The sequence below is a fragment of the Lactuca sativa genome, chromosome 5, assembly GCF_002870075.4.
Source record: "Lactuca sativa cultivar Salinas chromosome 5, Lsat_Salinas_v11, whole genome shotgun sequence".
Lineage (NCBI taxonomy): Eukaryota > Viridiplantae > Streptophyta > Magnoliopsida > Asterales > Asteraceae > Lactuca > Lactuca sativa.
In genome coordinates, this window is record NC_056627.2 from 271,008,613 (window position 1) to 271,152,791 (window position 144,179).

The window sequence follows — 144,179 nt, forward strand, 5'->3', positions numbered from 1 at the left end:
AGAATTACAAAAATAGCCATTAAAATCGTAGATAGATTAGTGTCATCTGTGATTTTGCCTTTCGATATGCGAAAGTATAAGTGTTTAAAGTGTGGGCCAAAGTTACATACTTAAGGACTAATTATATATATATATATATATATATATATATATATATATATATATATATATATATATATATAAATTGAAGAAGAGTGGGGGCCAAAGTCAAATTTTATAGTTTTAGGCTTAATATGTAACTTTTTTAATACTTAAGGACTAATTATAGAAAAAAATAGGGGGTAGGGGGGCACAACCCACCTGGTCCTACATAACCTCCGCCACTGTTGATGGAGATGAGTTGGGTGATGAACGTAAATCTAAGTTTCCCAATAACTTTTTTTACAGTATGCCACATCTACCGATATGTCCAGTTGGTGTTTAATAAAGGCATCCCATCATAGATGGTAGACTCTGATCAAAAGATTGAATGCCTCCGTATATTTAATAACAAAGACGTTCTAAAACGGGCAATTGGGAAAAAAATGTCTTCAAGAAGGTTTTCTGACGAAAACAAATAGATTGACCAAATCAAGGTATGTGGCTGTGTGTGTTGGGAAAAATTATTCTTGGTTACTAAGAGCAAAAGAAATCAAAAATTATGGCGGACTTTTCCAAGTGAATAAATTTGTTGATGTACAAACATGTTCTTCAACAATGTTGCAACCAAATCATTGACAAGCAAACAAACATGTTTTGGGTGATTATCTTGCTGATGTTTTGGTTGAAGATTATAGTAGAGTATATCGAGGACAAGATATTGTTAACGATATGAATGCATAATTGAAAATCAGTATCTCATACCATCAGGCTTGGTGTGCGAAGTAATATGCACTGTTGTTGTTAAGGGGTACAAAAGATGATCCTTTTACCAAAAGTTTCGGCTTATTTCCACAATTTGGTCAAACATAATCCCGACACGGGGACACATATTCAAACAGATGTTGATGATCGGTTTGAGTTCTTGTATGTCACACTTGGTTGCTCGGTTAGTATTACTATATATATATATATATATATATATATATATATATTATTTTGATTTACTTAACTATAATCAGTATATTTAAATAGATATATAATGTATTGTAGGTACGCTCTTTTGTCAATTGATGTAAGTCAACCCTTGTAGTAGATGGAGCCCACCTAAATGACGAGTTCAAAGGTACCATGTTACTTGCAGTTACTAAGGACGGACAAAACCAAATATTACCGGTTGCATATGATACATGCAAAAATGAGTGTACTGATTCTTGGACAATGAGTGTACAGATTCTTGGACATGGTTTTTCAAAAACTATACAGTTGATGGTTTTAATGTTGTCATAGACAAAATGAAAAGGAAAAAGGAACCAATATGGGAATACTTACAAAGTATAAATCCCGAAACTTGGTCTAGCGCACATTTTAGAGGCAACCGATACAATCTTATGTCGTCGAACAATGCGGAGTCTATAAATGCATTATCTAGACATGCACGTAAGGTGCTGATACTGATGTTGATCGACTTTTTCCGTGCAACAATGCAACAATAGTGGTTTCAAAGACATAACTTTGCAAGTAGTAAATTGTAATATTAATGTTTGCGTCAAATGTTATTGATCTTAACTGTGTAATTTTCTCTTTTTTTAACGGAAGCAACAACATCACTCAACCCTTGAGCCGATGATATGGTAAAACATAATAAAAATACTTTTACTAATTAGGATGTTCGCATGATCTCAAGTAAGACATGTGAGGTCAAAAAGGGAAGACAAAACGTCGTTTTTGATTTCCAACTAATGACATGTACATGAAAGCTGTGAATTTTATGGATTGCTGTGAAATGTTGATGAATATTGCTGAATTGAAGCTTTTTATTTCCTGAAATCTTTTGGTTTACATATGGATTGTTGATTGTTTTTTTTATGTAGATGGAAAGGTCTCAACTAGATGCACAAACTGCTGATGTTGATGCTCCACAAACTGTTGATGTTGATCTTGATGTTGATGAAGGAGATGATGAAGAAGTTGCAGATAATAAGGGTGGTGGTCATAGAGTATCTTGGGTATGGCAACATTTTGATCGAGATGCCGTAAAGAAGGGTGCTAAGAAAGTGAAATGCCCATATTGTTCAACATTGTGTGTTTGGTTGTAATATACAATTTGTTTGTAAAACTCATGTTTTTTGAAGTATTTAACTTCAATTAGGTGTTTTTTTAATTATTTAACTAATTGTTACATTTCTGGAAAATGGGTTCAAACCCAAAACCCATGGGTTTAAACCCAGAAACCGTAAGTGTATGGGTTGAACCCAAGAAACCGAGAAACCGCCCAAACCAATATCAGAAATCGAGAAACCGAACCGACCAGAAACCGACCCTATTGGGTTCTGAAAATCAGAAACCGATCATTTATGGGTTGGGGTCCAAAACCGACCCAAACCGACCCATGCACAACCCTACTGTACAAGACGTCATCCGCCCCCGAACGTTTCCTCCGTTCCGTTTTGGGGGTGTGACAAAGTCGTACGATAAACCCTACTAGACAGGAGATGACAATTAATATTGGGGCTTCTACGACCTGTTCACAGAGCTATAATGCCAATTATGATTTAAAACTATCTTAAATTAAAGAGTCGTTAATTTATTTTGTATTGTAATGTTTTTATTAATTTTTTAAGATGTTGTTCTTATGCTTTTATATTATAATTTAGTTTTAATATCACAAGACTAAAAGAAGTTTTTATACATAATTTTTAAAAATACTATGAAAATAACGCTAAACAAGCATATTAAAATCAATAAAAATACATATAGGAAACCCAAGACATTATAAACTTACAACCATTTTTTTACTAATAAATGGGGAACTACAATGGATACTTCTCTTTCTCAGTTGGTATATGGTCATCCCTAATTCTCATTTTATCTTTGAAACAATCCACTTGATCCTACTACTCAAGATCCAATACCTTGACCCAACGGTCTCTACTAGGTCCAACTTGTGTTGCCATAAACACACGGGGCCTCACCCACAACCCCACTCATCGAGGGCTACTCAGGCCCGACTCCGCCTCGGACCCCAATGGTCATAAATCTTAAACATAAATACTCATTGACAATCCTGGACGGCGTGCCCAAGGCACGAACTGATTTCCCTTTTACACTCATGACAACCTCCAATGATAATTTACCTCGAACTGGCGAATGCTACGATCCCATCATAGTCTTACAACACTTATAACCAATCATTGCCTTGCCACACCCTAATCATCACCACTCCACGCATCCTGAGCTGCAACATGCATCCAACTGCATCCCAACGGATGTCCGGGACATACTTCGAATCTATGCATCCAGCATGTGATACTAATATTTACCTATTTATTAAACATTTTGTTTTTCTTCACTTGTATTCTTCTCATCCAGCTTCTTAGCCTCCACACCTGAATATAATTAATAAAAAGTTGTTAATAATATTCGATTAAAAATAGTTTTAAAAAAATTGTATATGTGAATATAATCGTATGTGATTATAACATATATAGTAACATGTGATTGTAACATATGTAATCATATATGATCACATGTGAATATAATCACATTTGATTATAACGTATGTAATCATATGTGATTATAACATATTTAATAATATATAATTATATTTGAATTAATCACATAATGAATTTTAAAAATCACATGTGATACTCATATTTACCTCTTTCTTGAACATTTTGTTTTTCTTCACCTACATTCTTCCCATCCAGATTCTTATCCTCCACACCTGAATATAATTAATAAAAAATTGTTAATAATATTCGCTTAAAAAAACTTTGAAAAAATTTTCAATATATAATTATATGTGACTTTACAAATCACATATGATACTCATATTTACCTTCTCCTTGAACATTTTTTTCACGTGCATTATTCCCATCAAGATTATTACCCTCCACACCTGAATATAATTTAAAAAATTTGTTAATAACATGAGATTATAACATATGCAATCATATGTTATTATAACCATATGTGATTTAATCACATATGATTATAACAAATATAATCATATGTGATTATAACATACGTAATGATAACACATTTATCATTATGACCACTTTCATATTTCCCAACAACATGATGTTCATCACCACCTACTTCATCTTCCTGACCACTAATTTACCTTCTCTTGTATCTCCTTCATCTACATTTCCACTAAAACTTTTATATAAATAAAATATGTGATTAATCACATGTAATTATATAAAGATATTTATAATAATAATATAAGATTCAAAAAAAGTTTACATAACTGACATCCTCCTTCAATATTTTACACTCGTTCATTAGTCTTTTCTATTTCATTTTCATTTCTACCTTCAACTCCATTATTTTCTTGTTCATTATTCTCTTTATCTTTAACATTGTCACAACTATCATCATTATCTTCATTATCATAATCATCATCATCATTATCCTTATCTTCATCATCCTCGTCATCATCATCATCATCATCATCATCATTTCCCTTGTCTTCTTCAACATTTTTATCTTCATCATTAAAAAAATAATCCATCATACTTTTCAAATGATGCAATATTACACTTGTTGGGAAGTTATTGATTCCATTTTAAATCAACAAACTGAACTTCCTACTCTTCATCAAAATCATTTGTTCATAATCCTAAATCATAAATAATTTAAAGTTTATATTAGCAATATATATTATTAAACATTAAGACTATTAAATAATGAGAAGTTTTTTTTATTGTATAACTGCTTTATTAGTTTTTCCTCCTAATTTATATCTTCTTCTACAAACTCTTCATTAAAATGTCCTGTAGCAAATTCCTTTAGGATTTCTTTTTGGTAAATTGCTCTGAGCTTCATTTTCTCTGATGTCCAGTGACAGATAACTGGTTGTTTTCTCTTAGCATTAACTACACTGCAATTGACCATATATACATAAAGCAACTGGAAAAAAAGAAATATTTGTTATTACATTCATATAAGATTAATTTATTTTTCTTTTATATAACATGTGATTATAGTTATTTTAAAAGTTAACTTATTCACATGTGATTAAACTATTATGTCTTTATAATCATATATGATTTAAAACATTTTACTATTAAACCACATGTGATTATAAATGTTATTAAATAAAAGAGAAGTTATTAAACATACCACTAAAAAGGCAGATGGTCTAACAAAATTGCTTGTTGGATTGGATGGATCAAAAGATAGTTTTGTTTTAACCAAACAATTAAGCAAGTAGGAGTACCAGTTAGTGTTGCTTATGTTTGTATTCTTCATGATGTAGTTAAAGGTATATGTGTTTGCTTTTCCGAGTGAGCTTGATTCTATAAGAGAGTTGATCAACAAAGCAATGAAGTTCATATGGAAGTTCATATCCGCATTATCCGAGGCGACAATATTCATCTTAATCTCGTGCAGTCTGATCATTTTTTTTGTTTTCAAATTATTCAGTCCATTCGTCATAACTTTTATCATTTTCTTTTCGAAATGGAAGTTTTGAAAACTGTTTTTTCCCTAAAAGAAATCCTAGTATTTGATTCACTGATTCTCGTGACACATCTATCTCAACTCCCTCTCGAAGAATAATTTTCATATTTATTGGATCAAATTTCTCAACAACATAACAACTTAATGCCCCTGGGACTTCATTCATTTTCATCTTTAGTAGAGCACCAAATCCCATTTGTTTCACACAATCTTTTTGAATTGTATTTAAACCTTGGATGACTGATAGCAACGCTCCAGGTGAGCACATATTATCTGCGACAACCTATTATTTTCGATATTGTAAATGTCAACCAAAGTCAAACGTGTCAAATAAAAGTCAAATTGTTGTTTAAATTTACTTATTAAGGTTAGATTAATAACCTACATGTGTATAAACAAGTTTTAAATTATTGAGTGGTTAAGAAGCAAAAACACCCAAAATCCTAGGATCCTCGCCAAAACTGAAAACCCTCGCAAAGGCTGCAAACACTTCGGACCGCAAACCGCCTCTGGCCGAGAACTCACTTCGGACCGTAAACATCCGAAGCCGCAAACCTCGATCTTATCCTCTCAATACGCAAACCAACGAACATGTCCCATCGACTCTTATATCTTGCTATAAATATCTTGGAGCGAAAACATATCCTCACTTCTTCCCCTTCCAACCGAAAACACACTCTTTGCTCTCCAAAACATCAACCGAAAACCCACCATTCTCTTTCAACAATCATCCAAAAAGCCTTGTATCTCCTTCGGATCTTGCTTAGAACATCAAGTGTTCTTCTTTTTTTAAGAAATCATCCTCCATTTTGGTGATCTTCAGCCGAAAACACTTGAATCTCCTTGGTTTCACCAAGAACGCCAAGATCTTCATATGGCCGCAAACCCAAGGCTGACCGAAAACACCTTGCAGCCTCACGAAATCATTTCTAACACTCTTATTTGTTAGTGAAACTTACAAATTATGCTATTTTCTTAACATACTTGTGATATATTCACTAATTATACATATATATATATATATATATATATATATATATATGTATATATATATAGAGAGAGAGAGAGAGAGATTATGTGAAATGATTTTAGGACTCGTTTTGTCGGGATCTAACTTGTGGAAACACATCCTATATCACACCTTCAATCGAATCACTCACTTAAGGTGAGTTCATACCCCTATGATTTACCCTTTTCAATGTTTTTAGAGTGAGAATACAAGCAAAACACAATATAATTATGTTAACACTTACATGTGAAAGCAAACAAACAAAAGAATTCTTATACGTATAAATATTGTTAAAACCATTCTCAAACTCTTTTTAAACTATTTTAGATTTTTGTTTATATCAAAATCATATTCATTTGTATATTGATGTATAATTATGCTTTAACGGACTTAGGACTATTGCTAAAATCGTAACTCATGTTCCTTGTTTGGTTGTGGGCTTAGGGTAGGATCACTAGTCCGACTGTCGGCTAAATCATAAATATACATGCTAAATATATACATGAGTATTAAAACTCATTTCAAAGACATACTTAACTCATTTGTATATCTTGAACAAATGAGTATTTTCTCCAAATCATTTACTGTTCAAACAAACATACTAGTAAACTATAATAGGTATAGTTTAGAGAATCAATTCATACTAATTTCTAGATCAGAGAAACATTACATGAATCAATACATGCATACTATTACTTTTCATGGGAAAGTACACTACTCATTTACAAAAATAAGAAACATATGCATACTATACGTAAACAAGTTAACTAAAATGTGAAATACTACTTCATGGTACTTAGCAACATTCTTGTTAAGTGATGTTTTATCACCAGAGTCTCCTGGAGAGAGAGCGTGAGTTTGTGTTTAGATCTATACGGGACTGACAACCCACACCTTGGTTGTTAGCTACAGTTGGGACCGACAGGTCTACAGGTGACAAATGTCATATTTATTTCGATGCCTGAAGAACGTCGTGTTTTATACTAGTTAATTAAGTATGGTTATAACCTCATTCACATTAAACATTAAATAAACAATTCAGTTTATAAGACAAACATTTCTTCAGTGGTTTTATTGTAAACAAAACTATTAAAAAGATATTACCTTCCGTTACATACATACAGTGATGTTCACACATGAACAAGGCATACTATTTTTCTAATAAAGATAATTTACAAATATGGAAAACATACATTTATACTATAACAAGTACAAAACATACATTATACATTATTTCAAGAGAACAAAACATACAAACTGTTGGGTCTTGGGTAAAAGACAACTTTTCATTTTAAGTAGAAAGTATAGGATTTTCTGGAAAGTATGCTAACATTTTCATGAAACAAATACAAACATTTGACACTAAATACTTATGAACTCACCAACTTAAATGTTGATACTCTCTTTCAAAATAACTTGTATTCCCAGGGAACCAGTAGACAGGTACACTAGCATAGGTTTTGAGAAGACGGAGCATGTTCAAGACTCGTTTATTATTATTTTTTTATATTTTGGTGTTATAAAAGTATACAAAGAACACACATGTATTAACTATATTATTAATGCAATGGATGTTGTTGCTTGTTTTACTATTGTGCATTGTTATGATACTGTACATTACGTCCTCCGCCCCCGAATGTTTCCGCCATCTCGGTTTGGGGTTGTGACAGATTTGTATCAGAGCATTGTTTGTAGTGAACTGAGTATATTAACCCATAAAAGATATACAACTATAAATACAATGGGATTAAAACACTCTGACCAAGAGTTATTCTTTTTAAATATAACAAATATTTTACTAAAGTATACATACATGCATTTATACTACAACAGATCAAAAGTATTGTGATTATTGAACAACATGAGTAGGCTTGGGGATATATAATCAGGTCTGGGATTGATATAGCTTGATCAACTATATCTATCCGAGAAGTGATTAACATATGCCTAGGAATGGTTGTGGTGTTGCAACAAGTTTAAAAACTTACCAACTCTTACTACAATGAAACACTAGAACATAACATAAACTTAAAATACGGTAGGAGCATTTTGTGGTACTATAATTTACTTATATGAAAACTAAAAAGACCCTTGCTATTAGGCCTATGGTTGCGGAGTGGATACGCTAAGGTTATATATGACTAATGTAACGCCCATGGATCTGGGCTAGTCAATTTAGAGATAATAGGGGTCGAAAACGACTTTTTGACAAAAGATTATTTAGAATAATTAATCTGAACTAAGTTGTAGAATATGTCTCAAGGGTTCCATATATATAAAGAACGCCGAAATCCGAGTTATAACGAAGAAGTTATGGTCTGTCGAAGTTTTACAACAAAACTAACACGACACAGGAAGACGTAAATAGTGAATTTACGATAGAGGACTTTTTAGCCTTAGTGATCTAAACAAAAGTTCTAGTATACGTTAAACCGAGAACATACAAAAAAAAAGAACGCCCAAATCTGACTTCGTATGACGAAGTTATTAATTTTCTAAGATTTAGCATAACAGTGCATGACCCGAAACTCGAATTTTAGTTCGAGCGGTTTTTTGGCTTACGCAACCTAAATGAGAGTTGAAGATCTCATTAACAGGAACTCAACGGTAAAAAGACAGACGAAAACGGAGTCCGTATTAAGGAGTTATGAATTCTTCGTGGTCATTTAGCAGTCTAATCTTCTCCTACTATTAGATTTAAGATCGGTCTAGAATTAGCCGAAGAAGTCTAAATGAAAGTTGTATATCTTGTTTTTACCTACGCATGGAAAAAAAGAACGTCGAAAACGGAGCTCTTATGCGAAAGTTACGAGGTTTAGAAGTCGACAGGGTGCTGCTGCAAAAGGGGTGACGTGATTGAATATGGGCCAAGGCTTTCTCCCCAAGAAAAGCCATCAGGTGATGACACGTGGCACCGACTCGGCGAGTCCATCAGGATTTCACCCTATAAATAGAGGTGCCGGGTTCTCTCATTTCCCACACCTCTCCCCTTCAACTTTCTCTCTCTACACACTCTCTCTAAGGGTTCCTAACCCCCCTAAGCCTAGGTAAACCCCCTAGCACCCGAAGGAAGCCCCGAGGCTCCCGGAGTGCCTAACAGCTCCAAAGAGAAGAGCCTCCAGCTATGAAACTCTGCTCCGACAGAGCCCGGTTTTCGAGAAAACCCGCTATAAGTGAGCTATGCCTACCCTATCTTTAGTATAACTTAAGTTTCAATATAGTAAAGTTATTAGGAACTTATAATAAGTATTTAGACTATTATTATGAGCTATATAAGTGTCGTTATAATGTCTTTTTAACCACTCGCGGTACGGGGGTTCCGGTTTGGACGGCCGCTTGAGTAGCTGGATTCAGAAGTGCTTATATGTCGAAATGAACCTGCCCTCCGGTGTTCCATGTCTGGCCTCATCTGTATATAGTGGGTGAAAAGTATTGTGTTAACGCTTATATAATAGTAATAATAGCTAGACTATTAATTAGTCGCGGTTAACTTCAGACTAAACCCTAGTGATATTGATACTAGGTTTTGTCGAGGAAATTGTTTTAAGAGTAACGGAGTGTTGTCCGAGTGTCGAGTCACCACCTAATCAGGTGAGTGCATAGTCCCTTTCATCTTACACATAGATATGAAGTATTTTAATATAAATTATGTGATATGTGTGCATATTGTCTGAATACTTGTTGTCTATGCTGGTGAAAGATTTTTATACATGTTTTAAATGATGTAAACTGTATAAAGTATTTTATATCTACAAAATATGTTGGGTAAAACGTGGGTAGATGAATGATGAGGGATAAAAGCTGAAATAGAGGAACATTAGTAGTATGGACCTTGTGCCCTATAGGTAAACATTGACAACAATGGACCTAGTACCCTATAGATGAGCACTGGAAGCTGCGCCACAACCCGTAGATGTTTTAGATCTACGGTAAACGTCCTAGCAGCTGCGCTCTAAGGACAGTATCGGCAGCTGCGCCTAATAGGGAGCCTTATGACCATGATAGTAGCGTTTAAAGGTCAATACCGACAGAAGAGCCTCATAGAAAATGTCCCAATTTTGGCAGCTGTGCCTAAGTGATAATATTAGCAACTGCGCTTGACCACTGTGTCATTGGCAACAATGGACTTCATGTTGTTTCCTTAGGAATGATGAACAAGGATTAGCTTATCTTTAGGGCAAATCCTTAAGAAGATAATGGGAATGGGTAATTGGGTTGATTGTTTGATGTTTAAATATAATAATTATATTATTGTGGGTTGAAAACCCTATGTACTCACCAGGTTTCCCAACCTGACCCACTCCAGCTTATTTGTATCACAGGTGTCGATACGAAGCTACTTTACACTGAGAGATTTAAAAGAGATGTAGATCACCAGTGTAAATAAATGTAAGTTATGTTTATGATTATGTTCCTGTATTGACGATGACATCCCAATGTTTTAAAATGAATAAAAAAAATACATTTCTTCGGAAATGCTTTGATAACGTAATTATCATGTTTTTCTGGGGACAAATTCCGCAACACTTTTATTAAAAGAGGTACTCTGATTTTTATAAAGCATAAACAAAATCGGTCTTTTCTGGCCGTGAAAATGGGGATGTCACAACTAAGATGCTATAGACTTAGAATCTATGATCTTCGCTTTACTTCCTGTTCCTTGTTTGGTTGTGGTCTTAGAGTTAGGTCACTTATTCGAAGGTCTATTCTATCTTATTTATATATAGCTTGTATGAACTACGTAAGTATAGGAGTAACTGATAAGGATCACCCTATTATTATCTTTAGTAATACATCTATTATATGTCTCTTACACCCCTATTCTCTGTTAGATAACATGGTTGGATTTCATCTTCCAGGAGAACCGTAGTTTCCCAATCAAGGGGATAGTGGATGGCTCGAAGTGGAACCAGAAGAAGATAACCCTATGATCCCAGTAGAAGAAGACCCTGAGGAGTGTTCTGAGAAAGAAAACGAAGAGGAAGTTCAAGAAGACTCTGACTCAAAACCATAGGTCTATGATCCACCTCAAGTTGCCCAAAATCCTAACCCTCAACAGGATTTTCAAGGCCCGAAGCCTCTGCGGGCAGCAAACATGGGAAGTTGGATTCACGAACAGGGACAACCACCTCCTTATAATAGGGACCGAAGCTTCTACAACCTGGGCGGGGGAGGCTCAGCTGACAGAGTCCTCCCTATCTTGGTTTGTCGTGTTGCTTGCAATGTTGAACAAGGAAGAGAGGCCATCGACCAAGTCATGGAGGTTAGAGCTAACTCGGGAGTCAATACAGTTCGCCTCCGCCACCTGAACGAAGACCACGAGTTAGCAAGGACTCATACTGATGCACTACAGAGGGAACTGAATGCCAACCGATCCGAGGTTAGGGAACTTCGGCAAAGCCAAGTGGCATTGGAAAGGCGTGTGTGGGAAACATAACACCAGTTGGCTGAATTCAGGGCAAAATTTAGTACTAATAAGAACAACACTCCTCGCGAGTAGAGAATACTCTACTCACTCTTTTGGATATAGATTAAGTCTACTTATAGACTCTAGTGTTATTTTTCTTGTTTATGATTAGACTTCGAAATTTCATTTTCACTAGGTCTTTATGATGTCAAAGTTTTCTCTATGTTGGTATGTTGTAGACCTACTACAAGGTCAATTTTTTCCAAACTCTATACATCTATAATACCAATGGAATTGACAGGCATCTAATTCTATGGAAAGGTTTCTATCTAAATTCATTGGCTTTCTAATGATAGACCTCTATTGCAAACACTTAAACAAATACATGTTGAACTAGAGTAAATTAGTTCAAGGAAAACGCACATTATAATCACTATTGGCATCTTACCATTATCTTTATTTGTATAAACTTATTGTTAAAAGATGCCTCCTCATAAATCAAACAGACGCAATCCACCAATAACTTCAACTCAACCACCACCACTTCCACCACTATTCTATCCTGTAGTTTTTCAAGCTGCAGTGACCACGACTGTGACGACAACCTTATATCAAATCAACACTAGCGGTACTAGTGGGGGTGGAATGAGTATTAACTCTACCCAAGGAGATAGTCATGGACACCCTAGGTGTAACATCCTGTTCCGGATTGTTTTGAGATTTAAGGCTCGTAGGCCTTAATCCAAGTATGATAAGGTTTTGAGGATTTGAAGGAGAAAGGTTTAGGCCCTTTTGGGATGTGGGTAAGGTAAGTTGTGTGATAAAAGAGTTTGGCTTGTGCTTTAGAGCCCAAATGTATTGTTAAAGGCGATGGTTCGGGCTTTTCATGAATTTTAGATCTGACTTTGAGTGGGATTCAGGAAGAATAAAGCTGGTAGAAGTGTACGGATTCTCTTTACCTTTTCATGGATATAAGGATCGTCAAAAACTGATTTATAACGAAGAAGTTATGGCCTTCGGATGTTTCGTGGTTTCAGGCTTAGCCGAGTACGCTGGGCGTACACAAAGCGTACGCTGGGCGTACTAGTGAAGAAGGCAATACGCGGGGCGTACTTTTGAGTATGTTGGGTGTACTAACCAGGATGGTCCCGAATGTTCTTTGGAGTATGCTGGGCGTACCATATGTACGTTGGGCGTATGCCAACCAGAACTGAACCCTATTTTAGGGTCTTGGACCCTATTTAAGCTCCTTATCTCATAACCTAACCCTAATATCTTCAATCTCCATCTCTCTAAACCCTAGAAATCGATCCTCAGCCTCCATTTGAGTGAATCTTGATCTTTTTGGTGATTTAGTGAAGTTTTAGTGCTTATTGTGGAAGAAGGAGTTCCTTGAGGAAGCATTGCTTGGCTCGGAGCTTGTGGATCCAAGCCCTAATCATATTGATCTAGCTCCAGAAAGCATAAAGTTTGAATCTTGGTGGCTTTCTCATCTGGATCTAGTAGGGTGATGACTTGTTATTTTTGTCCATTAAAGAAGGAGGAGCCTTGAAAGAGAATAGCTTGAGCATCTAGCTTTTAGATCTGAGTTATACACTTGTTGGTGCATCTTCTAGAGGTATGAAGTTTGAAACTTGCTCATTGTTGTGCTAGTTCTTTTTTTGAGTCCATTTTTAGGATCTTATGTCCCAAGCTTGGAACTTTATGAGTTTGATGAACTCCAGAGTATAATACATGTCCTTTTAGATGCTTTTAGTTGTTTGGAGTCATAAAAATGAGATCTTGGTCGTCAAGATCTCTCCATGCATGAGATATGAGCATTTTTGGGAGTAAAGAGTAAGTGTATTTGGGTTTGGGACTTTATCAGCCATGAAAAGGCTTAAAATCCCGAACTTTATGGAGTATGAGCCTTTAGGAGTCCAAATATGAGAGTAAAGTTATGGTCTTAACGAGTTAAGACCAAGAGAGTGGAAAAAGAAAGTCTGGACGTACGCCGAGCGTAAATCCAGTACGCCCCGCATACTTAACAAGTGTCCCTGATGACCCGATCTAGATTCGTGCGTACACTGAGCGTACCAAGGGAGGTACGCCGCGTGGAACCTTGTTGTGGGCTTTTTGGGCTAAAACCCACATTGGGCCTTAAGTGTTGGGCCTGGATTTTAGGACCTATTGTGTTGGAGATTTTGATCAGAGGAATATTGGGTATGTCTTGGACCTTTGTGTTGGACTTGCCATTTGGACTTAAGTTTTAGGGTTGGGCCTTGGGAGAGCCCATTTAGTATTGGGCCTTGGTGGGCCCAATGGGCTTGAGTTAATTGTTGGTCGGGTAGTGAGCTATCTTTAGACCTAATGAGTGAGGTTTGGTCTTAGATATTAATTGGGTTAATTATGGGTTTGGCTCAGTGTTAGAGACCGGTGTGTAGCAGCAACAATTATGGGAGTTGTTCATCATCCGAGGTGAGTATTCTCACTATACTTACCATGAGAGGTATCTTGTGTGACCGAGGTGTCTTATGTGCTTACCTGTATATTATGATATTATGCATTATGTCTTTGTGATTTATGTTGAGTATTATTATTATGAGCTTGTTGAGTTAGGACCGGAAGGTCCAGCCGAGTTGTGGGACTGGAGGGTCTCCACTGAGACACATTGACTGGAGGGTTGTATTGAGTTAGCCTCGAGTGGCTAATGTGATATGTGTGGTATTTTTGGGAACTCACTAAGCTTCGTGCTTACCGTGTTATGTGATATGTGTTTCAGGGACTTCTCAGGATCGTGGGAAGGCACCGACTTGATTGTACACACTTGTTCAAGATTATGTTTGAGGATTCTGGGATATTATCAGTTGTTGTTTTGATTTGTGTTTTGACAATTGATACATTGTGGTTTTGAGAAAATATGATAATGAGTTTTATGTGATTTAAAAATGAAAATTTTGTTTGAAATTTTACGGTGTTACACTAGGGAGTGTTCATACAAGGACTTCACCAATTACAAACCCAAAACCTTTAATGGGAGTGGAGGAATCATTGCTCTATCACAATGATTTGAGAAAACGGAGTCTATCTTCGAGATCTGCTCCTACCTTGAAGGAAGCAAAGTGAAATTTGCTTCCTGCACCTTCTCCGACACTCCGACAGGGCCCTCACATAGTGGAATAGTCATGTCAAGTCACTTACACTCACAGTAGCTAACTCAATGGTTTGGAGACATTGAAGGATCTAATGATGGGGGAATACTGCCCGAGGGGTGAAGTACAGAAACTAGAGTAGGAACTTTGGGGTCTTACTATGAAAGGCTCTGACAAAGTAGCTTACACTACTAGGTTTAGTGATCTAGTGGCTCTATGTTCGGGGATGATCCCCACGGAAAGCAAAAAGATTGAGAGGTACATCTTGGGACTGTTACATCCATTTCAAGGGAATGTGTTTTCTTCAACAAGTGCAACTTCCATCACAACGGACCCTGTCGGGAGACGTAGTGTACTAACTGCAACAGGAAGGGGCAAACTGCCCATTTCTGTAATGCACCAGCAAGACCAATCACCCAGGTTCCTGGTATTGGAGTAGGCCAGGCCTGCTACGGGTGCGGTGAAGTTGAGCACTACAAAAGGAACTGCCCAAAGGCAGGGAATACTGGTGGAGTAGGGAGAGTTTTGGCGACTGACCATGAAGAAGTTGTGGCAGACCCTATGGTGGTCACAAGTACGTTTCTCCTCAATAACTCATATGCATGCATACTATTTAATAGTGGAGCGGAGAGAAGTTTCGTGAATCATAAATTTAAACACTTACTTAAACAACCACCACAAGCACTAAAAGAAGCGTTCATCGTAGAAATAGCTAACGGGAAGACTGAGAGCACTAACGATATATACATAGGATGCACCCTCACTCTAAATAGCTATTCATTTCAAATCGACCTTATGCCCATCTAAATTAAAAGTTTTGACGTCATTATCGGCATGGATTGGGTGAGTCTCCATCGTGATGACATCCTGTGTTATGAGAAAGTCGTTCGTCTTAACCTACCGTATAGCGAAACCCTAGTTATCTATGGCGACAAACCAGGCACGAACCTTCGAATCATCTCGAGTATTCAAGCCCAGAAGTACTTGCGAAAGGAATACCGTGCGTTCCTTGCTCACGTTGTTGATATGAGCCAAAAGGTGAAAGGCATAAAGAACATCCCAGAAGTTCGTGACTTTTCTGACATTTTTCCTGAAGATCTTCCTGGAGTGCCCCCACAACGCCAAGTCGAGTTCAGAATCGACTTAATTCCGGGAGCTACCCCTGTAGCCAAATCGCCTTATCGACTAGCACCGGATGAGATGCAGGAGCTTATGGGTTATGAGCATAACATCATTCCTATGGTGTTCATGCAACCCTAATTGCTTTGATCTAGGTTTTTCTAAGTAAACATACAACATTGAATAACAAATAAATAAACCCTAATTGACTAGCATACAGATTTGAAAAACACATATGATTAGGGTTAGAAAGTTTACCCTGATTGTTATGTACCGATAACAATCACAATCCTTCTTGATCTTGACTTCTGAAAGACTAGTGCCTCAAATGTTTCACCTCTAATGGAATCACAAACACTCAATGCAACAAGATGACCTGGAGAGGGAAGGATTTCGGCTAGGGTTTCTCATAGAACTCATTGGGGCCGAAAATCCTTTGCAAATGGTTCCTTATATAGTTGTGTAGGCTGCTAGGGTTTTTGAAGGAAACCCTAATCCCTGCTTAAGGCCTAAGCAGCCCATGGATTCCTTTCTTAGAGCCCTTTGGACAAAATCTTATGGGCTTCCCCATAAATTTCGTCCACTCCACTCTATGGAGTCCATCAACCCAACAAGCAACTAACAGTTAATTGCAATATCAGTCCCCTTTATTTAATCAGTCTCTTTTGATCACCAAATTAATACCAAATTAATTTCTGATCAATACTAATTAAATAATATGATTTCCAAACAATATATTAAACTTGTAATATATTAATAAAACCATTTTTGAGTACCAATTTATTATTCATATAATAAATTCTACTCTCTCTCTCCTCTTGTCATCCTATCAAGTTGCATGAGTGAAGGCAACCCAAAAGGACCATGCTCATAATCGGGTCAAGTACATACCAAAATAGTGATAGGCTTATACAGCTAATCCAACAGTCTCCCACTTGGATAAGTCTAATAACTATTTTGTAAGTATGACTTCAGAACTTGATCAGCAATGATAGCTTTCAAAAGCCGCTCTCAACTCTGATTTTATCAGAAACGCGTCCTTTAGATAAGGTATCATATATTCCTCCATTCTAGATATCGTATGAACGGAGACATGGATTTTAATCATACTCTCTATTCATGTGTTGTTTCCCGATTTACTATTTATGACGACTGACAACAGACTACAATTAAACACATCAACTTAGTCCAAGCTTGGCCAAGCGCTTAGGTGTCATCACTAAATCATCGAGGGGCCCACATATATCATTTTCATCCCACATTGGGTAAAAGAAACGGATAAACTTCGACTCAAAAGCTCGCTTGTATCTACTCATCAAATCACACATAACAATATGTTTTATAACACCAAGTTACTGGTGCGTTTACATATTATCAATGTGCAACCGACTAGTAAATTACAACTCACACGTCTTGGTTTAAAAAATATAAGATATTATCGTCTCACTAATCACTCGTGATAAAAACTCATGAAGTGATTCAAGTGAACGTGAGTTTAATCCAATACTCAAATCTTCTTTCAGGAGCACTCACGAACACTATAGTGGACTTTTGCTATGTCTAAAACGTTTTAGACAATCTACAGTCAGATTTATGACAGTCCAGCTTCAATACCTACTTCCAAAGTATTTATCGACTGTGGATGGTTTGAATAATCTTATTATTCGGGAAGTCAAAACATGCAAAGTGAAACACAAGAATAATACTAATCCTATATGGCCCCAAACTTTTGAGTATAAATAAAACACCTTTATTTAATCACCATATTGATTACTCATTATTCATTGTATAATATTTTGGATAATCAACTTATTACTTGAATTATAATCACAGTTGTCCCATGCACCAAGCATGCACACTCTGTTTACCTATGGTCCATACTTTGTGAAATAGATCAATTGAACACATTTTCGATGATACTCATTTCATAACTCCTAATCCTTGTCATAAGTGTAAGAATACCAAATCCTTCCTACTATTAGAATATGTTAGATTCTAACATTTTATGTAATGATCACGTCATAATGTCATAGCGCCAAAGTCACCAAGACTTTGTCAATGAAATTACAAAGTGCTCTTTTGGAGATTGTTACAAGGCAATTCCATAGATATGAAGTCTCACAATCAAAGTACATTTCTTTGAACATCCTTATTGCATAAAAGTTTCTAATCTAGACATAGATTCTCGATATCCAACTCCCAGTATAGAAACATTTCCATATTTACCATATGACAACTCATTATTAATAGAATCTTATCTATTGATAATAATGCCAATACGTTCCACCCGATACTATACTTCCAACTGCCCACAAGCAGCCAATCCTTGGCGAACCTTAGATTGTCGTTGACAGTCTTTTAATTATTTTAGTTAAATCCGGTTCTAGTCCCCCTCTTAATCCCCTAGGCATTTGGAAAATTTAGAACGTTTGAATATTACAGCATATGCAATCGATCCTATACCCGAAACGTATGGGACACGATTCATAATGAAAACGTGATACTTTATCAGTTTCTCTTTATAATATTGCCATATATAGAATGCCCCTATGTTAAATCTTTTCAACATAACATTCATATATGTCCTGTGACTAAATTTAATTAATATTTCTCGATTCTCTCCCTTAATTATAGCAAAACAACTTTTCAACCCCTGCAACTTTGCAAAGTGAAAAATTTGTTTTCTATAATTAATATTGCTAACTTGCAACACTTAAAAATAATAATCATGCTCCCACTAACATGATAATTATATCCATACCAGCATAACATTTATGCTCCCACTAGCTTTGACACGTATTCAGAAGATAGATGGACTTCTAGAAATCAATACTTATTGACTTCCAAAGTTCATATTTCTAATATGATATGCTTCGACAAGCCTTTATCTAAGCTTCTCAAATTCATACAACTTTCCTTAGATAGCTCATATGTGTGTCTAAACCATTTCAGAACCTACAACAGTAAGTCCCGAATGTTCAGACTTATTGCCATTTCTCACAATTTGAACTATGAAGAGGGATGTTGTAATCATAATCGAATTTGAGAATGCAAATATCACAATTGCTATCTCCTTAAAATCTCTCTTAGTGAAAGCGTTTCCTCACATTTATTTTCATGAAACGGAGAGAAACCTTATGACACTTAGATATTATGGTGTATGTGTTCTTATCCATGTGAATTTTTCATAACCATAATCGCAAGACAATGTTTGTGACAAATCCAAACTCATATGGATTGAACTTGTTCAATCTTTATTTCTTGCCACCTGGTAGCACAAGGGCCTACCTTGTGTTCCAAGTAGTCAGGAAGCTCACCCATACAGATCAATGAACTTTCATTGATCAAGGTGCATTGACTGTATGCATTCAAATGAGAACTCATAGGACTCACATGCATAGTCAACTTCAAATGGAATGAGCACAGTAACAAGATTGTGTCAACACGATAGGTTACAAACCTCAAGTCGTGTGCTAGAGTCTAATAGGTTTACTCTTGATTAGTTCTTGAATCTTTTCAAGATCATTTAGACTCCCACTGACCTCTTGACATATAAGATTCTCTTGTCAAGAAACATTTCTTGACAAACAAATATTCATGAGTTGGTGAGGATTCTTATCAAGACAAACACTACACACAATTTGTCTTAGTCGGTCTTTGTCTTATCCAAAACATCACAACTTAGCAATTTCAAACGTGCAAGAGTAAGAAAAACTTTTTTTTCTACTCCACATTTGATGAGTGTGTCATGAACCTTCTTAAGATGTGTCACTCAAGTCACAATCTTGGAGTATGACTCTAAGACTTGATTTTTGGAACGAAGTATGATTCTCCTTTTGATTTAACCATTTCAACAATTTTTGATTCCTCTTCTTAGCCATAGTAGTGTACTAAGATTTACTTAGAGGATCAATTGTGATATGCATGGTTTCACAATCAATGAGACGATCATAAAAAATCATACTAAAATACTCTCCCATCTTTTCAGATTGGAGAAACTTTTATCTTTCTATCAAATCAATTTTTCTTATTCGTTCTGCCATTCATTGAAACTTTTCAATGATTCAAAATTACACTAAATCTTGTAAGCATAACCACATTTACTAGACTTTTAGTAAATCATGACGAATAATCTTATTGTTCTTTGTGGCGGACTTGACCTAGCGCACAACAATGCGTACTAGATCATTTATTCCTTCACTTGACTCACATACTTATGTGAACAAGAAATTTAGTCTTAATTTCCTGAGTACCAAGATTTCCATACATCACATGACTCAAATCATATGATTCCAAGCTTCTATCCAATTGAAACTTGGGCGATAAGAATCTTTCCTTACTTAGAAAATTACGACACTACCATAAATAACATAACTAAGAATCACATCCACTTAATATTGCTTATAATAGAACACACAAGCATCAATTTTCACAAATGACATTGCAAGGAGATAGAAATAAGACAAAACTCAAAATTTATTTTATTTATAAAAAAGGTGCCGAAAACTTGTCCTTACAACACAAATTCAAATGAAAACTATGCTATTACATATTCCTAAGAATTCTATCATAACTATAAGCAGCTGCTCAAAAATCTGATCATCGAATCATGCGATCAAAATCCATTTTTTTCGCGATCAGACTCAACTCACTTCTTCCTTTAAGCTTCCTTTCTTTTCTTCGATCCTACAAAACATCAAAATGTAATCTTATCACATCATGTATTAAGAATCTAAAAATAGGAACTTAATAGAGTTAGATAGTGGATTTTACCCGAAGCAGAGTCATACATTTGACTCTCCCATCTCTTAGATCTCCCAGGTAGTCAGGGCAGCTTCGTAACCACTGTCACTTCTCTTGGTAGTAGAAACATATGGATTCTTTAGTAATGGTACATGGGACTATCTAAGACTCAGCCTTTCTCTTGCGTAGAGAAAACTTTTCTGGACTTCTAATGTTTCCATTGCCCATAGAAGGTTGGGATATTGATTTACCGGAGAAATTTGCTTGACCAGTGCGCCAAATCATTGCGGATTCAACAGCAATAAGCAAATAAGTCAAATCAATGAGGTTCTCGTCGTGGTCCATCATATAGTACTCTCTAATGAACACACTATATGATTTGGGAAGTGATTGAAGAACCAAGTCAACAACCAACTTCCTTGAGACATCGAGTGTAACGCCCGTAGATTCAGGCTAGTCAATTTACAGACAATAAGCATCAAAAATGATTTTTTATGGATGATTATTTAGAAGGATTAATCTTAACCAAGTTATAGTATATGTCACAAGGGCTTTGTGCATATAAAGAACGCCGAAATCCGAGTTATAATGAAGAAGTTATAACCCGTCGAAGTTTTACTGCAAAACCGGCACGACACTGGGAATCATAAAAAGTGAAATTACGATAAAATACTTTATGGCCTTAGCGATCTAAACAAAAGTCATAGTATATGTTAAAATGAGAGTGTGAATAAAAAGAACGTCCAAATTTGACTTTGTATGAGGAAGTTATGAGTTTTCTAAGATTTAGCATAACAATACATAGCCCGAAATTCGAATTTTAGATCGGTCGATTTTTAACCAAAAAAGTCTAAACGAGAAATGGAGACATCATTAATAGGAGTTCAACAATAAAAAGACAGTCGAAAACGGAGCTCGTATGCGAAAGATATGGACGAAACTTAGTCCCTACTCTTCGAGCGCGACGAATTTAATACAGTTTTGTAAGTCTGAGATAGAGTGAGAAATAGCCGACGGGATCTAAATGAAAGTTGTAGTACTCGTAAATACCAACGCGTGGATATAAAGAACGTCGATAATAGAGCTCGTATGCAAAAGATATGGAAGAAACTTAGTCCTTACTCTTCGAGTGCGATAAATTCGATATAGTTTTGCAAATCAAAGATAGAATGAGAATTAGCTGACGAGGTCTAAATGAAAGTTGTAGTACTCGTAAATACCAACACGTGGATATAAAGAACGTAGAAAACGGAGCTCGTATGCGGAAGATACGGACAGAACTTAGGGCCTACTCTACGATGAAACCCTTATAAATAAGAGATGAACTCTTCATATTTTCTTCACACCATAAGCCTTTCTTTCTCTCTCTAGACTCCCTAAACCCCCCTATATCCTAGGAAACTTCCCAAGTGCTAGAAGAAAGCCCCGGATCGAACGAAGGCTCCGAGAAAAAGAGCTTTTCGGCTCAGAAGCTCTGCTCTAGCGGAGCCCAGTTTTTAATAAAACCCGATGTAAGTGATTGAAAGTCGTTATACTGATTGATCTACTTAAGGAAATGATGTCTAGGCTGTGATTTAATGAGGTGTTTAAAGTGGGATTTCCAAAAAGTATACTTCGTATACTAAACGGACCCTACCTCCGATATGATCCTACCTGGTTGTTCCTTACTTGATAGATCATGAAAGTAGACTTTGATTTAATGATGAATCTAGACTAATAATTAGTCTCAATAAAGATTAGACTAAAACTTAGCGATAATAATGCTAGGTTTCGTCGAAGGAAAATAGAATCGTTAAAAGTGAAGCGCTTCCCGAGTTTGGAATCATCACTTTAACAAGTGAGTGCATAGTTACTTTCATCTTACACATAGATATGAAGTATTTTATATAAAATACATGCTATGTGTGCATATTATTTGAATAATTGTTTTCTATGTTGGATGAACGATTTTATACATGTTTTAAATGATTTAAATTGTATATGTATTTTATATCTATGAATATTTTGGGTAAACATGGGTAGATGAACGATGAGAGATGAAAGATGGTGTGAGAAAACATTGGCAACTATAGATTTAGTGCCTAATGAATAACATCGGCAGCTATAGACTTAGTGCCTATTAGATAAACACTGGTAGCTATGTACTTAGTACCTGTTGGAGAAACGATGATAGCTATGGACTTAGTACCTGTTAGATAAACATTGGTAGCTATGAACTTAGTGCCTAATAAATGAAGATTAGCAGCTATGGATTTAGTGCTTTACAAACGAGCATTGGCAGCTATGGACTTAGTGCCTGTCATATGAACCCTGGAAGCGATGGATTTCGGAATGAATGAATGCATATTAGATGATTCTCAGGGTAGACCCTTAAGAATAACGAAGATAATGGGGATGGGTAATTGGGTTAATTGTTTGATGATTAAACATAAAATTATATTATTGTGGGTTGAAAACCCTATGTACTCACCAGGTTTCCCAACCTGACCCACTCAGTTTATTTATATCACATGTATCGATACGAAGCTACTTTACAATGAGAGATTAAAGGAGATGTAAATCACTAGTGTAAAAGAAATGTAAGGTCTGTTTATGTTTATGTTTTTATATTGACGATGACATCCCAATGTTTTAATATAAACAAATACATTTCTTCGGAAATGCTTTGACAAAACCTTTATCATGTTTTATGGGAACAAAATTCCGCAACATTGTTCTTTAAAAAGGATAATATGATTTTAAAATAAGCATAAATAAAATTTTTAAAATGACCGTGAATTTGGGGATGTCACAGTTGGTATCAGAGCGTTAGTTTAAGCGAACTAGGAATAAGGATTTATTTATAGACTTAAACTTAGAATGCTAAGTGATGATCGTGAGGAGTGTGTCTAATATATTTTAGGAAGTACACCTGAATAGAAACGGGCACTAGCTTATTTAAGGAAGATGTCTAAATTGCTTTTATGTGCTAAATGATTTTTGATGATTTATGATGCTATCGTTTGATCAGATCTATGGTCTGTTGCCGACCGGATTTGGAAACTTTATGTGTTCAGATTTCTAAACGTTTAATTACGATATTAGAAATGGCATGTAATTTTTCGAAGTAATAAGGAGGAATACGCGTCTAAACCTTCCTCTATCTATATACTCATCTCGACACGCCAAACGACTGCTTTAGTGTGCAAAACATCATGGTGAAGACTCGTAGTGAATTGAGTAAATGGAGGAAATGAGAAGGCTTACGATACTGAGTGGTACCTATCAGAAGATATCGTAAGAGTGATATCTTGCCTTTAGAACGCGTCTAAGAAATAATACGTCTAGTACGAAAGAAGTACACTTTCGATTAGAAGAAAGAAAGGTTTTTGGTATAATCCATGAATTTATCCCATCGTCTGACATTTCCATCACTAACCGAGTTGAAACAGAATTGATGATTGAAGATACGCATGGAAGAAGTCCTAGTAGAGTCTAGGTAAAATTATATGATTGTTTGGACACATTTGTATGTGTTAAAATTGTTTTTGTGATAATGACTTGAAGAACTGCGAGGCAATACTTGGGACGAGTATGAGTACGTGTGAAAGGTAGTAAAGGCCTATACTACCGAAAGCACAGGAATCGCACTTGGATCAGGGAAAGTCACAAGGTTACCAAGGCGCTAGTAATTGATTCTGTTTTGTTCATGTATGTCGTTACCATCATCTCGGTAATGACTAAGAAGATGATTATTATTCCGAACCTAGTGGTCATATTATGTCGAGTCCAACTAACATGAGTATGTTACGTGGTTCAGAGAACCAAGATCGATGTAGCATCTGACTTAAGACAGAAGATTGAAATAAAGGATAAACGAAGCGATCAGTAGAAGTACCGCGATTGTTGTTAAAGTAAGAGTATTGTAGCTAGAAGTAGTATATGCTAGAATGTGACTATTAAACATTAAGACTATTAAATAATGAGAAGTTTTTTTTATTGTATAACTGCTTTATTAGTTTTTCCTCCTGAATGATATCTTATTCTACAAACTCTTCATTAAAATGTCCTGTAGCAAACTCCTTTAGGATTTCTTTTTCGTAAATTTCTCTGAGCTTCATTTTCTCTGATGTCCAGTGACAGATAACTGGTCGTTTTCTCTCAGCATTAACTACACTGCAATGGACTTTATCTACATAAAGCAACTGGAAAAAATGAAATATTTGTTATTACAATCATATAATATTAATTTAATTTTCTTTTATATAACCTGTGATTATAGTTATTTTAAAAGTTAACTTATACACATGTGATTAAAATATTATGTCTTTATAATCATATATGATTTAAAACATTTTACTATTAGACCACATGTGATTATAAATGTTATTCAATAAAAGAGAAATTATTAAACATACCGCTAAAAAAGCAGATGGTCTAACAAAATTGCTTGTTGGATTGGATGGATCAAAAGATAGTTTTGTTTTAACCAAACAATTAAGGAAGTAGGAGTACAAGTTAATGTTTCTTATGTTTGTATTCTTCATGATGTAGTTCAAGGTATATGTGTTTGATTTTTCGGGTGAGCTTGATTCTATAAGAGAGTTGATCAACAAAGCAATGAAGTTCATCTGGAAGTTCATATCCGCATTGTCCAAGGCGATAATATTCAGCTTAATCTCGTGTAGTCTGATCATTTTTTTTGTTTTCAAATTATTCAGTCCATTCGTCATATAACTTTTATCATTTTCTTTTCGAAATGGAAGTTTTGAAAACAGTTTTTTCCCCAAAGGATATCCTAGTATTTGATTCACTAATTCTCGTGGCACATCTATCTCAACTCCCTCTCGAAGAATAATTTTCACTTTTGTTGGATCAAATTTCTCAACAACATAACAACTTAATGCTCATGGGACTTCAGTCATTTTCATATTTAGTAGAGCACAAAATCCCATTTGTTTCACACAATCCTTTTGAATTGTATTGAAACCTTGGATGACTAATAGCAACACTCCAGGTGAGCACATATTATCTGTGACAACCTGTTATTTTCGATATTGTAAATGTCAACCAAAGTCAAACGTGTCAAATAAAAGTCAAATTGTTGTTTAGATTTACATATTTAGGCAAGATTAATAACCTATATGTGAATAAACCATGTTTTAAATTATTGAGTGGTTAAGAAGCAAAAACACCCAAAATCCTAGGATCCTCACCAAAACTGAAAACCCTCGCAAAGGCTGCAAACACTTCAGACTCCGAACCGCCTCTGGCCGAGAACTCACTTCGGACCGTAAACGTCCGAAGCCGCAAACCTCTGTCTTATCCTCTAGGTACGCAAACCAACGAACATGTCCCATCGACTCTTATATCTTACTATAAATAGATTGAACCTAAAACATATCCTCACTTCTTCCCCTTCCAACCGAAAACACATTCTTTGCTCTAAAAAAATCAACCGAAAACACACCATTCTCTTTCAACTATCATCCGAAAAGCCTTGTATCTCCTTCGGATCTTGCTTAGAAGTGTTCTACTTTTCTTCAATCAATCATCCTCCATTTTGGTGATCTTCAGTCGAAAACACTTGATTCTCTTTGGTTTCACCAAGAACACCAAGATCTTCATGTGGCCGAAAACCCAAGGCTGACCGAAAATGCCTTGCAGACTCACGAAATCATTTCTAACACTCTTATTTGTAAGTAAAACTTACAAATTAGGCTATTTTCTTAACATACTTGTGATATATTCACTAATTATATACATATATATTACGTGAAATGATTTTAGGACTCCTTTTGTCGGGATCTAACTTGTGGAAACACATCCTATATCGAACCTTCAATCGAATCACTCACATAAGGTGAGTTCATACCCATACAATTTACCCTTTTCAATGTTTTTAGGGGGAGAATACAAGTAAAACACAATATAATTGTGTTAACACTTACAGGTGAAAGCAAACAAACAAAATAATTCTTATACGTATAAATATTGTTAAAACCATTTTCAAACTCTTTTTAAACTATTTTAGATTTCTGTTTATATCAAAATCATATTCATTTGTATATTGATGTATGATTATGCTTTAACGGACTTAGGACTATTGCTAAAATCGTAACTCTTGTTCCTTGTTTGGTTTTGGGCTTTGGGTAGGATCACTAGTCCGACTGTCGGCTAAATCATAAATATACATGCTAAATATATACATGAGTATTAGAACTCACTTCAAAGACATACTTCACTCATTTGTATATGCTGAACAAATGGGTCCTCTCTCCAAATCATTTACAGTTCAAGCAAACATACTAGTAAACTATAATAGATATAGTTTAGAGATTCAATTCATACTAATTTCTAGATCAGAGAAACATTACATGAATCAATACCTGCATACTATTACTTTTCATGCAAAGTACACTACTCATTTACAAGAACAAGAAACATATACATACGATACGTAAACAAGTTAACTAGAATGTGAAATACTACTTCATGGTACTTAGCAACATTCTTGCTAAGTCATGTTTTATAACCAGAGTCTCCTAAGGGGAGAGCGCGAGTTTGTGTTTAGATCTATACGGGACTGATAAACCCACACCTTGGCTGTTAGCTACAGTTAGGACCAACAGGTACACTAGCATAAGTTTTGAGAAAACAGAGCATGCTCAAGACTCGTCTATTATTTTGTTATACATTTTGGTGTCATACAACTAATAAAAGAACACACATGTATTAACTATATTATTAATGCAATGAATGTTGTTTCTTGTTTTACTTTTGTGCAATGTTATGATAGTATACATGACGTCCTCCGCCCCCGAATGGTTCCTCCATCTCGATTTGGGGGTGTGACATTATCAAACACAACAATTAATGAATTTAATCATATTTTATTTAAAAAAAATTAATCAAAAAGTTTTCAAATCATATATGATTTTATTCATATATAAGTAAAATTTTATGTGATTGATTAATCTAATATGATTTTAATCATAGTTGATTTAACTTAAAAACACATAAAATATAATCACAAGTGATTGATTTCTTTTGTGTATGTAAAAGATAGTAATCACATGTGATTATTCCTGCATTTGTTATGTTTATCTGTATAATCATATGTGATTCATTTCAAATAGTTTTTTTTAAATGACATATTATTTTCACACACACACACGCACATATATATATATATATATATATATATATATATATATATATATATATATGTTAATCATATTTGTTTTAAAACAGATTGTTATTAAGAAAGTTATACCTGTTTCTTATTGTATCAAAATGCTTATTTCAACCTTCATCTTTCTTTTTTAATCTCTTTTGTTTCAGTAACTGAATCTTCAACTTTTGTTTTTCTGATTCTTTTTTCTTCTCTGGTTCTATAAAAGTTGTTAAATCTTAAACTTTTTTTTTATTATTCTTCTTTCTTCTCTGGTCCTGTGAAAGATGTTATGAAGTCATAATAAGTAAATAAAAAATGGTTAAACAAATAGTTAATAAATAAGCGTATATTTTTCAATACCTATTTTAATTACATGTCATCGAAGGAATATGTTTTTAAATAATGTGTATAATATAGATATAAATCATATATGATTAAAACAAGTCATGATAAATAAAGCATACAATATTTATAATAAAAGATATTCATTTATGTGTAACACCCATAGTCAGAAAGGCCAAGAAAGGAAAGGAAACCCTAAGTTTAAGGGACGACTCGGCGAGTCCAAGGAGGAACTCGGCGAGTCCGAGCGGGATCCGGGTCAAGGAGTAAGTGACCGACTCGGCATGTCGACCAAGGAGACTCGGTGAGTCTGGTATGTATGAGGAAAAACCTAAATTCGGGACTTGGAGCCTATTTAAGCGCCTCATTCTCTTCCCTAGGGTTCCTTTACTGCCTCTCTAACCCAGAATACGAACCCTAAGTCTCCATTGTTGTGCATTCAAGTTTCCAATCCATTTTTTTGGGTGTTTTGAAGGAAGAAGAAAGAGGGGAATCATTGAAGCTTCAAGGATTGACCTTAGATCTGAAGTTTGGGGAGCCTTTTTGAGGTATTGAAGGTATGAGGTCGTTTCCCTTCTTTAGATCTACTATAGTTGTGAGTTTTGGGGCTTTTTGGCCAAGATTAGCTATCCATTTGAGTTAAAAGCCAGATATGAAGTTGCTACTTCGAATCTAAGCATATTGTGGCCTTGTGAAGCATAAAGTATCTGCCCTTGAGTTGATTTTGGAGCCTCTTTGCCTTAAACCCTAGTTTATGGTGTATTTAGCCTAGATCTCCTTCTCTACACGTAAAGTTTGCAACTTTACATGAGGAATAGGCTTGGGAAGGGTAGATCTATAATTTGGAGTCCATGCATGACTCAAAAGTCCTCTGCATGTATGTAGATCTGAATGGACTCGGCGAGTCCTTTGAGTGGACTCGGCGAGTAGCATGAAGATTAGGAAGAACTCGACGAGTGGGATGAACAACTCGTCGAGTCGGATGAAGTTGGGCAAGTGGCGGGTTGGAAGAACAACTCAGCGAGTCTGTTGAAGGTTGTCTTGGACTCGGCGAGTCTGTTCTTGGACTCGGCGAGTCAGGTCGCGAAACCCCAAACCCTTCAAGTTGAGACTCGAATTAGTGAGTCGAGTGAAGACTCGGTGAGTTGGACAAGTCAGAACTCGGAAATCGGTAGACTCGGCGAGTCATGGACTGACTCGGCGAGTCGAGTCGCGAATGGAAGGACTCTGAGCTTATGAACTCGGTGAGTCGGTAGGCAGACTCGGCGAGTAGGGTTGACCTGGGAGGTTGACTTTGACCAGGACTTTGACTTTGACTAGATTTGGCTTGGTTGTCTTTCGGGGGTCAGTTAGACTAAGTGTTGCATTGATATTGATAGCTCGGGGAGCTAGTGGAGCAGGAGTTCAGAGAATTGCCGAGCAGCAGCTAGTGGGATCATCAAAGTGTTCAGCCAGTGCAGGTGAGTTTCCCTTTTGTGTGAATGGGTCTACGGCCACAATGCCGGCCCATGTAGTTATGAGTAGAAGACCCGGGGGTTAGCCCTAGGCACAATATGCTAGTATGATATTCAGGACGAGGTCCAATGATAGCAGGCGGGTGCCCAAGGAATGGTTTATGTGATAGTTTATACTTGTTGTCTGTGTGATACTTGTATGTGCTTGGTAGGGAGGTGAGTGTGTGCGAGGTCCCGTATCTCACCAATAGCAAAGTGTGGATGGTGCTCCACATCTCATTAGCAGCAGATCAGGGGCGAGGCCCAAGTTAGGGAAAGAGTGAGTGTGGGTTGGGCCCATATCTCACTATCAGTAGGAGCATGGACGGGGTTCCATGACTCATCAGTAGAGTTCGGTTGTTAGGACCGGAGGGTAGTCAGACACCCCAGATACGTCTGACAGTATGCGATGTTATGTTTACATGCTAGCATGATCTGTTATATGAGTTAGAGGTAGTAGGAGGGGAGCAGTCCTCAAGTTCGGTTGTTAGGACCGAAGGGTAGTTCAGACACCCCAGTTATGTCTGATAATCTGTTACGTTATGATATGTGATAGTAGTAGTAGTAGGGGGTGAAATAGTCCCCAAGGTTCGGTCGTTAGGACCGAAGGGTAGTCAGCACCCCAGAATGGCTTGACATGGGTAGTCAGCACCCCAGAATGGCTTGACACGGGTAGGTCAACACCCCAGAATGGTTGTACCGGGTAGGTCGAGCACCCCAGAATTGCCTGGCAGTATGTATGTTATATGATTGTATGGTATGAGGTATGATGGGGGAACTCACTAAGCTTCGTGCTTACAGTTTTTAGTTTTGGTTTCAGGTACTTCCGGTAGCGGAGGGAAGAGCTCGGGGTGATCGCATGGCACACACCATAGAATAGACAGCCTGAGAATGTTTTACTCTGATAACGAACATGTGTTTTAGAAACTAATACTCTGATTGTGTTTTGAATCTATAATTTTGCTTTAAGTAATGTTTTATTAAAAGAAATTTTTGGTCTTTAATTTTGGGACGTTACATTATGATTGGATTTCCTTGTGTGTATTAGAGATGCTAATCACATGTTATTACATCAGATTTTAGGATGTTTATGTATATAATCATATGTTAGATATAAATCACATATGATTAAAACAAGTCATGATGAATAAAGCATACAATATTTATAATAAAAGATATTCATTTATGATTGGATTTCATTATGTGTATTAGAGATGCTAATTGTAACGCCCGCAGATCCGGACTAGTCAATTTAGAGGCAATAGGGGTCGAAAACAACTCTTCAACAAATTATTATTTAGAATAAATAATCTTAACCAAGTTGTAGTATATGTCAAAAGGTTTTCGTATATATAAAGAACGCCAAAATCCGAGTTATAACGAAGAAGTTATGGCCCGTCGAAGTTTTACGGCAAAACCGGCACGACACCGGGAACTGAGTGTGTTCACTACGTATCTTTGAACTGAGTGTGTTCACTAGGTATCTTTGAACTGAGTGTGTTCACTACGTATCTTTGAACTGAGTGTGTTCACTAGGTATTTTGAACTAAGTGTGTTCACTAGTTACTTTTGAACTAAGTGTTTACCAGATGTTTTGGACTACGTGTTCACCAGCTGTAATCTATGATCTTTGGTAATGATGGAATTCGTGTCGATTCCTTAGGATAATCCTTAGGAATGAATGAACGATAAATAGCTGATTCTTAGGGTAGATCCTTAAGAGTAAAGAAGATAATGGGGATGGGTAATTGAGTTTAATTGCTTGATTGTTTAAACATAATAATTATATTATTGTGGGTTGAAAACCCTATGTACTCACCAGGTTTCCCAACTTGGCCCACTCAGTTTATTTATATCACAGGTGTTGATATGAAGGCACATTACACTGAGAGATTTAAAGAGATGTAGATCACTAGTGTAAATAAATGTAAGTTCTGTTTATGCTTATGTTTCTGTATTAACGATGACATCCCAAATGTTTTAAAATGAATAAAATACGTTTCTTCGAAAATGTTTTAATAACGTATTTATCGTGTTTTTTTCTGGGAACAAATTCCGAACATTTTTATTAAAAGAAGTACTCTGATTTTTATAAAGCATAAACAAAATCGGTCTTTTCTGGCCTTGAAAATGGGGATGTCACACTAATCACATGTCATTAAATCATATTTTAGGATGTTTATGTATATAATCAGATGTTAATCACATGTTATTAACAATCCTAAAATATTGTTTAATCATATGTGGTTAGCATCTCTAATACACACACGCAATTCTAATCACAAGCGAGTATCATATGTCTTTTATGAATCATTTTGGATTATATATATATATATATATATATAATCATTTGTTATTGAAATATACCTTTTTCAACTCTCTTTGTTGGTGATTTTCTTGATTTTTTTCTCTTTAGGCACTTCTATGTTTTTTTCTAAAATATATAAATTCAAACATAATTAGAAAACCATATATGATTAAAACAAAAGCATAAGGTGTTCATAACATATTTTAATCACATGTGATTGAATCTCTTTTGTCTATATAATAAAAATCACATATGATTAAAACAAGTCATGATAAATAAAGCATACAATATTTATAATAAAAGATATTCATTTATGATTGGATTTCCTTGTGTGTATAAGAGATGCTAATCACATGTCATTAAATCAGATTTTAGGATGTTTATGTATAAAATCATATTTTAATCACATGTTATTAACAATCCTAAAATATTGTTTAATCACATGTGATTAGCATCTCTAATACACACAAGGAAATCCAATCACAAGTGAGTATCATATGTCTTTTATGAATCATTTTGGATTAATGATATATATTAATATGTATAATCATTTGTGATTGAAATATATCTTTTTCAGCTGTCTTTCTTGGTGATTTTCTTGCTTTTTTCTCTTTAGGCACTTCTATGTTTTGTTCTGAAATATAGAAATTCAAACATAATTAGAAAGCCATATATGATTAAAACCAAAGCATAAGGTGTTCATAATAGATTTTAATCACATGTAACTGAATCTCTTTTTTCTATATAATAAAAATCACATATGATTAAAACAAGTCATGATAAATAAAGCACACAATATTTATAATAAAAGATATTCATTTATGTTTGGATTTCCTTGTGGGTATTAGAGAAGTTAATCACATGTCATTAAATCAGATTTTAGGAGGTATATATATATATATATATATATATATATATATATATATATATATATTGATATGTGATGGGTTTTATACAAACAATCCTATGTGTGCATGCAACCCTAGATTCAAATCTATGTTTTCACTATTAGTTATACAACATTATGAACACAAAAGAAACCTAGCATGCTTCTAGTATATTCGAAAATCATAAAGAAGAATGGAATACATACCTCTTGTTCTTATGTTGTAATAACAACTTGTATCTTGAATTTTCTTGTCTTTGAAAGCAAGTACCACAAGTGTAGTACCTCTAATGGCTCACAAACACCAAGAGCAAATGGAGAGGCAAAAGACAAAGAGAGGGGAGGTATGAAATTCGGCTCTAGAAACCCTAGGTATCAAGTCACCGAATTTCTTATGCCAAGGGGTCTTTTTATAGGTGTAGGAATTAGGGTTTCAGTCCTTATCCTTATTTGGTTGCTTAGCCACCAAGCAGCTCAAAGGATAACTCTAGAAGCCCTATCTTTGGACGAATTCTAAGGCCTTTAACCCCTTGAATTCGTCCACCCTACCTCATAGGGTTTCCTTGCCCAACTTTATAACTATCACATAATTACAGCTCAGTCACCCTAGTTTAATTAACTTCTTTTGATCACAAAATTAATTCTTGACCAATGTTAATTAAAAAAAATATGATTTCTCTTTTAATATATTATTCTTTTAATATATAAATAAACCATAATAACCTCTTTCTCTATTATTTCTCCAGTCAAGTTGCTTTGGTGAAGGCAACCCAAAAGGACCATGCACAACCGGGTCAAGTACTTACCAAATATGGTTACGGGCTTAGACACTAATCCAACAATATGTTAATCACATGTTATTAAAAATCCTAAAATATTGTTTAATCACATGTGATTAGCATCTCTAACACACACAAGCAAATCCAATCACAAGTAAGTACCATATTTCTTTTATGAATTATTTTGGATTATTGTTATATATTAATATATATAATCATTTATGAATGAAATATACATTTCTTTAGGCACTTCTATGTTTTGTTCTAAATTATACAAATTCAAACATAATTAGAAAATCGTATGTGTGATTGAATATATTTTGTATATATAATAAAATAAGATAGGATGTTTATGTATATAATCATATTTGATTAACATATGTTTATATGTATAAAAAAGAGTGTGTTATGTTTTTGTGTATAATCATATTTGATTGAATTATACATTTATCAATTTTTCTCTGTTCTTCTCTTTATTTCTCCTGCTTCACTCTATTTTTCCCATTTTCTCCTTTTGTTTAGGTTTTTCTGAGATATAAAAATATATATAAAATCAGAAAATCACAAAGTTAATTTTAATCACATGTTATTAAACAAAGTTATCATAAATAAACACACATTATTAATAATATATTTTAATCATATTTTTAATAAATACATAATATATAATCATGATTTAACCAATTTATTATAAATAAGCATAGTCTTCATAGCAGATAATAATCACATGCAATTTAATCTCTTTTATACATAAAAGATATTAATCACATGTGATTAATAACAAAGTGTTTATCATCTCTAATACACACAAGGAAATCCAATCACAAGTGAGTAGCATATGTGTTTGGTTAATCCATTTAGAGTATATATATATATATATATATATATATATATATATATATATATATATATATGTGTGTGTGTGTGTGTGTGTGTGTGTGTGTGTGTGTGTATATATATATATATATATATATATATATATATATATATATATATATATATATAATAATCATATGTGATTGAAATATACCTTTTTTAGCAGTCATTTTTGTTGTCACTTCTATGTTTCGCCTTTCTGTTGTTAGTTTGGTGAATCCTTTTTGTATTAGTTGTTGTCTCTGTATTATTTTCTTTATTTCCGTCTGATATGCATAAATACAATCAATATTAGAAAATCATATATGATTGTTCATAATAGACAATAATCACATGTGATTAACCGCTAATATGATTTTTTATGTATATAATCATATGTGATTTAATTTCTGTAAATCCTTTTGGAGATTATAACGTCAACAAATCATACATAAGAATTTATCATCAAATCATATATGATTATAACATATGTAAATCATATATGTTTTGATTTATGTAAATCTTTTTCAGATTATAAAATCATCAAATCATATATGATTGAACACAGTCATAGAACATAGATGATATATCACCTTCATTCACAGTTTTAGGATCTTTTTTCTTTCTCGAATATTTTATTTCAAACGTTTTAGTAACTTCTACAAGTTGAAACAAACTTTATTTACTTAATACATGAATAACAAAATACTAAATCGAGAAAATAATCGTAAAATTGAGTGTGATTAAACAAAAAACTGTTGTAAATGCATATTTCGTTTATATTGATCTAATAAATAGTAGAAAAACTCGATATATTTGAAAATCGAGTGTTATTTAGTAGAAAAACTTTAGTAAATTGTTCGATATCGAAAACTAGGGTATGATTTTTTTTAATAATGTGATTTCCTGTATATTGATGAAACGAACAGTAGAAAATCGTTTTGATACCTTTCGATGAAGCTTTTGATGACATTTTCTCTGATTTTGATGAATTTTTCTTCTTTTCCGTTGAAAATTGATGTATGTTAGAGAGAAATCAGGGTTTCCAGTTGAGAGAAGTGAGGGTTTTTGTTTTTGTAAATCAAGGATTCGGACGATGTATGTATGCACAATTTAGTATATATTCTTTTTTACGATTATACCACCTTATTTTTTCGATATGATATGTTTCGAACCAATTGTTATGTTATTTACAATTATGCCACCTTAAAAAATTAAAATATAATTTTTGTTCTCAAATGTTCTCGTGGGAAAAATGTTCTCGATTGAACGTTCCCCTATATATATATATATATATATATATATATATATATATATATATATATATATATATATATATATATATATATATATATATATATATATATATATATATATATATATATATATATATATATATATATATATATATATATATATATATATTCAGGTTCATTTGAGACCATGCTAATTTTGTAAGACCGTGAGACCAAATCTAAAAATAATTTTAAAATGCAAAATAAAAGGAAAAATCCGAAAATTATTTTGTTAATTATTATTTTCGTCACTTTAATTACCTAAAAAAATGTACTGTTTTTTTTAAAATACGTGAAATATTCTAATAGAATATTACACTGTAAATATTCTAATGTAATTTTTAGAATGTTAAATACAATATTCTACTAGATTTGGCAGATATGTAGAATATTCTAATATTCTACTAGATTATATACAAAAATGTATTTTATTTATTTATTTATTTATTTTGGTATTTTTTTATTTTTTTTTGGAATATATAAATTCCGAACATAATATTTAAAAAAAATTTGAAAATTTTCAAATATTTTGCATTTTAAAAATGTTTTTTTTATCTACCAAATGAATGGCTAGGATTGTGTCTCAAGGTCTTACAAAATTAGGTCGTCTCACATGAACCTAACCTTATATATATATATATATATATATATATATATATATATATATATATATATATAGAGAGAGAGAGAGAGAGAGAGAGCGATAGTTATGTTCAAATGAGAACATTTGAGAACATTTTTAGACATTCTTTCTCTACGTATCCCTCCTCTTTTTCTCTCTACATTTCTCTCTCTACATATCTCTCTTCTCCTCTTTCTCTCTCTACGATGCAGACTATCCATTATGAACCTTACAATTCATAATCCATTATATATCAGTTGTGCATTATTTTCTTTCAGAAAGACTCTTATAAAATTATTACGATGCATCATAAGTTCTCTAGCTGCTTACGTTAGTTTTTGATATTGAGCAATTTTTTAAGCATCAGAAGTTGGAAATCATGTCACCGATCTACAAATGTGATGTTTAATCTTAGCTATTGCAACTAGAAATCAGTTCATTGGTGGTCTCTTCTCATACTTACCTTTGGTACATGGTTTACCCGTCGAAGCTCAATCTAACTGCATTTTTCATGTTTCGGGTTTAATATATCCAGAGTGGAAAATGCAATGGGTCAAATGATTATTACATGCTCCTATTGTGAAGTTATTTGGTCAATTATGGTACTTTAAATATGATAGCAAAAGGGGGAAATGAGTCTTGCACACCAGGTGTTTGACTAAATGCTTGAAAGAGCAGCTTTGACTAAATCAAACCCTCTGACATCAGCTAGTGTACATGATGACAATGTGATACCTGATCTCTATGACATTTTTATCTTAAAAGAATTCCACTAAAGCAGTTGTGCCTTAGTCATCTACAATGCCTGTCTCATTTAGTCAAAGTGAAACAACCCAAAAATACGACCCAAAAATTTCAATTTTTATCATAACAAAAACATGAAACCAAGTATCACATAACAACATCATACGTCGCATGTTTCAAAAACCATGATAAAATACTGTGAGAAAGAAAACTGTATCAGAACTGTATCCAAACGAATCAACTAACGAAATCAACTCCCAGGACAAAAACTGAAGTTGTGGTGTGTGCGATGCCATCATCCCGAGCTCTTCCCTTTGCTTGCGGAAGTACCTGAAACCAAAACTAAAATTGTAAGCACGAAGCTTAGTGAGCTCCCCCAAACTACCACATACCATACAATACATATAAAGCACATACTGGGCCTTGCCCACTGTATCAGACCGAAGTCTGGAACTAGCTGCATCGGACCGAAGTCCGGAACTGACTGGGACCTTGTCCCCTGCATCGGACCGGAGTCCGGAACTAACTGCATCGGACCGAAGTCCGGAACTGACTGCATCGGACCGAAGTCCGGAACTAGCTGCATCGGACCAAAGTCCGGAACTGACTGGGACCTTGTCCCCTGCATCAGACCGAAGTCTGGAACTGGCTGTTCATGGTATAGCATAACACATATCAACTAATATAAACACATATACTGCATACTGCATCGGAACAGAGTCCGGAACACATAACACAAACATGCTTGAATCACAAAGACATCAAGCACTCTAACTACTGCATCGGACTAAAGTCTGGGACTACTGCTAACTAAACGGGCCGACATTGTGGCCGTAGACCCGTTCCTACTGAAAGGAAACTCACCTCGTGAACTGGCTGCTGTGTGAATGGCTCTGGAAGCTAACTGTTGCTGCTCCGGTATCTCCCCGGCTACAAGTCCATAAACACACTCAATCATGATAATAAAATTTGTATTGGTAATTTGGGAGTACATACTTGAGCTCGGCTGATCGCATGCACCACAGCCTTATCTTGTTTGAAAATTCCTTTCTTTCTAAGTGCTTTTCAAAATTTCATTCGAAAACATTTTTCTTTTTGAAAATCTTTTTATCTTTCCCTTAGTTTGAGTTCAGATGCACCCGGAGGTGTATCCGAATCCCTCAAACCAAGGCTCTGATACCAACTTGAAACAACCCAAAAATACGACCCAAAAATTTCAATTTTTATCATAACAAAAACATGAAACCAAGTATCACATAACAACATCATACATCACGTGTTTCAAAAACCATGATAAAATACTGTGAGAAAGAAAACTGTATCAGAACTGTATCCAAACGAATCAACTAACGAAATCAACTCCCAAGACAAAAACTGAAGCTGTGGTGTGTGCGATGCCATCATCCCGAGCTCTTCCCTTTGCTTGCGGAAGTACCTGAAACCAAAACTGAAACTGTAAGCACGAAGCTTAGTGAGCTCCCCCAAACTACCACATACCATACAATACATATAAAGCACATACTAGGCCTTGCCCACTGTATCAGACCGAAGTCTGGAACTAGCTGCATCGGACCGAAGTCCGGAACTGACTGGGACCTTGTCCCCTGCATCGGACCGGAGTCCGAAACTGACTGCATCGGACCGAAGTCCGGAACTGACTGCATCGGACCGAAGTCCGGAACTAGCTGCATCGGACCGAAGTCCGGAACTGACTGGGACCTTGTCCCCTGCATCGGACCGAAGTCCGGAACTGGCTGTTCATGGCATAGCATAACACATATCAATTAATATAAACACATATACTGCATACTGCATCGGAACAGAGTCCGGAACACATAACACAAACATGCTTGAATCACAAAGACATCAAGCACTCTAACTACTGCATCGGACTAAAGTCTGGGACTACTGCTAACTAAACGGGCCGGCATTGTGGCCGTAGACCCCTTCCTACTGAAAGGAAACTCACCTCGTGAACTGGTTGCTGTGTGAATGGCTCTAGAAGCTAACAGCTGCTGCTCCGGTATCTCCCCGGCTACAAGTCCATAAACACACTCAATCAAATGCTAAACACTGCACTGGGGTAAAATGACTCTTTTACCCTTGGTCAAAGTCAAATCTATCGGTCAAAGTCAACCCACAGTTGACCTGACTCGCCGAGTTGGGCCGCCAACTCGCCGAGTCTCTAGTCTCACTTCTCAACCCTACTCGTGGCTACTCGTCGAGTATGGCATCGACTCGACGAGTACCCTCTCGATCCAAGAACTCAGACAATCTTCATCCGACTCGCCGAGTCATATGAACAACTCGACGAGTTGTTCTTGAGCTAAGAAGATTGCCTTGGACTCGCCGAGTTGTATGAACAACTCGTCGAGTCCCTCCATTACTGAGTCTTCCCTCCAACTCACTGAGTCCACTCTACTACTCACAGGCTTCCACTCGACATCACTCAAAAAGGGGAAAAACAGGACTCGCGACTTGACTCGCCGAGTCGTTCTTCCGACTCGCCGAGTCACATCCATGCAGCTACTCTAAACTCGATTCTGCTTGAATCCAGCGTCTGAAACTTATAGATCTGGGCTTCCTTAACTCGATTAGCACGTAAAGATTCTATCTTTACGTTCCCATAGGCGACCAAGAAGATAATAAGGCTCAAAAAGCATAATAAAGGCTAGATCTAGGGTTCTTATGCAAGGCATCTTCAAAAAGGCAATAGATCCGGGCTCTACAACTCCTAAATGAACAGATCTTGGGATATCTCGACCTATTAAGGCATCCATACAACTATAGGGCTTGGAAAATGCATCAAACTAGCCCTAGAAGAGTTCTAATGGAGGTCTAAAGCATAAAACAGAAGGAATCCGATAAATACCTCAATGAACTCTGCTTTTGCCCTTGGATCTTTGCTCTACACCTATTCTCTTTGCTCCTTTCTTCTTCTTCTTCTTCTTCAAGCCTTCAAAATCCACACACAAAAGCACTTAAAACAATAAGGGATGGATTAGGGTTTTCTCACAGCTCTCTGAGGGTGAAGGAGGCGAGTTTGGGGCACATAGCATTGCTTAAATAGTGAGCAACCCGGGGATTTAGGGTTTCTTCCAGGCAGGCAGACTCGCCGAGTCCCGAATATGGACTCGCCGAGTCGCCGACTAACACGTACACAAAAACTCGACCCTACTCAACGAGTCAGGCCATAGACTCGCCGAGTCCCTCAATGAAACTTTTAAATAAATGCCACAGGAACAACATACCAGAGATGGGGCGTTACACAAAGGCAATCCTACGATTTCTAACAACTTTTAAATTAATTATGATATGGTGGAAATTAAGTTGTTAATGGTTTACAGGTTTTGGATGCTTTAGGAGAGTCGTTTCCATCTGTCAAACTAACTTTACTTTAACTTCTTGAAACAATACTCATAGTTGTACACATATTGAACTTGTTACAAATAGATTTCCATTTACAACCACTTCCAACAATACAAATATAATACAGACTGCAGGTATGAATCTTGATATTTCAACACAAAATTTCAATTTAGCTTATTTTCAAGAACTTAAAGACTACATATCTGAACAGATAGGTGTATTGGGCTTAACCATTAAGTCCTTAATAGAACAACAAAAGTGATTTAGAAGCTATTATGATCAATTTTCCCAAATCTGTCCTCCAACTTCTAAAATTCATGCAAGTCAATAAGAACACCTAAAAATAACAAGACTTAGTTTTATGGAAATATTAGTGTGTCTAGTTTCTTCAAACTTTGAATCACATTTCGAAATTCCAAATCCTTAAGGGGTAAAATTGGCAATTTTCTCAGGTTGTCTATGATGTCATAGATTTCATGCATTGTTTTCAAAAAATCATAATAAATTCATAAATATACCAATGGCCAAAATTCCAAATCCTATAGTTAGATATGGATGTATAGGTTGCGACATATAAAGGGTCTGATGTAATTCATAGTAGATTGGTACAATTTATTCCAAGAGTGTTGAGTGGTCCAGAAAGTGACAGCTTAAAGTTACTAGCTTGTAAACTTAATATAAAATCAACCAAAAATCATTAGAATGAGGTCATTATATTCCTGAAAAGATAAAAGGGGGAACTTTAATAATGTTATTTTATCAAAATTTAATAATAGGTTGAAAGGTAAGAAAATAGATCCCAAACAGAGCGCTACAATCAACGAGAAAATAAGGAAATATATGCATAAGTTTTATATGAGTAATACAACAAAGCACAAGCTAAATAATGTTATAATTGATCTGTAGGTTCTCGGAAAGGAAATGATTCATCTATCTCATGCTAGCTAATTTTCAGGTTCAAGGAGGTGAGTTACAGTAACTCTCATATTATGTAAGTATTAGTTGTTTTATGTTATTGTTCATGGATACCCTAATCCGGTAGAGTGAACAAGGAAATGTAGAATGTAGTTTGTTCTCTAGTGAGACATGGAAAAAGATTCATTTCCGCATTCTCGGTTCGTTAGTTGTTATCGGGTATTAAATCACATGTGATTATATGATCTAATCACATATGACTTATATGCACAAGATTTATTTTTGTCTTTTCGGTTCAATAGTTGTTTTTTGTCTATATATTAATCATATAGTATGTGATTAGATACATAATGACATATTATTAAATACATGATAACAAATATTGAATTGAGAATGTGAATTTGAATCTTATTCACATAAATGATATGTGATTAGATACGTATAATCACATATGATTAAATACACGAGAAAAACTATTGAATCTAGAACACAAAAATGAATAGTGTCCACATAAATCATATGCGATTAGATACATATAATAACATGCGATTAAGTGTATCTAATCACATATGATTTATGTGGTTAGTATTCATTTTCGCGTTCTTGATTAATAATTGTTTTTTCCCACTTTAATCATATGTGATTAAATACATTTAATCGGATGTGATTATATGCTTCTAATCACATATGATTTTATTTGGAAAAAATGAATATTGTCTGTATAAATCATATGTGATTAGATACATATAATCACATGTGATTATATACACGATAACAAATATTGAACCAAGAACGCGAAAACAAATCTATATCCAAATTAATCATATGTGATTGAATACATATAATCGCATGTGATTATATGAATCTAATCACATGTGATTTATGTGGACATAATTCATTTTTGTTTTGTTGATTTAATAGTTGTTCTCATGGATTTTATCACATGTGATTATATGTATCATCGTATGTGATTAAGTACATGAGCACAACTATTGAATTGAAAAGGAAAAAATGAATCTTGTCCACCTCAAATCATATGTGATTATATAGATATAATCACATGTGATTATTTACACAAAAACAATTATTCAGTCGAAACCGAAAAATAAATATTGTCTACATAAATCATATCCGATTAAATACATATAATCACATGTGATTATATATATCAAATCATATATGATTTATGTGGATGAGATTCAGTGTCACATTCTCGATTCAATAATTGTTCTTTGTCCACCGTAATCATATGTGATTAAATACATATAATCATATGTGATTATATGTATCTAATCACATATGATTTATATGGACAAAAAATTATGATGTCTATATAAATCATATGTGATTAGATAAATATAATCACATATGATTATATACATAAGAACAACTATTGAATCGAGAACACAAAGATAAATATTGTCCACATTATCTTATGTGATTAAATGCATATAATCACATGTGATTATATGTATCTAATCACATAAAATTTATGAAAAATATTTATTTTCGTGTTCTCGATTCAGTTGTTGTTCTTGTGTGCTTAATTACATGAGATTATATGTATCCAATTAGATATGATTTATATGGACAATATTCATTTCACATTCTTGTTCAATAGTTGTTCTTGTACATTTAGTCACATATGATTTCTGTACACAAGATTCATTTTCGTGTTTTTGATTAAATAGTTTTTCTTTTTCCACATTAATCATGTGTGGTTAATACATACAATCACATATGATTAAATACATAAGAAAAAATATTGAATCATGAATATCATCAATATAAATCATATGCAATTTGATAGATATAATCACATGTGATTAAGTACATGAGTACAACTATTGAATTGAGAAAGATATAATGAATCTTGTCCACATAAATCATATGTGATTAAATATATATAATCACATGTGATTAAATATATTAGAACAATTATTGAATCGACACAAGAATAAATCTTTTCCATACAAATCATATGTGACTAAATAAATATAATCACATGTGATTAAATACACAAGAACAACTATTGAATCAACACGTGAAAACAAATATTGTCCATGTAAATCATATGTGATTAAATATATATATAATCACATGTGATTTAATACACGATGCCAACTATTAAATCGAAAACACAAAAATAAATACGACCCACGTAAATAATATTTTATTAAATACATATAATCACATGTAATTATGTGTATTTAATCACATATGATTTACGTGGACAATATTCATTTTTGCATTCTCGATTCACTAGTTTTTCACGTGTATTTAATCACATGTGATTATATATATTTAATAAGGCCGAACGGAGCAAAGAGCGGGGAAACCGCAGGATCGTTTCCCGCACGAAGAAACACCGCACCGTGGGTGCGGGAAAGGGAACGCAGGAAGAGGGTGGGGGGAGAGAGTCCCGCTCTCTCTCTCTCTTGAAACGATTGGCTGGCTTTTTTTCTTTTTTTATTCCAAACGGCTATATAGCCGTTACACACACACACACACACACACACACACACACACATATATATATATATATATATATATATATATATATATATATATATATATATCCTTTTCTTTCCCTTTGCTTAACCTAAAAATACTACAACATTCTACCATTTTTTTAACCTATAACCTATATTTCTCTCCAAAAAATATTATTCAAAATGTCATCATCTTCATCATCCGATTCGAAGACTGTAGAGGAGGCTAAATTTATCGGTTCCGTCATGGCGAAAATGGTTGCATACTATCAAAACTGACTAGGCGAAACATCATGTGCACGACCTAAGCTAAGAAAGCCGTCGTTGCGTAGAAATCACGAAGCCAGACACAATCACCTTATAAAAGATTATTTTGCAGATGACACCATCTACGCTGTAAAGTTTCGACGTCGGTTCCGGATGAGGAAGGAACTATTCTTACGTATTGTTGGCGATTTGGAAGGCCGCTTTCCATATTTCCAATGGAAAATGGATGCAAGGCAGAAAAAAGGTTTCTCTCCCATTCAAAAATGCATGACCGCAATTACTCAGCTAGCATACGGCGTGGGCGCAGACAAATGGTACGAGTATTTTAGAATGTCAGACCATACCGTGAGGGAGTGTGTGTACAAGTTCTGCAAAGCGATATGTTTGGTTTATGGGCAACGATATTTGTGCAAACCAACTATCAACGATATCCACCAATTATACACGGTGCATGAAGGCAAGCATGGATTCCCTGGAATGCTAGGTAGTATTGATTGCATGCATTGGAGTTGGTCATTATGCCCTAACGCATGGCGTGCTCAGTACATGAGAGGCAACCACAAAGAGCCGACGATCATTCTAGAGGCTATCGCATCACATGATCTTTGGATATGGCATGCATTCTTTGGTCTAGCTGGTGCAAACAATGACATCAATGTGCTAGACCAGTCGCCGGTATTCAACAATATCTACCTTGGAAAGTCGCACGATGTACCTTTTCAAGCAACTGGGGTAGCATATAAGCGTGGATACTATCTTACTGACGGTATATATCCTCCCTTGTCTGTTTTTGTGAAATCGTTTACATGTCCTAATGACCGGAAAAGAAAAAAGTTTAAAGAGGCGCAAGAGTCAGCTAGGAAGGATGTGGAGCGAACATTTGGTGTACGTAAGAGACGTGGCAAGTATTAACGGTCGGGGCAAGTCCATATGAGGTGAAAAGTTTACAACACGTAAGGTATGCATGTATCATATTGCATAATATGATTCCTGAAGATGAAGGAAGAGCGATATGTCGGTACAACGAAAGTGAAGCTTTTCTGAATGTCGAAGGAGTAGCCGTTGGTACATAAGAGTATAAGGTGAATAGACGAGAAGTACACAATCGCGACATCCATCACGCCCTTCGTGCTGATTTGGTGGAGCACATTTATAGGGCTCATATTCAGCCCCCGTTAGAGTTTTGTCACGATGATTTGTTTGACGAATCAGACGATGATTCTGATATGTTCGTCAAGAGTGAAGATTCCGACGACGAGAGTGACGCTGGGGAGAATGATGAAGACGATCAAGGCGACGATGAGGGCGACGACAAAGACGATGATTCCGTGTGACGTATTTTGGTTTAAATAAAATTAGGATATTAATTATGTTTTCTATGTTGTGGGTTTTTTTTTGCGTTTTTTTATTTTTCTACTTATTTAAATATTAGCTTTAATGTAATTTTTATTTTAATTAATGAAATGCTTTTTATTTTTAATTAAATTTTATGTTTAGTATTAATTTAAAAATTATAAATCATAAAAAAAATTAATTTTATTTAATAAAATAAAAAAAAGTTGAGGGAAGGGCTTTCCATCCATTCCTTAGGTTTTAGCTGAGGGAAAGAGAAGTGAGGGAAAGAGGGGTAAGGCCCACAAAAAGTGAGGGAAGCTTCTCTCCCACACCCTTCGGTCTAACATATAAATCATATATGATTTGATACATATAATCACATGTGATTATATACAAGAGAAAATTTAAAGAATCAAAAACACAATAAAAAATCTTTGTAGGTGTGGGTAGGGGTGGTGGAGGCAGGGTGGTGGTGGTGTGTGGTGATGGGTGGTGTTGTGTGGGTGGGTGGTTGCAAGTTGTGGTGATAATGATGGGTGGTAGGTGGGTGTGGGTAGTGGTGGTGGGTGGTAGTGGTTAGGTGGTGATGATGGTGGGTGGTGGCAAGTGATGGTTGGTGGTGGTGGCGGGTGGTGGGTAGTAATGGGTGGAGGGTAGTGATGAGTGGTGGTGGGTGGTGGTGGTTGTGGTGGCTTGGTGGTGGGTGGTGGCAGGTGGTGGTTGGTAGTGGTTGGTGGCGGTGAGTAGTGATGGGTGGTGGTGGTGGTGATGGGTGGTAGGTAATGGTTGTTGGTGGTGGTGGCGGGCGATGGTAATGGGTGGTGAAGGTGGGTGGTGATGGTGGTGGGTGGGTGGATAGGTAGTGATGGGTGGTGATGGTGGGTGGTGGTGGTGGGTAGTGATGAGTGGTGGTGGCGGCTGGTGGTGATGGGTGGTAGGTAATGGTTATGGGTGGTGGTGATGGGGGGTAGATATGGGTGGTGTTGGCAGGCGGTGGTGGTTGGGTGGTGATGTTGGTGGGTGGTGATGGTGGTGGCGGGTGGTGGGTGGTGGTGGTGGTGGTGGGTGGTGGGTGGTGGGAGGTGGTGGTTAGTGGTGAGTGGTGGTGGTGGTGGGTGGTGGTTAGTGGTGGTGGGTAGTGATGGGTGGTGGTGATGGGTGGTAGGTAGTGGTTGTGGGTGGTGGTGGCAGGCGGTAGTGATGGGTAGTTAAGGTGGGTGGTGGTGGTTGGGTGGTGATGGTGGTGGGTAGTGATGGTGGTGACGGGTGGTGGTGATGGGTGGTGGTTAGTGATGGGTGGTGGGTGGTGGTTGGTGGTGGTGGTTAGTGATGGGTGGTGGTGGCGGGTGGTGGTAGCGGGTTGTGTTGGTTGGGTGGTGAGTGGTGTTAGCTAGTGGGTTTTTTAATTGTTTGTAACTATTTTTTGATTTATATGAATATTATTTTATAATTTTAATTAAAAAATTTATGTGGTCCAAATTTGTTCTCAAATGTTCTCGTGATAATAAATGCTCTCGGTTGAACGCTCCTTTCTCTCTCTCTCTCTCTCTCTCTCTCTATATATATATATATATATATATATATATATATATATATATATATATATATATATATATCTATATATATATAGAGAGAGAGAGAGAGAGATGAATGATCATTTGAGAACTCATAGTTTCCCGATAACCCGAGAACTAAAAGTGGAACGTTGGATCAAAATAAAGGACGGTCAAGATGGAAGGTGGCAGTTTTGTAAATAATTAGAAAACTAAAGAGGCGGGGGTATTACCAATTAAATTACTAAAGGGTATTATTGGAAACAAGTATATTATTAGTTTATTACATTTGTTAAATCGCTAAAAAGAAAAAAAAATCCCCCAAACTATTCCAGACGTAACATTCGATCTTCCCCAAACGCTCCTCACCTTCTCCGATTCTGGTGTCGCGATTCCGCTTCCCCCACAACCGACACCGGCGAGTCGAATCTTCAGCACCGCATCTAGGTCATTATCAGAGACCACCGCCTACATCGCCAATCTCCCTTAGCCGTTATCAAAAACAAAGAAGAAGCTGAGAGTCAAGCCCTAATTGATCAGTTAGGGCTCCAAAATGACGCCAAGGAGCTTCAGTCTTTGCTTGGAATCGAACAAGTTACTTGGGATCGTTAGCATCATAATTGATATCATCTGGTTTGGGGCTTGGTAGTTGAACGTATTGAGGTCGACATCAAGTTGTTCTGTGGAAAGTAATTTCGTTGTGTGTTGCTAATCTTCATTTTCTTCCGACAATCGAAGTCGAACGTGTCTGATTGAGGTCAACTCCATATCGAACGTAGTTTTTTCCCTACCTTAGGCGTTGCAAAACCGGTCGCCCTCGCACTAAATCAGGTATCGATCATCTAGACATCTGCACAACGATCTTAGATTTCCTCTTAGCTTTCATTTGCTATTACTATTAATTCATAAAGATCTCCCGCTGAATTGGAAATATTGAACAGAGATTATGATGATCCGTTAAGTTTCATCGATCAATCCCTAAATTTGAGTAAATCAGCGGATTTGCGCATCAGAAATTCTCCTAAATTTGTGTTATTTGTTTTAAGTTGTAGCTTCATTCTGTTAGTAACATGAGTTGCCATTGATTCAATTTATCCTGCTAACTAACATTTTATAGCAATTAATCAAATTACTTCATTGTTGTTTGGTTGGATGATTGAATAAAATTTTGAATTTGTATATCAGAATTAGGTTAAATCACTTTGTAGTCAATTTGAGAATTGTGCAGATTAAGCTTTCAATGTTTATCTTTTCAAGTTGATTACATGATTATGATATAGGCTCCCACTATTTGATAACTTTGGTTCCAGATATATGCTCCTTTTGACTTTTGTTGTTGTTGTAAGATTGTTATTTTGAGCCTTATTCATATCAGTCATTTGTAGGTTACTCTTGATATTCTGGAAATGCTGCCAAAGCCAGATGTCAATGCAATGCTTCATGAATTTGGATTCCAACTTTGTGGTCTCAACTAATTTTAGATTTCTTAGGTTTTTTTATGATTTTTATGGACAAGTTTTATGTTCATGAATTTGGATTCCAAGTTTGTGGTCTCAACTAATTTTAGATTTCTTAGGTTTTTTTATGATTTTTATGGACAAGTTTTATGTTCTCCTACAACTACTTTATAAATTATATTTGAGTCCCCTCACATGTGGCCCAACCATTGATCTGCTTAATACACAAACCTACCAATTTTTTTTGTCAATATATAAGTTCTTTTACTAGTGAAGCTACATTTCCATTGATTATGAAAATCTCCCTGGTATCTAGGGAAGAGACCCGAGTTCGAGTCTCTCTACCCTCTGGCTCCCATTTAATTTTTAAAGATTTTTCCTTAAAAAAAGTAGCGCTGACGTGGCACTCCATGTCTGCAAAAAAGTCTCAATCAGCGTCCAGTCAACGCCTCCTAAGTTGTGTAGCCGGTTTAGGGGGAAAACTAAACCTATTTACAGGTATGTTGGGTTTTAACACATCAAAAATCCGACTTTGGGCATAACTGACTGTTTTGTGTAAAATTGGGGGCTTTTACGACAAAACCCAAAAAAAAATGCAGTTTTTTTTTAAAAAAAAATTGTTGTTTATTGAAAAAATTGCAGTTTTTTAAAAAAAAAATATTTCTCTCAATTTTTTTCAAAATTTATTGTTTTCAATAAAAAAAATTAAAAAATCTGTACTTTTTCTTAAAAAAACGAAAAAAAAAATATTATTTTTAAAAACATATGAAAATTTGATTTATGATGTAGTTTTTAGATATTTATATTAATATATTAAATAACACAAAAAAAATTAAACATTAAATAAAATTGGTAAGATGACGATCATGTCCTTAATGAATTATTTTTGATCCAACGCTCCACTTTTAGTTCTGGGTTCTCAGGAAACTATGAGTTTTCAACCGATCTCAATCGCAGGGTTTTAAAGAAAAGCGCTGAAAAAAAATTTGAATTTTTTTTTTATAAAAAAAATTGATTTTTTATTTTTTTTTAGCGAATTTTTATAAAAAAAAAATCAAAAATTTTTTTTTTGATCTCTAAGTATTTTTTTATGCATTTTTATGATATTTAGGGTTTTTTGTTTTCCATAGAACCTAAACCTATATATATATATATATATATATATATATATATATATATATATATATATATATATATATATATATATATATATATATATATATATATATATATATATATATATATATATAGTTAAGAACCGTAAGAACCTCTAATTTTGGATGTTGATAAAGGATTTAGGGTGTTTATAAAGGGTTTAGGGTTTAGGGTAGTGGTTCAAATGAGAACCAAAAAAGATTAAGAACGGTAAGAACCTCTAACTTTATATGTTTATAAAGGGTTTAGGGTTTAGGGTTACCCTAAACCCTAAACCCTTTATAAACATATAAAGTTAGAGGTTCTTACCGTTCTTAATCTTTTTTGGTTCTCATTTGAGTCACTCCTCATATATATATATATATATATATATATATATATATATATATATATATATATATATATATATATATATATATAAAGGAAAAAAAAACCAACGTACTAAATCAAATCTAGTTTTACCCCTTTTTATTTCCTCAATATCAGTGGTGTGTACTAAATCAAATCTAATTTAACCCCTTTTTATTTCCTTAATATCAGTGGTGTGATCTAGCCAAAAAAAACCTTCGTTCCTTCCTTCTCTTCCCCTCCACACCAAATTTTGTACATGTATATACCATAATCCATACAGGTTTCTCAAAAGAAACAAGAAAAGAAATATATCACCGTCAATGGCAGATCAAATAAGAAATTCATCTAGGAAAGAAATGCTAACATATTCATATCTTCTTATTTACATTTCCCTCTCTAGCGGTCAAATTTTCTTTAACAAGGTTTTCTCATCTCTATGAAGACATTTTTTATTACATTTGGATGTGATGTATATCCTGCAACAGACATTAATACGCTTGCTGTTTTCGATTGAATGTTGTTCCATTTTTTTTTTTTGGTAATGTTGCAGAAAGAAGCATAGAATTATGAACCTGTAATGCCTTTATGGCGTCTTATAATGTTCTTATGACAACAGGGTCGTATAAATTAATCAAGAAATACGACAAAATGTTTGCTTTGTTTGGTTATTCTTTTAAAGATTAAAGCAAGAATATATATTATATTTATACAATCATTTTATCTGTTTAATCGATAAATAAAGTTCTATTCATGTACATGATCATGGTTGTATATGTATTAACTTGTTTTTACTTGGATAAATCTTTGACCTTAATTATTTTTCATGGAAACAATTGGAATGCAGTGGGTTTTGTCATCGAAAGAGATTAACTTTCCATATCCTCTCGGCCTAACGCTACTTCATATGGTATTCTCCTCTGTGATATGTTTTGTACTCACCAAAGTTACCAAGGTAATGAAACCTTAATTAATAATTAATGTACACATTCATATATTTCTCAGTAAACTGCAAAGATAATCTATGATAAAATCTTATCCTATCGATAGTCCTTATTGGAGTGTAATTTATTCTCGTTTTGGTCAATGAGTAAGGACCATTTTCATTTCAGAACCAAAAAAAATGACCATTTTTTGCACTTACTCTACATTCTTACAATCTATAACACTATCTTGTATCTTCTCAGATAATGGAAGTCCAAAAAGGAATGACTCTCGAAATGTGAGCAACAAACAAGAAACAATCTGTATATATACGTATCATTTGCCCAAATGTTAAAAGGAATATATAACACTACTTAATTTGCATGCAGATACACCACGTCAGTCTTTCCAATTGGTGCAATGTTTGCAGTGACTCTTTGGCTTGGAAACACTGCATACCTCTATATATCCGTATCATTTGCCCAAATGTTAAAAGCAATAAGTAAGTACATAAAAACGTTTAATTAATCTTGTCATATATACATGATCTAAATTCTAATGAATCATATTTATATTTACACCCAAAAATCTTTTTGATACGCAGTGCCCGTAGTCGTTTTTGCTCTTGGTGTAGCAGTTGGACTCGAAGCAATGAGTTGCAGCATGCTTCTTATAATGTCTGTAATAAGCTTTGGAGTTTTAGTGGCATCTTATGGAGAAATCAACATCAATTGGGTTGGCGTTGTTTATCAAATGGGAGGTGTTGTTGGTGAAGCATTGAGGCTCATATTCATGGAGATTTTGGTGAAAAGAAAGGGTGTTAGATTAAACCCCATTTCCATGATGTTTTATGTTAGCCCATGCAGGCAAGTATATATCTTTTAACTTCTAAAGTTACCAAATATAGTATGTTGTTGTTTTTATATATATATATATCTTGTGTATATGTTTATATATAGAGAAATTCTGCCCATGTGAGCAGAATTTTGGTTCGCTGTGCAGCGCTGTATGCTTGTTTGTTCCATGGATCTTCTTGGAGATGCCAAAGATGGAGTCATGGAGCTTTCGGCCTTTGGTGCTAGCTTTTAATTCCCTTTCTACTTTTGCTCTCAATTTATCGGTTTTTCTTGTGATACAACATACAAGTGCTTTAACTATTCGTGTTGCTGGAGTTGTTAAAGATTGGGTGGTTGTCTTGTTGTCTGCCATCCTTTTTGCCGATACTAAGCTCTCCATGATCAATCTCTTCGGTTATGCTATAGGTAATTGTTTGGTTATTATAAACTGATTACATTTATTCTCACAATGACTAGACACAGTCTCATCTGTTAGTGTCCTACATCAGTTAACACAATCTCATCTGACTCTCTTCGTATGTTGGGGTTTGTCTTTTCTTACGAAAGGGTCTTTTGGATTGAAAATTTATGACTAGTCTATCTATTTAACTCTAATTACACACAAGAAAATACTAATGATTGGAAACAATGTTGTTGGTGCAGCCATTGGTGGTGTAGCTGCATACAATAACCACAAGTTAAAAAAAGAAGCATGTGATGAAACTTCTGCTGGTTCCAAGCTTTCGACTACAAGAACTATATCACCACCTACATCAGCTTCTGTTTAGTAGATTCAAACAGCACAAATATGTAAAGATACACATTGTAACAATCAAAATGTAAATATAACGTCATTTATTAATACAAGAAAAACACATCCAAGTGTTTTCTATCAAGAAAGTAGAACAGTTCAACAACATATATATATTGGATTTGATAGCTTCAAAGTTCTAGTCGCAGAGTCCAAATGCGTTCCTCACGATCTGAACAAAGCCAAGGATCTTTAGCGAGTCTGGAAGGGTGTTAGACACGCTTTCGTTGTTCTGAATGCATCTTTTGGCCCATGCGATAAGTTTTGGGGACTCTTGTTCTATGTTGAATTTTCCATAGATTTCATAGGAATGAAACCAGGAATAAAATGGGATCAAAGACACATCAACGTAGCCAAAACTGTCACCTCCAAAGTAAGGCTTGTCTCCAAGCTCTCCTTCAAACAGTTTAAGGCAATCTATGAACTCTTTCTTGGCTGCCTCATGTTCTTCCCCTTCTGCTGTGAACACCAAAGTCCTCCCGTTTTGGTATACCTGCAATTTTATACAATAATTTACACAAAAGATTTCATAATCTAAGAATACAAAGTATTTCGCGATTATAATCCAAAAGAGCACTCATCTTTTCCCCTTGCGTTTTTTAGAAAGAAAGAACCTTGCTTGAAACAAGAATCCCAGATGCAAAGTTAAACCCAATTGTTCTACACAGATGGGATTTAGAGTCTTTTACGTTAAAAAATAATTTAAGCAAAATTAAGTAATTTGTAATTGTTTTGAAGGGGAATCAAAACGTCAACTATAAACCCTGGTAAATATAATATTAGTAGTAGATAAAAAGAATCAAGAAAGGTCAAAGTTACCTTCTTATCAATAAAGTCAGCCCAAAACCTCGCACGAGCTTTGTCGTATGTATCAGAAGGAAACAATGGAGATTTGTCTTTCCAGACTTCATCGATATATTCAACAATGATGCTTGACTCGCAGATCGGTTTGCCGTTGTGGATGAGAACCGGAATCTTCTTGTGAACCGGGTTCATCTTCAAGAGAAGCTGACTCTTATTCCTCAAATCCTCTTCTCTGTATTCGTATGAAACACCCTTCTCAGCAAGTGCGATCCTGACCCTCATCCCAAACATGCTCGGCCAGAAATCCAGCAGCATCACCTCTTCTAATTGGTTCGCCATTGTTGGGTAAGGGTTCTTAGTTCTTAGTTGATACTGTTTGTGTGGCAGTGTGTGGGAAGGGAACTGGGAAGTGTGTAGATATGGGTGTTCTTAATCGCACCTCTATAAATAGTCAATTTACTGACATAATTATTACTTATAAAGAAACATTAAAACTATAAAATACAGTCCTTCATTTATGTCTTCATTTATCTCTTCACTTTTGTTTTCCTACCTTTCAATTTAATAAAGTTCAAATTGATAAAAACATACCATTAACATTATATATATATATATATATATATATATATATATATATATATATATATATATATATATATATATATATATATATATATATATCAAGGTTGTTAAGATCGGGATCCTACCTAGGATCGTTTTTGGGTTTGCAAGATCGAGATCGTAAGATCGGGATCGAGATCCTAAGATCCCACAAAATAAAATATAATTTTAATTTATAATATTTAATAATGAAAAATATTTCAAACATTTAATTTTTCGTTCAAAAGTTATAAAAACTTCAAAATATTAGTCATAAGTCACAATAAAAAAAGATAAATGGTAGATTGGTAAAGGGTAAATAACATAAAGTGGTAAAAAAAATTTAATTTGCAAAAAAAAAAAAAAAAAAAAAAAATCAAGGGGAGGTAGGATCAGATCGGATCTCGATCCTACGATCCTACCTACGATCTTACGATCCCACCTGCGATCCTACCCCAAATACGATCCTTTTACGATCCGGATCGTTTTTCATACCTAGGATCGTAGGATCGTACGATCCTACGATCAGGATCGCGATTTTGACAACCATGATATATATATTGCATCCCTTTAAATGGTGATAATTATCATTCAATTTAATTTAAATTTGATTGAGATGTTAAATTTATATGCATGTCGTCATCTTAAATTGGTATGAACAAAACATAAAAGGATATTTAGTTTCTCCTTATCATGAATCTTACTAATCCAAACTCTATTTATGTTTCTATCTTCCTTAACTTTAAAGGATATAAAAAATTTTGAGTACATTGTTTTGTAGACACATGTGCATTTTATGTCTTGCAAGCAAATTCATCATTCCGGATGAACTCTGGGAAAACGCTCCCAAAGAAATTAGTGTCACTATTGCAAATGGTGAAACCATAAATATTAATAAAATTTGTAGAAATATTAATCTCGAACTTTCAGGAGAACATTTCAACGTTCCCACTATTTACCAACAAAATTCAGGAATTGATATCATAATTGGTAACAACTTCTATCAAGTCTATGGACCATTCATACAATGGATAGATAGAATTGCTTTTCATCTTAATAATGATATGGTAATTATAAAAAAGGTTACAGAGGCCTATAGCAAAGGAAAACCAGGTTTTCTTGAAACTCAAGAAAAAGGTTCCAAAGAAAAACAAATTACGGGTACTAATATAACCCATGAAGGGATTAATAAAGAAAAGATTATTTCTATTCAAACTACCAGATTCAAACAGATCGAGGATCTTGAAAAAGTTTGTTCTGAAAATCCTATTGATCCAAATAAAACCAAAGGATGGATGAAAGCTTCAATTAAGCTTATTGATCCCAAAACGGTTATTAGAGAAAAACCTATGGTTTACTCTCTACAAGATAGAGAAGAATTCTCCAAACAAATCAAGGAATTACTTGATATGAGACTAATTATATAATCAAAATCCCCTCATATGTCTCCTGCCTTTCTTGTCAATAAAGAAGCAGAGAAAAGAAGAGGAAAGAAGCGCATGGTTGTCAACTACAAAGCAATCAATGATGCAACTATTGGAGACTCACATAATCTTCCCAATATGCACGGACTCTTGACTCTTCTACGAGGAAAGAACATTTATTCAAGTTTCGACTGCAAGTCAGGTTTCTGGCAAGTTCTACTTAATGAAGAATCGCAGCTTCTCACTGCCTTCACATGTCCTGATGGACTCTTTCAATGGAAAGTACTACCCTTTGGGCTTAAACAAGCTCCTAGTATTTTTCAAAGACACATGCAGAACGCTCTTCGAGGCCTTGAAGGTTTCTGCACTGTATATGTTGATGACATCATGATCTTCAGCAAAAATGAACAAGAACACTATGTTCATGTCACACAGGTTCTCAGAACTATTTTAAAATATGGAATAATACTTTCAAAAAAGAAAGCTCGTCTTTTCAAAACAAAAATAATTTTTTGGGTTCAGAAATAAATGAGGGTACTCATTGTCCTCAAAAGCATATTCTTAAACATTTACATGACTTTCCAAATGTTTTAGAAGACAAAAAGCAACTACAAAGATTTCTTGGTGTTTTAACTTATGCTGAAACATATATTGAAAAACTTGCAGCCATGAGAAAACCTTTACAGGCAAAATTAAAAAAAGATGTCATTTGGAATTGGTCAAGTGCTGATACAGACTACATCAAAAAGATAAAGAAAGTTTTAATCAATTTTCCAAAACTTTATCTTCCAAACATTGAAGACAGTTTAATTATTGAAACTGATGCTTCTGATGAATTTTGGGGAGGTGTTTTAAAAGCTAAAAACCCCAAAAACGAAGAACAAATTTGCAGGTACACCTCTAGCAGTTTCAAAGCAACTGAGAAAAACTACCATAGCAATGAAAAAGAATTACTCGCTGTAAAAAGAGTTATTACAAAATTCTCTGTATATTTAACACCAGTAAAATTCCTGGTTCGAACAGATAATAAAAATTTTACTTATTTCCTCCGAACTAAGATTGCAGGAGATAACAAATTAGGCCGGCTAATACGTTGGCAAGAGTGGTTCTCACGATATACATTCACTGTTGAACATCTCGCAGGAAACAAAAACGTACTGGCAGACTGCCTCACCCATGGCTTCAGGTATACCTTACATCATCCATGATCTCACTCGCTCCTCTCGAGCCCTATAAAAGGATATGATCCTCACAAAAACTTCACCTACAAAAAAGAGAGAGGGAGATTAGAGAGAAAAGTAAACAAAAATTGAGTTTACAAAAATGGAAGACCTCAACACTTTGAGGATAAAGAAACAAATGCTCCTCATAGAGCTATCTGCAATTGAGCAGAAAATCAACTTGTATGAACAAGTAACAACGGTCACCAATGTACCGGAAAGCGAAAGCTCAAAAACAAAGGCTATTCCAGTGCAAACGGCACTTGGTAAAGAATCAACAAATCCATTGAAAGCTGATGCTTTGCTAAAAAGCATAATAAAGGAGACAGCTAATCCTCTTCCTAATGGAAAAACTAGCTTATTGGTTAATCCCAATCCTTGTACTGAAGAAATCAGTAAAATGACAACTTTGTCACCCACTAACAAATCTGTGCAGGAGTTTACACCAGATTACAAAAAAGCTCTTAACAAAGAAGCTGAAAGATTTTATGTAATCTACAAAGGACCCCATGCCGGTGCTCATACTGACTGGGGAATTACAGAAACCTTCTGTAAAGTTGATAAAGTTACTTGCAAAAAATTCAGAAATGAAGCATCTACAAGATTAAGCATTGCCACTTATCAAGACGATACAATCAAGACTAACCAACCACTTCTTCGACCAAAAATTCAAAAAGTCAAAGAAGCCCACAGAGACCAAAGGTTTGACGTTCCAAATGACGTTCAACAAATGGTTAACTATCCTGAAATCTCCTTTGAAGATTTCAAAACAATCTGGAAAAAAGCAAGAGCTGCATGCCCAGAAGACCTTGTTCATGAAAAGTTTTTCACTACGGACAAGAAAACAAAAAGTCTGTTCAATTTCCTCGAAGGAGCAGATGCAAAATTAGTCTACCAAGTCTTTCAAGCTGGACTAATCGACAATATCTACCCAACTTGCAACCTTCAAGAACTCAAATTCTTCCCAAGCAGCATGGTAGAATCCATTAAGAACTTTCGAAAGAAAAGTACTTAAAGCAAAAGATAATCCGATCTACACCAGATGCATCTCTTCACTCCCAGAATGGATTCAAAAATCAAATCTGTCTCCATACCACTTTCTGGAAATTGGTCGTTCTAAAGCCAATAGATAAATTGAGCAATCTCAACCAATGGAAGATAAAGATCTACCTTTCACAGAAATTCTTCATCCCAATCGCATCAATGGTTTAAGAAGAATATCAGAAAAAATCATTGAGATTATCTCTGGTTCAAAAAAGAAGATTAATTATACCGACTCGCATTATATAATTACAAGCTGGAGTTACAACAACACCAGCCAAGAAGATCTTCGTCAAGCCTCCAAGTTTGGCGAAAAATTCATGAACAATAGCATGGAAGTATCCAATGCTACACGCCAACACTTCTGCCGACATGCAGAACAACTTTTCGAAGAACATCTTTGTCACTTTTGCGAAAGCAAAGATTCGGAGACAAAGGAGGGACCCTCCTATGAAGATGACAAATCCTCATCATCTTAAAGAAAGATGCTTCACGTGTCAAATGGCCCCCACCACTCAAAATAATAATGCATTTCTTCATTATTAGAAGCTTTCCAGTTGTCCACAATAATGTAATCTTTAGTGTATAAAAACGTCATGCCTGACATAATAGGCAGAGATGAGACCCTCTCAATGTATCTATAAATTGAGAGTTATGTTTTGATTAGGAATATCGTAATAACGAGTGCAAGAAAAAACACTCTCTATCTAGTAAATTTTCAGTTCAATGTCTAGTGAGTAATTCCTCCCTTAGAAGGGAGAAAATGTAAAATATTGTAAGAGTTTTCCCTTTTTGGGAACTCTTTATCAATAAATCTTTGTTTTGTTATTTTTGAGTGTTCATACAAATTAGAATCATGAAACTTATAAGTGACAGAGTGTCAGGTCGAAGATGATTAACAGTACTGCAAGCATGATGCCAATAGGGAAAGCAACCACATAGACCAAAGAATGACACAGGCTGGCTTGATTAGTTTCTATCTATGTAAGTATCACACCCACTACATTACAACATTACATTTTATTGATACCAGAGTCTTCTTTTTACAATTTTTTATATTTAATCCCTTCTTTGTTAAAAATAATCCGTACACACCCACACACCCAAACTGGTATCAGCTCTTTCTCTCTCTCTCTCTCTCTCTCTCTCTCTCTATATATATATATATATATATATATATATATATATATATATATATATATATATAGGGTTAGGTTATTTTGTTTTCACTATCTATTGTGCACATGTATGACTGATTCTGGACCAATCATTTTAGTTATTTTAAGAAAGTAATTAATGCATATTACATGTTGAAGATATAATAGGTATTAATTACATCTTCAACATTTAATACGCATTAATTACTTTCTTAAAATAACTAAAATGATTGGTCCAGAATCAGTCATACAGGCACACAATAGATAGTGAAAACATTTGAACCTAACTCTCTCTCTCTCTCTCTCTATATATATATATATATATATATATATATATATATATATATATATATATATATATATATATATATATATATATACACTATATTAAATGAAGGTTTTTTTTGTCACATGTCCTCTTCTCATTCATTTAGACACATGACATTTTCTAAAATTTTTAAATTTTCTATTTTCCACTTGTCATTTTATTGTATTTTTTATTTTATTAAATTAAAGTTCTACATTTAATATATAAGGTAATATATATGTAAGGTATTTATTAAAAGGGTTTATATATGTAATGTATTCAATACATTAAAGCCTCATTAATTTTAATAATTCAAAAAAATTCTCATTTTTCTTATAAATTCAAAATTTTCAAATTGTTAAAATTTTAAATTTAATTTTTTTTAAATAAACCCATGCAATACATGGGTCTCACACCTAGTATATATATATATATATATATATATATATATATATATATATATATATATATATATATATATATATATATATATATATATAAAGAGAGAGAGAGAGAGAGAGAGAGAGAGAGAAGGACTAATGGTTTTAGTTACTTTAAGTAAATGATTTACCTATCTTTAAATTAGGAGACATGTGTTTAAATTAGGAAACACATGTTTAATTAATGAAAATTTCATATTTTAAGGGATATTGATTCTTTTAATTTTCAATTCTGATTTTTTTACTTAATTCATTTTTAATTCTAACATAATTTGTTATTTTACTCGATTTTATTCTTTTAGAATGCAACTTCAATCCCCAATAAATAACGTAGCAAACCCAAGTCTTTCATAGCAAAACAGTAAGCCAAATCATGCTTTAAAGGCTCTATAGCATCATGATCATCACCGGTAATAATCATGTCATCGACATATAAGAAAAGAATAATTCGACATATATTCGTACATCGAACAAATGGAGCTGAGTCATGGTTACTTGGTTGAAAACCAAGAGAAGTAATCACCATTGAAAATTTCTCAAACCAAGCATGAGGGGCATGTTTAAGGCCATATAGTGCCTTCCGGAGTCGACAAACCTCACCTAGTTGGTGAGCAATACCGGGTGAGGAGACATGTATACTTTCTCATGAAGATCACCATTCAAGAACGTATTCTGGAAAAAACTGCAATCAAGGTGCAAAAAATCATCATTTTTGCAATAGGAACAAACGTCTCCTCACAATCCATACCATACTTTTGTGTATACCCCTTCGAAACAATTCAAGCTTTATAACGCTCAAAGGGTCCATCAGAATTTGTTTTGATTTTATATATCCAAAGACAACCAATCGTGTGCTTTTCGGCCGGAAGCGGAACCAGATCCCATGTATGAGTCTGATAAAGAGCAGCAACGGGGATCAGAAACGACCTCTTTGTAGGATGTTGGCTTAGAGAGACAATGTACATTATCAATAAGGACGAAAACACTGTTGAATAAGAGGAATAGAAAAAGTCAGGAAGCTTTGTGGACTTCTTATTATGATAAGGCTTCGGTGAAGGGGGGGTCTTGATGATCTGCAGGCAGAGGATCTGTGATAGGTAGTGGATCAGTAGGTGGTGGATCAGTAGGAGGTAGTTGATCAATGACAGGTGGCGTATCATCAATGTCAATGCTAAACGGATCATTACTATGAAGCTCCTCTCGGGTTGCATCATGTGACTGAACAGGAAAGCTATAGAACGGAATATGATCCAAAAAAAGTGACATTATGAGAGACATACAGTTTTTGATTTAACGGATCGTAGCACCGATAACCTTTCTAACCAATACCATATCCCATAAAAACACAAAGATCTGATTTTGAAGACAACTTATCTCTCTCTACATGAGGCTTCAAGATAAAACATGTACACCCAAACACTTGTAATGAAGAATAATCGGGAAGTTGTCCAAACAACATTTCATAAGGAGACTTCCCCAAAGTGTATGTACTAGGAATGCGATTAATAATGTAAATGGCAATATGAATAGATTCTACCCAAAACATATTGGGAACTTAAGCAGAAAGTAGTAAGGATGATCTTTCAGTTTCTAGGAGATTTCAATGTTTTCTTTCTGTAACACCATTCTGCTAAAGAGTATATGTACAAGATAACTAATGCACAATGCCACCAGATGGCAATAATTGTTTAAAGTTATTAGAGGTAAATTCTGCTCCCAAATCACACCGAAAACATTTTATGACAACAAAGTTTTAAGTCTTGACAAGAGCTCTAAATTCACTATAGATGGTGAAAAAATCAGACATGCATATCATAAAATAAACCCGCGTATAACGAGTGTAATCATCAATGAATGAAACATAATAGTTAGCTCCTAATTTAGAGGTGATCGGAGATGGACCCCGCACATCAGAATGCACGATATCAAAAGGAGCAACAAAACGAGTGAAACTTTTATTAAACGGTAAAGCAAAAAAAATCCCAGTTTATAACCACACCAATTAGAAATATCATCAATTTCAAAGAACCTAACACACCAGTGGAAACCAAAAACTATAAACGAGACGCTGACACATGTCCCAAATGAGAATGCCAAAAATAAAAAAAAATAAAAAAATAAAAAAATAAAAAATCTGCTTTTACTAATGCACAATGCCACCAGATGGCAAATCAACACTAGATGCAGCAACATCAACAACATGTAGTTGCTCTAAAACATAGAGCTCCCTAAGTCTACGGCCTATCCTAATCACCCTTCGAGACCGAATGTCTTGTACACAACAGAATGAATCAAAAAAAGAAGACCCAACAACCATATTTACACAACTGATTGACCGATGCAAGATTCAAAGCAAGTGTGGGAATGTAATTCGTATCTGTTAAAGATATATAATGAGTGACAATAGAACCAAATCCTTCTACTAACATGGGTGTAGCACTAGCAAACATAACAGAGACAAGTGTATGAGAAGATAATGAAGCAAAAGATGACACATATAGTGACATGTGATGACATGCACCGAAATCCAATATCCACAAGGATGAAGGAATACCTGACATGTTGGATGAAGACAGAACTGAATGAGACATGGAAGCTGACATGGCAATTGGATTGGCTGCAAGGAACTGTCTGAACTGCTCAACAATCTACGGATCCAAGGTTGGTGGTGGTGTAAAATTTGTTTCATTCTCAACTGAAGGTGCAACAGCAACGTACTGTGGTGGCCTAAAAGATGGAAACGAGGAACATGACTGTCCATAAGACTTGTTCCGCTGTGAAGGCTGAGACTGTGCAGGTGATCTCGTTTGTTGTTGCTACTGATTTTCCTTGCTTGTCAAAAAAGTACAATTTGCCTTCCAATGGTTCTTCTTTTTACAAAAAGCACACTCATCAAATGCAACTTTTGGACGATTCTGGTTTGAACACTAAGGTCGTTCTGGAACAACAAAGACAAAAGGAGTGGTTGTCTTGGGACCTTTGTCAGCATGGGACTTGATACGATTTTCTTCAGCAATCAACTCATGAACAATTAAATCAACAGTAGTAAGAGGTGTGTGATGCAAGATTAATCCATGCAAGCCTTCAAAATCTGAACGTAATGTCATTAAGACTGAATCAAACGTTGCTCTTCCCTTCTATCAATATAAGGCTTAAAAGCCTTCAATACATCAGTTTTGTAAGAGCCAACTGATCCCACAAATCCAACATAGTTGCATAAAATTCCTAAACACTGAGATTGTTCTGCTGGAGGGCTCGAATATCAAACTCTAACTGATACTGCTTTGCAAAGTTAAACTAAGTATACAGCCTAACCAAGTGATACCAAACCTCCACTGTTGTGTCATATTTTGCCAACTGAGTATCAATAGAGTGGATAATAGAATTATTAATCCAAGTAATGATCTTGGAGTTATCAATATCCTATGAATCCAGTAAGGTTGCATAATTATCAGCCTTCTCGTCTGTTGGTTTCTTCTGATCACTCGTAACAATCCCCCACATAGTCTTTCCTTGCAAAAAAAATTTCATAACATAACTCCAATACGCATAGTTCTTGCCATCGATTTGGATACTAATGCACTGAAGAGAATCATCCATCGGGGACGTATTTCCAATATCTGTCAAACGAGAATAACCTAAACAACAGTAAATACGCGTAGCAACAACAACAATCAAGATCTCTAAATCAACAAAACCAACAGACAAAACGAAACCCTCGAAATCGATGAAATGGACGAATCAAATCAAACAGAATACAGAAACGAGCAAGAAAACCATTCCCAAAATTGTGAAAATTTTCAAATTGAGCTCTGATACCATATAAACTATCAAGACATAAAATGGCTAGGGTTTTATATTATTATCAAATGAGAGGTACAAGATACAATGAAAGGAAAAGACAAAATATATAGACTAACTAATTAGGCTTTTCTGGCGAATGGGCCAACATAAGACCCAACACAAAATAAAGCTCGTAATCTTATTAGGCTAACATATCCAAGTTCACAAAAATGGTATGAAAGAAAAAAAAAAATTAACGACGACATGACAATTAGAGACCTCGAGCATCTTTGTAAGTCCAAATTTTTGTGTAACTTATCAAACGGTCATGTGGTATGTTTATGCCTTTTGTATTTGTTGAAGTACGAGTTTTATAGGTAAATATGTACATGATGATGTGAAATAGGATATAATGATACTTTTAGATGACATATATGCATGGAATATGCATAATACAAATTTCATTAACATGATTTTGAGAATGTTAACGCATAATCATTTACTACTTTCTTATGTCACGAGTGTAACCATGGCGTAGTCACGCATGGAAGCAACTTACAAGCAGATGATGAAGGCTTTTGATAGAAGCAGATAACATACCGCAATTGTGAATTTTAAGGCACCTCTTTGGCCATGGTAACAGGAAGAGCGGCTGGAAGCTAGCAAGTTCTTACTCATGGATGGAGCTTTCGACTAGCGATAGGTAAGCGAAGAGCCACCTTGCGATTAGGAGTCCATTTAAAGTAAATTTTCTTAACAATTTCTTCCGGTGTCTAGAAAAAAAGGGAGAAGTTTTTTTGTTGATTTGTCGATGAAGCCACCAAAGGTTGTTGATTTTCCAATTTAACATTGCATGTATTTAAGGTTTTTTGGTACAAGTGTTCCATGTAAGTCTTCTATTTTCTTCGGATTATGTTTGATACCTTCTTTGGTCGCATAATAATTAAAAAATGATCATCTTCTACTCTGAAGGTAGTATTTAGCTAGATGCAGCTTCATATTAGCATTCCTTATGTTGATGAAAGTTTCTTCAACATCGTTAACTCGTTAAGTAGTTGTAGGTGGACCCAACTTTTGATGCCTATATCATGGCTACACACATTTGAATGTTACATTTAAATTGATCCATTAATAATTTTTCAACCAAATGTTGCTGTGTGTCTTTCGTGTTTATTAAACCACATGGCATCTTTTGTTGGGGAATTATGTTCTTGGTCTCTTGCCTCTTCGTCTTATTTTGTTTAGCTTGAGGACGTGATTGCAATGCAATGTCTGCATGAGTATACTGGTGTGGAACTTTAGTATATTTTTGCCAAACTCTAACATCATGGACCTTCAAGTAATCATATTGTATATTATCAACAAGAGATCAAATGGCTAAAACTAAATTATTCCTATAAGGATAAGAGGGAAGAATCGGATTGAATATCGTTGAAAGTGTTATCGAATGTTGACAAGATCTTGGATTGTTTTATTCAACAAAATTAAATTATTCTTTTAATGCTATAATTTTTTAGATCATCTGCAGATAAATTAAGTACTTATAAAAAGAAGAATTGAGTAGAAAAGGTGCTAAGACGTGACACATTTGGACCGAAAGTTATAACCTAAATTCCTTTTCAACCCTACCCAAGTACCCATCCTATAAGTATTTCCATTTCTAACCACAAGAAACATGGTGGCATCGTTATAAGGATCCAATCGAGGTGTAGGTCGTGATCTCAACAATTGCAATCATCCGTATCAATGATCATAATCTTATCTCTTTTTGAGTCCAAGTCCAACCACTCCACTTGGTGAAGAATGAATGTCAGTATGATCTATTTGGGTCCAGACCTTAATGCGTAACAGCGTGATTATAAAAATATATTTAAATAGTTAAACCTATTTTTATATTTAGATTTGTGAAAGGTATTAGGTGGTTTTTCGAAAATAAATTTTTTTTAGCATTGGATCTCTCATACTTGTAACACCAAAGAAACATGGTTGCATCAAACGAGATTGTAATCATGGGGATGATTGAACCCACTCATGAATCTAATATTTTTGGGTGGGTCAACATCCAGCCAGTACTCCATATGGTGAAAAAACGAATTAATATGAATCTAATAATCTTTTTGGGTCCAGAGCGTATGTATGTGTAACTATTGTATAAGGCAAAAAAACCCATAATATATAAGAGGTTTGATCTTCTCTTTAAAATAGTGTCCTATTGCTGTTCTTAGCCATAAGCTGTTAGAATCGATAAAACACCAATTGTAACAAATTCATGGGAATTATCAGAATCACAGCTAACAGATTCAAAAAACAAAACATTTAAAACTTATGGATTGGAGGGATACGCCGGGCCTTGGCTGTAGTGTAAGACCAAGGCGACACATGAAGAACCCCAGCAGCAAGCTACTGTAACGGGCCTTCCCCCATAAAAAATAAGATTAATATCTAGTGGGCCGATGGCCCACATATCAGATATTAAACTGATAAGAACAGATACTACACTTGATCTTAGCCAAAAGGCCGAGAAAGGTATGCTTATTCCCTCACTGGGCTTCCTCCTTTATACTCATCTCACTCTTCCCTGCTTCCTTCATTCAGTCGATGTGGGATATGAATGCTGTGCTTCCTTTACTTTACTTGTTTGATTTAATCTCTGTAACTTCCATCCCACAAGAAACACAACTTCATGGAGATAACCATATATTACTAACTCTCGACTTGACTACACTGAAAACGGATCAAATGAGTCCTAATCTTAAAACTCACCGAATCTATATCTTTTAAATACACATTTGGACCGTGTAGTTCTTATAATCATATTTAAAATTTAAAATACTAAATATTGGTAAAATTATAGACACACAAAAACGTCTATATCTTATCTATTATCAATGATATTGTGCTAGGTGAAACTATTTAAACCAAACAAAATAATAATATTATTATTTTATCATTGCTATAAGTTTATAACCGATATTACAACCACACGTTCTTAACAAATAATCAATAATGTATATTGACTCTTTACTCAACTACTATCACCCGTTTCTTTTCCACGACGTTAATGGCATGTATGCTACGTAGATTCATAAAACTTGACAAAAATGTTATAAATGTTACGAGTATGAGACATTTTGTATGCAAATTTGTAAAACTGTGAAAACTTATCTGCTTTATATTCCTAATGAAAATAACTAGTATGGGTAAACAACTTTGTTATTATGCCAAGTATCCCTCCTCTCCCTTTCTTTCTACGATTAATTAAAAATTTGGGAACTCAACTATATTTCCCCGGTTATCCATTCACCACATATGTAAGGGATGTCAATTTAGCACCCATATATTAAAGCACTTTCTGTTTCTTGTGACAAAGTCACCATATCCATTTATTATGTAATAATGCAGCTGTAATTTTTAACAAAGAAGAAAGAGAAAGTATGGGTAAATTTGAGTCACTACCCTACTTTTGTCAAAGAGGCTGCCAACCACAAGACACGTTCACAGCAGATTGAATTTAGGCCACCAACTCCACTTTTACACATATGGTCCTTGAAGTATTGTGAATTTGTCATATTTAAAGCCATAAATCCACACTTGGATTAATGAGAAAGTTAAGCAGTTATACAAACCTTTATGGTATAGAAGTATAGAACCATAGCTCGCCCTAGCCATCATCTTTCCCTCCCTCCTTATAACCTTCCTCCTCTTCTGTCGCGATCATGCTGACTCCCACAGAAAACCCCAACACCAGCTTCTGTTTAGTGGATTCAAATCTCACAAATATGTAACCATTTCCATATATATTAAATTGATACATATTGCAAAATGTAAGCATACCAAGAAATGCATCTGAAAACACAACTTTCATTATTCATACGAGACAAACACATCCAAGTGTTTTCTATCAAGAAAGCAAAATTATCAACAACACAAATCCAAGTGTTAACAAAACCATAATGGCTTTGATACCTCAAAATTCTATTCACCGAGTTTAAATATTTTCCTAAAGTTTTGAACAAAAGCAAGGACCTTTAGCGAATCAGGAAGAGTGTTAGACACACTCTTCTTGTTCTGAAAGCACCTTTTACCCCAAGCAATCAATTTTGGGAAGTTTTGTTGTATGTTCAATTTCCCATATGTTTCATAGGCATGAAACCATGAATGAAATGGGATGAAAGACAGATCAAGATACCCGAAACTGTCACCTCCAAAGTAAGGCTTGTCTCCAAGCTCTCCTTCAATCAGTTTAAGGGAATCCATGAACTCTTTCCTTGCTGCCTCATGTTCTTCCCCTTTTCTTGTGTACAACTTCCACCCAATTTGGTATATCTACATTTCCTTATACAATGTTAGACAAAAGATTCGATAATCTAAGACCATTTCCCTTGAATACAAGATTTCAACAACACTGACTTGTTTGATAGGAAGTGCATTTCTTGAATATGTAGTCATGAATTCAAGAAAGAAAGAAAGAATCCCGCATGCAAAGTTATACCCAAATTAAACCAAATGGGGTTTGAGTTGTTTATGTTAAGAAATGAAATCAAAACTAGAAAACACCCAAAACATTCTTCATGAGTAATTAATGGCCATCTTGTGATTTTTTCAATTACAAGTTCTTGAACTGCCTTTAACACCTTACAATCACTGGAAATCGCCGCATGATTTCTGAATTGTTTTATAATGAAATATATATGTAGATCTGGGTTGAAAATTAGTCAAAACACATGTTCAAAAGATTTAGGATAACCAAAAGTAAATTGTTTACAATCGTCTTGAAAACGTCAAACTATAAACCCTGGCAAATATAATAGCAGTATATAAAAAAAAATCAAGAAAGGTCAAAAGTTACCTTCTTATCAATAAAGTCAGCCCAAAACCTCGCATGAGCTTTGTCGTAAGTATCAGAAGGAAACAATGGAGCTTTATCTTTCCAGACTTCATCGATATATTCAACAATGATGTTTGACTCGCAGATCGGTTTGCCGTTGTGGATGAGAACCGGAAATTTCTTGTGAACCGGGTTCATCTTCAAGAGAAGCTGACTCTTGTTCCTGAAATCTTCTTCTCTGTACTCATATGAAACACCCTTCTCGGCAAGTGCGATCATGACCTTCATCCCATACATGCTTGCCCATAAGTTCAGTAGAATCACCTCTTCTTCTTTCACCATTGTTGGGTTGTTGCAGGTATATTCACTACGTGTTTATCAGTTTATGAGGAAGTTTGTATGATATATTCGTAAAAATCGTGAGCCACGCGTTCTGGGTTCAGGGTCGATCCATACCAAAAAAGAGGGCCCTACAATTATTAAAAAAAAAAAGTTAAATTCAAAGACATTGACGCATCAAGTCTCACTTATTCTATACATTCACCAACTAAGCGATATTTCCACAAGGTCAATCCGATGTCGACTGTCGACTGTCGACTGATCGATTCTTGATGAACTAGATCCATTATTATCATTGAAATTGTATATCTTAAAGTAGCTTTGCAAGAGCAGTGATTATTTTTTACAAAATTTTGGTCCTACACATAAGAATACAAACACGTTATATAGCAGACAAAATTACAAAACTAATAACACAACAATACAATGCAATTGCCAATTAATAAAAAATATTAAATTGTTAACACCATGAAAAAGATAACAAACATCAATAAAATATTCAACTATGAATTTGTTATATGTTTCATTTCATCAATGACTGGAATTCAAAGAAAAGTCATATAAAAGATAATTATATGACACACGGCACTACTAGAAAACGGCAAATGGGATACGGGTAAATGTATTACGGTTGTTAAAGGATCCGCAATATATGTGGTTTTAGTAATTATTGTGCAGGTTTTTTATGAAATAATTTGGCGTGACTTTTTTTTTCCTCTTTTAATCGTCAGACTTAGGGATGAGCATAGGCGGGTACCCGCCTTATTTGGCGAGAAACCGGAACCGAAACTGGCGGTTCCTAGAACGTTAGAACCGGAACCGGAACCACTTAGGCGGTTCTTAAATTTTTGGAACTAGTCCTAGAACCGGCGGTTCCGGTTCCGGGAGCAGGTAACCCGGTTACATTAACTCTGTTAACTTTTGTCGATAAAATTGCAACTTAGTTCGATCCAAATCGAATCAATTTGGACCAAAGAGGGACAGAATCGGACCAATATATTCTAAACCGGTCTAAGTAACACACATATTTATATGAAATACTTATATATATATATATATATATATATATATATATATATATATATATATATATATATATAAACCGGTTTCGGCAGGTACCTAGTGGGTAGCGGTTCCGAAAAAAATGAGAATTAGAACCGGAACCGCCTTGGCGGTTCCATAACTTTAGGAACCGGAACCGGAACCACTTAAGGCAGTTCTAATTCCAGAACTGGAACCACATACACACACTTCTCTCCTCTTCACCGCGACCATGAGTGTATCATCTCGTCTTCCCAATCACCCCTCCTTCCTTGCAAATTCTGTTAAGAAGGTACAAGAATTCCTTGTTAATTGATAATTCTCTTCATCTTTTCTTCAATCCATTTTTTTGTCGATTAATTTGTTGAGGTTTTCAATTTCTTCAATTGGCCTTCTTCTAGTGGTTTTTGGTTCATTGCCAAATCTTCATCGTCACTCAATTTCTTCTCTCTATTTGTTTAGTTGTTTACTGATGATTCATTTTGTGGTTTGTAAGTACATATAACGTGTTCAATGTATTGTCTCATTGACATTCTTTATTTATTTTTTACTTAGATTTCGATCCTTACCTTTTCTGTTCATGATCAAATTGGTGGCTTTAAGAAGGGTTTGAATTACACAAAAAAAAAGGATGGAGGATATCAACTACATAAGAACAATATCTCATGAGGAGGTAATTTTGATAATAATTGTTTGTCTTTCTTAATTTTTTTTCTTTTGTATCCTGAGGATAATTGCTAATAGAATCAAATTCTAGAAGTCATAAAATTGTAAGTTCAATTGTTTTGGGAAATCTTTAATAAAGTTATTTGATATCTAAAGGTTCTTTAAACCGTTTATGTTTGAGATTACTTCTACTTGAAGGTTTTTGATCTTCTTTTTGTTCATGTTATATAGGTATATCGATGAGAAATTAATGTAATTTATTAATGTAATTTAACTTATTGTAAATTTGTAATTCTTTCCTAGAGTAGTAAATAATGTTATTTAAATAACATTTTGAAATTATTTCTTAGAAAATTAGATTCAATAAATGCTTTTATGAGAGAAAGAGATACAGAGAACTTGGTCATGCTCAGATGCAATACATGCCAATGTTGGAAATCTTTATGGGACTAGTGTAGTAGCTGTCAAGGTGGTTGCTAAGTTTGGAAAGGTATCTATTAATATCACAACTTTTTACATTTAGCATTAAATCTAATGAAATGCTCTTGTAGATTTTAGTATGAAACAACAAGTGGTTCCATGTGTTGTGACTTGTCATACATACTTATAAAGCTAGCATTTTTTCTTAAATCTCATGCATTTGAAACCCTTTTTTTTAACTTTCTCAAACCACATTCATTTGAAACCTTTTTTTTAACTAATGCAACTCAAAAGTTTTCTTAATTATGATTTAACACTCAAAAGTTTTATAACTTATATTATGTTTAATTAGCATTTAGTGAAAAGTTTACTATAAAAAGGTCAATCTTTTGTGTCTTTTGTGTTATATAAAATCTTACATGTAAGAAGGATTTGAAGATATTGTGATTCAAAAGTTTTCATATAGTTGAAGCATTCACGATCCAAATATGATGATTTGAAGAAATGAGTTATGTCGCATCGATGGTAATTGTAATATGATTTTTTCTTTCAACCAAAACAAATGAAGCTTTTCTATTCTTTCTTTATATTCAGTTTCTCATTTAATCTTTATATGTGATTTATGTGTATTACTCAATCTTGAATGTGACTCTCCAAACATCAATGTTTTGCTTCGAATATCTTTCTGATTCTTCTTTTTCAAGAAAAATATTGTGATTGCAGGTTAGTGAAAAATTGTTATCAAGTTTCTATGGTTGAATGGTGTTAAATGAAGAAAGAAGATTCATAGAATGGATATAGGTTTTTTTGTTTGAGCAAAGTTGACAAATGTTAGTTTTTTCTTTTGATTTAAATGTATCTTTATGTAACATCTTTATTTATACATACAACCACTCAATGTTCTTATTTATTTGATTGTAGTTTTTCTATTTTGATTATGTTTATTTTCTATTATTTTTTTGTTGGGTTATCCTACACAACATATTTAAAAGACAATATTTAAAAGATAACATAATTTTGAACGTTTGATATGTAATTATAATAGACTTATCATGATATGTTCTTCATATAAAAGTAATTTATCCATATTACTACGACAACAATTACATATCACATTTACGAAAATATATATATTATATGTGATTTGTTTAACATGTATATGCACCTATGTATGTTATAAATTTATAATTAAATATCTTTATGTCTAGTAATTGAAGAGATTAAAATGATGCATCAAAACCAATTATTTAGACGAATATAATAATAATAATAATAATAATAATAATAATAATAATAATAATAATAATAAATATACATTTCCAAGTACCACATTCATTTGAAACGCACACTAAAACTCAAGAGTTCTCTAATTTATATATATTTATTAGTTACAACTCAAGAGTTTTTAACTTATGATTATTAATTAGTAATCACTAATAACTTTTTATTTTCCTTTCTTTTATAAGGTTGTAAAATTTTGCTCATTAAAAATATTAATGTATTTAAAGTGATTTGTGATTTAAATATGAAGAGTTAATATAAATGTTATAATAGATGTTTTAGTGTTTTTATGTTATTAAAAGTTATAATGTTTATTTTTCATATTTTTTATTATTCATTGTATATATATATATATATTTTTAATACAAATGTTATAATAGATGTTTTTCTATTTTTATGTTACTAAAAGTTGCAATTCATATTTTTGTTCATACGTTTTATTACCCGTTATATTATCATTTATTTGATATATAATTTACACAATTTTAAACGGTTTATAAAATTATCAAATATTTGTATATATCACAATGACTTAAAAGTTAAACTACAATGTTTAATAAAACTAATATATATGTTAACTATATGTTTGCTTTACTACTAACATTTTGTTTCAAAGTAGAAATATTAAATAATAATTTGGTAAAAAATATTATTTTAACTATATAATTCTATTTTCGCGCAACGCGCGGGGATTCGCCTAGTTCTATATTATATCTTGCAGATCCATTATTATGTGCAATCACACATTCAAATTAATGAATATCGCGATCATGATTTTGGTGAGACTGGCGTGGTTTTATTTTATGAGTTTACTTCGACTTTTAAGATGTTAATTTTTAGTTGTTGAATTCATTATAGCCAGCTGCAACAAAAAAGAATGGAAAATATATTGGCAAGTGTATGAAGGTTTTGGATATGAGTGGGTTGAAACTCTCAGCATTGAACTAGATAAAGGTATATCCTATTGTCAAACTTATTAGTTTAAGCACGCATATTTAAGTTAAATATCGTTTTATTAAATGAAAATAGGGTTAAATGCAAGAAATATCAGCATTAATCTTTTGCTACTATAGTTGCTAACAACAATCTCAACTGTTGATGATCTTAATTACCCAGAGAATACAATTACATATTATATAGTAAATGTCCTATATGTATTTTTGGCTTCTTGGAATGTATTCTCTCCTACTATTGATATGTATTACAACATTCTACTTCTAAGCATCACAGGACAAATGCAAGAAATATTAAAATATGATTTCAATTTTTTCGGTGTTGGCTATTGCATTATACTTCCATTTTTTTCTTATTACAACCTTGTACTTTCCTAAACTATTTTTGTAACGACGTAAAAATTTAAAACAATTTTTCATTTTTCAAACATAACATATCTCATACAAATCATCTCAAAACTCAAGTGTATCAAATGTTATCACGGTAAAACATATCAGAATCTCAAATACAAAATCATCTGTCAGTGTGTACAAACATGTCGGCGCCTTCCCGCGATCCTCGTTAGTACCTGAAACACATATCACATAACACGGTAAGCATAAATGCTTAGTGAGTTCCCCAAAATGCCACATACAACACATAAGCCACTCGAGGCTATAACTCGGTATGACCCTCCAGTCAATGTGTCTCAGCGGGACCCTCCAGTCCTGTAGCTCGTTGGACCCTCCAGTCCGGTCGGATCGAGGACCCTATGGCCTCATAAGTCGTTGGACTCTCTGGTCCGGTCTATATATCACATAGCATACATATATCACAATACACATAATCTCAAACATACACATAACATATAAGACCCTCCGGTCTACACATAGATACCACTCTAGGTAAAGTATAGTGAGAAGACTCACCTTGAGTAACTCGGATAATCTCGAACTCGAATACTAATCTAGCCTCCGCCTAATCACATAAAGTAATTACTTCTAATTAATAACGACTCTCAAAGTCTTGATTAATACCTTCCTATAATCCCTCAGAAGGGGAAAAGACCATTTTACCCCTCTAATGATCCAAATGTCCAATTGTTTACCAAACCCTAAAAGTCAACGAAAGTCAACAGAGAGCAGTACGCGGGGCGTACCAACTCTGTACCGGGGGGGGGGGGGGGGGGGGGGGGGGTACCTCGGCTATCCAGAATCGGGGATCTCAACCCCTACGTTGTGCGTTCTGAGATTTACGCCCAACGTAAGTCTCAATTTCATGCTCTTAATGATTTAGGTCTAAATCGATTAAGATACAAGCCCATATCTCAGATCTAGTCACTCTACTATCTCTTAATCCATACAGTCGAAACCTTTAAGCCTTTGCATGGCTGTAAAGGCCACCAATCACTTCAAACACTTATCCTCTTTCCCATTAATCCCTTAACTCATGCATGACTTAATCTTAATGTCCAAGATTGGATTTTTATGGATCTACAACACATTTTATACTGAAATGGGGCAAATCAAGGCCTATGGAGACCATTTACTCATAAAGTCTCCATCTTTGGGACAAAAACCTTAAAAATGGTTCATAATGCACAAATCCAAAAAAGTTAAGAAAGCTTTGAGCTTTTTACCTCCAAATGATGCTCCAACCTCTACAAAGCTCAAATCCAAGGCTTGCACTCCAACTCTAGCTTCTACAATGGCCCTTTTTTTATCAAGCTCAAACACACACACACACACAAGCTCTAAAATGAAGGTTAGCTCTTTTAGGGTTTCACTCTCTGAAAATGGTGGCTGAAAAGGAGGCCATAATGTTCCTTTTATAGTGCTCATTCCCCATTGAGGGTTTCTTGACTGAGCCCAGTACGCCCAACGTACACTATGGTACACCCAGCGTACTAGGTAGTGTTCGCGTTAAAATGACGCTCATGAGTACGCGCAGCGTACTCTTTGGTACGCCCAACGTACCCATTTGCTACACTTCTCTTCCATGGGCTAGTTTTGACAACTTGAAAAAGAAGAGGGATTAAATAGTTATACCTGATTTCTGGATGTTACAATTCTCCCCCACTAGAATCAAACTTCGCCCTCGAAGTCTCACTCTGCAAATAATTCTGGATGCTGCTCCCGCATCTCCAACTCCGGCTCCCAAGTCAGCTCGGACCCTCTCCGATGTTGCCACTGGACTTGAACCAGAGGCACCTCCTTGTTCGTCACAACCTTGATCTTCCGATCCAAGATCGCGATCGGCCTCTCAATGTAATTCAGGCTCGCATCCACCTGGATATCCTCTAGCGGCACTACTGCCGTCTCATCAGCTATACACTTCCTCAACTGGGATACATGGAAAGTATCATGGATCTGGCTCAACTCCGCAGGTAGCTCTAAACAGTACGCTACCTTGCCCACTCTAGCGGTCACCCTGAAAGGACTAATGTATCGGGGCCCCAACTTGCCCCTCTTCCTGAATTAGATAACTCCTTTCCAAGGAGATACCATCAGGAGTACAAAGTCTCCAACCTGGAACTCAAGCTCGGATCGCCGCCTATCCGCATATCTCTTCTGGCGGCTCTGGGCTGTCAGTAACCTCTGTCTGACCTGCTGAATCTGCTCAGTCATCTTAAGCACTATCTTAGTGCTACCCATCACTCGCTGCCCTACCTATCCCCAACAAATGGGAGTTCGGCACCTCCTCCCATATAAAAGCTCAAAGGGAGGCGTACCAATACTCGAATGGTGGCTGTTGTTGTAAGAAAACTCATCCAAAGGTATGTATGTGTCCCAACTTCCACTGAAGTCCATAACACATGCTCTAAGCATATCCTCGAGCGTCTGAATCGTCCGCTCACTCTGTCCATCCGTCTGTGGGTGGTAAGCAGTACTTAAGTGCAATCTCGTACCTAACTCCTCATGGAACTTCGTCTAGAACCTGGAAGTGTAACGTACATCTCGGTCTGACACAATCGAGATTGGCACTCCATGTCACGACACCACCTCTCTCACATATATCTCTGCCAGCCTCTCTACAGAAGAGCTCTTACTAACAGCAAGGAAGTGAGCGCTCTTCGTCAACCGATCCACAATCACCCAAATTGCATCAACACCCTTCGTGGTCCTCGACAATTTGGTGATGATGGTAGAGGTGCCTCTGGTTCATGGAAATCTTTCCATTTGCCACTTACCATATGTGCATGTTTGTTGAAAATAATGGACAGTGTATGTATTTCCTCTTTTGCCATTTATATGTAACTTTGTGACAATTTTGTAGACACCTTCACTATAGTCAAACTCGGTTAATGTATGGCTTTGTGCACAAGTTTCTCATTTTCGAAAGAGACGCCACATACATGATGGTAGAGGTGCATTGCAATTCATTGCAATATCACTGTACTTTGTAAAAATTTGTACAGTTCTATTGAATGTAAGTTCAATACACGCCCTGATCGGTAACTGTCTTGCTCCGCGAAGTGCATTGTTCAGACTCTCAGAGATATTTGTTGTCAAGAAATCCCATCAACGATTGTCATCATATAAAAAACACCATTGACTTCTTTTAATTTCCTTTAAATATTGTCATGCTTCAAGATTGATATTTTTTATTTCATTCATATACATAACAAACTTTCTTCTTTGTGTGGTGCTACTAATAGACCAACAAAGCTTTTCAAGACGCACATTCTTGTACCTTTGCATGAAATTACTTCTAATGTGTCGAAGACAAAAGCGATGGTATGCTAATGGCTCTTTCCATTCTGGTAGATTTTCCATTGCATGAATTATTCCTTTGTGCCTGTCTGAAACAACACATAATTGTTTGTTTTGAACAACAAAATGTCTGAGTTGGTAAAAATAACCAACCCCAACTGTGTCAACTCTATTCATCAACGATAGCATACGTAACAGGCTATTGTTTGCATCTTTTGTGATAGCAACAAGCATTTTTCCTCTATATGAACCCTTCAAATAGCAGCCATCTACTAAAATAACAGGCCGACATAGACGAAACACATCAATAGCGGGTCCAAAAGCCCAAAAAAAACATATTTGAATGTCGCTACATGTGATGATGAACTATTTGGACAATGAAACCACTTCACAATTGTATCAGGATTTGAAGCCTGCAATGCTGCAATATACTTGGGCAACTTATCAAAGTTACTCTCCCAAGTTCCATAAATACTCTTTATGGCTTTTCGCCTACCATGCCATGCCTTATCATAAGAAACATCAACATTCATACTATTTTTAATATATGATTGTATATGTTTCACTGGATAAGCAACATCCTTTTCAATTGAATGGAGGATATACAAGGCAATAGTTGCAGAGTTTAGATTTTTTATTATTGCTAGTACATGATCCAAAACAATTGTATGCATCCATCCAACGTGTAATCTTCCACATGTTTTGATTTTTCTTCTTAACTGCACGAACATACCATGCACAACAGGGCGTACAGTGCACACAACCAGAACTTTCTTCTTTATTTCTTAGAGTCATACACTTTGCTTCCCACAAGTTAGGCTTACTATCATACACTTTGAACTCTTTATTTTGGTTGATAGACCAAAGTGTCACTGCCTTTTTTTACTTGCAACTTACTTTCAAATTGCATTCCTAACCTTATTTTATTTTATGACTCCTTCCAAACATCTATGTGAATGCGGTCTTCCAAACCGGCTATGTCACCGTCTCCTATATCTCCAACATCACTCATAAAGTTCATAACTGGAGTTTCACACACACCATCATCATTAGAATCTTTCCCAACACATAATGACTCGCTACTAGTATCTTCACTATATAATGAGTTGGCTTCATCGCAATCTCCCTCAAATGTACCACAACAAGCAAAGGAAATGGTACATTTGATGGATTGGGCTCCAAAACCTCAAAATTTTGAAGGAGATCTACAAAACTAGTACTTATAGGCGACATTATATTTTCAACTTCAATTAAAACTTAACCCCAATAATTTGCAACATTCTCAGCCAAATAATACATTACGTCTAGACTTGAATCACTTATGACCCGTGAAATGGTGGATTGCCCTCCAAATTGATAGCATAATGAGATATTCAACTCATGTGATGCTTTTTCAACTCCAACATGTGCATAACATAAATCTTTAAATTCTTCATACCCCATTTTGTGTCTAACAATATTTAAAGTAGAAAAAGTTGAATGGTCTCCCTTTATGATACCATTCTCATATTTAATATTACCACCCTAATATAAATTAATCATAAACAGACGATCTAGAGTCATAATGATATATGCCAAAATCTAACTGCAAAATAAATCAGAATTTAAAAAAGCGATTAATGACTATGCTACATATGATAATTCTATTATTAAATATATGACATAAAGCCAATAATATGTACCTTGTTATGGATGAATCGAATGTTGAAGAAAAAGAAGAAGGAAAGATTTAAGTTCAAAAATTGTGAGGGAAATTCATTAGGTTGGAAGAGATGAAAAACTATTGATTACAAGAAAGAGAATTTATAATACAAAAAAAGTGAGATGATTTGACAATTCACTAAATTACTTCTAATGATTTTTCATCAACAGTTACATTTGAGTGTGCAGAAGACTTTTGCTTTTGCAGTTGAGTAAAGACAAATAACATAATTATAGAGTTTTCACAAATAGTGACAACTCATGCTATACATTTTAGGCATTGTGGACTAAGATTTTCTCATATTTACAAATAAACGATAATAAAAATATCATTACGAATATTATGATTTAATGTTTAATTTAAATTCTAATTTAGTGTATATTTTGAATGTAATATCGTTTATAGTTGATCTTTTAATTTTCCGACGTAACATATTTAATATTAATATCTATCTGAAGATATTTGTATTATTTATTTAATGGTATAACTACTTAAGAATAATACATAAATTATAATTATATATTTTATAATAATTATTTATATGTAATATATAACGAATGTAAAAATTTGAATTAATCAATTAAAGATATAAATAATAGAAAAGTAATGAAAGTTAAGGGGTTATATATATATATATATATATATATATATATATATATATATATATATATCGGAATGAACCACAAATAGTGGGTCCAACTAAAAAGAAATCTATTTCTACAATACATTCAAAACCCAACAGAAACGACCACGTCCACGACCACGATTGTTGGTGGTGCGACCTTGACTTCGGTTATTTTGATTTTGAGATGTAAAGAAAGCTTGTGATTGTTGAGTTGTTGGTTGAAGACCGAAACCAAGTTGAGTAAGAAAGAGAAGAAAATGATTCACCGGGAACAACTTTGGTGTTGTCGTAAATTAGGGTTGTCGATGATCAAGAGAAGTTGGCTCTGATCCCAAGATAAACTTGGTAATGATTGTATTATTGTTCACGATTATATCGTATGTATATATAAGATACAAAATTACATTTTGCATCCTCTTATTATTATCTTATACAGTCTTAATAATATAAGATTAAACAATTGTTTCTATGATTAGCAGATTAGCATAACGAAGAAGAGGAGAATTGGGTTTAAGGTTCGATGGGGAAGAAATGGCACCAAGGAGTTTTATAATGTTTAATTAGGTTTAATCTTAATTAAATTAGTTTAATGCTAACTTTTGATTTGGGGATGATATTTTAGTACAATCATATGAAATTTTGTTTCTTGATATGTTTTTAATATTAAATTAATTTAAACCTAATTAAATTATGAGTTTGGATATACATGTGAGTTTTATAATTTGAGATATATAATTTTAGAATTTGTAAGAATATAAACATAATAATCCTTTATAAGACAAATCTTTTTATGTGCTAACATTTATTATCTAAGGCTCATGGTCGAAAACAAGGATTTAAAGCACAAATTTGCACTTGCATCCTGTACACACACAGGCATCATTTCATAAACTTAGTAGGGTTAAAACAGTCAATTTAGAAGATAAGGGCATGACGGTATTATTTATTGAAAAACAATATTTGGAATAAACTTGTAGAGATGTAATTAAATGGATCCAAATATATGCAAGATTTATCAAAATTGGATTTTATTCAAGTGATTGCAGGTATAGTAATAGATATGCTGATATAGATATTTGTATAAGCATCATTAACATAATTGATAAACTGTAAAACTACAAATATTTAGCTACCAAAAAAAAAAAAAAACTAACATACATAATAAAATGCATAATGTACAAGTATTTACGCATTGTTATTCAAACAAATTCAACACAAACCCTAAACTCAGGTTCTTTTTCAATCACATCATATTCCCCGATCCTGCGATACTTTCCGGTCACCCTTTTTGCCGCAGCACACGACCCACCACCACCGCCAGTCGCCGCCACTGGCCCACCGGAAAAACAAGGTCGTGATGAAGATGATGTGTAGCCAAATTCAGCGTCATCATGGTGTTTCAGAAGCTCAGACAAAATCAATACAAGAGAAGCCATAATCGCTTTTTTTATATTTTATTTCACCCACATGTGTATATATATACATGGAGAGTAGAAATGTTAGCCCATAGTAATAATTAAATATGGTGGCTGATACTCTGTTGGCTACAGCTGTTTTACTCTTTTTCTTCGGATACTAAAAATTCAGTTGGCCTATTCTAATAATTAAAAATGGTGACTGATAGCCTGATACCCACGTTTTTGGAATAGGCCCACGTTTTTGCGAGTAAGCCCACATATCAAATATTAACCTGATAAAAACAGACACTACACTTGATCTTAGCCAAAAGGCCATGCTTACTAATCCCTCACTGGGCTTCATCTTTTATACATAGCTTTCTCTTGGTCTCTTGCTTCAATTAGCCGATGTGCTTCCTTCACAACAAAAGTTAAGCCAAAAGAACATCGTTTATCCTTTTTGTTTTTTACTTGTATATGAGTGTTCATATATATATATATATATATTAGTTTTTTTTCTTTTATTTTAAACAAACGAAAACAACGTTCTTGATGCAGCCATTGATGGTGTAGCTGCATACCATAACTACAAGTTAAAAAACCGAAGTCGGTGAAGAAACTTCTGATCGTTCTAAGCTTTCTACTACAAGAATTTAAGAACTACATCATCCCCAACATCAGTTGCTGTTTAGTAGATTCAAAATTTTCAAATATGTGTAACCAATCCCATTCATAAAATACACATTGCAAAATGTAAGCTTAGCAACAAATGTATCTGAAAACACGACTTTCATTATTTATATGTGACAAACACATTTAATTAAGGGTGTTAAAAACCATATATATTGTTATTGGCTTTGATACCTCAAAGTTCTACTCATGATCAAGTCCAAGTATCCTCCTCATCTGTTGAACAAAGCCATGGACCTTTAGTTGGTCAGGAAGAGAGTTAGATACGCTCTCCTTGTTCTGCAAGCACCTTTTAGCCCAAGCGAACAATTTTGGGAACTCTTGTTCTATGTTAAATTCCCCGTAGGTTTTATAGGCATGAAACCTTGAATAAAATGGGATCAAAGACAGATCAAGATACCCGAAACTGTCACCTCCAAAGTAAGGCTTCTCTCCAAGCTCTCCATCAATCAGTTTCAGGCAATCTATGAACTCTTTCCTGGATGCCTCTTGTTCTTCCCCTATTGTCATGCACATATTCCTCCCAATCAGGAATATCTGCATTTCCGTAGACAAAGTTTGAGAAAAAGATTCCATAATCTAAAGACCATTTTACTCGCTTTTAACTGAAATATGTAGATCTGGGTTGAAAATTACTTGATTAATTAGTTAAAACGCACTTTCAATTGATTTGAGAGGACCAAAATCAATATATTTGGAATTATCTAGAGGGCGAATCAACATGACTACAACCCTGAATAATAAAATCTGTTAAGTGCTAGATAAAATATTAAAAGTAAATTAAGGGAAAAATCAGGAAGAGTCAAAAGTTACCTTCTTATCAATAAAGTCAGACCAAAACCTCGCACGAGCTTTGCCATAAGTATCAGAAGGAAACAATGGAGCTTTGTCTTTCCAGACTTCATCGATATATTCAACAATGGTGCTTGACTCGCAGATCGGTTTGCCGTTGTGGATGAGAACCGGAACCTTCTTGTGAACCGGGTTCATCTCCAAGAGAAGCTGGCTTTTGTTCCTCAAATCCTCTTCTCTGTATTCGTATGAAACACCCTTTTCAGCAAGAGCGATCCTGACCTTCATTCCATACATGCCAGCCCAGAAATCCAGTAGAATCACCTCTTCTTGTTTTGCCATTGTTGGGTTCTTGCTGAATGATGTTCACTTTGTGTTTGTGTGGAAGTATGTATATATATAACGTATTTCTAGAAGCACGGAAGCATGGGAAAAGTAGGCACGTAAATCCAAGAATTAAATTGTTTTATTTATATAAACTAGTTGATTGATAAATTAAAATAATATAAATAATAATTATAATCAAAATATTTTAAAAGGATGTTTATAAAGATATAAAAAGAAGAAAAAAAAATTAACAAAACGAGAAGAATAAAAAATTATTTATAATTGATTATTTCTAAATATCAAGATCACTTAATTAATGATAAATATCTTGAATTTTAAAATATCTATTAATAATATTAATTTTAAGATACTTACAAAATTTTAATTTAAATATAAAATCATAGAAAAATACATATGTTATTTCTAAAGAGTATAAAAAAATTATAAATTATAAAAAAAATGTGAAACAACAAATTTTCTACTTTTGTATTAGAAAATATAGATGTTAACAAAAAATAATTATATTTTAATTTAAAATCTAAAAGTTTACCGATAATTTATATAAAAACCAAAGATTTTACTACAAAATTTAAACCAAATAAAATTTAATTTAAAAAAAAAACATTATATACAACCTTATATACCTTTCATAATTACCTTTACATATTTATAAAACATCAAATTATATATATATATATATATATATATATATATATATATATATATATATATAATCAAGATCAAATAAGAAGTAAATTTTTGGTAAGAAGGTAAGAAGTTTTTTTTCTATATATTTTTTTCGCGAACAAACAAAATGAATCATTAAATGATTCATTTGTAAGATTATTCACAAGAAAAAATTATCAAAAAAACATCTTGATGATTCATTTATACAATGATTTTGTTGTTATTAATTAAAATTGTCACAAAAGTGAATTTTTTTCTTAATTTACTTAAAAATGAATCATAAAGATGTTTTTTTAAGAATTTTTTTCTTGTGAATCATCTTACAAATGAATCATCTAGTGATTCATTTCTTTTGTTCGTCAAAAAAATATATAGAAAAAAAACTTCTTACCTTCCTACCAAAAAAATTTTCTTACCGGATCTATATCCTATATATATATATATATATATAGAGAGAGAGAGAGAGAGAAAGAGAGAGAGAGGGTGGTAGGTTCAAATATTTCTCACATCTATTGTGTGTTATAATGCACCAATAATTATATGTATATTAAATGCTATCCATACTTATAACTCATTTTTATGGAAACTAATTAAATTCGTCATTAATATCAACAATAATATTCTTTCGGAATGAATTCATATTTAGAAGAATGAGAGTGTATTCAAGCAGAATGAGACACTCTCGTTCTTCATATTTCATGCAACTTTATTGTATTTTAAGTGAGTTAGTCCTGAAACAAAATATGAACTTATATATAAAAACTTAGATGTGAATTCATTCTGAAAAAATGTTATTGCTGACATTAATGATAGATTTAATTAATTTCCATAAAAAGAGAATTATAATTATGGATATCATTTAATATACATATAATTATGGAAATCATTTAATATTTATATTTATTTAATTTACTAAATTCCTATTGGTGCATTCTAGCATACAATAAATGTAAGAAAACAAAATAACCTAGCCATATATATATATATATATATATATATATATATATATATATATATATATATATATATATATATATATATATATATATAAAGAAAGAGAGAGATAGAGAGAGAGAGAGAGAATCAAGATCAAATAAAAAAGAAAATTTTAATAGGGATGTAAGAATTTTTTTATATACATATTTTTTTAGCAAACATAAAAATGAATCGTTAGATGATTTAAAAGTAAGATGATTACAAGAAAATATTCTCAAAAAAACACTTTTATTATTTATATTTTAAGTAAATTAATAACAAAATCGTTTTTATGACAGTTTTAGTGAATAACAACAAAATCATCGTAAAAATGAATCATCAAAATGTTTTTTAGGATTTGTTTTTGTGAAACATGATATTTTATATTCATCTATTGGTTCATTTATTTTTTTGGGGGACAAAATATGCTGAAATTTTTTTACCTTCCTACGAAAAAAAATTCTTGTCGAATATATATATATATATATATATATATATATATATATATATATATATATATATATATATATATATATATATATATATACACACACACACTAACTGTTTACCCGCACCAAGCGACGGGTGCAAACATTTTTTTTCAAAAATTAATTTCAAGAGGCGATTAGTTCTTTTGTACAAATAGTTTACTACATTGGAATTAAGACTGTGGGTGATTTTGTATAAGATTTACTACATCGGATCAACCATCAATGCTTCAATTCATGAAAAATATCAACTTTAAAGGAATAGTGTTAAAAGATATTCTATTGTTTTTATTCTTCACAAGATGCAAGTTGTGGATGTGTTTGGTCTACTTATTTACGAAAAAGGAGCTATGAAAACCCAAGTAATAAAATTTATTAAAAAAAAATGTAGAACTTCGATGCAAGTTGGTAATGAGAGTGCAAGAAGTGGAAGATGGTTTTCAGCTATACAAAATTGATAGTTTTCTTTTTTTTCTTTTGTCATTTAATTATACGGTTCGCTGACTACGTACGATGCACCTTATTATATTGAAAATTTTTTTAATAAGGTTTCGCTTATATAACTTAATGACGTTTTATAGAAAATATATGTTTTTATTTTACATATGTTTACAACTTTTCAGACACGTATATTTACTTAATAGGAGTTTACCACATTCATTATTAGTATAATTTTGAACCCATATAACAATTTTTGTCACAATGTAACAAATACTAATAAATTTTTATTAACAATTAAGTTAATACAACTAACTTAAAATGAAAAATAAGTCATTTGTACATTTGAATTCTAATTTCAAATAACATTTATGAAACATTTATAATTTGAAAATAAATCATATAAAGATTTATACATGATTGATTATTTTACAGATCATATTAATTTAAAATAAAATAATTGTACAATACAGATTAAAAATATAAGCATATAACTCTCCCTCTCATTCATGCATTTCTTCATCTACATCTTCTTGGTCTCTTCATAAATTCACCTTCAACATCTTCCATCAAAAAATAAAATTTGAAAACATATAAACCAAATCAAAAGCCAACACATTCTATTTAAAGATAAATAACATATTACAAAGATCTCCTTGTTTTTAAAAAACATGAACATAGATTAAAAGACCGGATTGAATATATATATATATATATATATATATATATATATATATATATATATATATATATATATATATATATATATATATATATATATATATAACCAAAAATTAGAGCGGCCTATTATTAATGATTCATCGACTCCCGAGAAACCCTCAACCGAATCAATGATTCAGAAGGTGTAAGCCCCAATTATATATATAGCAAAAATGAAACCAATGATACACATTGTCTGAAAATCAAAAAAACACACGAAAGAATGGAAAATCCTCACCTTTTTCCCAGATCCCTTCTTCGTATTTTTCTTTGATTCCTTCTCCTTCTAATTCTCATATACATGCCTTCTCTAGTTCTGATATAGCACATCTATAAGTTGTCCTTGTAGCCTTTAAATTCTTAGCCCCAACTCTTCTACTGTCACGCGACTAATCAAAGGGTAGTATGGTTGTTTAAAGTGTTTTGAAAATGTTTTTAAAGATTCCACTCTACAAGCCTATTATCGATCAAATAAATATATTAAAAAATCAAAATTTTCATAGGAATATCAATCATTTTGCTTAAATCAAAAGAATATGTTGTTAAAACAACCCCTCCATTAATCCTATAGATTGACAAAACAACCCCTCAAGAGTAGATTTGTGATTTTTCTTAAAAAAATATAATACAACTATTCAAGTAACAAATGAGCAGCAGTTGAGACATTCAAAAACTTCAACAAACATAAAGACAAAATGTAGAATGTGTGATGTAAACAATATATATGTTTTAAGGGTAGATTCGACATATTGCAGCAAAGAATAAAAAATAACTTATTAAACCCATCAACTTGTAAAGCACTCGGTGACAATTTTCCATCCCATTATCAATGTATATTTCTATAATATCAATGGAGATTAGACCAAGTAATTCCATGTGTATGAGAATTGAACATTCTTCTTATAAAAGTTAAACATCCTTTGTTTCTTTTTTTTTTGTCATATATACATCAGATTATGTGACAACTTTAAAAAGTAGAAATATTTAAATAGCACTATAAAAGTCAAACGTCCCTCATAGTTATTATTGTTTCATAAAGCTAGTATTAGAGTCTTAAAACCATTATTAGAAAGCTACATACATCAAAAAGGGAAAACAAAACAACTAAAAAATCAACTCATAATCATCCCCAAACTAAAAAAAATAAAAAAAAAAATAATAATTTAGATACACATTACTTACTGAACACCACTTGTTAACTAACTATTAACATTTAACATTACCTTTTTGTAATAGCATCCTTTACTTCATAGTAATTTGAGACTATTTCAATGTCCATTTTACCCTCCACTTTAATAGCATACTGAAGATCCCAATCAAGGTTTTCGATAAGTTGTTGTGAAAAAATATATAATTTAAATTTTTAGTTATTAGCCCAAGTGATTAATAACTGTAAGTATTAAAAAGTCATAAATGAGTTGTAAATTACAATGAAAGTAGATGAATCAAGTTTGAAAGAAGTTGGAAGGTCGGATATGAAGACACCAATTTCCAAACACTCCACATGGCCACTAATGTATGTCTCACTCTCTAAAAGGCACCTATTATGAAAGTTTTCTGCTTTAGATTGGTGCTTGTTTGGACATACCTCGAGCTGAGAGAAATCTGTGAAAGCATCTGTAGAATTCCTTGCAACATTGTTATGAGTTGTAGAAGTCATCTAAACAGTAGTATGATCATTGGGTGGAGGTGGGATAGGAGACCTAATTTTCCCGGAAGCAACTGGTGGAGGAGCAAAGCCTAGAGGCTTAGACTTAACCTTATCGGGTGGAGGAGCAAGGTTGAGTGGCTTAATCTTTTCAGATAATCCGGCAGATGAAAGCATCCCAGTTCCACTTGCAGGTTTGTTTTTTACAGTGATTCGAATTGTTTCACCCTCCTAATATACGTAATGTTTCAGGTTAATACTTGTCTAATGAGCTCAAATCCATTTCAATACTTCTAGACATTAGATAATTTCAGCTACTAATCTGAAAATTTCGACTATATAATCTTATATGCATAGCCGGAAAACTGTAAGTGATGATACATACCTTCAATCTGTGATGTACAACAGGATGGATATTGATATGACTCTCGTCACTAGCATCATCGACATCCTTCTCAATCTCTGTCTTTACACACTTCTCATGATCCGACAACGCCACATTGAAATCAAATGCCTCGTTCCTCTTTGTAAAGCCTAACCCAATAAACGCGTGTTTCCCCGTGCCATCCTTGATTTTCAAAGCTAGAGAGTGTCACACCCCAAAACCTAGAACGGCGGAATACGTTATGGGGAGGAGGACGTCATGTACAGTATCATAACAATGCATAATAGTATAAACAAGCAACAACATCCATTGCATTAATATAATAATTGTAATACAAGCGTGTTCTGTACAGTTTGCTAGACACCAAAAGTATAATAAAAAATAAAGAGGAGTCTTGTGTGTGCTCCGTCTTCTCAAAAGCTGCATCTGTACATGTCTACTGACGACCTGAGAATACAAGTTATTTTGAAAACGAGTATCAACATAAAGCTGGTGAGTTCATAAGAATTTAGTGTCTTTGCTTGTATAAAATTTGTTTACAACTGTGTAATATGAAAGTTGTCATCAAGTTTGAAAATAGTGTGAATCTCTAGAAAATCCTATATTTTCTAATAAAAGTAGTCTTCTGCCAAGACTTGGTTACTTGTAGGTTTGATCATTTGAGTGTGTAAAAGTTTTCCCAATTAGACTCTCAATTATAAAAATATAGTTCGGACTTCATTTGAACAAAGTAAATGGGAAAATAATGTATTATTCCAGCAGTGTTACTGCCGACTGGATGGTAAATAATCGCATACTCTAGGTAGTGATATGTATTTAATACACCTCGGAAAGTCGACTTTACCTTTAATTTATAATTTGTTAATTGAGGATTCCGAATGTGAATCTTTATGTAACCATGCGGATAGGCGATCGAATGTATCATCACCCTCCAGGTCATATGTAGTGTGGTAGCATGTTATCATCCCTGGGCCTAGTCGGCTCGGACTGTAGCTAGCAGTCGGGATGTGAGAGTGTCCGCCCTGTATAGATCTATACACGTAAAGCCCGCTCTCCCTCCAAGAGACTAAGGTTACACAGTGAAGGCACAGTAAAGTGCCGTATAGAGGAATAGTGTATCACATTCTGTTTTAGTATGTTCTCTTGTATTAGTGTATAGTGTGCTTCTCGGTATGATGTATTTAGTGTTCTTTTGTATAGTATATAGTATTCTTATTGTATAGTACTTAATCATGTAGAGACTCATAATAGTACTAACCGTGGTAAGTATCATAGTAATAGTAGTGAGGAGTGGTAAACCTTAACTATACCTATTATAGTTAACTAGCATGTTGCAGTCATTCTTAGATACCCAAAAGTATTGAACTGAGTGAAGATATTCATATCCAACACAAATACATACAATATATAACTAAGAATTCAACGACAGTTGGACAAATAACAATATACCCTAAGACCCCAATCAAACAAGAACAGGAAATAAGGCAAGCTATCAGTCCTAAGTCCTTCAAGTCTTACTTATATAAATATATTGGTGTGGATATATTTTAGAAACATAAGAAGTTTTAAAAGAGTTTGAAAATAGTTTTTATAACAAATTAACATGAAAATGAGTTTGATAACATTGAAAGCAGTTTTGATGGCAAAACGGGTAAAAGTATAGAAATCCTTTATGATTGTAAGCTACAAATCATATGTGATTGATACTATAAATTGTTGGGTTCAACTTGTATTATCCCCCATAAAAGCATTTAAAAACATTTGAAAGGTTAATTAAGGGGTATGAACTCACCAGACGAGGATGTGTCGGGTAGGACTCTAGGTGTCAATTTAGGGCTTGAACACACGTGAGGGTCCTATGTAACATGAAGTGATACATAATTGTATCTAATTATTCAACGAACCACTAATTAAGTAAGATAATACACTCCGATGCGTGAAAACACCTTATCTCAAGTGTTGGAAGTGATACGGGTTGCATCTAAGGAGTGTATGACCTCGATAAGGAGTTTACTCTTCAAGAGTAAACCCTTAGGGGTGTTTACGGCCCAAATACCATATCCCCCATGAGTTTACGGCCGTAAACTCATGGGTGGGGTGGTCAATGGCCTTAAATTGCATAAGGGAAGGTTCTGGGGTTGAATCAAGGCTTAGGAAGTGGTCGGGACTTGGAATGACCTTGGAAATGGGGTTTGCGGTTCATGAAGGACACTTTATGAGTTTACTGTCGTAAACACATGGGTTTACGGCCGTAAACTCATATGTGGTTCATTTTTGCATGATTTGGTGCACCACATGAAGGGATACAAGGTTCTAGACACTTTTGCAAGCTTTTGGAGGTGTTTAAAGGCAATTTAACACCATGAAAAAGGTGTTTATGGTCCATGAATGTTCATGGGTCGTAAACTCATGTTTACCCCTCTTATTTCATGTTTTCGAGGTTCTAAGCTCATTCGTGTAAGTCCCTAAGTCATGGCTAAGCACTAGAAGGTTTTTGGGGCTTCAAAAACCCACTTATGGGTGTTTACGGTTTTGAGGGTGTTCCTCAACCGTAAACACATGATTTTGAGGTATTTGGATGATTTAATCACGAATTTGCATTGATACTAAGCTAAACAACAAGCTTGGAAGGATTACTTACGATTTTGGAGCTTGAATGAGGTGTTTTTCGATCAAAACCCGAGTTGTAGAGAGAGAGTAGAGAGAGAGCTTAAGGAGTGGGAAAAGCTCCAATGGTGACCACTCAACCCTTATATAGGGTTCGAGTTTGTGGCCAGGTGGGGATCCACCCAATACCGACGTTAAACGTAGTTTATGGTCGTACCCGATTAAATGGTCGTAAACTAAAACTTTTCCAAATGAATTCAAGGGTGTTTCACGTGTTTTTATTTATTTCATTTCGACACCGATAAAATAAAATAAAATAAAATAAAAACATTAATTGATTTGTCTAACCCAAATGTTAACGGAAATTCCAATAAAATATAATTTATTAACGGAAATGGGTTACAACGACGAAATAAATTTCAGGTTGTCACAGAGAGATCTTCGAGAATAAGATTTAAAAGCTCCAAAACCGGATCAAATTTACGTGTTCCCCCAAATCGTTGATTGTGGTTGATCATGGCGGAGAGATAGGGTTAGGGCTACTTGTGTGTGACGGAAAAGGTGGACTTTTAGGGCGTCGATTGCATCTTTGGTGGAGATAGGTAGTGGTGCGCTGCTTGTGTGTAATGCTGTCGGAGTCAGGGAAGAACACACACCTAACGTCGTGAGGGTGAAGAGATAAACATAGACGAATGAGAATCAGTTTGATGGCGGTTGTTGTGTGTTTAGGAGATTAGGGTAAGCTAATAACGTGTAATACGTATACGATGTGCTTCTATGCTTAATATTATTGTACATGAGGTAATACATATTGTACCCCTTAATTTTCAAGAAAGAGGCAGTATGTTTAATAATATAGTAAATATTATAAAATAATTTTTACTATTTTTAAAAATACATTCAATATAATAATATTTTTTTAAGACGTCCAAACTATTAAGTTATTAGTACAAATAACCACTAATAAAATAATAATAATATTAAAATCGTCCAAAACTTTTAAGCTGGATAAACAATACATAGTCTCCTTATCTTCGGTTAGCTTTTGACCTAACCCTTAATCCCACTTTGTGACGTCTTGTATCCTTATATCTCAGCAAAAATCAGGCTATTATGGCCCAACTTTCTTGGTCTTGAACTTGTCAATTTTCCCTACTTCAAATGTTGGTCGAATGTACATTCATTTGTATAAGCAAATGAATTGAATTGTATGTGTATATTTGAGAGATACAATATTTATATACATAATATAAGAACTAGAAGTGGGGTATTTACTCTTATTCTATGGCTATGGCTACTTAGACTATTAACTATTTACTATATCAACTTTACACATTTTACATTTGTATTTACTGTCATATTATTGTTATTACCCCCCAGCAAGCTCAAGAGCGGGACGAACTTGAAGCTTGGATCGAAGAAATTTGACTTTATCTTTACCCAATGATTTAGTGAAAATATCCGTAAATTGATCCACGGATGACACATAATAGATTTTCCCTTTGCCAACAATCAATAGCTTCATTTCCTGTTTTGTTACACAATTGGCAGAATGGACGACGACGTCATGTATCTGAATTCTGGGACAATTGAGATGAGTTGAAAGAATTTGTTGGATGATAGGTGGAACTATTTACCGTGAGTGCATGTAACGCCCGATTTTCAGGTAAAATTTTTAAAAATTATAAGTTTTTATTTGTTTTTCATGGTGGCCTACTACATTGGGAGTACCTTGATGAATCTTGGACACAGGGTTTTCCCCTGGTACGTTGGACATACCTAGCATACACTAAGTATACTCGAGTTAGGGGGAAAACCCTAAAATTTAGGTTTGGACCCTATTTAAGCACTTTATAACCTCAAGGTCTCTTTTATCATCAGCCTCATTCGTCCCAAAGCAATTCCCATAAAACCCTAATCTCTTTCTAGAGAGTTTTGAGCATTTTATGTGTCTTGGTGTGTTTATGGTGCATCTTGAAGAAAGAAAAACCCATTGGAGAAGCATTTGTTGGCTTGAAGCTTGAGGATCCAAAATCTATTCACCTTCATCATCTTCCAGAAGGTATAAAATCTCAATCTTGGTGATTCCTTGTTTAGATATAGGATACTTAGGGTTTTTGGCATATTTTGGTCCCCTGGGTTGATTCGTGTGAGTATAAGTTACTCTAGAAGCTTAAAATAGTATATCTTGATGTTTTTGAGGTCCATTGTTCATAAAATGGCATATTGATGGATTTAGCTCAACCATACAAGAGTTTATGTTCATATTATATAGTCAAAATGTTAAAAATCAGTGTTGGGCATCTTTGAGCCATGCAAAGGCATCAAGTTGATGGCTTTATCGTTTAAGACGTTTCCCTATAGCAAAATTTGTGATTTTGACATTAAGGAATTAAGTGCTTAATGTGAGTTTTAGTCATCAAGGGAGTAGACTTCAGTTTCAAAGGTACCAGTTGTCAAGGAGTTTAACGATGTTTTCCCGGAGGAGTTACCTGGTGTGCCTCATGAGAGGCATGTTGAGTTAAGGATTAATCTAGTGTCAGTTCCGACTCTAATTGCCAAGACGCCTTACTGCTTGGCACCACCCAAGATGCAAGAGTTGTCCTCTCAGCTTCAGGAGCTGTTAGGAAAGCAGTTCATCATACCAAGCAGTTCGTCGTGGGGAGCGTCAATACTATTCGTCAAGAAAAAGGATGGTTCACACCGGATGTCCATTGATTACCAGAAGTTAAACAAGTTAATGGTGTAGAACCATTATCCCCTTCCGTGGATTAATGGCCTCTTTGATCAATTGCAACATGCATCTTGGTTCTCCAAGATCGATATGAGGTTCGAGTATCATCAGGTGAGATTGAGAGAGGATGACGTGGAGAAGACCGCGTTTCAGACTCGTTATGGGCATTATGAGTTCGTGGTGATGCCATTTGGCTTACCAATACACCTGTTGTGTTTTATGGATTTGATGAATCGGGTGTGCAGGCCGATACTCGACCGATCTGTCATTGTATTTATTGATGATATCTTGGTGTATTCCAAGACCAAAGAGCAGCATATAGAGCACCTTCGAGAGCTTCTGGGAGTATTAAGGCGGGAACAACTGTTTTCCAAGTTCGCGGAGTGTGAGTTTTGGTTACGAGAGGTCCAGTTACTAAGGAACCTCGTTAACCAAGATGCGATTTTGGTCGATCTGACCAAGATCGAGACTGTGATATAGTGGGAGGTTCCGAAATCTCTCTCAGAGATCAAGAGTCTCTTGAGTTCGGCGGGATACTATCAAAGACTTATTCATGATTTCTCCAAGATTGCGGTACCTCTCACTCGTCTGACAGTGAAGGGAGTGTATTTACGATGGGGACATGTGCAGAAATCGACATTTAAGACTCTTCGCGGAGGTTATGTGAGTCCCCGACCCTTCTGGAGGGAGACGAGGATTTTGTGGTTTTCTGTTATGCATCTATCAACAGTTTGGGGGTGGTTCTTATGTGGAGAGGACAAGTGATTGCTTATGTGTCGTGGCAGCTGAAGCTGCATGAGACGCGATATGATACTCATGACCTGGAGCTGGGGGTAGTGGTGTTTGCCCTCAAGATTTGGAGACATTATTTTTATAGGGTCCATTGTACCATTTACACAGATCATAAGAGTTTGAGATATCATATTGATTAGTCGGACCCTAACACGAGGCAACCCAGGTGGTTGGACGTGGTCAAGGATTATGACTGCGAAATTCTTTATCATCCGGGTAAAGCGAATGTGGTAGAGGATGCATTGAGCCGCAAGTCAGTTGGGTCTTCGGTTGGGGAGATGTGTATGAGGATATTCGTTGATTCCCTACTTTTGGGTTTGATCAGGGAGGCTCGGACAGAGGGAGTTTAGAAGGAGAACTATAAACAGTAGAGGATTAAGGGCGAGACCGATAGGTTTGTCACTGATAATCGGGCATTGTTAACCCGATGCGATCAGGTTTGGGTTCTGGTTTCTAGTGGGATCAGGCAGATAGTACTAGAGGAGGCTCATAAGTATTATTTTTCTATACACCCTAGAGCCACCAAGATGTATCGGTTTTTGAGATTGAGTCACTGGTGGTCGTATATGAAGAGGGAGATAGTTTGTTATGTCGAGAGGTGCTTGACCTGTAGAATGGTCAGGGCCGAGCATTAGAGGTCGCATGGGAAGTTACAGCCTTTGGAGGTTCCCATATGGGAGTGGGAACAAATCACTGTGGATTTTATCACCAATTTGTCGAAGAAGGCCAAGGGTTTTGATGCTATACGAGTCATCATGGATCGATAAACCAAGAGTGCCCACTTTTTGACCATCCGGGAGAGCTCTTCGGCCAAAAAGTTGGCTGATGTGTATGTTCGGGAGATCGTTGCCCGTCATGGGGTTCCTGTCTCCATTGTTTCAGACCGAGATGTTCGGTTCACTTTCCGATTATGGCAGAAGTTCCACAAGGAATTGGGCACAATGTTACATTTCAATATTGTTTATCATCCACAGACCGACGGTCAGAGCAAGCGGACCATCCAAACCAAAACAGAGTAAAAGGTGACAAAGTAATTTGAGGATAAGTAGTATATTCTTTGCATATAAAATAATGACAGAGTAAAGGGTGACATTCGATACCCATCGATATGTTATCATAAGCACCAAAACCGGATGCCCAAACATGGCCGCACAAAGTGGTATGTATCGTAAACGGACCATGATTTATATTCCAAGTTCAGGCCTGTAGGTTGTAGTTACAACCGCTTCATATGTTTCATCATACTACAATAAAAAGACTCATTGATTAGGCATTTGTTGCATGTTCCGGAGGACATTCTGGAACACAATTTCGGATCAACATTTATAAGTTTCGATGTACATTCCGGAACAAATTTTCAAATCAACATTCCAGATCGTTTCTATGCATTCCAGATGTGTTATATATATATATATATATATATATATATATATTATAGACATGATCTTGGTATTCCAGATATATATATATATATATATATATATATATATATATATATATATATATATATATATATATATATATATATATATATATATATATATATATTATAGACATGATCTTAGTATTCCAGAGTCGTTATAGATTTGTTAGAATTTGGATATTTTCTTGGATTTGTTGATCTAGTGCATACATCTAACTACATGTAATCCTACAATAACTTAAAACCCACTAAAATTCGAAGGAAAACAAATAATACATACTAGTATATAATTGATACAAACGAAATTATCTATTTTTTAACATATAATATAAATTAAAAGACATATAATTATAAAATTAATAAAAACTTACATATAAAAAATGAATCTTTTTATTGTTAGAAGAAGACATTCTTTTAGTTGGATTGATATAAATTCCGAAACAAGTGAGTTCAAAATGTTATTTATAAGAGAACAACATTACCAAGTTAGATCCCTTTATCCAGGTCCGGATGGTAATTTAAAAAATGAATGATTTTTTAAAATATAAGATAAATAACTTTAACTCAATTTCTATTGATATTTTTGTAGAATGAGTGAAAATTATTAGCAGATGATAAAAAATTGATGTAAAACTATAAGGTTAGCTCTGATAACATGCATTGAACATATTTGAATTTGTTGTTTGTTACAAGGTAAATCTATGCTGCCTATTTGACTAAAAACTTTATCAATTTAAGATGTGTTTAATCTGCTAATAAAAATTAACTAGTTGCGTATTAAGAGTGCTTACACCGATCATATATTTTCTAACACTAAAGACTTTGTTAAGCATCCATATCTTAAAATTGGGCCCTTGATATTTGGGCCATTGGCATTTTAACATGCAGTCAAAATTAGGGCTAGGGTTATCAGCCCTATATATGCTCACCTTGAATGAGTGATAAATCATCGTCTTCATCGTCTCCTTTTCGGCTACTAGAAACCAATAAACGATCTCGATAGGTTTTCAAGGAATATAGATTCATATTAGACAACTTAGAGATAATTTTCTGTTTGTTTTTGTTAATATCTTTTATGTGTTTATCTGTTATTGATTTCTTTGAAAGAAGAGAAATGGAAATAAGCCAATTTGCAGAGCAAGGGCGCCTATGAAATGTGACGAAACTTGCATTGAAGGTTGGCAAAATCAAAACAATTTCTGCGATTCTCCGTGCCTATCGAATCTCTTGATTTTGAATACGGCCTCGAACAAATCGCTACATTTTTTTCTTCCATCATGCGATCTTTTTCGACTTATAATCACCATAGATTATCCTTTGTGTATTAGTTCTATATTTTTCGTCGATATGATCAAATTTTAAACTTCTGTCGAGCTACTCAGGGCATTTACTTAATTAGACCATAAAAAGCCAATTTGCAGAGCAAGGACGCCTATGAAATGTGACGAAACTTGCATTGAAGGTTGGCAAAATCAAAATAATTTCTGCGATTCTCCGTGCCTATCAAATCTCTTGATTTTGAATACGGCCTCGAACAAATCGCTACATTTTTTCTTCCCTTTTCGTGTTTTTGTTCAAAAATTTCTTTTTATTATGTGATCTTTTTCGACTTTTTGATCACAATAGGATATCCTCAGTGTATTAGCTCTATGTTCTTCGTGGCTATGGTCAAAATTTCAATTTGTGTCGAGTTACTAAAGGCATTTACATCATTAGAACAGAATATAATTTATTAGAGCAGAAAAAGCCAATTTGCAGAGCAAGGACGCCTATGAAATGTGACGAAACTTGCATTGAAGGTTGGCAACATCAAAAAAATCTAGCGATTCTCCGTGCCTATCAAAGTCTTTCAGTTTTGAATATGGCCTCGAACAAATCGCAACATCTCTTTTAGGTTTTTGTGCTCTCGTTTTTTGCCGATAATTTGAATCTTTTGAGGTTAAGGATCCTTCGCAGAAGCTTCTTGATTAAGCCTTATTGACATTGATAGATTTATAGTTAATCTAATGTCAAGAATATCTAAAGAAAATTTTGATTGGCGTTGCAAATTATCATAAGAACTTCAATGTTTAACATTTTATACAACGAAATTTTAGGAAAAACAGTTCGGATAAGGCTAGATTTACACAAGTATATACTAAAGTCTCTAATTAACTATTCTTAGTATTCTATCTAAAAAATTGGTAACAATGTTATTGAACCAGTTTTTCAAACAACACAACTTGAAATCAACAACTTGCCAAAATGAAAGTTTGATTTGCGCTGATGTGGGAAGTTGTGACCATGTAGTTAAAATAAAAAGGCAGTAAAAGTTTTAATTGGTGCTCAAGTGAAAGATTTCGAAATGCTCACGTAAATCATTAAAATACAAAATATTGCTTCTAGTACTCTGATGTGTACTGGCACTGACGCAGCTTACCACGGCGAGATCTCTTGTGCTGCCATCATCTTCTTAAATAACCATTAGTGGTATGGCTGCCACGTTTCAGTTATCATACTGGCTCATAAAAAGAAGAGTGATCAACAAAGAAACGTTGGAAACCAATTTTGTTGGAAAATAGTCTTTCTAAGCTTTCAACGAAGCAACGACATTAAAGAAATGTAGTAGATTGGATGATATCACACAGGTGGAGGGAGGCTGCTGCTTCATGTTGAAGTTCTGTCATTTTGGGCTTTCCATATGCACCAAAGTGATACATAATATATTTTGAGAAGCAATTTTTTTTTTAGGGTAATCAAACTAGTTGTTGGCATAATCTAAGATGTCCTATGCCGTTCGGAAATTAGATATTGGAACCCCGCACCATTTCAAAATGCAATCTAATACCAAACGGGCATACTCACATCTAACTAATGCATGATCGGCACTTTCCTACATGGTCCCACAATGGCTGCATAAATTAGTTTCAAAGGCTGCAAGAGATTTTACTCATTCTTGCTCGCCAAGTAAAGCAAATCACCTTAATTGGAACTTCTTTTAGCCAAGTAAACTTACCATTAGCGCTCGGCGGACTGAAATCCCAAAGTTTCCTTAGAGCCTTGACAATGGAAGATCCATCCGAGGTGAGACTGCAGTGCTAGTAGTCTCTAATTGGGTCTTGCTTTTTTGTTAGGACTTGTTCAACTGGAATATACTTCTTTACCAAATCTTTTCTAATGCCCGCAATGTTATTCCATATGCCGGGTACAGTGTTACTTGCATTCAACGGGATCAGATGAGAGCTAAAATAGCTGCCCCGAAATAAATAAATTACTGCGCCAGCCTTTGTGTACTTACATCCCCTCCATTTTGATAAAAATTTATTTTTTGTAACTTAAAAGGTTAAAATCTAGTTTTTAAAAAACTAAAAAAGTTAAAAACCCTGTTTAGTTTGGGTTGAGGAGGTCCTGTTTTTTGGTATAGGCCAAGATATCCGGTGCAAGCATGCTGTAAGGTGTGGGCACCGAGGCTCGAGAGAAACAGTGTGGTATGCCAACAAAACTTTGGTATTTTAACCCGATGGCTGATTGGATCTGTGATATATTGACATTTTTACCTGGGATATTCCATCCTGAAGATGATTGGACTTAACGGTTGATTGGGTCCTAGGTATTCTAACCCAATGGTTGATTGGACCTGACATGTTTGGCTGTATATATTATCTATTTGTGTGGTGGTAACGGGGGCCTTGCGGGAGTACGAAATGAAAATTCCTACTCATGCCTTAGGTCTCGAAAATAAAACAAGGTTTAATCTGACTCTTGCTCTCGTAATTTTGAAAAAGTTATACCATTTTCTGGAGTCGATTCCTACAGAAACAAGGTCCCACAAAAATAATTGACATCCCCAGGTCTTTCGTGTTAAAACCATATTAGTATATGATTGCTGTCTTGTTGTGACTAAAAAATGATAAAAATGGACAGTAAATGCCTCATACATCCTTACATTTGTAAGTTTTTATCGGATTTACTAAAAGTTGTATTTTACGTCAATTATAACCTCAAATTTATAGAATTTTTTTTATAAACTTGCTCTTTTTGTAAATTTATCCAGTAAAATTGATTTTCTTGCAAAACCTAAGGGTTGTAATTAAATAAAAAACAAATTTAAAGGCTTTTATGAACCAAAAAAGGGTAAAATGAATATTTAGTCCACATGTAAATAATTTAATTGATCCGAGGGTAAAATTGAAATAAAAAGGTACAAACATTCGGTTTTAATGAACCTAAAACCTGCAAAAGTATAAAATCGACAAAAACTTGCAAACATAATGGTTTTTATGTCATTTTTCCTAGTGTTTATAGTCGGGATGAGCAGAAAAAGCGGGTATCTGCTTTCGGAACCAGAACTGTCGGTTCCAATACCAGCTACCCAAAACCGCCGGTTGCCCGAAACTGGTACCGGCGGGTACCTGCCTTTTCTAAAGCAAATATATATATATATATATATATATATATATATATATATATATATATATATATATATATATATATATATATATATATATATAAAATAATAAGTTTATTTACTTTTAGGTCAAAGATGTAAGACTTCGTAGGGTTTTTTCTTAAATTCATTATAAAAAAGCGTCGACACTTTTACAACTCTTCACTATGGTTCTTCTCTTAGTCTCTACTCTCTACTCTCGTTCTCGTTCTTCGCTAATCAAAATATCGAATGATCACATTGACTTCACATAACCCTCTTGTGAGTCTTGTTGAGTAATCGAGTTTGCAACATCCTATCTCGGTCGGTTCTTATTCTTCCATCGCATCTTCTTGCTCAATAGGCTCAATTGCATCTTCCTGTTCAAGGTTAGTTCCATTGCTTTGCATATGATATATTTTTATGTCGATGATTGCATGAGTTACTTCTATTCAATTATTGCATATGTTAGACTCTTACTTCGATATTTAATTGCATCTGTTAACTGTTAATATATAAATTTTCCTTATTTATGCACCCGTATGTAAATTTTTAAGTGTTATAAGAACTTGTTAATTGTTAAATGAGATTCCTTGGTATTCAATTTCGATTTTCCCCAATTTTAATTTCGATTTTCTCATATCAAGAACCAGTTAATTGTGAAGTCTTAAATGTTAACAATACCAAAACGTATTAACTGTTAAGCATCTGTTACTTCCATTCATTTGTTAATTGTTAAATATTAGATGTATTTTAACATTACTTGGTTTTTTTTTTTTTTTTTTTTTTTTTTTTTTTTTTTGAAATTATATCTTAGATGTATGTTAATATCATTTGTTAACTGTTAATTCTTAGATGTATGTTAACTATTATATCTATGTGAATGTAGTTTTCATTTGTTAACTGTTAACTAACCTGTTATTGATTTATTTTTCTAAAATTATAGGTTAAATAATGGAAAATAGTAATTTTGACATAGACTTGGATGGTGAAAGTGAGGTTGTTGACCAAAACAAAATGTCGGTGGTTAGGGACAAAAGGACATCAAATTCTTGGCGCAATTACATAGATGTTAGAGATCCAAAGACATGCAAGATTGTCAAGTCCCAATGCAAACATTGTTCCAGACTCTTTACAGTCACTACAAAGAATGATACATCATCTTTGGGAAAACATAATGTTGTATGTTTACAAAATCCTGATAATCTTGATAAAAAGAAAAATAAAATTAGCACTTTTAGAACAAGTCAAAGTGATGCCGCTACCGTTTCTAATTGGGAATATAACCAAAATACAATTAGGCTCACTTTAGCAAAAATGATTGTCATTGATGAGCAACCATTTTCATACGTTGAACGTGACGAGTTTAGATATTTTTGTAGTGTTGCTGATCCACAATTTTGTATCCCGTCACATTTCATAGTTACTAGAGATGTTAGTAAAGTGTTTCTTAGTGATACAGAGCTATTGAGAAATACCTTGAAAAGTTTGAATTTTAGGATTGCCCTTACTACTGACTGTTGGACTTCTGTGCAAAATTTAAGGTATATATGTTTAACTGCTCATTTTATTGATGATAATTGGAAATTATATAAAAGAATTTTGAATTTCCGTAATATCGATAGTCATAAAGGAAAGGAAATCGGGAAAGAAATAGAATCTTGTATTCTTTATTGGGGTATTAAAGAGAAGTTATCTTCTATCACTGTAGATAACGCAAGTGCTAATGATGTAGTTGTTATCTTCCACTTACATTATGTTGGAAATAGTATTGGGTCTCGTTATTTTGAAAATCTCCTTTTTTTGATTGATTGTTTGCTTGCTTCATTGCGGGTCTCCCATCTTTTTGGTCAGCTTCGAACATTGACCGTAGGGTCCTTGCTATTTCTGTTAGGTCTCCTTTAAATTGCTTGTCCGCTACTTCTCTTTTGAGTATCGCGCATTCTCCGATGTCGTGTATTTTGCTTTTGTGGTATTCGCAGTATTTGCTTTTTTCCTTCTTTGTCCACTGTAGGGTTTTTTTCTACGGTGTGTACTTTCGACCTGTGGCTCCTCGGATCATCTTTGATGAAGGGGTGGAATCTGCGGGAGGAATGTCTCGAATGTCTGCTCTGTTTTTTGTGGTTTCCATCATTGCGCTCTTTATGGTTGGATGGGAGTAGAAGTAGGTTGATTCTTGTTTGAGGTAGGCGTTCGCTACAACCTTTAAATTTGCTTGTTTGAGTTCTTCTCCTTCGATTTGTCGAAGATATTTCTCGACCCTTTATTTAAGCTCGTCTCTAGTTTTAGGTACTCTGCCTTGCATTTTTTAGGCGAAGGCACCTGTGACTAAGAATTCTTCGTGGCCTGAGACGCTTGAAGTTGCTAGGGTGAACCGGTCATAATATGCTCGGATGGACTCTCCCTCCTTTTGCTTGCATGCCATGATCGATTTGGCATAACCTTTAACTTTTCTCAACTGCATGAAATTTCGGAGGAATAGATGTCTGAATTGTTCGAACCTGGAGATGCTTCACGGTCGTAACGCCTAAAACCGCTTGCTGGTGTTTCCTGACAGTGTGACTGGGAACTAGGTGCAGGTGAACCTCTTGTTCATTCGGAGCGATGTAATCATCCATTCCTAAGTGTCTATGTGTTTGTCTGGATCTGTTGTGCCATTGTATTTCGGGATATTTGGGATCATGCGCAGAATGTGGTATTTCGTATTGCAGGAGCTCCTGGGAAAATGTCGAGCTAATGCTTGGTACTGAGTCGTACATGTGTGGATATGTAGATGTTCCACTGGCCATTGTGTGTTGCACGTGATAGGGGCTGGTGTACCCTTAACCATATTCGTAGTGGTACCCGTGGTTGTACCTCGACGTTTTTGGCACATACACCGCCTGTGTGGGGTATGCATGCACCAGCTGATTTGACTGTGAGCTCGACTCCGTTGGTCCCATGGTGTGTGAGTGTATTCCCTGCACCGGTCTGCCTTGACTGTTGTTGTTTTGCGGCTGTGTTGGGGGGTACATGCCTTGGTAGTAGTGGGAGTATGGGTTAAATGCTGGTTGTTGTGCGAATAGCGGGACGCGTGACATGTCGGTAATCGGGGAAGACAGGTGACCTGCATGCATTGGTTGTATAGCGGATGTGATGGTGCTCGAGCACCAGGTGTTGGTCTCTACCTGCCGCGTGGATGGCTGCTGGTGATTTGTTGGTTGTGGTTGTGTGGTTGGTGTCCTTTGGGTCGTCGTGGTGGTCGTCGTGGCTGGTTGTGTCGTTGCGTCGGGTGTCGGTCGCCATAAACTAGCGATGAACTCCATCGCAGAGCCGAGTGGTGGCGTTTTCAGTGTTTGTGCTAGCAGATGTCCTTCCAGTGTCGACAGACCGCTTTCGTTGAGGGACTGCATTGGTCAGACCGGGCTAGTGGTGTCACCTTCTTGCTGCTGCAGTCCTTTGTCTGTCATTTCCAGCACCTGGTGTTGTTGAATGGGTTTTGCAAGACTGAGTGCAAGCCCGGATAGCGCCAACTGTTGTGATATGTCATCGACTTAAATCCTTCTTGTCAATGGGTGGAAATGAAGAGTCTGAGAATCACAACAAAGAAAACAAGATTGTAAGTAGTCGTCCATGAGGTTGTCCAAGAACGAGGCTCCGAAGATCAAGTCAGTAAGGGTCTGATGGAGAGATGGTTAAAAGTGTAAAGAGAGCGTTAAAGGATGGAAGATCCTGGCCCATTCTCTTGGAGGAGAAGGGTGACTTTTATACCTGTGGATAGGGGGAACAGATCCCCGACAGTATCTTCTACTTTTTAGGTTTGGCAGGGGCTGACAGATTTTGAATGGAGGATCGTGTTCCATGGGTGGTTGTTCGCTATTGGTGCAGACTCTGCCATAAACGGCGTCCAGAGCACTACACCTGCCGCTCTGGGGAACTCTTAGTATTGTTTTGTCTTCAACGTTATCCTTGGTGCTTGGGCACCATGGAACAAATACGGGGTATCGAAGGCGAGGGCGAAGGCCCGACGTTAGTCACGCATTGCTCCTTGGCCAATTCGTCTGTTGGCCTAGTGATTTCGTTATCTTTGATGGATTCCCAGTAGGATACGTCAACATAGAGAAAACATAGATCAATTTATTTAGGGTTGCATACACACATAGGATTGTCTGTTATGCTCAAAACCTATCGAAAGTGATCAAATACTTCGTTCTACAAGATATAGTATGGACATGAGACATGGATTATAATCAATCTCATTGTCCAAGTTTTGTTTCCTGATTTCTGATTTATGACGACTGAAATCAGACTACAAATTGTATACATCAATTCAGTCCAAGCTTGGCCAAGCACTTTAGATGTCATCATCAAATCATCAAGGAGCCCATAGATATCGTTTTTCCCATTATGAAAAAAGGAACGGATAAACTTCGACTTATATGCTTGCACTATTTACTCATCAAATCACGCAAAACAATACGTTTTATAACATCAATTTACTGATGCAATTACGTATTATCAATGCACAACTGACTTGTAAACAACAACTCATATATCTCCGTTTCAAGAATATAAGATATTATCGTCTAAAAATTACTCGTGATAAAATCCATGAAGTAATTCTCTGAGCGTGAGTTTATCCAATACATAAAATCCCCATTTTCCAAGTACTCACGAACATTGTGGCAAAACCATTGTTATGTCTAATCCCCATAAACAATCTACAATTCAATTCATGACAGTTTTAATTCGCTACTTGCTTCCATAAGTACGATCGACTGTGGAGTTTTGAATAGTCCAATTATTTGGGAAGTAAAATATGCAAAGTGAAACACAATAATAACTTAATTAACTATGGTCTCAAAACCGTTGTATATAAATAAAACTCTTACTCCCTCTGTCCCAAAATTATAGTCCATCTTTCCTTTTTGGTTTGTCCCAAAATAATAGTTCATTTCTAAAAATAAATAACATTTTTACCAAAATACCCTCTCATTATTACTTAACCAACTAAGCATTTAATGGAACATTAAATGCAAAGTAAGGACAAAACAATATTTTTATTATATAAAGTTAGTGGTAATTAATGTTTTTCTTAATCTGTGTGTTTTTTATTTGTGGACAATAATATTGGGACAGAGGGAGTATTATTTAATCACCATATTAATTAGACTTTATTTATTGTATAATGTTTCGAGTAATCAACTAAACACTTGAATTAAACATCAGTCATGCCATGCTATAAACATGCATACCATGTTTCTCTATGGTCCTTTCTTTGCGAACAGATCGACTGGACACTATTCCAATGATGCTCATTTCATAATTCCAAATTCTTGTTACTACTAAATGTGTTAGAATTCAACCTTACTTGCAATATCCTATTGTGATGTCGAGGCTTCAAAGTCACATAGACTTTGCCAACGATATTACAAAATGTTCCATTGGACCTTTTGTTACTAGAAACAATTCCATGGTAACGAAGTTTCAAATTCAAGGTACACTCCTTGCATCCCTTCCTTGCATTAATGTTTCTTACTCACATGTAGATTTTAATAAACAATTCCCTCCTTGGAAACATTTCCATATTCCTATATGACCATCAATTCTGAACAAGAGTCACCTCCACTCAAAATTATGTCAATATGATCCGTCCAAATTAATATTATAATTCCGTCTGTCCACAAGCAACCAATCCGTTGGTATAACCTCAGAATGTCCTTAACAGTTGTTCAAAAACTTTAGTCACATCCACTTCTAGTCCTTTTCCCTCTCAATGTCCTAAGCATTTGGAAAAATCAGAACAAGTGAATATTACAACATATGTAATCAAACCTATCTCTGAAGCACATGATATTCGATTCATAATGTCTTACATAAAGATCTGATATTTGTTCAGTTATCTTGCTACAATATTTCCGTATATTGAATTTCCTATGTTGAATCATTTCAACAAGATATTCATGTATGTCCAAGACTAAGTTCTATTAAACCCTTCAATCTAAACTTTTAGATTTGAAAAGAAGTATGAATGCCCTCTCCCTTAAATCTTTCTATAGTGAAACAATTTCTCTAATTGAACATACAACTTGAACAAAAAAACATAAAACCCTAACATGCTACTATGATTTCGAAATTCACAACTTAGGGTTAGAATAATCATACCTTGATCACTATATAGTAATAGCTATCGAAATCCTTGTGTTGTTGAAGCTTTGAGAGCAAGCGTCACAAATGTCATGTCTCTAATGGTTCACACCCAACACTAGCAATGAAAGAAGATTGAGAAAGAGGAAAGAGACTAGAAATTTCGGCTAAGTCTTCCAAAGAAACAGTTGGCCGAAAATCATAGGGCTATGCCCTATTTATAGTGTAGTTAGGAAAACCTAGATAAGCCTAAATCCAAGATTATCTTAAACCGGATAACTACTTTCCTGATTATCCACTAGGGATTATTCTAGAAACCCTTAGGCTCCAAGAAACGGCCCCCACCTTATGGATGGTTCTAGATTGTCTTTTGCTCAACTATTGAACAATTGCAATTCAGTCCATGCACTTTTTATTAATTCCTTTAATCCCGAAATTAAATCCATTTAATTTCTGATTAAATATTAATTAAATAATATGATTTATAATTAATATATTATTTTCATAATACATTAATAAATCATTTATTTAAATTTTTTAATCAAATAATAAATTCAATCTCTTTCTCTAAAAGTCATTATGTCTAGTTGCTAGTTTTGAGAGCAACCCAAAGGGATTGTGTTACTATCAATTTAAGTATATACCAATTATAGTTATGGGCTTAGACACCTAATCCAATACAATTATAATTATGGGCTTATACATAACATGCATGGGTATTTTGGGGAACTTTCCTTGAGCTCTGGCCGATTGTATACATCGCATCCTCCTTGTGGGTTATTTTGAAAATCTTTTTGCAGATCCTTAGTTTGAGTCTAGAATCACCCGAATGCTACCCCAGTTCACTTAACCAATGCTCTGATACCAACTTGTAACGTCCCAATAATCAGAGTAAAATTTTCATTTTTAAAACACAATTCCATAAATTCATAAGTTACCAAAACATTGTTTACAAATCATAATAAGTCGAAGTATCGAATCAGGTTATCAACCAACATAAATTGCAGGATGATGTGTACAACCATACCTTCGCTTATCAGAAGTACCTAAAACATTAAATCCAAACTGTAAGCTAAAGCTTAATGAGCTACCCAAAATACCCGACACGACAAACAAATACAGATACAATATAAGCATGCATACATGGTTTGTAGGTCCTTGACCTCACCCGAATCATATCAGGTTTTTTGGTTTATAACATAGAGCAGTAAAACCTCAACCCAACCGTCTAGGATTTGTTGGCATGTGGCCTCAACCCAACAATACAGGTTTGTTGGCACATGACCTCATACTTACCATATCGGGTTTGTTGACCTCTAGTCTCCACCCAACCATGTCGGGTTTGTTGGCACGTGGCCTCAACCCAACCATCCACATGTTGACCTATACACAGAAAAATCACACATATAACTATCATATAAATCCTACATCCTAGGACATACAAGCTCAATGTGTCGGCCTTGGTGCCTTAGGCCCATTAGCATAGTGAGAGAACTCACCTCACAATCAAAAGGATAACTGCATAGATCTCTGCTACACACATCGGCTCTACCGCTCGCCTAAACAATAAACCGGGACCCGGTTACATACGGTTAATCCAAAATACTCCAAAAGTCCCAAAGTCAAACCTAGTAAAAAATTCAACAGTCAACGGTTAAACTGGTCAACTCAGACTGAGTACGCTCAACGTACTTATCACGTACGCCCCACGTACTTACAAACCAAAGTCGGTCTCATGCAGCGTACGCTCAACGTACGTCCTGGTACGCCTAGTGTACGCAATGTCTTAATAATCCATCTTATAAGGACTTATTTCCTTAAGCCACTTTGTCCAAGTCTCAGATTTAGTCCCAAATGACACACCAAAACATAAAGTTTCCAACTTTATGGTTCTACATGTCTACATCAACCCAACAACAAAACCCTAAGTATTCTTAACCACTAAAGCTCTTAATCACTTGCATGAGGGAATCCAAGAGGTCAATATCACATTTTTATGACTATACATGGTAACACGTCTAAAATGAAAACCCATATGTTCTATAGCATGCCATGCACAAAAAAATCATAGTCTTAGGGACAAAAGCTCATAATATCATCATATAAACAAAGATCTATCAAGTTAATCGGGTATAAACTTTATACCTTATAGAGATAGAGAATAATGCAAGACTTCGAGATCCAAGCTTTCTTATAACTTCCAAACTTCACCACGACCTTCTTCTTCCTTAATACACAAAAACGCACTCTCTATGTGCTTAGTGCGTTGATACTGAATGGGATTAGTAGACAAACATCACTTAGGTTTTCACAATAGACCAGGGTGGCAGTAAGAAGAGGAAACAGTAACTCTAGTAGTAGATTGCACAACCAACACGTCTCTTGTATCAACTCAAATTTTTCAAACAAATTTTTCATTTTTAAAACATAGTTGTTTCCATTTAAAACAAAGCATAAATAGTTTAATTAATCTGTCAAATACAGTTATTCAAAATCCCAAGATCATAAAAACAATCTTCAGTGTGTATCGATCACGCCGGCGCCTTCCCACGGTCCTCGCTAGTACCTGAAATACATGCACAACAACTGTAAGCATAAATGCTTAGTGAGTTCCCCAATATACACTTACGCACATACGCCTTTCCAGGCCCTGACCTTCCGGTCCTCAATACATCGCCTTCCGGCCCATAACATAATCGCCTTCCGGCCCATACATATTGCCTTCCGGCCCACATAACACACATAGCACACATATAACAAATAACTTACCACATATAGCATACATATCACATATCATATCTGACCTTCCGGTCACACAGTCAAACCCTTCCGGGTACAGTATAGTGAGAAGACTCACCTCGTATATGCTGAAAGCTAGCAACTCCTGAAATGACTCGTGCACAACCGACGAGCTACAACCTCCCTATAACATTACATAACTCATTAATACTTATATCTTCTAAGTGTGACTATCCCTAAGAAGTCAGACTTAGGTCAACTCTGGTCAACGGTCAACGGTCAGCTCGACCGGACTCGGCGAGTACCATGGCGACTCGGCGAGTCTAGTCGTCCTCCAACTTTCTGAGATTCCTTATCTACTCGTCGAGTACCCTCCTCGACCCGACGAGTTACTCCTGGAAGAATCGCGGGGCCACCCCGACTCCACTCGCCGAGTCTGAAGAACAACTCGGCGAGTCCCAGTGAATCTTCAAGCTACTCGCCGAGTCTGAAGAACAACTCGGCGAGTCCATGCCATGCAGACGAGTAACTGCTTCCTGAGATAGGTCTCGTCCCGAAATACACATGCATGGGACCTTATGGACCTCTAAAGGTCCTACTACAAGATTATAGTCGCTGGTTAACAAGGCACTACTTCATCTAATCACTAAATGGGTTCTATAAACCCTAATTTCATAAATACATCAATATAGCAGAGCATACACGAATTCTTACCTGGATGATGTATTCTCTGTATTCCCAATCCTCAGAATGTGACCCCTTGCTGCTCCTTTAGCCAATCCTTTCTCTTCCTTGCACAACCACTCTTCTATAACCAACAATGGCCTAAGATCCTTGCTCCAGCTGCACTAAATCAATTTAGGGTTCTTCTCAGAAGGCTAAAATGAACAATGACGGCCAATGAGTCCCTTTTATACGTCCCAAACCTGAACGGTTAGGGTTTCCGCTAAACAGCGTCGACTCGCCGAGTCCATACCTGGACTCGTCGAGTCCAGTCGCGATCCCGCGACCAAGTCTGCGATCCTACTCGGCGAGTCTAGGCTCCAACTCGCCGAGTCCCCTCTTAAACCACCCAAAAACATAATTTAATAATACCTGAGATTTCGGGCTGTTACAACTCTCCCCCACTTGGATTAGACTTCGCCCTCGAAGTCTCACTCTGCAAATAGTTCCGGATGCTGCTCCCGCATCTCACGTTCCGGCTCCCAAGTCATTTCCGATCCCTTACGGTGTTGCCATTGAACCAACACCAGAGGTACCTCCTTGTTCCTCAGAACCTTGATCTTCCGATCCCTGATAGCCACTGGTCTCTCCGCGTAATTCAGGCTCGCATCCACCTGAATATCCTCCAATGGAACCACTGCCGACTCATCGGCTATGCACTTCCTCAGCTGCGACACATGAAAAGTGTCATGGATCTGACCCAACTCTGCTGGCAATTCCAACCGATAGGCTACCCGGCCTATCCTTGCAACCACACGAAATGGCCCAATATACCGGGGCCCCAATTTGCCCCTCTTCCTGAATCGAATCACTCCTTTCCAAGGAGAGACCTTCAGGAGAACGAAGTCGCCGACCTGAAATTCAAGCTCGGATCGGCGCCTGTCTGCATAACTCTTCTGTCGGCTCTGGGCCGTCAATAACCTTTGTCTCACTTGTTGGATCTGCTCTGTCGTCTGTAGCACGATCTCCGTGCTGCCCATCACTCTTTGTCCCACCTCTCCCCAACAAATGGGAGTCCGACACCTCCTACCATACAACAGCTCGAAAGGTGGCATACCAATGCTCGAATGGTGGCTGTTGTTGTAGGAAAACTCTGCCAATGGCAAATACGCATCCCAACTACCCCCGAAGTCTAACACACACGCCCGGAGCATGTCCTCCAGCGTCTGAATTGTCCGCTCGCTCTGACCGTCTGTCTGGGGATGGTATGCGGTACTAAAATGCAATTTAGTACCCAACTCCTCCTGGAATTTCTTCCAGAACCTGGAAGTGAAGCGCACATCGCGGTCTGACACAATCGAGATCGGCACCCCGTGCCGAGATACCACCTCTCTCACGTATATCTCCGCCAACTTCTCCGCTGAAGAACTCTCACTGATGGCAAGGAAGTGTGCACTCTTCGTCAACCTATCCACGATCACCCAAATTGCGTCAACTCCCCTAGCAGTCCTCGGCAATTTGGTGATAAAATCCATAGTGATCTGTTCCCACTTCCACTCGGGGATCTCCAATGGCTGTAACTTGCCATGCGGTCTCTGGTGTTCGGCCTTAACCCTACGGCAGGTCAAGCACCTCTCAACGAACCATGCTACGTCCCTCTTCATACAGGGCCACCAATATTCCTTCCTTAAATCCAAATACATCTTTGTAGCACCGGGATGAATCGAAAATTTCGATCTATGAGCCTCTTCCATCAAGGTGGTACGCGTGCCGCCCACGAACGGTACCCAAATCCGACCCTGAAACGTCATAAGCCCTCGACTATCCTTGACAAGCTCTGAGATTAACCCCACAACCCGCTCTTTCTTCTGCATTTCAGGTCGCACAGCCTCTGCCTGGGCCCCACGAATAGCGTCCAATACTGGAGTCATCACAGTCAGTCTCAAGCATACATCTCGCCATGGAGTGCTCTCCGCCCTGCGGCTCAATGCATCGGCTACCACATTAGCCTTGCCTGGGTGGTACAGGATCTCACAATCATAATCCTTGACCATATCCAACCACCTCCTCTGACACATATTTAGGTTGGGTTGATCCATCAAATACTTCAAACTCTTATGGTCCGTGTATATCGTACATCGAACCCCATACAAGTAGTGACGCCAAATTTTGAGAGCGAACACTACTGCCCCCAGCTCTAAATCATGTGTGGGATATCTCGTCTCATGAGGCTTCAGCTGCCTCGACGCATAAGCTATTACATGACCCCTCTGCATCAACACTGCACCCAATCCCGAAATCGATGCGTCGCAATATACCACGAAATCTTCCATCCCTTCTGGGAGAGCTAATACCGGGGCTTCGCACAATCTCTGGCGAAGTGTCTCAAAGGAGGTCTGCTGCTCGGGCCCCCATGAGAATGCAACACCCTTCCGGGTCAATCTGGTGAGTGGCACTGCGATCTTGGAGAAATCCTTGATAAATCTCCGATAATACCCTGCCAACCCAAGGAAACTTCTGATCTCAGAGGGTGACTTCGGCACCTCCCAACTCATCACCGCCTCAACCTTGGCCGGATCGATCAATATCCCTTTCTGATTAACCACATGTCCTAGAAACTGGACCTCCCGCAACCAGAAGTCGCATTTGGAGAACTTTGCATAAAGCTTCTCCGACCTCAATACCTCAAGGACCTCCCTCAAATGCTCCTCATGCTGCTCTCTAGATCTCGAATACACCAGAATGTCGTCGATAAATACAATCACTGACCGATCCAACATCGGCCTGCATACCCTGTTCATGAGATCCATGAACACAGCCGGGGCATTGGTGAGTCCAAAAGGCATCACCACAAACTCATAATGCCCATATCGCGTCCTAAACGCTGTCTTCTGGACGTCCTCACTCCGTACTCTCACCTGATGGTATCCTGACCTCAGATCGATCTTGGAAAACCAAGATGCTCCCTGCAACTGATCGAATAAATCATCGATCCTCGGCAACGGGTAACGGTTCTTGACCGTTAGCTTGTTCAACTCCCGGTAATCAATGCACATCCGGTGTGAACCATCCTTCTTCTTGACGAACAGAATAGGTGCTCCCCAAGGCGAGCTGCTCGGCCGAATGAATCCCTTTCCCAACAACTCCTGGAGTTGCGAGGACAACTCTTGCATCTCTGGAGGTGCAAGACGATAGGGCACTTTAGCAATAGGCGCGGCCCCCGGAACCAGATCGATACCAAACTCTACTTGCCTCACAGGAGGTACTCCCGACAATTCCTCGGGAAAAACATCTGAAAACTCACGCACCACAGGGACCTCCTTAACTGACTTCGGTCTCTCGGAAACCTCCCGCGTATCCATCACATACGCCACAAAACCCTTACAGCCCTGCTGTAGACACTGCCTCGCCCTAGCGGCCGAACAAAAAGCTGATCCTGAACGGGTACCCTCACCGTACACCGAAAGAACTCCCCCTCTATGGTCTCGTATGGTCACCAACTGACGCTCACAGTCGATGACAGCGCCGAATCGGCTCAACCAGTCCATGCCCACGATAACACAGACATCCCCCATCGCAATAGGAATCAGGTCAATCGGGAATTCAACCCCGAAAATCTCTAGTACACATCCCCGCAGAACCTCCGCAGCACGAATCACTTTCTCGTCAGCTATAGAAACTTTCAAAGGTCGACTCAACGACTCACGACTAACGCCGATCTGCTGACTAAAGGCTAAGGACACAAAGGACCTACTCGCACCCGAGTCAAATAACACTAAGGCAGGCACAGAGTTCACAAGGAAAGTACCTACGCGCATAATAACATAAGCATAACATATCGACATTAAAATAATTACACGAATTACAACATACCTGCCACAACATCGGGCGCAACGCGGACCTCCTCCGCAGTCAGCTGAAAGGCTCTCCCACTAGCCCTCGGGGCCTCGACCTTCACCGGTCGAGTCTCAGTAGTCCTGGCAACAGGTGCAGATCCCTGACGAAGCTGCGGACACTCGGCCTTCCGATGGCCGGTCTGGTTGCAATGGAAGCAAACCATAAACCCCTTGGGGCACTCCCTAGCAATGTGCCCCTCCTTGCCGCACTTGTAGCAAGCACCGGCTCGACACGCCCCATCGTGACCCTTGCCGCACTTTACGCAAGTGCGGTTCTTCGAACCTCCCGTCCTCGAATCGGCGGACTTGATCCGCTTGGCTGCCGGCTGAGACTGAACCGGCCGCCGGCCTGCCTGCTGAGACTCGGCCTCCTCCCTGGCCTGAGTCTCTAACTCGATCTCACGCTTCCTGGCATTCGCCTGAAGCTCAGTAAAAGTATGGTAAGTGGAGTTTGACACAAACTCCCGGATCTCCCTCCTCAGAACACCCAAGTACCGGCTCATCCGAGCCTGCTCTGTGGCCACCAGCTCGGGGCAAAACATCGCCCTCTCATGGAACTTCCGCGTGATCGCCGCCACTGAGTCAGTACCCTGCTTGAGGGTTAAGAACTCCTGAACCAATCGCTCCCGCTCTACCGGAGGAACGTACTCCTCCCTGAACATAGTAGTGAACCCCTCCCATGTCACTGCCGCAGTCTCTGCCAAAGTGAAGTTCACCGTCACGAACTTCCACCAGTCCTTTGCTCCCAGACGGAGCTGGTTCAAAGCGAACCGTACCCTCAGGTGCTCCGGGCATGAGCAAGTGTAGAAGCACCCCTCTATATCTGCGATCCACCTCATCGCAGCAATCGGATCCTGCGTCCCATCGAACTCTGGTGGCTTCGTGTTGCTGAACTCTCGGAACAACAATGAGTCACCCCCCTGTGGCCTAGCAGCGGCCACAGCTGCGGTAGCTGCAGCGGTTGCAGCCTCAGTCAATGCGGCGTACCGCTCGTCGAACGTCTCCATCAGGGTGGTCTTGATAGACCCAAACATCTCCGGGATCTCAGCCCGGATCGCCGCCGCCACCTCCTCGTGAATCATCTGACGAATATCCTCGTCACTCACACCGCTCGTACTCGCTCCGTGGCGTGGTCTAACCATGATGTCTCTGAAATACAACATAAAACTATCAGAGACCCCATCAAGTGTGATTGCACTCGATAACGCAACCCTACTCCGTCCCCGATACCCAGGGATTCTTACTTGGGTCTCCCACTGACCCGGTGTCCTCGGTAGTACGGGCCCAATACTACCGACCACACCGCATCAGTGTTCATCCCAAGTCCTCCTCCCCAAACTTCGGGTAGTGAGTACTCTACTTCTGATATACACTATCCACTCGCATACTAGCAAAGCACCTCATATAAGCAAACTTCCCTAGACTAAGGCATCACAAATCAGGCCACCCTAGTCCTATCATGAATACCTAGTCTTCTAGCATGCATAACAATTCACATCATATAATATTGTAAGGTATTTTGGGGATCTTTACCGTTCGGGCGCTGACTGATCGTACACACTGCTTCTTTCTTGCTTACCACAAACCATTTACAAAAGTTTATGCCCTTATTTGAAAAGTTTCCTCAAATCCTCGGTTTGAGTTCAGTTACCCCCGAAGGTGCACCCGAATCTCTCAAACCAAGGATCTGATACCAATTGTAACAACTCAAATTTTTCATTTTTAAAACATAGTTGTTTCCATTTAAAACAAAGCATAAATAGTTTAATTAATCTGTCAAATACAGTTATTCAAAATCCCAAGATCATAAAAACAATCTTCAGTGTGTATCGATCACGCCGGCGCCTTCCCACGGTCCTCGCTAGTACCTGAAATACATGCACAACAACTGTAAGCATAAATGCTTAGTGAGTTCCCCAATATACACTTACGCACATACGCCTTTCCAGGCCCTGACCTTCCGGTCCTCAATACATCGCCTTCCGGCCCATAACATAATCGCCTTCCGGCCCATACATATTGCCTTCCGGCCCACATAACACACATAGCACACATATAACAAATAACTTACCACATATAGCATACATATCACATATCATATCTGACCTTCCGGTCACACAGTCAAACCCTTCCGGGTACAGTATAGTGAGAAGACTCACCTCGTATATGCTGAAAGCTAGCAACTCCTGAAATGACTCGTGCACAACCGACGAGCTACAACCTCCCTATAACATTACATAACTCATTAATACTTATATCTTCTAAGTGTGACTATCCCTAAGAAGTCAGACTTAGGTCAACTCTGGTCAACGGTCAACGGTCAGCTCGACCGGACTCGGCGAGTACCATGGCGACTCGGCGAGTCTAGTCGTCCTCCAACTTTCTGAGATTCCTTATCTACTCGTCGAGTACCCTCCTCGACCCGACGAGTTACTCCTGGAAGAATCGCGGGGCCACCCCGACTCCACTCGCCGAGTCTGAAGAACAACTCGGCGAGTCCCAGTGAATCTTCAAGCTACTCGCCGAGTCTGAAGAACAACTCGGCGAGTCCATGCCATGCAGACGAGTAACTGCTTCCTGAGATAGGTCTCGTCCCGAAATACACATGCATGGGACCTTATGGACCTCTAAAGGTCCTACTACAAGATTATAGTCGCTGGTTAACAAGGCACTACTTCATCTAATCACTAAATGGGTTCTATAAACCCTAATTTCATAAATACATCAATATAGCAGAGCATACACGAATTCTTACCTGGATGATGTATTCTCTGTATTCCCAATCCTCAGAATGTGACCCCTTGCTGCTCCTTTAGCCAATCCTTTCTCTTCCTTGCACAACCACTCTTCTATAACCAACAATGGCCTAAGATCCTTGCTCCAGCTGCACTAAATCAATTTAGGGTTCTTCTCAGAAGGCTAAAATGAACAATGACGGCCAATGAGTCCCTTTTATACGTCCCAAACCTGAACGGTTAGGGTTTCCGCTAAACAGCGTCGACTCGCCGAGTCCATACCTGGACTCGTCGAGTCCAGTCGCGATCCCGCGACCAAGTCTGCGATCCTACTCGGCGAGTCTAGGCTCCAACTCGCCGAGTCCCCTCTTAAACCACCCAAAAACATAATTTAATAATACCTGAGATTTCGGGCTGTTACATCTCTACAACAACATTAGCAACACCACGATATTTGGCCTCAACACTGGATCAAGAGATGGTGGTCTGGCATTTGGATGACCAAGAGAGGAGATTCTGACCAAGAAAAACACAATAACCAAATGTGAAGCGCCGAGTGGAAGGACAGCCTGCCCATTCCACATCTGATTAGGCAATGAGACTGCAAAATGGAGATACATATAACTGTAATCCATGATCCAGAGTACCTTGAACATAGCGAAGAATGCGCTTAAGAGCTACAAAGTGAGGCTCCTGTCGGTCGTGCATGTATAAATAAACTTGCTGCATATCAAAGGATATGTTTAGGCGCGTAAATATCAAGTATTTGAGAGCCCCGGCAAGACTACGATAAAGAGTCAGATCGGCAACGGGTGGACCTGTACCGTCAAATTTGGATGAAGTGTCGGCCGGTGTGTGAGCAGATTTACATTTAGATATTTTAGCATGGTCTAGGATCTCGGAAGCATATTTCTGTTGAGAGAGAAACATGCCATGTTGATCACGTGTGACTGCAATGCCCAAAAAATAGTTCAGATCACCCAAATCAGTCATGGAGAATTCAGACCGTAGCATGGTGATGACCTGTTGAAGAATACCTGGAGAAGAACCACTCAATACAATGTCATCAACATATAGAAAGAGATACACAATGTTCTATCCTTGGTGATAAATGAAGAGAGAAGAGTCAGATTTGATGTTGATGAAGCCAAAGTGTGTAATAAACTGAGCAAATCGATGGTACCACACCCTAGGTGCCAATTTCAGGCCATATAAAGAGCACTGCAGAAGGAAAACATGATCAGGACGGGTTGAGTCACGAAATCTGGGTAACTGATGCATGTAGACAGCCTCCTATCAATGCCCATGAAGAATGGCATTTTTGACATCCAACTGATGGACTGGCCAATGATGAGAGAGGGTGAGACTAAGAACCGTTCGGATGATAGCCGGTTTGGTAACTGGGCTAAAGGTCTCATCACAATCTATCCCAGGGCGTTGACTACGCCCATTAGCAACCAACCGTGCCTTGTAACGAGCTAGAGAACCATTTGCATTAAAATTATTTTTAAACAACCAAATACAATTAACAACATTAGCATTAGCGGGTCGAGGTACAAGTAACCAAGTGTCGTTAGAAAATAAGTGCATTATATTCATCTTTCATGGCATTTAACCAGTTGGCATCTCGAAAGGCTTCGGAGTAGGAACAAGGAACACTGGAAAGGGGGTTGTGAAATCAGTATGGAGATTTAGGCGTTCCACGGGTTTGTAAATGTCGTGGGATGCATGGGTTGTCATTGAATGGGTACGAGTGGTTGTTGGTGGGGGAGCTGGTGTGGCCGGAGGTTGCAATGGAGTAGAAGTGGTAGCCGATAGTGGTGCGCCAGGATGGTGGTTGGCGGGTTGAGGATTACTGGGTGAAGGAACCGGTTCGGGTAGATTTGTATCGGGTTCGATAACCAGGGCAGCGGGGTCGGTTGAATTGAGAGATGGATCGTTTCCGAGTGTTTGAGTGGTAGTGTGTGGGTCATTGAAGCAATTTTGGGAAGTGTCAACATCCAAAATATCATAGTCCGGTGAGGTACTCGGTGTCATGGAAGCAAAGGGAAACATCGTTGCATCAAAGGTCCCGTGGCGAGATATGATTATTTGTTTTGTGTGGAGGTTGAGGCAACGAAAGCCTTTGTGGTTTGATAAGTATCCAAGGAAAATGCATGGAAGTGACTGATGTTCAAGTTTGTTGACTTTATTGAGGTGAGGATAGCATAAACACCCAAAAAATGCATAGATGGGAATATCTGGGTTGTTTGTTATATAGCTTGTAAAATGAGGTGTTGTTGTGGAGGGTTAGATGTTTAAAAGGTGGGTCACCATGTGAAGAGCTTCAACCCGATAGGTTGGTGGGAGGTGGGCGTGAAAAAGTAAGGTACGCGTCATGTTGTTGAGCATGCATAGTATGCGTTCAGATTTACCATTTTGTTGAGAGGTGTAGGGGCATGAAAACTGCATGTGTATACTGTGGGTGTCACCCAGTTGATGAAATTGGTGGTTGCCATATTCTTTACCGTTGTCACACTGAAAGGTTTGTATGTCAGTTTGAAATTGATTTTGAACGTATGCACGAAAATGTAAAAACTTAGAGAAAGCATCAGATTTTTTTTGATAGGGTAAACCCACACAAAATGAGTAAATTGATCAAGAAAGATCACATAATATTTAATACCACTATGACTTTGTAGAGGGGAAGTCCAAACATCTGAATGAATTACTTGAAACAGAAACAAAGCATCTGTTTTAGATAACGAAAAATACAATCGTTTGTGTTTGCCAAGTTGACAAGCATGGCAAAACGAGGGAAAATCCCTTTTATTACATGAAATAGAATTACTAGAAATAAGATGCTTGAAAACTGGTTGTCCAGGATGACTAAGTCTTTGATGCCACAAAGAGAAGCTAACAGAGACAAAAGCTTGTGGTAAAGGTTTGGTGAACAGATAGAGATCCCCCATGCTATCACACCGAAAGAGGATTTGCTTGGTCTGAAAATCCTTTACAGAAAAACCAAATTCATCAAATTCAATAGAGCATTTTTATCACGAGTAAAACGACGAACACACATGAGATTTTTTATGATTTGAGGTGTAATGAAAATATATTTGAGGTAAAGGGGGCGATATGGATTATAAGGAAGGGTAGAGTCACCATTTTTGGTGATGGGAATACAAAATTTGTCCCCTACTAATACCGAGAAATTAGAAATAGTGCACGAATTGCTAAAAGACTTTAGAGTACCTGAATCGCGTGAAGGTGGGTGGTTGCTCTGGTCTCCATGTACCAATCTGCATTGACCAAGTTTTGCAGATAGTTGAGAACGCTTGCGATAATTTGGTGGGTTGGTCTATGGGGTACTGAAAAAACGGATAACTATTGGGCTGTTGACAAAGCAAGGCATGCTGTTGGGTTGGGGGCAAAGTAGTCTAGGGATGTGGACTAGGCTAGCCAGGGCCAGGAGACGATGTGGGTCATTGGGCCTATGGCTGAGACACATTCGGAGTGGGAAGGAGCCTATGGTAGTGCTGCTGCAGTTGTGGTGGAAACGCCATGAATGGCCAGGGGGTATATCCACCCCAATTAGGAGCTGGATTTTGAGGACTACCACGAGAGCGACCAACACCTCGTCCGCCAGACAGGCCACCGCGATCACCACGCGTACTGCAACCACCTGTATGACTGACAGAAGAACTTCCGTGATTGTTACATGGTCTTGATTGATGCTCGGTTTGAAGCACAGTGGGGGGAGGAGGGATTATCGAGGTGAGTTGCTTGCACGATTTGATTGTGGGTCTTCAACAATGATCGTTCGTCCATGGTCAGAATCGACCACATCTGAAGAAAGGTCGGTTTCGGCAATTAATACCGCTAGGTAGGTTTCACATGAGTATATTTTTCTGAGAGCCCATTAATTGCATAAGTGACCAGATTCTTTTCGTATACGGGGGCGCCAATATTGGAGAGTAAATCAACAATTGATTTGATGTGATTGCAATACTCCAAAATTGTCGAATCACCAAGCTGAATGTTTCTTAGTTCATCATCAAGCTCAATTGCCTTGACTTCTTTGTTTTCGTGAAAAAGGGCTTCAATGGTTGTCCTGGTTTCGGTTGTTGTAGCATCAGAAGTGATGATAGACTGAAGAACATATTGAGATAGGGTTCCATAGATCCATTGTTTAACAATGTTATCTACAGTATCCCATTCAGGATCATCGCCAAGTGCAATGGAGCTTGTGAGATGATTAGAGACTTTATAACACATCAATGAGTTTTAAAAAGTTCTTGTACAGGAATCATAATTCAATTGATTCATGTCAAGAAGGAGAGGAACATATGACGTAATGTTGGTGATGCCATAGATCCGATCTATGGGTCTAGGGGTAGAAGTATTGGCACCTGGTTCGTCTTTGTCCGACATGATGCAAGAGAATGAGATGGTCGTGAAGATGTTGAAGAAACAACAGAAGACAGGGGAAGAGAAGTTCGGTGAAGACAATATGCTTGGAAGGATCGGCGTGAGAAGAAACCACTAGGGTTTTTTTTTTTTTAAAAGAAAACAACTCTGATACAATGTTTGAACGTATTTTCTCATCAAGTCGTATATTGCCTTCATAATGAAATATATACTGAAAATATAAAGGGCTCGGTACAAATACATGTATGGGCTAACTATAATAAAAATACATGGGCTTCTGAAACTAATACAAATAAATTATGTGTCTAATGACAGGTCTAATAGTTTCACCGTATAGAAGAACCGCCTACTTTAGAAGTAAAAACATCAATGACATATCTAGCTAAAGCAAAGCAAATGAATATGCTCTTGAATCATCGACTTCTCAAATCCATTCATCATCTTTATCCAAAAGAAGAAAAACCAAGTAGGCAAAGCAACTGAATACACTCCCATACTTAATTGAAACCAAAATGTAAACAACTAGAGTATGATTAAAGACCATGATAAAGAACTAAACGAAATGATAATCACTTTAAATAAGTATGGTAAAAGGTATAATAGATTTGCCATGTGATCAAATTCAGTTTCCACGTCATCAAAATATGTCCAAATCAGCATAGGTTGCACATTGTCATCTTTCTGCCGACAAATGACTAGAATTAAAAATAAAAAATTCTTAAGTGGTTTCAATGATATAATAGCTTTGTTTGAAGTATAGGCAAGAATATTAGAAGCAAACTAATTAATAGATAAAAAAAAGAACAAAAAACTATTATGTTGTTGCAAAGCGAAATTGTCACTATTAAATAATTGAAAGGTGTGATTGTTAACAAAAAGTTACATGATGAAAAGTCAAAAAGATCAAATGGACTATTATTAGAAAGGCACATCTGAGCGCATATTACGATTGCCGACACTTTTGCCTATTTTAATCAACACATTATCTCATAAACATTGAACGGTTATGTTGCAGGGTTAATGTGGTAAAACAATCACTCATATTATCAAAATTGGCATAAGATATTTAACAAATACCATTTTCTTTTACCTTTTTAACAAAACTATTTATTAATTTTATAATGTGTTCACTGTGAATTGCAAAATTGTTTTTTGAGTGGCCTCCTCAATGATAAAAAAAAAAATTGTCTTTAAGGGTTATCCACAATAATATAATTATCATATTTAAATATCAAACAAATAACCCGATTACTCATCCTCGTTATGTTCTTTAATATTCCTTAAAGAATTATCTTAAGGGTTATCTCCTATATTGAATTTGCCGCGCTCGAAAAGTAGAGACTAAGCTTCATCCATAACTTTTGCATACGAGCTTCGTTTTTGACGTTATTTATATCCACGCGTAGGTAAAAATAAAATCTACAACTTTCCTTTTTACTCCGTCGGCTAATTCTCGATCGATCTTAAATTTAACAGTAGGAGGCGATTACACTGTTAAATGTCCGCGTAAAATTCATAACTTTTACATACGGACTCCGTTTTCGTCTGTCTTTTTGTCGTTGAGTTCCTATTAATGAGATATTAAACTCTCATTTAGGTCGCGTAAGCCAAAAACCGTTCGAACTAAAATTCGAGTTTCGGTTCATGCACCGCTATGCCAAATCTTACAAAAATCATAACTTCCTCATACGAAGTCAGATTTGGTCGTTCTTTTTATGGACACTCTCGGTTTAACATTTTCTACAACTTTTTTTTAGATCGCTAAGGCTAAAAGTCGCTCTATCATAAATTCACTATTTACAATTCCCGGTATCGTGCTGGTTCCGTCGTGAAACTTCGACGGGTCATAACTTCTTCGTTATAACTTGGATTTCGGCACTCTTTATATGTACGGAAACCTTGTAACATAATACAACTTGGTTAAGATTATTTATTTTAAATAATCTTTTTCCGAAAAGTCGTTTTCGACCCCTATTATCTCTAAATTGACTAGCCCGGATCTACGAGCGTTACAATTTTATCTTCTTCAATCTTCCAAGCCTCCAAAGTTTCGTCTTTTTCCACTTTTAGTCCTAATTCTTCAAAATGACTTATTGTGGCTGCAAAATACAATTTAATCTCATAAGTACCATTATTCCATGCAAATAACCAAAAATATGTACAAAAATGTATTCAAATATTGCCTAAAAGTATGTATAAATATGATAATATCAAAACACCCCACACTTATTATTTGCTTGCCCGCAAGCAAAACTATTTATTTTTAATTCAAACATTCATCACTAGCATCACATAGAACAATCCATTTTGTTTTCAGCCATTATACAAAGACCTCAATGCATATATTTGTGTCTATAATTCCTAAAACTTCCCACTCCTAAATACTCACAATCCTTATGAACTTTTCACCCCTTAGTTTATGCCACACTCATTTCTGCAACCCTCCAAATCAATCCTCAAAACTCTTTCTTAACCTCAAGGTATTTTTGATTAAGCAACCCAAACATACATAATGTAGAAATTGCAACTTTTGATACCAAATTGGAGCTCTTGGAATTCTTCACTTCTTTTATATTTGATTTTTGATTTCTTTGAATTCACCACCTTCTTTTTTCGATTTTTGGTATCTTCAATTTTTTTCTTTTGGAATTTTGATCTTTTGATCTTCATACTTGATAGCTCTAAAATTCTTCAATCGGTAATTTCTCTCTTTTTTTCACATGTATCTCACTTTTTTTTCTTTTTCACTCAACGTTGTTTAACTTCAACCTTTGTTGCTTAAAGGTATTAGTCTATGTGCAATGACTAGATAAGCTTTCCTGGATAGATTTCAGGTTTAGGCTGCAAAACATATTATGCCATAAAAACTTTCAGACTGCCTTTTCATAACTCATGGCTTTTCATTAAGACTTGGGAAGCCACAAATATATTATAACATATATTGGCTCGGTTAAACATTTGAGCTCTAATCGGATCATCCCATATAACACTAGAAACTTAAGTTCAAATTATCACTAGATAAAATTTTTAGATTATTATTTCAAATCCATTTTTAAAATTTTCAAATTTTAAGAATTTTTATAATTTTCTAGCAATTTACTCTTTCAACCCCTACCGCACACTTATTACATACAAAGCCCTCATTGTATGCATAAAATAAATTAAAAACAAGAAAAGGGAGAAAGAAAAAGGAACAAACTCCAATGGGGTAATAGTGGCGAGATCGAATTCTTCACGTGTGAGATAAGTTGTGCATATTAAATACAGACATCTTCTAATATGGAACTTGGATGTTTAAAAATTGAGATATGCAAATACGCCGACAAAAATTATGAATCGAGTCTTCAATCTTCAACAAATGTGGTGTAGAAAAATCTCCAAAGTATAAAAAGTCAATGTGGGAAAGCATACGCCACATGGAATGGTGTAGAAAAGAGGGAAAATTGGACTTCTGCATTCCACGTCGTGGTGTAGAATTACACGATGTGGTATCAAATAACTCTATTTTCTGAAATCGTGTATTGATCTGAATCCACGACGTGTAATTGGTGTCCACGTCGTGGAAACTGGGTATCACAGAAATCACTTTTCTTTAAATGAATGTAATGTGCACTTGTGTCTTAACATATTAAGACCCTTATGAACTGCATATATCTTGACTCATACCTACTCTCTTCTCTCTCGATTAAACCCACATTTATCTAAGATCGTGGGTCTCGACTCTCGACTCTAAATGACACGACTAATCGTGTTAATGCTCTCATATCTCTAAGGTTCCTTAGTCACGTTTTTATCTAACCAAATCTGAAATAATAACCAAAAGAAGTAGACAAGAAACGTAACAGCTCACCTCATGTTTTAGGAAGAAAATGAGGAATCACACGTAGACGAACCCAAGCATTCTCCTGCTCTACGGAGCTAGAGTTGGGGTTGCTTGACGCTCTTCTCCTTTCGAGTGAATTACTTATGCTCGGATGCCTTTGATCAAATGGAAGGATGGATGCCAGCCTTTAGCAACTTCATTCAGTATATTCCTTCTACCCAGCTCTATAGATGAGAGACTACCAAACTTAGAAAGAGGGGTCCCCAGTATGTGATTGAGTCAAGTTGTCCAGTACTTCAACACACAACCAAATAAAACTAAGTTCAAAACAAACAACCCAAAAATAAACTAAACAAAATAAAAGAAATAAAAGGATAAACTAGTATGAAAAAATTAAACTAAGTTCAAAAACGAAAAGAAATGCAAACCAAGTTTGGGTTGCCTCCCGAGAAGCGCTTCTTTTTTTTGGAGTCTTGATCTGGACTCTGTGCCACCTTACGTTGAATTAGTCGGAGCGTCCATCACCAATTGCACCTTTTGCTCCTTCCATTTCCTTTTATAAGCTTGGACTCGTCTAAGATCAGCCTTTTTGGAATTTTGTTTTTTACCCTTTACATCTCATTCTTCGAGCTTTCTTTTAATTCCCTTATTTTCCGCAAGTTTATCTTCTTCATTTTTAAAACTCCAAGGGCATCATATTTTGTCACACCCCCAAACCAGAACGGCGGAATCGTTCGAGGGCAGTTGACTTCATGTAGTATCGAAACAGTTGAATACATAGTAAAGAAAGCAAACACAACCAACATATATATAATTGAAAAAGTCACATCATTTGTAGGTATTACATGTTCCAAAATATCAATTACAATATGTTGTCAAAATGAAAATAAACTAACGCCGCAACGTCCCTTCTTTAAAAGCAGTAGTTTACCTGTATTACTGAATCCCTGAGAGATACAAGTAGTTTTGAAAGAGTAGGTCAGCATTTAAGATGGTGAGTTCATAAGTATTTAGTGACAATGTTTGAATAAAATCAAATGAAATTTGTTTGTAGATGTTCGAAAAACTCCTAGAAAATCCAATATTTCCTACTAGTATAAAAGTAGTCTTCCTCAAAGACTCGACTGTTTTGAAGGTTTGCCTTTAGAAATCCAATGTCCATTCATAAGTGTGTGGTAGTTTAAAAGTTCCAAAACTGAAATGCAATCGTGTTTTTCATGCCTAGAGTAGTAGACTTGTGTAAGTATAAAATCACTAAAGCATTTGATAACCCTGTAAATCAATAAGTTCTTAATACTCCATGTGAGTTTTAAAACCATACTAATGACCCAGATTGCCTGTAACAACGTTCTTCAGGCGTTGAAATGTTATGATGTTTGTCACCCCAGGCTTGCCGGCCTAGCTGTAGTTAACAGCTCAGGTGCGGGATTGTCAATCATGTATAGATCTATACACAAGTATCACGCTCCCCCTACAAGGGATTATGGTATATAATACAGGACTTAACATGCATACTCGAAAGTACGTGAAATGTCTCACAAAACTTAGTATAAAACAGATTTACGTATGAAAATATCCATTTGTTCGTGTATATGAAAGTATTTCCTTGATATGGTATTCGTTAGTATATAAATGTTCATGATTTTCTCGTAAACTATACCTATTATAGTTTCTCAAAATGTGTGTTTCGTTTGTATAGTAAACCCTAGTGTAATGCTTACTTGTTATGAAAAGTATAACATTTAAAGTGACATAAATGATCACATATACTTAAAGTATAAATAAAGTGTTTGATTTCATGTATACATATATAAACATGTTTTATTTCCAAAAGACAAGATGTTATCGAGAATATATATTGCATACGAAAGTTCCTATGTAGTAGTTATTAATCACATATGATTCACTTGATAAAAAGGGTATATAGTGAAACTTTATGTTACACACGAGATTAACCGTGTGTTTAGTTGTATCCCCCCATTAAAAGTGTATAAAAAGAATTGATAAAACATTTGAAAGTGTAGTTTATAGGGGTATGAACTCACTTGATTGATTGGAAAAAGCGAGATGAAAATCGAGCAGAACTTCGGCTTGTGAAAGTCGATTTTCTCGGGAATCTCGGGAGTCTCGGGAGCGTAGAATCCTTCCTTCGGAACTTGAGTGTGAAAAATAGGGCTTCGAGAGGGCTTCGGGAGCTTAACCGCATAGTTTCAGCACGAGAGATGGAAGAATGGAGCACCTAAACCCGGCACCCCAAGAGTTCTATTTATAGGGGGGATTTTTGAGTGCCACATCGTGGCAAAGGGTGTGCCACGTCGTGGGGAGCAATTCTATCCTCTTCCATTGATTGGACGCCCTCAGTCACTTGCCGGATGGCGACAAAACTGTGCCACGTCGTGGCAAGCCTGACAGCCTCGGATTTTGGACCCCGAACTTGTAAAATCCATAACTTTCGCGTACGAGCTCCGTTTTCGACGTTCTTTATATGCACGCGTAGCTGAAAATATGATCTACAACTCTCGTTTAGACTTCATCAGCTAATTTTGACTTTATTTTTAATTATTTATTTTTAACGGGTCGGGACACATAACTTCTTCATCCGATGTCCGTTTTCGTCAGACTTTTCGCTGTTGTGCTACTAATGTTGAGACCTTCGATTCTCATTTAGGTTATTTTGGTCAAAAGTCTCTCGAGCTCTATTTCGAGTTTTTAGTTGTCTACTGCTATACCCAAATCTTGGAAAAATCATAACTTCCTCATACGAAGTCAGATTTGGACGTTCTTTTGATGTACGCTCACGGTTTAATGTTATCTACAACTTTCATTTAGATACTTAAGGCTAAAAACTATTGTATTGAAACTTCGCATTTTTCGTTTAATCAGTGTTGCCAGTTTTGTCGGAAATCTTAGAATGGTCATAACTTGTTCGTTATAACTTGGATTTTAGTGTTGTTAGTATTTATATAAACCTTGATACATTATCTAGCATAATAGACATCCCTATAGAGACTTTTGCACATTTTATTTTCGAAGTTAATTTTATTATTTCAAAAGTAGTTACAATACTTGACTTTTTAGGTCATTACATAGAGTCGAAATATCGGGTTGTCACATATTTTCATCCATAATTGAATTCTTTTATTTAGAAGTGACTTCCTCTTCATCACTGGACACCGATTATTCACTATCTTCACTCACCCAAGATGTTGGAGTTTTATAAGCAATAACTTTAAAGAGCATAGGAATAGATGCTCATGGTTTGGTGCGGTTGATTTATCGAATCTCTTTTTCCATAAGCTTGTCTAATTCTTCAAGTTCCTTCTCTACATCGACAATGAAAACTTCATTTTGAACATCACTTCCTTGGAAACTATCTTTTACTCCAAAAGTAGCTTTGTCATCTCCCACTCTCAAGGTAAGCTTGGATTCGTGAATATCAACCAAGGCACTAGCAGTATTAAGTAGAGGGTGACCCAAGATGATTGGAAGATTATGATCTTCTTTCATGTCCATTATGACAAAATCAATTGGAAAAACGAATTTTGCAATTTTAACCAAGATATCTTCTACAATGCCTCTCGGATATGTCACTGTACGATTGGCCATGTGAATTGTCATTTTCGTAGCCTTCAACTTTAGATTATTAAGCTTTTGATAAAATGAGTAAGGCATTAGATTTATACTAGCCCCAGAATCAGCTAATGCATAAGTCTTCAAATTATTCCCAAATTCACATGGAAGAGTGAGGCGACCGGGATCTTCTATCTTCTTTGGTAACTCCCCCATAATTACTTTAGAACTTTGCTCACTTAGAATCACCTTGGAATTTTTCTCTAATTGTTGGCGAGTATCTATTAAATCTTGCAAAAACCTGACATACTCGAGAACTTTAGATAATGAATCAATGAAAGTGTAACGCCCCGATTCTCAGGTATGTATTTAAATAAAAGGTTCTTTGGTTTTAAGTCCTACTCGACGAGTTGGTTGCCCTACTCGTCGAGTAGCATCGGGGGTGGGATCGCGTGTTTAGTGACCTACTCATCGAGTCCAGGGAAGGACTCGACGAGTAGGAGCTGGCAGAGGAAACCCTAAATCTTGGGGTTTTGCACCCTATTTAAGGAGGCCTAAGCCTCCTTTGGCCTCTTTCCAGTCTTTGAGAGCTAAGTGAAACCCTAATTCGTGTGGTACTCTTTTTGGTGTGTTTTAAGCCTTGGAAAGAAGGTTGGCTAGGAGGGAAAAGCTTGAAGAGCAAAGGAGTTAAAGCAAGGAAGGTGTGGGAAACAGAACTTACCTCAACTAGCATCTTTTGGAGGTATCAAGTTGCAATCTTTACTCCCCTTTTCTTTTAGCTCTCTTTGTGGTTGAGTTTTATGGTTTTATGGATTTTTGGAGTCAATTTGGTGAGCTATGGGCTAGATCTGAAGTTGTAACTTTAGATCTGGACCCTTCTCAAGTTCTAGAATCATAAAGTTTCTGTTTTGGTCGTGGACGAGGCCCTCTTTGTGCATGAAACCCCATTAAGAGCTTAGATTTGGCATTAAGAGCCTTTTTAGTCATGCATGCACGTAAAGTCTGCAACTTTACGTGAAAAGCATGCCCTAGAAGCTTAGATCTGTAATTTGGAGCCATTGCATGGCTTAAATGAGTATGTATGGCTTAAGGACTGAAGGAACTCGGTGAGTCGCAAGGTTGAATCGATGAGTCATATGAAGTTGGCCATGAACTCGACGAGTTGGATGAACAACTCGGCGAGTCCGATGAGGATTGCCATAGACTCGTCGAGTTGCATGAACAACTCGACGAGTCGGATGAGTTTTCCCCAAGTTATGAATGTGTGTATTCGTCATGTTGCAAGAAGTAAACTCGACGGGTGGCCTTAGGCTTTCGATCGAAAATCGTAGGAACTCGACGAGTCAACCCGGTGACTCGGCGAGTGGGAAAGAACTTCAAGGAACTCGGCGAGTAGCCGAGGGTACTCGGCGAGTTAAGGTCAACATGGACTGTTGACCTTGACAGAGGACTTTGACTTTGACCAGGGGTTGACTAGTTGGTTTATGGAGTACCTTGTGCGGTTGAGGACTTATGAGTATATTCGTACTATGGTAATAGGTGGTGGAGTCTTTGGCAAGTGCTCCGAGAGTTGGGATTTATCTATCAAGTCGACATCTACGAGGTGTTATCCTCACTATATCAAAAGGGTGTAAGGCACCAAGGCCGGCTTTTTAGTTGTTATCGTTATGATATATATATATATATATATATATATATATATATATATATATATATATATATGGTTATGATCTGATAGATTGGAATCAGGGTAGACAGTATGTTATGATTCTCTGATCCTTAGGGATCGGTATGTTACTGGCCTGCTAGGTCGATGCTTTAGCTATGAGAGATTGCCATGATTTATGATCATGAGATAGATATGTTTGATGCTTATGTATGCCAATATATGTTAGTTATGCGCACATGATTAGTTGCTCGTTGATTGGGTTGAGGCAGTCCTGCTTTGTGCTGAAGGCCAACATACCCTATGAGCGGTCCAGGGAGACTATAGGCCCATGTGGGGGTCCCGTCATGCCGAAGGCTCGTTATAGATTCAGTTAGACTGTAGGCCCTGTAGGGCGGTCCAGTTAGGCCGATGGCCCAGTATACATGTTGTTGATTGTTGATTCTTTGTTACCGTTTTGGTATTTCGGTGTGGTATTGGTATTTTAGGGGTAGCTCACTAAGCCCTTGGGCTTATAGTTTTCAGTGATTGTTTCAGGTACTCCAGGAGATCGTGGCAAGGCGAAGGCATGACCGTACTGCTCCTCATCCTTATAATCTGTTGTTGGGACACTCTGATGAATAATGATTTGAAAACAATTTGTAAACAAACACTATTTGGGTTTTTATTATGATCGGAAAAGTTAAATTTGGCGTAAAATTTATGGATGTTATAAGTTGGTATCAGAGCCTTGGTTTGAGTGAATAGGAGGAAAACTCGTGTGAATCCAATCTCAAATCAAGGAGATTTTCGGAATGTAATTTTTTTGAAATGGTTTTCAAAATAAAGGATGGAGGATGTAGAGGGTACGATCAGCCGGAGGCTGTAAGTAAACCCCAAAATACCATACAGTTATTTGATATTATGATATGTTAGAACAACATGCTAGTGCTAGGCTAGGGATCTTCAGGAATCGAATGATAGACTTTCCTGATTATATGATGCCTGTTAGCCTAGGGTTTCTTGCATATGGAATCGACATCATAACTGTAGATGTTTAGTGTATGCATCACGACTATACATAATTAAGATCTTATAGCCTGAAAATGTTGATTCAACTTTCGGGTAGGATTGGATATTCGAAAGTCTATTGGGTCCAGTGTTATGTGTGGCTAGCATACACTAGCGCTGCAGGGGGTGATGAAAGTTTCATGGACGAATGGGTTGTGGGAAGCTATGAAGCTAGATGCGAGATAGTCGATATCCCTCTGGGAGCGAGGGTTGAGCGCACGTTATATTGATAGTAGTGTTAGGGGGTTCTGATGATACTTGAGACAAATATGGGTAGGTGTGGAAGGTAGTATGGGCTCGTACTACTGAAAGCACATGAACCATACGCGTAGCAAGGAAGTCACATCCCCTAGGTTTGTGGGAATTGGTCTCTCGATATTATGATTGTTTATCTGACGTCTTGGGTATATTTTCAGTATGGTGGTGACGAGACGTTTTGCTGCTGGATCCGGGTCCGGATCCGGGTCAGGATCGGGGTCGGGAGACGGAGGGTCGGGGGTGCCAGTAGCACCTGAGCCCGTGGTACAGATAGGGACAGAGGAGTTGGATGCCAGGATCCGGGAGATTCTGCGTGATGAGATTCTTGCGGCGTTCCGAGCGCAGCTGCCAGACATGTTTGGGTCGATTAAGACCGCGATGGTTGAGTATTTTGATGAGCGATACGCAGCTCTAGCAGAGATAGCGGCCGCTGCAGCCACATCGGCTGTAACCGCAGCAGGGGTTGGAGGAGGAGTCGTCAGAGCTTTCCAGTACCGGGACTTCGATAACATGAAGCCCCCGACGTTTGATGGTACACAGGATGCGATTAGGGCCATGAGGTGGTTGTCTGACGTGGAGGGTTGTTTCTTCACGTGCTCATGTCCTGCTGACCAGAAGGCCAGGTGTGCCCTGAACCTGCTAAGGCTCGGGGCAAAGGACTGGTGGAGATTGACGACATGGTCGTATACTGATGATCAGCGAGCTGCTGTTACTTAGGAGCAGTTCCGAGATATGTTCCGCACCCACTACGTTCCACGCGTAGAGCGGGAGCGGCTTGCTAAGGAGTTTTTGACATTGAGGTAGGATGGGGAGTCTGTGATGGAGATTACCCGTATGTTCACGGAGAGGGCGATGTTTTGCCCGGAGTTTGCTTCAGAGCAGTCTCAGATGACTCGTTATCTGAGTATGCTCAAGACTGATATTCAGCAGTTTGTGTCTACACAACGTTGTGATACCCTCCTGGATCTTCAGGAAGCCGCGAGGCGGCGTGAGTTGGAGATAAAGCTGCAGTTGAAGGAGCAACGTCAGGCACCGACACAGTCTTAGCCGATGCCTAAGTGGTCTAAGACCACTGATACTTTGGGTCGGGGTTCAGTAGAGTCGCACGTGTGGAAAGTGTGGCAGGGGTCATTCTGGGGTTTGCCGAGCAGGAGGTGGGTGCCACAAATGTGGCAAGGAGGGGCATTATGCCAGGGACTGTTGCTAGTCCGCCCCTCCATCAGATATGAGGATTTGTTATCATTGTCACCAGGTTGGTCATGTGAAGACCAACTGTCTGCAGCTCATCGCCAAGCCGACGCAGGGTTCTGCACCAACTACTGTGAGGATTGGGGATGGGAGGCCAGTCAAGGTGGAACCTCTGAAGGCTTAGGGTCGCGCTTTCCAGATCACGGCCGAGGAGGCCAAGGCAGCACCGGATGTGGTTGCTGGTATGTTTCTATTTTCTGTTTCAGTTATTATATCCGTGTTATGCTTATTGGTTGTACCTGTGTTTAGGTACATTTTTAGTAAACTCTTTTCCTGTTTTAGTTTTATTTGACTCGGGGGCGAGTCGGTCATTTGTATCTCAGACTTTTTGTAGAGGCTTTAGTGTGCCGGTAGATGAGCTTGAGTGTCCGTTGCGGGCTTCGATCGCCAACGAGCACGAGGTCTCTCCTTCTTCGATCTACCGAGGATGTGAGTTGGAAATCTTCGGGGTGTCCTTCCCGATAGATCTGATTCCTATTTCCATGGGGGAAGTATGTGTGATCGTAGGGATGGATTGGCTTAGTCGATTTGGCGTCATGATCGACTGTGAAGGACAACGAGTGGTGGTTCGAACCCCAAGTGGGGGAGAACTGGTGATATATGGCGAGGGCACCAGGATGGGTTCAGGGTTTTGTTCGGTGGCCAGGGCTTGCAATATATTCAACATGGGTGTGCCGGCTATTTAGCATACGTGGTGGATACGCGGGTTAGGGATCATCCCTCGGTTTCGGAGGTCCTAGTAGTTAGAGAGTTTGCTGACGTGTTTCCGGAGGAGTTACCTGGAGTGCCTCCGGAGAGGCAGGTTGAGTTCAGGATTGATCTAGTGTCGGGTGCGGCCCCAATCGCTAGGGCGCCATACCGTCTGGCACCGCCTGAGATGCAGGAGCTATCATTTCAGTTGCAGGAGCTACTGGGTAAGCAATTTATTCGGCTGAGTAGTTCACCATGGGGAGCACCGATCCTTTTCGTCAGGAAGAAGGACGGTTGGCACAGGATGTGCATTGACTATAGGGAGTTGAATAAGTTAACGATGAAGAACCGTTATCCACTCCCGAGGATAAATGATCTTTTCGATCAGCTGCAGGGTGCATCTTGGTTTTCCAAGATCGATTTGAGATACGGATATCACCAGGTCAGGGTGAGGGAGGAAGACGTGGAGAAGACTACGTTTCAGACTCGCTATGGTCATTACGAGTTCATGGTGATGCCGTTTGGGCTCACCAACGCTCCGACAGTGTTTATGGATTTGATGAATCGAGTTTGTAGACCTATGCTCGATCGCTCGGTCATTGTATTCATAGACGATATCTTGGTATATTCCAAGACCCGAGAGCAGCACGAGGAGCATCTCAGGGAGCTGCTGGAGGTTCTGCGGCGAGAACGGCTGTATGCCAAGTTCTCGAACTGTGAGTTTTGGTTACGAGAGGTCCAGTTCCTCGGACATATCGTTAACCAGGAGGGGATTTTGGTCGATTCGGCCAAGGTGGAGGCGGTTATGCAGTGGGAGACTCCGAATTCTCCCTCAGACATCAGGAGTTTCTTGGGTTTAGCAGGGTACTACCGTAGATTTATTCGAGATTTCTCCAAGATTGCAGTACCCCTCACTCATCTTACGAGGAAGGGGGTGGATTTCCGGTGGGGCCCTGAGCAGCAGAGGGCGTTTGAGACCCTCCGACAGTGTTTATGTGAGTTGGTGTTGACACTCCCTGAGGGAGTCGAGGATTTTGTAGTATTTTGTGATGCATCCATCTTGGGTTTGGGAGCAGTCCTCATGTAGAGGGGACAAGTGATAGCTTATGCATCGCGGCAGCTGAAGCCGCATGAGATGAGATACCCTACGCACGATCTTGAGTTGGGAGCAGTGGTTTTCGCTCTCAAGATTTGGAGGCATTATCTGTACGGTGTCCGTTGCACTATATATACGGATCACAAGAGTTTGAGACACATCATGGATCAGTCGAACCTGAACATGAGGCAGCGCAAGTGGCTGGATGTGGTCAAGGACTATGATTATGAGATCCTTTACCATCCTGGTAAAGCGACTATGGTTGCAGATGCTTTGAGCCGCAAGTCAGCCGAGTCTTCTACCCCAGCAAGGTGTATGAGGATAGTGATGGATTCCCCGCTTGTGAGCTTGATTAGGGATGCTCATGTTGAGGGTATGAGACCAGAGAACTGGAAGTTGGAGAGTATTAAGGGCGAGAGCGCCCGGTTTATTCAGGATAGCCGTGGGTTGTTGACCCGATACGGTCGGGTTTGGGTTCCAATGTCCGGAGGGGTTCAGAAGACAGTGATGAAGGAGGCTCATAAGTATCACTTTTCTATTCATCTGGGGGCCACCAAGATGTATCGTGATTTGAGTTTGAGTTATTGGTGGCCCGGAATGAAGCGAGAAATTGTGGGGTATGTTGAGAGGTGCTTGACCTGTAGGATGGTCAAGGCCGAGCATCAGAGGTCGCATGGTAAACTGCAGCCTCTGGAGATTCCCATTTGGAAATGTGAGTAGATCACGATGGATTTCATTACGAATTTGCCGAGGACGGAGAATGGGTTTGATGCTATATGGGTCATCGTGGATCGGTTGACCAAGAGTGCTCATTTCTTGGCCATACTGGAGAGTTCGTCGGCTGAGAAATTGACCGACATGTATGTCAGCGAGATTGTCTCTCGCCATGGGGTTCCAGTTTCTATCGTTTCCGATCGGGATATCAGGTTTACTTCCCGTTTTTGGCAGATGTGATGGGTTTTAGCCATAAGAACTTTCCTATGTGCGCATGCAAAACCCTAATGCTTGGATCTAGGCTTTCTAATAAACATGCTTTGAATCCAAGACTTCTAATTACTAATTAGGTTAAACAAGAACATTAAAACAGATCTAGAATCATACCTTTGAGTTCCTTGTTGATCTTGAGGTCTTGGAGCTTCTAGAGTCACAAATGTCACTCCTCTAATGGCTTACAAACACCAAAAGCAATAAGAATGATTTAGGAGAGAGGAGAGGGGAGGAATTCGACCAGAGGTTCCTTGCTTTAGGTCAAGTGTCGAATTCCATCAGCCATGGGGTCTATTTATACTTGCAGACTCCTTAAGGATTACAGATAAGTCCCTATCAGATAATCTTCTCTTAAGGCTATCCAAATCCATTCCTTAGATAAGTATATGGACGATTTAAGCTATCCTAATCCTCTTAGAATTCGTCCATAGTATATCCAAATGGATTTACAGTTTAAAGCTTAACTATCAAACAATTGACAGTTTATACCCCTTTATTTAATTAATCTCTTTAAGTCACCAAATTAATTCTAATTAATTCTATGACTTATATTAATCAAATAACAAATATATTATTCATTATATTATTCCCATAATATATTAATAATATTTACTCTCTCTTAATAAATCATCCTATCAAGTTGCTATGGTGAAGGCAACCCAAAAGGACCATGCACAACCGAATATAGTTACAGCCTTAGACACTATTCCAACAGTCTCCCACTTGGATAAGTCTAGTAACTATACAAGTTCAATTTGGTTTGCAATCGTAGCTCTCAAAGACGCTGTCAACTCTGATCTAATCAATCTTGTCCTTTAGATAAGGGAACGTACAGTCCTCTGTTGGATATCATGCTGACAATCCTATGGAATGGTTAGTCAAGCATTTAGGTTTCTCGATCTCTGATTTATTTGACATAGAACTTAATCGAACACATCAATTCAGTTCTGACCGGGCCCGGCACATAAGTCAAATCAAATCATCGAGTGGCCGAGATATCGCTTTTACCTTCTTAGATAAAAGTTACAGATAAACTTCGACTTATATGCATTTACTTATTCATTTACCAACTATACACAACAATACGTTTTGTAACACCAAGTTACTGATGCGTTTTCGCATTATCAATGTACAATCAATTAACAAATAATAAACCATATATCTAGGTTTTAAGACTATATGATATTATCGTCTTGCGATCACCTTTTTATATCTTATTCCATAAGGTGATTCCAGCAAGCACGGGTTTATTCCAATGCTCAAAACTAGTTCATAAGCACTCATGAACGTTGCAACAATCCTTTGCTATGTCTAACATCATTTAGACATTCTACACACCAATTCACGACAATCTTCTTTCATATCTACTTCCAACATATGAACGATTGTGGATCATTTGAATAATTCGATTATTCCCAATAACCTCAATTATTCTGGAAGTCAAAACATGCAAAGTGAACCAATAGCTAAACAATTAACATAAGATAGTATCATTACTCATAAATAAAACTCCTTTATTTAATCATCAAATGTCAATTACATTTATCTATTACACGTTTCTAATACTATCTAATCTATGCTAATATCATCCTTCAGCCCAATACTCCTAGCATGCTGCAAGTGCTTAACCCTACTCAGTCCCTTCGTAAGCGGATCTGCTGGGTTATCTTCTGATGATATCCTCTTTACTATGAGTTGTCCTTCTTCTACACGATGTCTAATGAAGTGATACTTTCTGTCGATATGTCTTGATCTACCATGATCCCTCGGTTCCTTGGTTAAGGCAACCGCACCTTCGTTATCACAGAAAATCTCCATGGGCTCCTTTATGGCAGGTACGACTCCAAGATCACCGATGAAGTTCTTTAGCCATATTGCCTCCTTCGACGCTTCGCTCGCTGCAATGTACTCTGATTCGCACGTTGAATCAGCTACGGTTTCCTGCTTGGAACTTTTCCATGTCACTGCTCCTCCATTTAGGGTAAAGACCCATCCCGACTGCGAACGGTAGTTGTCCCTGTCGGTCTGAAAACTGGCATCACTATACCCTCGCACCTTCAAGTCATCACTCCCTCCGAGGACTAAGAACCATTCCTTTGTCCTCCGAAGGTACTTAAGGATATTCTTCACCGCAATCCAATGTGCTTTGCCAGGATTCCCTTGATATCTGCTAACCATGCTCAAAGCGAAGGCTACATCAGGGCGAGTACAAGTCATAGCGTACATGATTGAGCCAACTGCGGAAGCGTATGGTACTCGGCTCATTTCTGCTATCTCAGCTTCGGTACTCGGACTTTGAGTCTTACTCAATTTGGCATTACTTTGTATCGGTAGTTCTCCCTTCTTTGAGTTTTCCATACTAAAACGTTTTAGTACCTTCTCTAAGTAAGTATTCTGACTAAGTCCAATTAGTCTCTTACTTCTTTCTCTTATTATCCTTATTCCCAAAATGTAAGAAGCTTCTTCGAGGTCCTTCATAGCGAAGCACTTCCCGAGCCAGGACTTAACTTCCTGCAGAGTCGGGATGTCATTTCCTATGAGCAATATGTCATCGACATATAGGACGAGAAAGCTTACTATACTCCCACTGGCTTTGACATATACACAAGACTCGTCTTCGCTTCGTACAAATCCAAACTCTTTGACTTTCTCATCGAAGCAAAGATTCCATCTGCGAGACGCTTGCTTAAGTCCATAAATGGACTTTTCAAGCTTACACACTCTATTCGGATGCTTCGGATCCACAAACCCTTCGGGCTGAGCCATGTACACATCCTCAGCCAGCTTCCCATTAAGGAAAGCGGTCTTGACATCCATTTGCCAAATCTCATAATCATGAAATGCGGCAATAGCTAGCATCACTCTAATAGACTTAATCTTCGCAACTGGTGAGAAGGTCTCATCATAGTCAACTCCAGGAGTTTGAGTAAAGCCCTTCGCAACCAATCGTGCTTTATATGTGTGTACGTTTCCATCCACGTCGGTCTTTTTCTTGAAGATCCATTTGCACCCAACGGTCTTACGTCCGGGCACATAATCAACCAAATTCCAAACTTGGTTATCATACATGGATTGGATCTCGCTATCCATTGCCTCTTTCCACTTTACAGACTCCGGGCCTGCCATGGCTTCCTTGTAGCTATTAGGTTCATCAAGATTTACTAGTGTACCATCACTAATATACGTGTCCCCTTCGGTAGTAATATGAAAACCATAAAACTGGGGTAGAACTCTAACTCTATCGGAACGTCTAAGAGGTAAGGATTCGTCAATTGGTTCAACCGGAGTTTCCTCCTCGGGTTGAGTGCCAGCGGTAGAGGTTCCTTCATCCATCGACTCTTGAATCTCTTCAAGTTCGATTTGCCTCCCACTGTCTCCTTGGCTTATGAGTTCTCGCTCTCGGAAAACTCCTCTCCTCGCAACGAAGACAACATTGTCCTTCGGTCTATAGAAGAGATATCCAAAGGATGTCTGTGGGTAGCCGATGAAAATACATCGCTCACTTCGAGGTTCAAGCTTGTCGTGAGTATCTCGTCTTACGAAAGCCTCGCAACCCCAAACCTTGATATGTGCCAACGAGGGAGCCTTCCCTGTCCACATCTCGTGAGGTGTTTTGGCAACCTTCTTAGTAGGGACTCGGTTAAGGATATGGGCGGCAGTCTCTAAGGCATACCCCCAAAAAGAGATTGGTAGTGAAGCACGACTCATCATAGAGCGAACCATATCCAATAAGGTTCGATTACGCCTTTCTGCCACACCATTCAACTGCGGTGTCCTAGGAGGCGTCAATTGCGAAACTATTCCACACTCCTTGAGATAATCGTGGAATTCAAGACTTAGGTACTCTCCTCCTCGATCGGATCGAAGTATCTTGATTTTCCTGCCCAATTGATTCTCCACTTCATTCTTGAACTCTTTGAACTTTTCAAAGGTGTCTGACTTTTGCTTGATTAAGTAGATATACCCATATCTACTATAGTCATCGGTAAAAGTCACATAGAAGCGGTTCCCATCCTTCGTGGTTGATCTAAATGGTCCACATACATCGGTATGTATTAGGTCCAATAGACCCTCGCCCCTTTCACAAGTACTTGTGAAGGGCGACTTAGTCATCTTTCCAAGCAAACAAGACTCGCATGTGTCATCTTCCCTAAGGTCGAATGACTCCAACACTCCATCCTTTTGGAGTTGGGCTATGCGTTTCTTGTTGACATGTCCAAGACGACAATGCCACAAGGAAGCTTTATCCATACTAGTGGAAGAATCAATATTCAAAACATCATTTCCAAAGTCATCAACAATCATAACGGTTTCATATATTCCATTACATGGTATAGCTTCAAAGTAAAAGACACCATTTAGATAAGCCAAAATAGAACCATTCTCATTATTAAAAGAAAATCTAAATCCTTGTCTAAATAAACCATGAAATGAAATGATGTTTCTTGCCATTTCTGGCGAATAGCAACAATTGTTCAAATCTAAAACTAAACTATTCTTAAGCACTAAGGAATACACTCCAATCTTGGTCACAGGCGACGATCTTTTGTTCCCCATGATTAGATTGATCCTTCCTTGCTCCACATCCCTACTTCTTCTTAGTCCCTGCACATTAGAACAAATGTGATAACCACAACCGGTATCAAGAACCCAAGAAATAGCATGATTAGAATCGTTAGATTTGATCGTATATATACCTGCGAAAGATGGCTTGATCTTTCCTTCTTTGATTGCTTGCAGGTAATCCGGGCAGCTTCTCTTCCAATGTCCTATCTTGTGACAGTGGTGGCACTCTGCCTCCTTCGGGTTAGAGCAGGGCTTGGCGGGATCAACTTTGGTCCCACTAGAAGAGGCACCATCTCGGGCTTTCACCTTGCGATAGTTCTTCGATGAAGCTTTCCTCTTCTTTCCCTTCCCTTGTCCAATAGCCAAGACAGGAGCAGCGGGCGGATTGGGAGTGGGTGCAACAGGCTTGTCCTTGAAGTTGCTCTCAGCAACCCTCAAGAGACCTTGGAGCTTGCTTAGGGTGACCTCTTTTTTGTTCATGTGGTAGGTCATCCTAAATTGGTTGTACATCGGAGGTAAAGAGTGAAGCACCATGTCGATCGCCAAGTCTTCACCGAAGTCAACATTTAACTTGCGGAGGCGGTCGACATACCTTTGCATCTTTTGCAAGTGCACGGTAAGAGATTCTCCATGACCCATCTTCGCGGAAATCATGTTAGTGAAAATCTCGTACCTCTCTTGTCTCGCGTTTTAGTGGTACCTCTCCAATAAGTCTTGATGCATCTCGTACGGGTACATGTCCTCGTAGGACTTTTGGAATTCGGAGTTCATGGTGGCGATCATGATGCAATGTACCTTCGTTGCATCTCGCTCATGAGTTTCAAAGGCGGTGATTTCGGCGGGAGCAGCAATTTCGGGGTTGATTTTCTCGAGCTTCTCATCGAGGACATACTCCTTATCCTCATAGCGAGCAATGGTGCGAATGTATCTTATCCATTCGCTAAAGTTCGTTCCATCGAAGGTGACCTTTTGGCAAAGGCTCATCAACGTGAAAGAACTAGCAGCAGCGTTGTTTGCGTTTGACATCTATAATTAGAAAAGGACAAAGATAGATTAGAATAAGAATCCCTAATTATCACCCAATAAGAAAATTAGGGTTAGGATCCAACAACAACATTTACATACTAGAAAAGGGATGCCGTAATCTAATATGCAAATAAATTGAAGGTAAGTGAATGACGATTCACTAATTCTCCATCAAAAGCTTACACTATTAGTCCTAAGTGTTTTTGAGAATTCCTAGGTTCGGATGAGATTCATTGAATCTATTCAATGGCATGTTTAAATCTCGATATGCCCCTCTTGTTTGTGACTGGGATGCCGAGGATCACAAAGCGGGTGTGAATTACCATGCAAATTCACATGGTGCCTTCATTGTAACAATCACCTATTCGATGTGCCGGTAAACCACACACGCTCCATCGAACTATGATAAACAGCGAATCACCCTTTGCCACCTTCGCTTAGAACCAATTAGTGTGCCGGTAAACCACACACGCTCCACCAACATCTTAGCAAGGTGCAAAGTGTAATTTCATGGGATTGCATCAATTCACTTTTCCTAAAGTAACTAGGATTGGGAAATTTTAAAAAAATGTGTAGTTACTTGTATTTCTTATTATACTTTTAATGAGAGGATGAGGTTGCCCTATCCTACCCGTTCGGCTAACGACCCTCCACCAATCAAGCAAGCGGTGGGTGTGAGTGTACACCCATTAAGCGCCATTTTATAGGCCGCAACCTTATACCCACCTTATAGATCGGCTTCGTGAATGAGGCCTACTAACGGTAAGACTAGCATTTAGTTATACATATATATATATATTATTCTAGTAATATCATATTAGTATAGGGTTGTATTTTAAAACTTTTAAAATCTAGGGTTTGAAATTTAAGTTGTCTAAATTAAAGCTTTTAATCACAAAAGTAAATTTCAAAACATGAGGGTAGGTTTTAAACATTTAAAACATGGAGGATCAAATAACAAATAATTCCAATTAACAATTAATATCCTAATTATCTATATTTGATTTATTCAAGATTTCTTTTAAGATAATTACCAAAATAATTAAAATAATTAATTAATTATCATATAAGGAAATTAAATATTTAATTAGTTGATAATTACCCTTAACTAGATCAAGATAATAGTTATTTTTATCAGAAAAACGAATTCATGTTGATCTAATTAGTTTATGGTAAGTTAAGATAAGATAAACTCAAAGAAATCCTGAATCTGGCCATTCCTGACGCCTGGACTCGCCGAGTGCACAAATGGACTCACCGAGTCAGGCCTACTCGCCGAGTCCACTTTGAGACTCGCCGAGTCCATGACTCAGAAACCAAAAAATTCGAATTTTGCAGGTTGGTTTCAGTTAATCAAGCAACAATTTACAGAAAACCAAGCAAGGCTCTGATACCACTGTTGGGTTTTAGCCATAAGAACTTTCCTATGTGCGCATGCAAAACCCTAATGCTTGGATCTAGGCTTTCTAATAAACATGCTTTGAATCCAAGACTTCTAATTACTAATTAGGTTAAACAAGAACATTAAAACAGATCTAGAATCATACCTTTGAGTTCCTTGTTGATCTTGAGGTCTTGGAGCTTCTAGAGTCACAAATGTCACTCCTCTAATGGCTTACAAACACCAAAAGCAATAAGAATGATTTAGGAGAGAGGAGAGGAGAGGAATTCGACCAGAGGTTCCTTGCTTTAGGTCAAGTGTCGAATTCCATCAGCCATGGGGTCTATTTATACTTGCAGACTCCTTAAGGATTACAGATAAGTCCCTATCAGATAATCTTCTCTTAAGGCTATCCAAATCCATTCCTTAGATAAGTATATGGACGATTTAAGCTATCCTAATCCTCTTAGAATTCGTCCATAGTATATCCAAATGGATTTACAGTTTAAAGCTTAACTATCAAACAATTGACAGTTTATACCCCTTTATTTAATTAATCTCTTTAAGTCACCAAATTAATTCTAATTAATTCTATGACTTATATTAATCAAATAACAAATATATTATTCATTATATTATTCCCATAATATATTAATAATATTTACTCTCTCTTAATAAATCATCCTATCAAGTTGCTATGGTGAAGGCAACCCAAAAGGACCATGCACAACCGAATATAGTTACAGCCTTAGACACTATTCCAAGCATTAGGGTTTTGCATGCGCACATAGGAAAGTTCTTTGAGAGCTACGATTGCAAACCGAATTGTACTTGTATAGTTACTAGACTTATCCAAGTGGGAGACTGTTGGAATAGTGTCTAAGGCTGTAACTATATTCGGTTGTGCATGGTCCTTTTGGGTTGCCTTCACCATAGCGACTTGATAGGATGATATATTGAGAGAGTAAATATTATTAATATATATTATGGGAATAATATAATGAATAATATATTTGTTATTTGATTAATATAAGTCATAGAATTAATTAGAATTAATTTGGTGACTTAAAGAGATTAATTAAATAAAGGGGTATAAACTGTCAATTGTTTGATAGTTAAGCTTTAAACTGTAAATCCATTTGGATATACTATGGACGAATTCTAAGAGGATTAGGATAGCTAAAATCGTCCATTAGAGTTATCTAGGAATGGATTTGGATAGCCTTAAGAGAAGATTATCTGATAGGGACTTATCTGTAATCCTTAAGGAGTCTACAAGTATAAATAGACCCCATGGCTGATGGAATTCGACACTTGACCTAAAGCAAGGAACCTCTGGTCGAATTCCTCCCCTCTCCTCTCTCCTAAATCATTCTTATTGCTTTTGGTGTTTGTAAGCCATTAGAGGAGTGACATTTGTGACTCTAGAAGCTCCAAGACCTCAAGATCAACAAGGAACTCAAAGGTATGATTCTAGATCTGTTTTAATGTTCTTGTTTAACCTAATTAGTAATTAGAAGTCTTGGATTCAAAGCATGTTTATTAGAAAGCCTAGATCCAAGCATTAGGGTTTTGCATGCGCACATAGGAAAGTTCTTATGGCTAAAACCCATCAGTGGTATCAGAGCCTTGCTTAGTTTTCTGTAAATTGTTGCTTGATTAACTGAAACAAACCTGCAAAATTCAAATTTTTGGTTTCTGAGTCATGGACTCGGCGAGTCTCAAAGTGGACTCGGCGAGTAGGCCTGACTCGACGAGTCCGTTTGTGCACTCGGCGAGTCCAGGCGTCAGGAATGGCCAGATTCGGGATTTCTTTGTGTTTATCTTATCTTAACTTACCATAAACTAATTATATCATCATTAATTCGTTTTTCTGATAAATATAACTATTATCTTGATCTAGTTAAGGGTAATTATCAACTAATTAAATATTTAATTTCCTTATATGATAATTAATTAATTATTTTAATTATTTTGGTAATTATCTTAAAAGAAATCTTGAATAAATCAAATATAGATAATTAGGATATTAATTGTTAATTGGAATTATTTGTTATTTGATCCTCCATGTTTTAAATGTTTAAAACCTACTCTCATGTTTTGAAATTTACCTTTGTGATTAAAAGTTTTAATTTAGACAACTTAAATGTCAAACCCTAGATTTTAAAAGTTTTAAAATACAACCCTATACTAATATGATATTACTAGAATAATATATATATGTATAACTAAATGCTAGTCTTACCGTTAGTAGGCCTCATTCACGAAGCCGATCTATAAGGTGGGTATAAGGTTGCGGCCTATAAAATGGCGCTTAATGGGTGTACACTCACACCCACCGCTTGCTTGATTGGTGGAGGGTCGTTAGCCGAACGGGTAGGATAGGGCAGCCTCATCCTCTCATTAAAAGTATAATAAGAAATACAAGTAACTACACATATTTTAAAATTTCCCAATCCTAGTTACTTTAGGAAAAGTGAATTGATGCAATCCCATGAAATTACACTTTGCACCTTGCT

The 144,179-nt window shown here is 36.5% G+C and overlaps 7 protein-coding genes, 4 non-coding genes and 2 pseudogenes across 11 annotated transcripts; 5 read left to right on the forward strand and 8 right to left on the reverse strand.

Annotated features, from left to right (window-relative positions):
- Positions 1–3,408: 3,408 nt before the first annotated feature.
- Positions 3,409–4,597, reverse strand: LOC111912486 (uncharacterized). The gene is made up of 5 exons (XM_023908224.1): positions 4,359–4,597; positions 4,205–4,242; positions 3,920–3,979; positions 3,740–3,805; positions 3,409–3,467 (listed from the first exon to the last, which is right to left on the reverse strand). Exons 1-5 carry the CDS (start codon positions 4,595–4,597, stop codon positions 3,409–3,411), a joined length of 462 nt encoding a protein of 153 aa, XP_023763992.1.
- Positions 4,598–44,701: 40,104 nt separating this feature from the next.
- On the forward strand, positions 44,702–45,391 carry LOC111912487 (uncharacterized). The gene has a single exon (XM_023908226.3). It carries the CDS (start codon positions 44,702–44,704, stop codon positions 45,389–45,391), a length of 690 nt encoding a protein of 229 aa, XP_023763994.3.
- A 5,259-nt stretch (positions 45,392–50,650) lies between these two features.
- On the forward strand, positions 50,651–58,158 carry LOC111912465 (probable sugar phosphate/phosphate translocator At3g14410). Its single transcript, XM_023908201.3, has 8 exons — positions 50,651–50,752; positions 51,175–51,282; positions 51,515–51,549; positions 51,641–51,753; positions 51,856–52,117; positions 52,254–52,513; positions 52,751–52,797; positions 57,970–58,158. Exons 1-8 carry the CDS (start codon positions 50,651–50,653, stop codon positions 58,156–58,158), a joined length of 1,116 nt encoding a protein of 371 aa, XP_023763969.2.
- LOC111912466 (probable glutathione S-transferase) lies at positions 52,911–54,134 on the reverse strand. Its single transcript, XM_023908202.3, has 2 exons — positions 53,718–54,134; positions 52,911–53,391 (listed from the first exon to the last, which is right to left on the reverse strand). Exons 1-2 carry the CDS (start codon positions 54,039–54,041, stop codon positions 53,038–53,040), a joined length of 678 nt encoding a protein of 225 aa, XP_023763970.1. The 5' UTR covers positions 54,042–54,134; the 3' UTR covers positions 52,911–53,037.
- A 7,849-nt stretch (positions 58,159–66,007) lies between the features above and the next one.
- LOC111912500 (U2 spliceosomal RNA) lies at positions 66,008–66,204 on the reverse strand. The gene has a single exon (XR_002857180.1). It is a non-coding gene; the product is annotated as a U2 spliceosomal RNA (small nuclear RNA).
- A 1,311-nt stretch (positions 66,205–67,515) lies between these two features.
- On the reverse strand, positions 67,516–68,917 carry LOC111912467 (probable glutathione S-transferase). Its single transcript, XM_023908203.3, has 2 exons — positions 68,524–68,917; positions 67,516–68,000 (listed from the first exon to the last, which is right to left on the reverse strand). The coding sequence occupies exons 1-2, from the start codon at positions 68,842–68,844 to the stop codon at positions 67,650–67,652; spliced, it is 672 nt and encodes a 223-aa protein (XP_023763971.1). The 5' UTR covers positions 68,845–68,917; the 3' UTR covers positions 67,516–67,649.
- Positions 68,918–80,862: 11,945 nt separating this feature from the next.
- LOC111912495 (U2 spliceosomal RNA) lies at positions 80,863–80,965 on the reverse strand (annotated as a pseudogene).
- Positions 80,966–81,332: 367 nt separating this feature from the next.
- On the reverse strand, positions 81,333–82,645 carry LOC111912436 (probable glutathione S-transferase). The gene is made up of 2 exons (XM_023908170.3): positions 82,123–82,645; positions 81,333–81,846 (listed from the first exon to the last, which is right to left on the reverse strand). Exons 1-2 carry the CDS (start codon positions 82,441–82,443, stop codon positions 81,493–81,495), a joined length of 675 nt encoding a protein of 224 aa, XP_023763938.1. The 5' UTR covers positions 82,444–82,645; the 3' UTR covers positions 81,333–81,492.
- A 4,203-nt stretch (positions 82,646–86,848) lies between these two features.
- Positions 86,849–96,351, reverse strand: LOC111912489 (uncharacterized protein At1g03900-like; annotated as a pseudogene).
- A 109-nt stretch (positions 96,352–96,460) lies between these two features.
- LOC111912498 (small nucleolar RNA snoR86) lies at positions 96,461–96,589 on the forward strand. Its single transcript, XR_002857178.1, has one exon. It is a non-coding gene; the product is annotated as a small nucleolar RNA snoR86 (small nucleolar RNA).
- A 156-nt stretch (positions 96,590–96,745) lies between these two features.
- Positions 96,746–96,874, forward strand: LOC111912497 (small nucleolar RNA snoR86). The gene has a single exon (XR_002857176.1). It is a non-coding gene; the product is annotated as a small nucleolar RNA snoR86 (small nucleolar RNA).
- A 208-nt stretch (positions 96,875–97,082) lies between these two features.
- Positions 97,083–97,211, forward strand: LOC111912499 (small nucleolar RNA snoR86). The gene has a single exon (XR_002857179.1). It is a non-coding gene; the product is annotated as a small nucleolar RNA snoR86 (small nucleolar RNA).
- Positions 97,212–119,750: 22,539 nt separating this feature from the next.
- Positions 119,751–120,146, reverse strand: LOC111912490 (uncharacterized). The gene has a single exon (XM_023908229.1). It carries the CDS (start codon positions 120,144–120,146, stop codon positions 119,751–119,753), a length of 396 nt encoding a protein of 131 aa, XP_023763997.1.
- Between the last annotated feature and the right edge of the window lie 24,033 nt (positions 120,147–144,179).

Excerpts from the sequence above, each read along its gene's own strand:
- LOC111912486 (XM_023908224.1), bottom strand. The coding sequence starts at position 4,597 with ATGGATTATTTTTTTAATGATGAAGATAAAAATGTTGAAGAAGACAAG. Across the intron at positions 4,243-4,358 it reads GAAAAGACTAATGAACGAGT|TTTTAGTGGAAATGTAGATG; the intron begins GTAAAATATTGA and ends TTTATATAAAAG. Across the intron at positions 3,806-3,919 it reads AAAAAATGTTCAAGGAGAAG|GTGTGGAGGATAAGAATCTG; the intron begins GTAAATATGAGT and ends AATTATATTCAG.
- LOC111912487 (XM_023908226.3), top strand. The coding sequence starts at position 44,702 with ATGGATGCAAGGCAGAAAAAAGGTTTCTCTCCCATTCAAAAATGCATG.
- LOC111912465 (XM_023908201.3), top strand. The coding sequence starts at position 50,651 with ATGGCAGATCAAATAAGAAATTCATCTAGGAAAGAAATGCTAACATAT. Across the intron at positions 52,514-52,750 it reads TCTCTTCGGTTATGCTATAG|CCATTGGTGGTGTAGCTGCA; the intron begins GTAATTGTTTGG and ends TTGTTGGTGCAG. Across the intron at positions 52,798-57,969 it reads ACCACAAGTTAAAAAAAGAA|ATAATCCGATCTACACCAGA; the intron begins GCATGTGATGAA and ends TTAAAGCAAAAG.
- LOC111912466 (XM_023908202.3), bottom strand. The coding sequence starts at position 54,041 with ATGGCGAACCAATTAGAAGAGGTGATGCTGCTGGATTTCTGGCCGAGC. Across the intron at positions 53,392-53,717 it reads CTGACTTTATTGATAAGAAG|GTATACCAAAACGGGAGGAC; the intron begins GTAACTTTGACC and ends ATAAAATTGCAG.
- LOC111912467 (XM_023908203.3), bottom strand. The coding sequence starts at position 68,844 with ATGGTGAAAGAAGAAGAGGTGATTCTACTGAACTTATGGGCAAGCATG. Across the intron at positions 68,001-68,523 it reads CTGACTTTATTGATAAGAAG|ATATACCAAATTGGGTGGAA; the intron begins GTAACTTTTGAC and ends AAGGAAATGTAG.
- LOC111912436 (XM_023908170.3), bottom strand. The coding sequence starts at position 82,443 with ATGGCAAAACAAGAAGAGGTGATTCTACTGGATTTCTGGGCTGGCATG. Across the intron at positions 81,847-82,122 it reads CTGACTTTATTGATAAGAAG|ATATTCCTGATTGGGAGGAA; the intron begins GTAACTTTTGAC and ends ACGGAAATGCAG.
- LOC111912490 (XM_023908229.1), bottom strand. The coding sequence starts at position 120,146 with ATGTGTTATAAAGTCTCTAATCATCTCACAAGCTCCATTGCACTTGGC.